General features: G+C 40.9%; 1 protein-coding gene and 1 pseudogene across 9 annotated transcripts; both read right to left on the minus strand.

The window, feature by feature from the left end:
- Nucleotides 1–4710: 4710 nt before the first annotated feature.
- Nucleotides 4711–117454, minus strand: SPATA6 (spermatogenesis associated 6). 9 transcript variants are annotated; one of them, XM_075555825.1, is made up of 14 exons: nucleotides 117202–117454; nucleotides 101852–101989; nucleotides 99718–99766; nucleotides 77031–77072; nucleotides 75753–75877; nucleotides 70731–70811; nucleotides 63237–63530; nucleotides 60380–60467; nucleotides 54261–54383; nucleotides 50450–50490; nucleotides 37976–38160; nucleotides 31200–31299; nucleotides 10143–10234; nucleotides 4711–5366 (listed from the first exon to the last, which is right to left on the minus strand). In XM_075555825.1, exons 1-14 carry the CDS (start codon nucleotides 117250–117252, stop codon nucleotides 5186–5188), a joined length of 1590 nt encoding a protein of 529 aa, XP_075411940.1. In that variant the 5' UTR covers nucleotides 117253–117454; the 3' UTR covers nucleotides 4711–5185. The 9 variants fall into 9 exon arrangements, with proteins under 9 accessions (XP_075411940.1, XP_075411947.1, XP_075411937.1 ...); XM_075555832.1 differs by lacking the exon at nucleotides 117202–117454 and adding an exon at nucleotides 115957–116049 and having other exon boundaries at nucleotides 31248–31299; XM_075555822.1 differs by lacking the exon at nucleotides 117202–117454 and adding an exon at nucleotides 115957–116049.
- A 5143-nt stretch (nucleotides 117455–122597) lies between these two features.
- Nucleotides 122598–128439, minus strand: LOC142426787 (small ribosomal subunit protein eS6-like; annotated as a pseudogene).
- Nucleotides 128440–144179: the final 15740 nt, after the last annotated feature.

Genomic DNA, 144179 nt, shown 5'->3' on the forward strand with positions numbered 1-144179 from the left:
TGCTTTGTGAATGACAAATGATAAGAAACTCGGGATATTTAAAACTCATCTTGGGAACCAGGAAATTTGCATTTCATAGAAGGGATCTAACAGCATTAGAATAGACGGTGCGCTGAACAATTGCAAGCAATCGCTTCCTTGGTTCATTGCCTAAATCTCTACTTATCGCTGCTTGCAGTAGCGGTTCAGGAAAGGGCCCATGTCCCCTCCAGTCTGTGCAGCTTAGTGGGTTAGCCAAGAAACAAACAAAAAGGCAGGCCATCACATCGCAACTGTCTTCAGTTTTCTTTTGAAAAGATTTCATTGAACGATCATTTCTTCCTTCTTCAGGAATATGGAACCACCAAGATTTTTCTCTCATCTGTTTTTAATCTTTGGCTAAATGTATAGTTAGACTGGCTGTTTCCAATAGTCAGGTCTTTCTCTCACTACTCTAATCTGTTAGATCCAGAGAGACGTAGACTTTCCATTGCTTTTAGCAGCTTGTCACATTCCCCCATCCCATTGCTACTCAACCAACATGGATGGAACAGCCACTGTTGCCAGAGGATGCGGAGCTGGGCGGGCCCTGAGGTCATGGACTACTGTGATGACACCAAAGGGAAAGTCACTGCTAATTTGTTATGTGCTATAAAACGATACGCTCAAATGCCACTGAGGGGAGAGCTTGCGGTGCAAGGGGGACCAAGATAATAAAACAATGAAGAAGTGAACCTGAGCTCGAGGAGCCTATACAGAGCACGGCAGTTAACATGCAGAAGGGTAGGGATTTTACTGACAGTGTGTACTCAGTGTCTGTTCCCCCGTTCCTACGTAGGATGAGCACCTTGAGTAGAGGTACTCTGATTTCTGTTCTGAACTTTCCTGGAGCTGTTCCGCAGAAAGGCATCAAGATGTACTTTCTAGGATCTTATGAACACACTCTCCCTTAAAAGCCATTGTTTTTAAAAGGAGAGCAAGGCTTTCTTAACTTTGAGAGGATATTGTAGGTGTGGCAGTGAGCAGAGAGCTCACATCAATTTCTGTTGGGTTATTTCCATCCTATTTTACAAGCCTACTAAACCGGCTTTCTAAGATTTATGGTATTCAGGTCAGCTAGGCAGAATATTAACCAATTTTAATTATCGTCTATTAATTACATGAATCTACCTCATCAGGCCTACATTTTTTGCTTATAGTACTCCTGACATGGATTACCTTGTGGCTGTCACAAACTCAGTCAGACACTGTTTCTGTTTATCTCTGGGTTGGCAGTCAGTACCTTGCAGGCTGTTTTCAGTGATGTTTATTGAGTGGGTGCAGGCACAAGCTGCGATTGTCATAGAGGGAGTCCTATAATCACACACTTTGTCATCAGTGAGAGGCAGATAATAAACTCATAGCACAATGACTCTCAAAAAAGGTTAGGAACTCGTAGTTGGCACATACATGAATTGCTAGTTAGAAAATATGGGGTTGGGTCGAGGTTATCTTTCTTAAATTCTCAAACTCTCCACCGAAGCCTTACTGAGCAGCAAAGGGATAAACGGTCACCTGTATTCCCATGTTGTCTCTTCCAGTCACATAAAATTTAAGACACAAGTAGCATGGAATTCCACTTAATTTCATCCTACTTCAACATGCCTCTCTCATCTTCAGTTATCCAAATTCCTTCCCATCTTTCAAAGCTCACCTCGGTTTAGTCTTTTCAATCACTAACTTTCTACCATTTTCTCATGTTGCTCTTTGCAGTTCCCGTATCACGCTTACATTCTTTCAACGCCTTTGCAGCCTTGCACAGCACCTTCAGCTAAAGAACATGTACTTTCCAGAACCATCTCGCACCCTCTCGGCTTCATGCCTTTGCACATGGTTTGCGTCGTCTTGGCAGCGTCCTCTATCGCTGCACTGGGATATCCATAGCAATGGCTCCACAGAAACCACGGACAAAATTCATGATTACAAGGTTTAGTAAGGAAGTCGACAGGTTGTAAAGCCAGTGAGAAATGCTCAGGACACAGCTGTTTATCAGGACACGGCACAGAGTTCTTTCAGGTCTGCTAGTAAATTCCCAAAGGGGCATGCCGCCCTGCCGCAAGCCTCAAGCGGAAGGCATTCACAGTGCAGGCTCCAAGCGTTAGCAAACGCACATCACGGAATTAAGTACCCAGAAGCACCCCGTTCCATAAAGCAGTGTCCTGCACAAAAGCAAGCAGTTTTCCTTGCTCTTTGCAGTAGGAAGCCCGCCACACGCCCTGGCTCCTGGTTCTGCTGCTGCTCCTCTGACGTTACCTGTGTCTTCTGGATCCAGGCGGTTCTGTGCAGGGGATCTAGGCTCTACTCCTGGGTTTTGCTGTAATGAGAACTTCGCTCCTGTTTCTCACTCCAGAGAATCTTATCAGTGTGCTTCCTACCTTCTTACCAGGCCCAGGTAGGGAAAGGTCATTGGGTGTGAGTTAGAGACTCTGGCTAGAAGAGCCCTGTTAAATAATTCACTGCCCCCTGCATATTTCATCAAGCTATAAGGGCCTTCTCCCCACTGTTGCATTCTTTTATTAGCAAAGTTATCAAACCAATTTATGTGTTTAAATAGCCCGTTGCTTTTTCTCTCTGAATAGACTACTGATCCGGGGAGCCTTTAAACAACAATGTATGCTTCCTCCATGGGAGCAGAGTGCTTCATAAGGCTGATGGGTGGATAGGGGAAAGCTTGGGATGCCAAAGTAAGCAAAAAATAAATGTTTTTAAAATGGAAATAGCAGTTTGGCATTTTTTCAAAGTTTAAACACGGTCCCCTTATGACTCAGCAACTCCACTACTAAAGCTATACCCAAGAGAAATCAAAACATACGGACACACAAAAACTCCTGTGGCATTATTCACAATGCTCAAGTGACAACCAGCTGATGAACGAATTAACCAAATGTGGTCAATTCACACTCCTCAGAAATAAAAAGGAAGAATGAGTACATGCTATGACATGGATTAACTCTGAAGACATTATGAGAAGTTAAAGAGTCACAAAAGATCACGTATTGTATTATCTTTTATATGAAATGTCCAGAAAATGCAAACCCTGGCAGAAGGTAGGCCAGTGATTGCTACCGGCTAAGAAGCCAGGAAGGAGTGGGTGCTAACTACTAATGTCACAGGGTTTCTTTCTAGTACTGTTGACAGTGTTGTAGAATTAAGACAGTATTTAAACTGCGCATCTTCATTGATCTAGGAAAAGCTATTTATTTGTATACTTTTATGAGTGAATTTTATAGTATGGGAATTATATTTCAGTAAAACTGTTATCAAAAGATGGTTCTAAATGAATCTCTCAATCTTGTAGATGAGGAAACAGGAGTCCAAGAAGTATAGATGACTTCAATCGAGATTACACAGCTGGTAGAGGAACCAGGGAGAACTCAGATTAAAGATTCATCTCTGGTTTCTTTGTGGAATTAAAATGTTTACTTTCCAAATCCATCTCCAACTCCTCACCCCCCGGTCTTTTTTTTAAAAACTACTTTTTATTGGAAAGCATATGAAGGGCTTCAAAAAGTCTGTGGGAAAATCCCATGAAATTTACCTTCCATGTTTGAAGCCCCTTACGCATTAAAGGGAAGGCGATGAAGTCTATCTTTCACAGGAAGTACAAGGACTACTACTGGATTTGAGAGACGACAGAGGACAATCTAAGAGGATAAACAACGGCACTGTTCTACTTCCATCCATAAGAAAAGACAACTATTAGTACTTGCGGGTTTTACTCTAAGATACTGCAATATAAGAGGGACCATTCCTTCCCGTCAGGAGTGAAAAATAATCAAACCAGAAAGATGCATCACAGCTTTGTGGATAATTGCCCTCAACACTTCAGAAGATATCACACTTAACCACAGGAACATGTCTACCAGAACACCGCTTTCTCCAGTTTCTGTAGTCTTTGCTACAGCCAATAGCAACATTGGCGCAATTCTTGTGGGACTTACATTCGGGAGGTTTTCTGTAACAGTAAAACATTTTCTTTGAAGTTTCGTTCCCCTCCCACTAAACAGTAACTTTTTTTTTCTGAACAACACTGTCATGGAACCTAGAACCGAAACATTAACGCACTCATGTGGCCTGGCATTTCGCAAATGGCCCGTGTGTGTGTGAATTCTGATTAAACATATATTTAGTGAATACCTGTGAGATTCTAAACTCTATAACTGATTTCCTAGAGCATGCTACTGCATGCTTTGACTATAATTCACTCTTTTCTACTTCCAGGTCCCTCTCACCCCTTGGTAAATAGGAAGAAATTGATTTCATTATATCTCAAAGACTTCATAACATGTATGGTTGAAGAAAGCTAATTTTATCAATTAATCAATAGATTTCAACTGAGTGCCTCTTACAAAGAGTTCTGCTTTTGTCTCAACCAGGGATCTTATGGTCTTGGCCTATAGCGCCTAATGAAAACTCGAAAGAGCTAAAATGATTCATTCATTCAGTTAACTATATTTTTAAGTGAGACTGTTTTCAGATTTGGGCTTTGCTGAAACAAAGCTCAAGAACAAAACCATGTAAAAATTTCTCTTTAGAAATGAGCTATTCAGGTGCGGGGTTATATATAGGCACAGGTATTTCTAGGTAGTTCTTCCAGAGAAAAGGGAGTGAAGGAGCATATAAAGTTAAAAATTGTTTTTAAAAAGCTATTTCTTACCAGTTAAGAAATATAAATAGACTTCTCAGCAGGAGAAAAGTAAAAATACCAGTTTAAACTCTTGGGAAATTCATTTCCATACAGCATATATTTTCATTCATTATTAAGAAGTGGGAGTTAATATAAATTAAATTTTACCTGGACAAAGTAATCAGCCAAACACAAGAAAAGAAAATTACACAGTGGTTAAGGCAGAAGAATGTTTTTAGAGAAACCAATTGTTAGATTTGTATAAGAAGTGAAACAAGAGATATATAAATGGGACAGGGAAACCTTGTCGAAATCAAGTCTGCAGTTCTCATTGCACTACGGGGTTTTGACTTTTGGAAAGCAGACCTTCTCGTAATAAAAGACACAGCCTATGACAATTTACCATTTGTAGTAATGAAATCAGGTCTCATTACTCAATTAAAACCACCTGTTTTAAAAAAAAAGGAAAACAGATAATGATCACATCAAATGTTTTCATTGAGGAGTTGACACGACATTCATAGTTTATCGTGGGTGGCCTCAGAAGTTTTCTGGAGTGTGAGAAGCAGAATTACAGGCCTTTTTGTATAAATTCCTGTATATCTTGTCCATACTGTTCTCGAAGATGGGTCGGTGGGGTTTTGCTTTGTAGGAGGTTGCTCTGTTGGACCAGTATTCACCATCGTCCAAGTGCACAGGGCCATGTGGCCGCGGGAAGGAGCTGTAGAAAAAAGACACCAAAGATGAAAGCCACGGAGAAGCTAGGGAGAGACAGTACTGTAGACGCCAAGCACGTACCGCCTGCTTGATGGGTCTGCAAAGCGCTGCCTGAGCTATGTGAAATTCAATACAAAAAGACCCGTCCTTTCCAAAAGTGATGCATTAAAGGGGAAACAGTTTCCAAAACTGAGATAAGAATTTGGCATGGAAGACAGACTCACGAAAGAATACAGAGAAGAAAGACAGGTGTGGCATGGAAGACAGACTCAAGAAAGAATACAGAGAAGAAAGACAGGCGTGGCATGGAAGACAGACTCAAGAAAGAATACAGAGAAGAAAGACAGGCGTGGCATGGAAGACAGACTCAAGAAAGCATACAGAGAAGAAAGACAGGTGTGGCACGGAAGACAGACTCAAGAAAGCATACAGAGAAGAAAGACAGGCGTGGCACGGAAGACAGACTCAAGAAAGCATACAGAGAAGAAAGACAGGTGTGGCACGGAAGACAGACTCAAGAAAGCATACAGAGAAGAAAGACAGGCGTGGCACGGAAGACAGACTCAAGAAAGCATACAGAGAAGAAAGACAGGCGTGGCACGGAAGACAGACTCAAGAAAGCATACAGAGAAGAAAGACAGGCGTGGCACGGAAGACAGACTCAAGAAAGCATACAGAGAAGAAAGACAGGCGTGGCATGGAAGACAGACTCAAGAAAGAATACAGAGAAGAAAGACAGGCGTGGCATGGAAGACAGACTCAAGAAAGAATACAGAGAAGACAGACAGGCGTGGCATGGAAGACAGACTCAAGAAAGCATACAGAGAAGACAGACAGGCGTGGCATGGAAGACAGACTCAAGAAAGCATACAGAGAAGAAAGACAGGCGTGGCACGGAAGACAGACTCAAGAAAGCATACAGAGAAGACAGACAGGCGTGGCACGGAAGACAGACTCAAGAAAGCATACAGAGAAGACAGACAGGCGTGGCATGGAAGACAGACTCAAGAAAGCATACAGAGAAGAAAGACAGGCGTGGCACGGAAGACAGACTCAAGAAAGCATACAGAGAAGAAAGACAGGCGTGGCATGGAAGACAGACTCAAGAAAGCATACAGAGAAGAAAGACAGGCGTGGCATGGAAGACAGACTCAAGAAAGAATACAGAGAAGAAAGACAGGCGTGGCATGGAAGACAGACTCAAGAAAGAATACAGAGAAGACAGACAGGCGTGGCATGGAAGACAGACTCAAGAAAGCATACAGAGAAGACAGACAGGCGTGGCATGGAAGACAGACTCAAGAAAGCATACAGAGAAGAAAGACAGGCGTGGCACGGAAGACAGACTCAAGAAAGCATACAGAGAAGACAGACAGGCGTGGCACGGAAGACAGACTCAAGAAAGCATACAGAGAAGACAGACAGGCGTGGCACGGAAGACAGACTCAAGAAAGCATACAGAGAAGAAAGACAGGCGTGGCACGGAAGACAGACTCAAGAAAGCATACAGAGAAGAAAGACAGGCGTGGCATGGAAGATAGACTCAAGAAAGCATACAGAGAAGAAAGACAGGCGTAGCATGGAAGACAGACTCAAGAAAGCATACAGAGAAGAAAGACAGGTGTGGCACGGAAGACAGACTCAAGAAAGAATACAGAGAAGACAGACAGGCGTGGCATGGAAGACAGACAGGCGTGGCATGGAAGACAGACAGGCGTGGCATGGAAGACAGACAGGCGTGGCATGGAAGACAGACAGGCGTGGCACGGAAGACAGACTCAAGAAAGCATACAGAGAAGACAGACAGGCGTGGCATGGAAGACAGACTCAAGAAAGCATACAGAGAAGAAAGACAGGCGTGGCACGGAAGACAGACTCAAGAAAGCATACAGAGAAGAAAGACAGGCGTGGCATGGAAGACAGACTCAAGAAAGCATACAGAGAAGAAAGACAGGCGTGGCATGGAAGACAGACTCAAGAAAGAATACAGAGAAGAAAGACAGGCGTGGCATGGAAGACAGACTCAAGAAAGAATACAGAGAAGACAGACAGGCGTGGCATGGAAGACAGACTCAAGAAAGCATACAGAGAAGACAGACAGGCGTGGCATGGAAGACAGACTCAAGAAAGCATACAGAGAAGAAAGACAGGCGTGGCACGGAAGACAGACTCAAGAAAGCATACAGAGAAGACAGACAGGCGTGGCACGGAAGACAGACTCAAGAAAGCATACAGAGAAGACAGACAGGCGTGGCATGGAAGACAGACTCAAGAAAGCATACAGAGAAGAAAGACAGGCGTGGCACGGAAGACAGACTCAAGAAAGCATACAGAGAAGAAAGACAGGCGTGGCATGGAAGATAGACTCAAGAAAGCATACAGAGAAGAAAGACAGGCGTAGCATGGAAGACAGACTCAAGAAAGCATACAGAGAAGAAAGACAGGTGTGGCACGGAAGACAGACTCAAGAAAGAATACAGAGAAGACAGACAGGCGTGGCATGGAAGACAGACAGGCGTGGCATGGAAGACAGACAGGCGTGGCATGGAAGACAGACAGGCGTGGCACGGTGAGACAGCAAAGCGCAAATGATCTAGAAGAGCCACGCAGACGAGAACGGAAGTCCCGCCCACATCTTTATCAGCTGAGCGAGCTCAGACACTTTAATCAAGTGCCAAGACCTCGGCTTCCTTAACTAATTTTTGTGGTATTGCTTCAAAAGCTAGACTATATGCTAATACCTGGGAGAGAGCTCACTTTGAACACCAAACCCCAAGTCCAAACTCACTGCCACCAAGTCGATGCCGACTCACAGAGACCCTGTCAGACCGGGAAGGGCTGTCCCTTTCGCTTTCCGACACTAACTCGAGACAAGAGATGAAGAAGGCTTCGTACTCCTCCGGGTGGGCACGGGGGGCCACAGCTGACCTGTGGCTAGCAGCCCACCTGATAAGTACTACGCCACCGGGGCTCTAGACCTCAAACACAGAAGTTAAAAACATGAAGATTTCAAATTCACAAAATTTATTTCCATTTGAGCTTGATAAATGTAGAAATTGAGGTTCAGTGAATTTGAATCATTGGCCTGGACTACTTGACTAGTAAATGGCAGAATGGGGAAGGAAAGTGAGTCCGTAGCTTTAAAACCCATTCTATGTGGTAAGCAGTTCTCCGAGTAGAAGATGAGGCTGTAGATAAGTCCATAGGAAGATGGGACACAGTGGAGAAAGGTTTGGATTTGAAGGGATCATCGAACATAGAGCAAGCTTATGAAACAGACTAACACTAGGCAAGTTGTGGTAGAATAGCAAAGAACAGGCCAATTTTTCTAACCTCGTGATGGATAAATACCAAAGTTACAATATTGTTTTCATATGCAATACATTCTGGGATAACATATTTAAGGTATTGACTTCTTCAAAGACTGAGTTGTGTTTCGTTCTACTCATTTTTAACACATAATTGACAATTTCAATAAATGATGTATTTGTCATTGATTAAATCTCTCAGGTCTGTTAGAGATTATAAAGTTTGTGTCAGGCAAAACTGAACGTTCTGCTATTAAATACCCCATATATTCATTTCCTATGTTTTTAATTTCACTGAACAGAAATGGCAATTTCTCGTGATGGTTCAGTATCAAATGAAGACCACTTGACACACTAGATATAGCCCACACCTCAGAGTGCCTTCAGAAAAAGCACTGTGATGGGACAGAGAAGGAAGAGCATGCTGGAAGGCAAGATGCAGCAGCACCAAAGAACTGGGAGGTCATGAGAATAGTACAGTATTGGCCATGTGCTCATTGTAGTCAGAGTTGAAAGCAACTTTAAGGATTGTGATATAGATTCTACACTTTAAATTTATATTCTAAAAGTTCATAGAATCAAATAGTTTATACTATATTAATCACTCTCCATAACACTATTGCTCCCAGTGTGCAAACATTTTGATTGAAAAGCACTGAGGATAGTACTGAGTCCATGCTTTATGCTCTTCAGACACTGATGGATGGACGGACAGACGGACGGATGGATGTATGGACGGATGGAAGGATGGATGGATGGATGGACGGACAGACACGGACGGATGGATGGAAGGATGGATGACGGATGTACGGACGGATGGATGGATGGACGGACGGATGGATGGACAGACGGACGGATGGATGGACGGACGGAAGGATGGATGGACGGACGGACGGATGGAAGGATGGATGGAAGGATGGATGGAAGGATGGAAGGATAGATGGAAGGATGGATGGATGGAAGGATGGATGGAAGGATGGATGGAAGGATGGATGGATGAATGGACGGACAGACGGACGGATAGATGGATGGATGGGTGTATGGATGGATGTATGTATGGATGTAGTAGGGCTGGGAAGAATGTATTCTCAGTCTCAGAATTCAAAACAGATTGTTGGGAGCATTTACACTATGGTCTCATACCAAAATCTGAAAAGCATTCTATGCCTTTAAAGATAGTAAAAATGGGAAAATAAAATTAGACTAAACACTGTTATTTACATCACAACAGCTATATCAACACACACACACACACACACACACACACACACACACACACACACACACACACACACACAGGCTTATAGGGCAGTCAAATACATTAAAAGTCTCTGAGAGCTAACCATTGGATATTTTAACAGGGTTTTCACATACTAACATACAGAAATGACGTACTCGGTCAAAGTCTCCCAAAGTCCCAGCAGGGGAACCACGAGAAAGAGCTCTACCCACAGCAGAAACCAAGCTCATACCTATACTCGGGGTCACTATCATAGGCAGAGTCCCTGTACAAAAGGCCTCTCTTCAGTTCCAGTTCCTCTTCTTTCTCTGGGTCTCGCTCATCCTGAAAAATGTAAAGGTTTTCATTTATTCTTTTTCTTATTGCCTCTAAAATGACACTAACCTTTCTATGGGGAATGCTCACCCTTGTAACCACTTAAAAGAAGTTTCATTAAATGCTAGGATTTTTGAGGTAAAACCCAAAAGGAATTGTGGGTTTATTATCGGCAAATAAAGATGAATACACGTGCTACTCACTTACCATGGCTAATTTCCAAGCTTGTTAAGTAACAATGGGCCCAATTCCCCACTAGACTTTCCCTCCTGCAGCCGGGGATGACGGTGGTGGTGAGGGGCTGTCTTTGCCTCTAGAGAAGCAGGGACACAGCCTCCCATGGACACACACTAGGCCTCCCCTTGCTTTTCCACGGCATCTCTCCACTCCATCATCCTGAGACTGGATTTGGGGTGGCTGGCTCCTGGGCTTGGGAGAAGAGGCTCAGCTACCTGGGCTGGGTAAAGTGGCCAAGAGGCCTCTTTGGAAGAAGCAACTTCCAAATCTATTGCCCAATTCCAAAGTCCCTGGGATCCCACCAACTTGTAGCCTAGCCAACCCTACCTACTAAGTACCACGCTCCTTCCACCCAACCCTAACTAAAAAAACTACCAATAGCCTGCTCAACCTTGTCCCCTTTCACAAAATCCAAGTTTCTCCTCCTCTTCACCATGGCTTATTATTAATGCACTATATTGTTTCCATTTTCATAAATGTGAAATGCCAGGTAGCTTTTCCATAATGAGGAGTAGGAATACTAGTTTTACTCATAACTTTTGCTATTAGGGCTTATCAAAGATTAGGCAGCCAGTAGCTGTTTCCTGAATCAATAAACGAGTGAGAATGGAATCCTGTTTAAGATAAGTAAGTTGGCAATATCTCACACATCATTACATAAGCTTCAAAAGATTATACTTGCATTCTGAAACATATTTAGAAAAACCGTATAACCTCCAGCATTCTAACACAGCTATGACTCACTGAGGAAATAACAGAATTACTCATCACACAGCAAAGTTGTGCTGTCACAAGAGGAAAAATGAAAGGCAAGGCAGTTCGAATTACAATGGATATTTCTGCTTCTACAGGCATTTAATTCTTAACTTCTGAATTATAAGAAACGACTGTGAATGGAGATAGTTTTGTAAACAATATCAGCTATATTAAATATGTTCATATGAATAATTTTATATACTTTAATCTCTTTCAAATGCTGGCCAATACTCATGTTCCTAAGCCAAACAAGAACAGGATTAAAGAGAGTTGATTACAAAGGAACTAGGTAAATGCAAATGAATTGCTGAGGGTCATTATTAATAATGGATTTATTCACAGAATATAAGAAATCATCCGAACAAAGATTATTTTAAAATTTTGCTGACAGCATGAAACTGGGAAGAGAGCATTCAGTTAAGAAATGTGAACAATAAATAATACAGCACAAGTTTAAAATTCACTGAAAATGTACAAATTTAGTAATGTTATAGCTTCTGGGTGAACATATTATTATAAAGTGCTTACTTCTATTCATGCTTTTATACTTTAACTTCTACCCACTGTTAATATAGCTACAACAGCCTTTTTAATTTAGTGCTCAGATGGTATGTTTCCCCACTATTTTCAAGTTGTTATTAGGTTTCAGATCAGTAGTTCTCAACCTGTGGGTCATGACCCCTTTGGAGGTCGCATGACTTTCACAGGCATCACCCAATTCTTAACAGTAGCAAAATTACAGTTATGAAGTAACAATAAAATAATTTTATGGTTGGGGGGGTCACCACAAGATGATTGTGTTAAACGGTCCCGGCATTAGGAGGGTTGAGAACCGGTGGTTTACATCATATTTCTGAATATCATTTAGTAGCTGTTAGGTTCTGAACAGAATCACACACTGATGTTCCAGCTTTGCAATAGTCCCGATGTTTGAGCCCATCCTTGTAAGGGTCTTTTTAAAAAATTTCTTTTAAATATCATTTTATTGGGGCTGGTACAACTCTTATCACAATCCATACTTACATCTACTGTGTCAAGCACAGTTATACATTTGTTGCCCTCACCATTCTCAAAACATTTGCTTTCTACCTGAGCCCTTGGTATCAGCTCATTTCTCCCCCGTCCCCACTCCTCCTCCTCAGGATCCCTTGATAATTTATGAATTATATTGTCATGTCTTACACTGTCCGACATCTCCCTTCACCACTTTTCTGTTGTCTGTCCCCCAGGGAGGGGGTTATATGTAGATCCTTGTGATCGGTTCCGCCTTTCTACCCCACCTTCCCCTCACCCTCCTGGTATCACTACTCTCATTATTGGTCCTGAGGGGTTCATCTGTCCTAGTTTCCTGGTGTTTCCAGCTCTTTTCGGTTCCAGTGTACATCCCCTGGTCTTGATTGATTTGTAAGGTAGAATTGAGATCATGATAGTGCAGGGGGGGGGCGGTGTGTGTGGAGGAAGCATTAAAGAAACAGAAGTAAGTCATGTTTCAATGTTGCTACACTGCACCCTGACTGGCTCGCCTCCTTCCCTCTGTAAGGGGATGTCCGGTTGCCACGGATGGGCTTTGGGTCCCATTCCGCACTCTCCCTCATTCACAAGGATATGCTTTTTTGTTCTTTGATGGCTGATACCTGATCCAATCGACACCTCGTGAGCACACAGGCTGGTGTGCTTCCTCCATGTGGGCTTTGCTGCTACAAGGGTCTTCTTTTTGATGACCCTATTTGATGAAGCATGATGTTTATCCAGGTCTAAGGTCTGGTTGTTCCTCATGATACATCCAAAATATGTGAGATGAAGTTTCTCTGTATCTAGTCTAAGGAGCATGCTATTTTTCTTCCAAGGCACATTTTTTTCCCCGACATTTCATGATATATTGAATATTCTTTGCCAGTACCATAATTCAAATGCATCCATTCTTCTGCAGTCTTATTTATTGTCCAGCTTTCTCCTGCAGATGAAGCACCTGAAGAGACTATAGCTTGAGTCAGGCACATCTTAATCCTTCAAGTACTATGTTTGCCTTTTAACACTTTAAAAAATTCTTTTGCAGCAGATTTATTCACTGTTATTAATATGTTCTTGAATTTCTTGACTGCTCTTTCATAGTTATTGATTTTGGATCCAAGTAAATAAAGTAAATACTTGACAACCTTAATATTTTCTCCATTTATCATAATGTCACTTATTGACTCAGTTGCAAGGATCTTTGTTTTATGTTGCAATGTAATCTATACTGTTTGATGTTGCATATAGTTAGATGTTGCTTATTTTGTTCCAATCTGATAAACCAGCTAAGCGGAGCATTTGCTCTCCTAACATTATAGAAATATAATTTCCTGTAAGAGTAAGGCAGGCAGGACAGAGAAATATAAGAAATTAAAAGCTGTAATGTTGGCTCAAACTTCAAAGCAGATCACGATGCAAGGACTGAGGAGAGTGGCCCAGTGCTGTCGAGGTGCCTGTGCGTCAGTGGACACACAGGATCAGGCAGCGGGTTTCTTAGGGGTGTTGAGGCCATAAATCTTCCCAGAAGCAGACGGCCACTTCTTTGCCCTCCTGAGCATCTTTGGGCTTTAGAATGCTGACCTATCACAGCTGCACCCAGCGCTGAACCCACCGTGCTGCCAGGGCTCCTCCAAGAAGACACAGATACAAATAACGTGCTTATTTTGACGACATTTTGTCCTTAGGAAAAGTCATAAAAGCCTAGATGATAGAGTAGGTAACATCCTATGTAAACATTTTCTGTGTAATTTTGTCACCAACAGTTTTGAAAATTAAGTTTTGATCAGAATAACAGGATTAAGCTAAAGGTTTATTTGGGGATGTAATATATAGATAAGCATGTTGAGTTAATATAAACCCCAATTACAAATTAGAAAATTATCTCATAAAGTTATTGTTGGGCGCTTACTATCCTAGCCTTTGAGAATGGAAATATAATTAAGACATGGTTTATTCTATGAAATTCTAAGGGCTAACTGAAACAAAGGGTACAATTATTAGGAAATAAAGCAAGGAACAAACATTAGGAAAAAATTTCTAACTAATGAAGCATCTTATAAGTCTAATTGGTGTCTTGAAAGGATGCCTTAAATTGCTTTCTGGAGAGAAAGATCACAATTCCTAACATTATTTATGAAAATGCAATGACTAATATCCATGCAGAGCACTGTTGCCCATTAACAGCAGGGATATTATGGGGGGAATTATTCTGAAAAACAAAACGAGCTATGTCACTCAATGATTATGCCTTTCAAATGCTACGGTTTTGTTTTGTGGCCATTCATCTTTTTCTATGACATTTCGGGGAGTTTGTGGGGGAAATTCCATGATCTTTTCTCTTTTCCGTGATCTTTTAAAAATATTTTCTTCTGAATTGAATGGAGGTTTAGAGATCATCCGATTCGATCTAATGGTTCATGCACACTTTGCTCATTTCAATCACTGGGAACCCCTTGCTGCAACCCCGCTTGCTCTTCTCGCTTCCCCCGTGTTCCACCTTCGTTCCTCTTCACTGGGAACCCCTTGAGAATGTTTGTTCTCAGCCAACGCTGCCTCCTTGATCTAAAACAGGGAGCACTCGAATGCGTGTGCCCCATTGATGCTATTGGCTCCCCTTAAAGACCTGCCTAGTGTTGCGATACAAACAGGAGGGCAAATTCAAGTCCAGACCTAAGGAATTATATAGTCTAGTTCCTTAGAAGATTGTCTTGTTCCTTAGACCATCGTCTAGTTCCTCTGGTCTCAGAGTTGTTCTATGAACTTTTTTCTTCTTTTTAAAAAAACTTTTAATAGTGAATTGGGGGAAGGATTAGAGAGCAGATAATCAGTTTTACCTTCGACAACTGGTCATACCTCCCAAAGGCTTACTCTGTTTTCCATCATTTTCTGGGTCTCCCTTGTACATATATATATATATCTCTTGTACGAGTCTGCATGTAGATTTTGTTTTACAGGTCAAGTTATATCAAAGAGGTAAAAATCATCACAGCTTATTGTACACTATTAGCTGTGGATCAAGCAACCATTTGAGTAGATTTATCGTTATTGTTTGTGCCAGAAAACACACTGCTGGGCGATGGAGACATGCATTACCTCTTATTCGTCACTGACACCTCAGAGACAAACAGGGAAATAAGTGTGCCATTTATGATACGCCGTTACTGTATCCAGATTTTTCATATGGACCTCATCAAAGCATTCTACAATCTTATTAAAAAGGTACTGATAAGTCAGAAAAATTAGATAAATTATCCAAAGTTACAGCTTTAAAAAACAAAGAGCTGAAATTCAAACCTATACTTACATGCCTCAGAAGCCCTGCCGAGGGCTGCTATGCATTGGAATCAAGATGCTAACGTGCACTTTGGTTTCGTTTGGGTGAGTCCAGTTTTAGTCCGTTGTACTACTACTTGGAATACAAATGAGCTGGCCTAGGACATCAAAACTTCCACCCAAAGACATGAGTTAAATATTTCATTGTAGAAAATTTTGCTCAAACTCTTTTTAGATAACACCAATTCCATTTTTAATTATAGCATTATAATGACTTGAATAAAATAATATGGCCAGAAGTAGCTTTTTTGGTGTGCTACCTAGAAAGAATTTTTTCTATAAAACATGATTAATAAAATAGTACATTACTAAAAGAAGCCCTACATTCCTGAAATGGCATTAAAGTAAATGTTCTCTTAAGTTTCTTTTAATCATAATTTTATTTGAGCATTATGTTATTTATGGAATTGGAATCATAATGAGAACATACCCGAGAAAAGAAAGGAAAGCGATCTATTCAGACTTGCAGACTACACAGAGATCAGACGTAGTGATACAGTCTAAGACAAAGGCATAGGCGAAAGGCAGAAAACTCAGTAATAATACAAAACTTATATCTGTCATCCACAAACAAATGAAATGACCACATGTCAAGTTCCTATAACATGTTTCCTTGCTATGGGTTTTTAAGACAGTGTTTACAAAAATGTCTACAAGGATAAGAATTAAAGTAAACTGTGATCACTAGTTCTAATTTGTATAATAACCTTGGATCTACGGCTTCAGTTTCCTGGATCATAAAATAAGTTTAGGACGAGGTACCCAAAGTCACGTAATTTGTAGTTGGCTTCAAATCCATGCTTTTAAAATTCTATACCCTAGACTGAATCACACATTTAATACAGGAAAAAATTAAAAAGGAAGACCACATAAAGAACTGAATGGTAACTTCTGACAAACGGGTAAATGTGAACTACAGTAAGAATAAGAAATTCTGAGAGGGCGGCAATAGTCTTAGAGGCCCCTACACTTTCATGAGCTTTATTTAGCTCCAAGAATCGTACGAGACTTCCAAGGTGAAGGTATAAGAAAGATGGCCTTTACGTACCAGGGAGGGCGGGTTCCGGGGAAGGAGGGGACGGGGTGGAAGGTTCGGTAGGAGTCAACCTTAATGAATTAGACCCAGAGCCTTCTGTATAACACGGGCCTACAATACTTTTCTTGGTAAGAAGTCTCTCTGTGTGCTGTCATTTCTCTCCCACCGAGGGTGGGCTTCCTCGAGGGGCTGGCCAGGAGCCAAGGTGATAGAGCCCACCCCCTGGGGAAATGCTTCTCTCGTCAGCTCAGAGCCCTGGCCTGAGCAAGGGTGGGCACATGAGTCAGGGTGATTCATCCAACACGAAGCTGCCGAATTACGTAACAAATGTAAATTAATCCTCCCTGACAGAACCTAAGCCTGGCTCATTAACCATAAGCAGGAGTTAGCTGTATAAAAATGGAGGATAAGTACATCAGATGGCAAGAGGATAACTGCATAATTATGGAAATCAGAGCGTATCCAATTTACGCATATCCTAGAGGCCTCAATCAATCAATACCATGTCATATTTCTACTTTACACCATGCGAAAATTAACTCTAAGTGGATCAAAGATCTATCTACATGCAATAGCTAAAATTTTAAAAAATGTCTTAGAATACTCCTTTGGAATTATTAGTAATTTCAATGAAAAAAACATGCATGACACATATAACATACTCAGAGCCCAGTGTTTGGAGTAGAAGTTTTTAAAGAAGAAACATCAAAAAAAAATTTAAAAGCCTTAAAAAAGTTTTTTTTTAAAGCATCAAAATATTTTTCACAGTGAAAGCCAGACAAACACAGAAGTAAATCATAACTAGATAGAAATCTTAGAGGTAAAACCATCAATCCTTAGAAGAAAATACAGGGGGAAATAGTCATGGCTTTCAATTAGTTAACTGTTTCTTAGATATGAAACTTAAAGTACATGCAACCAAAGAACAAACAGGGTTTCATCAGTTATATAAATATATATATATATATATATATATATATATATATATATATAACAAAAAGGACACATAGAGAAAAGAGAAAACATAACTCACAGCATATATTTTCTAATTATAGATCTGATAAGGGCCTAGTACCTGAAATTTATAAAGAACTTTTATAGTAAAAATGAAAATACAAATAATAAAATTAAAAATGAACAAAGGCTCTAATTAGAACACTTCTAAAGAATATATATACATTTCATGTTTTAAGTATAAGACATGATGATCAACATCATTAGTAATTTGGAAAATACAAATCAAAATTAAAGTGTCATCACTTCACACTACTGTAATGGTTATGATTAAAAAAGAAGGTAGATATCAACACACTTTGGCAACCACCTGAGAGGAAATCTCATACATTTTGGTGTAACCACAGAATGGGGCAGTATCTTGCGTATCAACTTGGAATTCCCTCCCAGTGAAACAGGTTGTTTTGTACTGAGATGTATATTCAGTGTATGTGGAAATCCTAGCTCCCTGAACATGTAAACATGAGCCTGTTTGAAGCATACGAAATGGAAAGTAGAAAAACAAATGCATTTACAACAACATCTAAGAGAATAATATATCTGGAAATTTATTTAATTAGGAATGTGAAGGGCTTGAAAAAAAAGATGGAAATAAATAGAAAGATGTTCTGTGCTCATGAAGTGGAAGATTTACTATTTCAAAGATGTTAACAGTACCAACTCACTGCCATGGAGTCAATTATTACTCATAGCGACCCTGTAGGCCAGGCTAGAACCGTCCCTTGGCTTTCTAAGACTAATTCTTTATGAGTAAAAAGCCTTGTTTTTGAACTGCTGACCTTGTGGTTAGCTGCCAGTGTGCACTCACTACACCATCAGGACTTCCTTAATGGGCACCAAACCAAAACACACCAAAGCAAACCAAACTCACTTCACTAGAGTAGATACTGACTCATAGGGACCACAGAGGATAGGTAGAAATACTCCTGTGAGTTTCTGAGACTGCAACTCTATACGGAAGTGGAAATTTCCATCTTTCTCCCAAGGGGCCGCTAGCAGTTTTGAACGGAAGACCTTGTGGAATGAAGCCCAAGGCGTAACCACTATGCCACCAGGGCTCCTATAGCACCCCAGTGTATAATTTAGCAAAAACCTGATCAAGTTCCAACAGTCTCTTTACAGAAATAGAAAACCCAATTCTTAATTTCATGTGGAATAGCAAGAAGCCCCAGATGAACGACACAATTTTAAAAGGTAAGTAGGAACAAGCACACTTTCTGATTTCAAACCGTCTTGTACTGGTATAATGATAGACATAGCGAGCAATGAACTAAAATTGACAGATTGACAGACCAGAGATAAAGCCGCACAGCCACGACCAACCAATTGTGGCAGGAGCACCAAGTCCATTCCACGGGAAGAAGAGCAGATGGATTTCCACATGCACAACAAGCAAGATCCATATTTCACACCACGAAGAAAGGTACACTTGTAGTGGACTAAAGACATGTGTGAAAAGTCATAAAATTCTTAGAAGAAATTTCGGGATCATGGTCTTTGTGCCTAGACTTTAACAACGGATTATTGACAACTGATGTCGTGACAAAAACATAAACAGCCAAAGGCAAAATAAATAACAATGAAAATACTTCTGTTCAACAAAAGATTTGCCTTAAAAGTGAAAAGATAATGTCTAGATTGGAGGATTATCTTCAGAAACCATACATCTGATAAAATTCTAATAACCAAAATACATGTAAAACTTTATTAACTAAAAACCAAAGACAAATAACCCAACTAAAAATGGGCAAATGACTTCAATAGATATTTCACCTATAGCATATTGAAAGGGTCAACAAACATGTGAACATGTATTTAAGCATCAGGACAAAATAGGCCATCAATTACTCATCTGCAAGTTCAAGTTGAAGCTGGAGAAAATTAAAGCAAATTCATTAGAAACAAAGCATTGTCTTTCAGTATATCCAAGAGGATGTGAAGCGACTGTCTCAAAAATAGATTTCACATGTTGAACATTTATGACAGTAGACTTGAAAAGCTGTGAGATAACATTTTACGTTGGAAAAAACCCACAAAAACAAAACAGGTCACAAAAAGATAGGAAAAGAAGAAAAGCCCAAAATATATGTCAGAAAAGACTCTGAAACTTGCATAATGCAGAATGGCTCCAGTGGAATGAAAAATAAGATAAAGTAAAAGAGCTGAAAAAAATTTCAAAGGATGGTTCAAAGAGACAGAATGTTATAATGAAATGTGTAAGGTCCTGGAGTTAGTAAGACAAAAGGGAATATGCTCCCCATATTCAGTCCTCGAGTTGAAATCCTGAAGGATCCTATGGGCAAAATACGATGCAAGAAACATCAAAATGACAAGAGCTAAATCCGCAGGGAGGATCTCTTTACCAACAAGAATTGGTCAACCTTCAACCTTTTCTGGCAGCAGTACGAGTTCCGTCACTGATGGTATTAAGAAGTCAAACTGCACTAAAGACATCACTGGCATATTGGCAAACAAAACAAAAAGCGAAACAAAAGGATCCACGAGTTGAGAGAAAACTAATCAATGTGCTTCAACAACTAGAAGTGCTCATTAGTCTAGGCCAAGAAATTTGGAAGATAGCTATTGGCCCAGCCATTTGGAAGAGATCCGTATGTCACAATGACCAAAAAAAGATGACCAACAGAATATGGAAATTATCAAACAATACCAATATCACCTGCAAATAAAACTTGGCTGAAATACGTCAAAAGTAGTTGTAGCAGTACATCAAACTAGGGAAATGACAGAAATTTAAGTTGGATTCAAAAGATGACCTTAAACAAGGGATACCAGGTACCAGAAAGCAGTTACCCATGTTTACACACTAGGCAAAGGCATTCAATTGTGGGAAGTATAGCAAGTCATAGAAACATTGAAAAGAAAAAGAACTCCAGGATAACTGTAACCGTGTGGAACTTTTATGTAGACAAACCAGGATAGGTGCTTGTCAGAGTTATAACCTTTCATGGCACTTATTCAAACTCTACTGAGCAAATAACCCAAGAAGCTGGACTAGATGATGAACATGGCAATGGGATTAGAGGAAGGCTCATTAACAACCGGGCAAATGCAGATGATAGAACTGTGTCTGCTGAAAGTAGAGGGCTTGAAGCACCTAATGCTGAAGCTCAAAGACTACAATCTTCAGTACTGAAAACACCCCGGATTTCCAGCAGACAAGCAAGTTGGTCTTAGAAGTAGAGGCAGAATACTCGCTGCGATGAGGATGGTGACACTTTAGCTCATATACTCTGGACATGCAGCAGGAGACTGGCTTCTGAGAGTGGGCCTCGTACTTGGCAAAGTAGATCATCGGTGCAGAGGAGGAAGGCCTTCAAGGAGATGGAGGATTGGCACAGTGGTTCAAGGATGGTGCAGGACCAGGCAGTGCACTTTTCTGCTTTATGTAGCTTCCCTGTGAGTCAAAAGACTCCATAGCACCCAGAAACAAAATTCTACTGACAAACTGCGGAGAACAATGAGGTATTTTAAATCAAATGGGAGCAAAAATATCACTTGTGGGATATAATACGTTGCTTAGAATGAAAGTAATAGCTCAAATACGTGCATACATCAATAAAAAACCTAAAAATCAATGATTTGAAAAATCATCTAAAATGTTTTTAGAGGAGAAGCAAAAAAAAAAAAAACAATTCTAGGAAAAGGAGAATAAATGAGACAGTAGATCGAAGAGTCATAAATTAAAAGGCAACAAAAAAGCAGCAATGTCAATAAAACCAGTCTTTTTATTCACAGGGAAAAGATAGTATCTTGACACATTCCTGTGGAGACTGACTCCTCACTTGCTTATACTAAATCTCCATTTCACTCCCAGAGAACTTAAAGAAAAGAATAGCCCAAAGTAAGTGCTTTTTCCATCACACACACACACACACACACACACACACACACACACACACACACACACACTATAATTACTCAAGAAAGTTCAGGAGATTGATGCAGGGAAAGAGAGGACCTTGCCAAGAACATTTCAGAGCCGCAGAAAACAGCATTGCAATGCACAGCACAGAGTTGCGATTCAATAAATGTTAGGCAATGTGTCACTTAACTAAGATGATGGAAGTTAAACCAGATGGCCCAGAAAATCATACACCCGTATCATGGTGTATCTCAAATTATTAGTCTTCCTCCAGGACAAGGAAATAATGTTATCAAATTGATTTCCTTAAAGAAAAATAATAACCATACATTCAAACATTGTAATGGCTATTTTTTAAAAGGAGAGGCGGCCAACTATTAGCTGGTATTTATCTTTTGTTTGGATCACAAAGTGCTTTGTCTGTTTGTTTGTTTAAATTGTTCAACAAATTTATACAAAAAAATCAATATTTCTAAAATTAAATGGAAGATTTGGTGAGATGGTGCCTGAATTTCTGTATGGCAGTTAATTAGTGACTCTTACTCAGTTTCTCTTTCACAAGTTTCATTAGAGCCCAACCCCCAACACCCCACCAAATCCCCCCAAAATTCTCAAAGCCATTGAGTTGATTCCACTTATGCAACCTTATAGGACAAGGCAAAACTGCTCCTGTGGGTTTCTTTATGGGAGTAGAAAGTCTCATTTTTTTCTGTGTTGCAGTTGGTGGTTTCCAACTATGGACCTTGTAGTTAGCAGCCCAATGCATAACCACTAACTACACTCACATACACTTACCATACTTGTCTACATCTGACATCGGAACTTCTAAATTATAGGACATAATCCAAATTTACCCTGCTTCTCCATGATCTGACCCAATAACAACATTGTATGTTAAATAGATTAGTCCACATAATTTCTATCTTTTATTTAAAACAATATACATGGGGGTACTTAAAAATGAATTTTTTCAAAGCTATGTATTTAATGTTTTTTAAAAAAACAATCATCACTTTCAAAGTACTCTGCATTACACTGAACACATGTGTCAAATATGCGATTCCATTCTTGGAAACAGTTTTCCAATGCCTCTGTTTGCATGGCTGACAGCACCTCCCAGGAAGAAAAGGAGCTGTTCCCAGAATCCTCCTGGTAAGCGTTAACCTTGTGACCTGACTGACAGGTTAGACTCCACCCCTGCATTCTATTTATCAAGTTGACATGAAATTATGTAACTACATACACATTCGCAATTATTTATCTTCACATGTTACTAGGCACTGAACTTGGCATAGGGTATAACTGGATTAAGTCAACTTAGAATAAATGTATAGGATTTTAGATTTCTTCAGGAATACTAATGTTAATAAATTTGTTTTCAGAGCATAATATATAAAGAAAGTATCCAAATCTTAAGTAACAGACCTGTTAAGTAACAGATAAGGTTTAGGTCACTTATCAGATTCAGCAACAAAACTTTATCCCCTGTGCTGAAAATCACCCCTTGTCTTCTCCAGCCACTACTACTGATAAATTTACCCAGGGAAAATTCTCATAACTTCTAATAGCAAGATTGCCATTGCATATTTTGATCTTTATATAAATAGCAATCGTTTTATGTCTATCCCTTTGTATTGTTTTCCTGGTAATTTTTAACTCATGACAAGTTTCAAGAGATATTTTTCAATGATTTCAACTATAGCATTTTTAGTGTTGCCAATTTTATTTTATATATTTTTAAATATTCCTTATCCCTAGTAATTTTTTTGCCTTTTGGTGTATTTAATGAAATCTTTGGTTTTGTGTTCGGTAGTTCTACGATATATATAATTTTCTTGACTTACTCTTGCTTTAATAGTGTAGAGCTCTTATATTTGTAAGGTGATGTCTGTCATTAATTTTAGCAAATTCTTAATCATTCTTTCCTTAAACATTGCCTCTGCTCCAATTTCTACTCTTTTTCTTGGCCTCTTAATGATACTTATGTAAACTATGTCTAGAGACCACCTAATGAATATATCTGCTGCATGAACATCAATGAGGAAAGAATCAGGCACATTTGAGGATAACATCAAGAATATCACACATGAAGAGAGCAAAAGGTTATTAAAAAAACACGCATTAAAAAGACCATTATGGATCCAGAAGACATTCTGACACTTGTTCTTGAATGCAGACAAAATCAAATGACGCTAAGACATGAAGAAGAAAAAGAACTGAGGAGAAAACTTCCCAGAGCAGCCCAAGGAAAAAGTCTTGCCAGGTAAATCCTGGACCACCAGCCACGAGGACAATGGTGCAAATGCACCAGGTGCTTTGCGGGAGAAAGTTGAAGCAATTTCCTCTGGAAATAATTCGCGCTTTGGAAAGCCTTTCTAGTATCAATGAGTCACAGTCGCCTCAATGGCAGTCGGTTTGAGGTTTGGGGTATAAAGGCCTAGGGTTAAAAAAGCAAAAGGGCAAAACACACTCAGGGTATTGGCAAAAATCAGGACTCTGGGAATTGACTGAATACCAATTGAAATGTCTTAATAAACAGATGCAGCCTGGAGGCACTAACTTCTCTCTGCCAACAAATCACAAGGACAGTTTCCAGCTGACTGGAAGAGACTCATATTCTTGCCCATACCAAACAAAAGTGGTCCAACAGAATATAAAAGTAATCATTTTTTCCTCATTAACATAACATACAAGTAAAATTTCACTAAGGATAATTCAAATCTAGTTGTAGCTGTAGGTCAACAGGGGCCTGCCAAAAATTCAAGCCAGATTCAGAAAAGTATGTAGAAAAAAGGATGTCATTGTGGTGTCAGATGGATCTTGACTGAAAGCAGAAAAGATCAGGAAGATATTTACTTGTGTTTTAATAACTATGCAAAGGCATTTGACTGTACGGTTCATAAAATGGACACCATTTAAAAAATGGGAATTCCATAGTACTTTGCTGTGCTCCTGGGGAAGCTGGGCGTAGACAAAAAGGCATTCACGGGGACAGAACAAGGAGATGTTGAATGATTCAATATCAGGAAACATACGCATCAGGGATGTTGTTTGTGTTGTTAAGTCAGTTCCGACTCATCAGGGCCTGATAGATTAGAACTGCTTCGTCTGGTTTCCTAGGCTGAATGCTTCACACGAGCTGATTGCCATGGGGCCACTGGGGTTTTAAACAACGTAGATTTTATACAATCTACCTTTGGCTGGTAGATGAGCACCTTAACCACTGCATCACCAAGGCCTGTTCTACATGTTAGAAAGGTAGAAGCAAACCCATATTTACAGACGATGTGATTGTCTCTATAGAAAATCCCAAGAATTCATTAAAAAGCTTGCAGAACTAATAAGCTGAGCCAAGTTACAGAACACAAAGTCAATACCAAAAAAAAAATCAATTCTTTTTCTATGTACCAGCAACGAACAGATGGAATTTGAAATCAGAATATTCATACCACTTACAATAGTAGCAGAAATTAAACTGATTAGGTAAAATAATTCTAGAAAACAAATGTGCAAAATTTACATTCTGAAAACTATAAAAAAACTGATGAAAGAAATCAAAGTAAGTAGCAATAAACAGAGATAACATATTCATGGACTGGGTGACTCCAGGCTGTTGAGACATTCATTTTCCTAGTTGAATCCCTATGGTGTTGTAGTTCACTGCAAGCCCAATCAAAGTCCTAGCTAATTTTTTAGTTTTTGTTGTTATAGTAGATATTGACAGGCTATTTCTAAAATGTACATAGAAAGACAAAGGAAATAAGCCAATTCTGAAAAATGTGAATACATGCATTAACTCCCAATTAATAACTTTAAAACTAGCCCAAATCAATTGAAAAATGGGCAAAAATCTGAAAAGGAAGTTAAAATAAGTTTTTAAAATTCTCAATGCCATTTTCCGTTATAGAATGCAAATTAAAACTTCCATAAGATACCACTACACACCAATTAGAATTGTTAAAGGCAAACCCCCTTGAGACTTAACAGTCGCAAATACTGGTAGGGACATGGAGCAAAGGAAAATTTCATCCACTACTGTTAGAACTGCTCAGTGGTATAGATACTTTTGAAGAGAGTTTGGCAAGTTTATGTCAAGTTAAAATATACTTATAGTAACCGAAATGAATTAAAAATCTATTTTTGGGTAATAACCTGTTATATAAACTTTATTCATAATCACAAAAACTATAAGCAACTAAAATATTTTTCCATAGTGAATAAATGTGGCATATCTTTTAACTATTAAATTGACTACTACTCAGCAATAAAAAAGAATGATTCTATGTGCGCAGTTCTATTTGCTCATTCCATTTATGAAATGAAGTAACCCTGTATCTAGAACTACATATTGTATAATTTCACTTAATTTGACATGATTTAAATGAGTTATAAGAATAGAAAACAAATATGTGTGTTTTCCGAGGTTAGAGGGATTGACTGTTATAAAAAAGAAAAGCCTTTTTAGATGGAAGGACCTGTTCTGCTCAGCCCTGGACGGGTTGATGCATGACTCCATGCCTCTTCCAGAACCCATGTAATTGTGTACCACAGGGAGTGAACTTCATCGCATGTAAACTCAAAGGAAAAAAATCAAACAATATGTTGGTGCTTCTAAGGAAGTAATGTAGACTATAAAAAAACAACCATATTAAAAATGCATGCTATATCCTTAAATAAACCCTGATTCAAAGAATTTTGGATTTGTTTTCTGGGAACCAAAGAGATGAATTAAAAAAAAAAAGACATAATCGTTATACTTATTTCATGGGTTGGCAAGTTTTTCAGTAAAGGGACATATAATAAATTTTTTTTGCACTTCAGGCAATCAGTCCCTACATTCTACTGTGTTGCTTGTTCATAGATGACCATATGTAAACAAATGAATGTGGCCTTGTTCTAATAAAACTTTAGCCACGAACAATAAAATTTTAATTTCATGTAATTTTCATGTTATTATCCTCTAATTAAAAAAAACCTAAGAACCAAATGAATTTAAAATTAAACATTAAGAACCACATTTTAAGTCTCAGTAAAACAATGAATAGCTAAGGAGGAATGGGCACATTGTCCACAGAATGCCAAGGATGGATACTGACCCATCCAGAGGGTAAAATTCAATTCTTTTAGCCTTGCATCTGGACTGGACTTAGTAGTGACTTTCTTCTAACAAATAAAGAATAGAAAGAGAAATAATAATAGTAGTAGAGAAATATGGCCTCAATTAAGTGATCAAGAGTAATTTTTACCAGTGATACCTCCTAGATAACATCTGTGATATTATTCAGACAACCCAAATGGCCACCAGTAGAAGAAAGGCTAAACCGTGATACATTGTTAGAGAAAAATGGTGAAAATGTGAAGCATGTCACAGCATGGATGGACCTGGAGAGCGCTATGCTGAGTGAAACTGATCCATCACAAAAGGGCAGATCACGAATAGGAACACTGCAATAAGGATAAAAACCATGACACGGACCTGTATACCACAGGGAACAGATTATGGAAGTCAGCCAAGTGGGCAGGGCGGAGGCGGGAAGGTAATACAGCGGGCTATAGGAGCGGCAGACATTCACTGAGTGAAAGGGAGGAAGACGAGCAATCAGGCTGTCTACATCCATAAACATTTAGACTTAAAGGCATGATTTGGAATTGATTTGATGACAGTGGCTACATATGTATATGAGGACAAAGTTGTGATAATTAAGGTGTTTCTTAAAAACAATTTTATTGACATGTAATTCATATATCATCTAGCTCAACAGTTTAAATGTAATTAAGTGTTTCTGTCAACTTGGCTAGACCAGGATTCTAAGTGATTTGGCAATTAAGATCCTGAGAAGGTGGCCTGCTTCCAATGAGTGGCCACTGTGGGAAGCTTACTTTTGGATAAGACTGGATCCCCGGGAGGCAGTGGCACTCTGCCATCTGGTCTACCAATGAGTTCACCAGCTAGAGCCACAGGACTCCAGAAAAGCCTCCGGCCTGACATCCCACCCGTGGAATTTCCCCACCTTTATAACTGTTTGCGTCATTTCCTTGTTGTAAGTCTTCATACAGATATGTAATTCAATGGTTGTGCCTCTCTAGAAACCCCAAACAGGGCTTCAAAAAGTTCATGGAGAAATGTAATTAAAAGATAACGGGAGTATTACCCTGAACTTTTTGAAATGCACGCGCGCGCGCGCACACACACACACACACACACACACACACACACACACACACACACACATGCTTTGTGCTACTTGGAAGTGCGGTGGTTGTACTCCTTGTAATTACCTTAATTAATTTTATATTTGTCTCTGGTCTGGAAGAAGAGACTGAGACTAGTGCCCAATGTAAACCAACATCATAAGTTATTTTCCATCATGTGTAGCCTGAACAAAGTTAAAATCAGTTTGAATTCCCTGCCCATATCATATGGTATTTATTATTTCACATCGAACATGTATACCTTGTGCATGGCATGGTGGAAAGCACTGGGATTTCTTTATGAAATCAAAGTATCTACCTATAAAAAACTTATGTAATGGGCGCCAAAATGTTTATTGGAAAATGTCATTATTTTAAAAATGATTATCGAATAAATAAGCAGAAAATAGAAGTCGGTAAAATGGGACAGGTTATGATTAAGAAACATAAGCAACAATTGCCTTAGGTATTCCAAGGAAAAACTGAAATTAAAAATAGACATAATATTAGAGGCTCACTATAGACCAGGCATTATGCATGAATCATTCCAGCATACTCTTAAAATAATCTTATAAAGTACTAAGAAGTTAAGTGATTTGCATAAGACCACAGAGGTACTGAAGATGATTGCATTTGAATCCAGGTTAACACCCTTGTCTCACTGACCACTAAATTCTATATAGATTAACATGCAAAGGACAAGTTTATGCGCCTAAGCCCAATAATAGGCCCAAATATAAATACTTAACATGCAAACATGAATCCATGGACATATACATGTTCAGAAACAGAAGCATACAAATATTAACATGCCAGAATCATATTGTCATCTGTACAGTGAAACATACTTTTCCTTATTCATAGGTCAGACCAAAGTTCATATTTGTCATACTGAAGAATAATCATAGACAAATGTCTATCATCTTAAATTAAGTATGATTTCTTTTCCACAAAGAAATTATTTAACTATCAACCTCTTCTAGAACAGTAAAGTTGATTATGAATCATTAAATATTTGGGTAGTATAAGAGATAGAAAAACATAAAAGCTCAGAAGTTGGATAATCATTTAAAAATGAAAACTTATCTCTAATAAGCTAACATAAGTCAGTGTTGGGGAGAGACAAGACCATATAGAGAAGGGCCAGGCCTGTCTCCAGATACGGGTTCGACTCCTCCTGGTGACATCTAGTCAGTTCTGACCCATAATCAGCCTATGTACAACAGAATAGCACTACACGCCCTGGGCCTTCCTCACAACTGTCCCCATGCTGAGCCCATGCTGTTCTCATTCTGGGCCTTCCTCTTTTACCATGCCCTTCCACGTCACACAATGTGGTGTCCTTCTCTAGGAACTGGTCTCTCCTGGCAGGTGCAAAGTAAGTAAGATGATGTCTTGCTATACAGATGGGCTTGTCCTTTTAGCCATCCATGCTACTTTCAATATTTGTCTCCAGCATCATAATTCAAATGCATCAATTTGTATTTGGTCTTCTTTATTCAATGTCCAATTCTTACATGCATATGAAGCAATGGAAAACACCATGGATCGGATCAGGTACACCTTAGTCCTCAAACATCTTTTCTCTTCAATAGTCTAAAGAGGTCTTGTGCAGATTTACCTAAAGAAAAACGTCTTTTGACCTTTTGATTGCTGCCTCCATGAGCACTGATTGTGGATCCAATTAAGACAAACTCCTTGACAACGTCAAGCTTTTCTCCATGTATCATGATGTGACGTATGGGTCCAGTTGTGAGGATTTGGGTCTGCCTTACATTGAGTTGCTTGCTATCCTCCGATCTTGATGCCACAATCTTCTTCACAGAATCCTGCTCCTCTGAAGATCTGCTCAGCATACAGATTGAACAAGTAGGAGAGGATGCAACTGTGGCATATACCTTTTCTGATTTTAAACCATGCAATATTCCCTTGTTCTGTTTACACAACTGCTTCTTGATCCATGTACAAGTTCCAAATGTGCACAATAAAGTGTTTTGGAATTCCCATTCTTCTCAAGGGTATCCACAGTTTATTACAGTCCACCTAGAGGAATGCCTTTTCAGGATCAATGAAACACAGGTAAAGCCCTTTCTTGAATTCTCTGCTTGAGTCAACACCCACCTGATATCAGCAATGATATCCCTTGTTCCATGTCCTCTTCTTAATCCAACTTTCACTCAGGCCAGTTCCCTGTCAGTGTACCGCAGCAACTGCTGTTGGATGATCTTCAGCAAAATGTTATTTGTGTGTGGTATCAATGATATTTGTTCTATAGTTTGAGCCTTCTGTTGGGTTACTTTCCTTGGAATGGGCACAAATATGGATCTTTTCCCATCAGTTGGCCAAATAACTCTCTTCCAAATTGAATCAGGTTGCAGCTTGATTGGAAGACAATGAGATAAATGACTTGGCAAGGTCTGCCCTTCTCTCTCTTGCTCCCTGGTGATTGGACCAGCATCCTGCTGCTTTATTCTCTGCCTCAACCTGTGTGCTACACCACCTGTGGGCCAAGCCAACCCATGGATCATGTTGCTTGAGTTTGACGCTGGTGGATCCTATCCCTGTGTTTGAGTTCCAGATCCCAGCAGGGCCTGCCCCACGAAGCTTCTGAGCTACTGACTGCTGCTGACCAACTCTACTGTCTGCTGCCTGGGGGCAGGCTCTGTCTGCCTTGCCTGAGGGAAGACTCCGCTGTCTGCTTCCTTGACCTTGGGACCAGGCAGCCCATGTGAGTTGAAGGACTCCCAGTATATTAACCGCTCCACGAAAGTGAGTTGAATTGCGCCCTCTGTACTCTGTGTGGACTAATTAGCTGTTCTGTTCCTTCTCACTGTATAAACCTATGCGTGCTTATAATCACAAGTGTTCTGGTTTTATTTCTCTAGGGAACCCTGCCTAACACATTTCTCTTTTTTAATTAATGGAGAAGTAATCAAATACAGATAGAGAATATTTTCATTATTTCCCAGCTGTCATTCATGTATATATTTTTCTTAAGTCAGAAAACATTGTCACTTTGATGTTCTTTAACTTTAAACCTGATAAACCTGACCTGCTCTTTCCCTCTTTTAAATGTTTAATTAACAGAAAAATCAACTGGGATGCTTCTTCAAAGCACAGACTTCTCACCCCTCCCCCTGGTGCTACCATTTAGAATCAAATCTATTTGCAGTAAATGGAATTGCTTTATACCAGGCCACCAAACAAGAGTTCCTATATTGTGAAGGCTGTGAAAATGATTATCATAAAAAATCATTACTCACTGACTCTTTATAAGTTAATTATCACTCACACTGTTTAGAGTTGAGATAATCTGTGTGGAACATTTTACATAATGACTCAGGTCAAGGATGAAGTTGGATATGCTAAGCCATTAACTTATATCAAATAGAAGGTTTTGCTTTTTCCCCAGTGATTACATATCGCAAGCTTCAAGCATCCTGGCTGTTTTAGGTTTCTTTTGTCTTTTCCCTACTATGAAAAGTTTTCAAGACAACATTTCAGAAACTAACATATAAATGTCTTTGATGAGCCTGGTGTGATTTCAAGACATTTTTTACCCGGTCATGGATCTCATCACAGTTTGAAGGTGAGCACCAATCAGAATGGAATCTGTAGATATAAAAAAGTAAATGTGATTTACAGCCAGAGCAAGAGAAAAACAAATCTTTCCAAATTCTAAAATGCCGCCAACTACAGAAACTAGTTTTTTGAACTCCTCTTTGATAACTTAAACAGAGTAACATTATTTTTTTCCTTTGACTAGAGGAGTGGGCATACAATCAGGTGTTAGGTCATGATTCTTAACTATAGTACTAGTTCTTTACAATCTGTTTAATACATGGTGCTAATAGGAAAATGTAACATGCATCAGGAAGAATAAACCTATATGTCTAACCATTTTAATGATTTCTATAAATAATTACTTAGAGCTTTATCATTAAGATACAGAAATTATATTAGAATTTTACATATAGTGCTTTAAAAATTAGTGCTTTTAAAATTATTCTGCAGTAATTTGACTCTACTCTCAAAAGTATGTGGAAGAAGTTATTTTCTCTGTACAGGAAAAGTAAAACTAATTTTATAAACTCAAAAAATGTATATATGTCCATGATGTAAAAGATTCAGAATTCAACCACATTCTTACTCGTTCAGAATACAGAGGAGATTAGAAAGTGTATGGCTCCCTGTCCACTACAGATGACATATCATGGTCTCTATTCTTGATTATAATTCTATTTTCAAATTATATCCAATCAAATACAGGTAATAAAACTAATAAGGGTATTCTAAAGACTTTTCTGAGGGGGCTACAAAAGATTTGTCGAAAAAGTTCAGTATCTTTCCATTTCATTTTTTCCAAAAATGCTCTGTAATCCTCTTGGAATAGTTTGAAGGTTACAATGAAAGATTTCAAAGAAGATATATAATATCCATCTCCTCTTCCATTGTATTTCCCAAGCTCAAAGCTCAAATTAATATATATACACATATTAATCAATATATTATATATATGCCATTTTGATTTATACCAATAAAGAAATTGTTTAAATCCGCATGATTATGATGTAGTGTTGATTATTTCTTTATAAAGGATTAGTATGTTGCTTACACAAAACTTTACCTGTTTTCCTTCCAAAGTTAAAATAGTAAATGTCTACACAAAGTATGACTGATTACTGTTATTATTTTTGTTGTTAGTTGCTGTGTATTTGATTTTGACTTGTGGCAACCTCTATTAAGTGGGATAAATGGTTTACAAGAACACAATAATGGATGATCAACTATGCCTAAATTTTAACCTTCTGCCTTTGGAAAATACACTGATGCAGAAAAGGCAACGGATTTTGTTATTGGCAACATCTACGGAGCATCAGATAAATCTGAGATGAAAATATGAAACTCCAAGTGGGTATCTTCAATGATACTATTAGAGGATCCACTAGTCTGTGCTGTAGTATAAGGAATGTTTGCCTACCATCTGTAATTTACAAAATCAAAACGTTAAGCATAATTAAATAGAATATCAACTCCTTTTAATTAGATTTGCTAGAATCTCTTAAGTCTAATTTTAATAAGAGCTATAAAACCTAATACAAATTTTAAGTCATAATATTAATATCTATACCACCTAGGGAGGAAGACTGCTTCTGCAGTGTAATACTTATAATCTACATTGAAACTATTTTATGATGCACTAACTTCTATTGGAGGTAGTTTTTTAAATGGGCTTAAAGCAAAAAGCATCTTCACTATAAATGAAAGAATTCATTTGCTTAAAGTTGCCGATAGAGATTTTAAATAATTACTTATTCATATTCAGGATTAAGGTGTCAGCATTTTATTACAATCTTAGAGAAAACATATTTAATTTTAATGAGCATATACCCAGATAGACTCCTATAGTTATATGTTCTGTCATCCTTCCAATTTTTCCCAGACCATATAATCTACAGCACCATCCATCAGTTCAAACTGTTTATTCATTCCAATGGATTGCATAAATACCCTGTAAGTACACTGCTGAGTGATCTACGAAGAGCTAAATCAGAGAATATCTTATACTTAAACATGTGATATTTGGTATACAGGGGGTGGGAGACACAGGGTTTTATTCCTACTAATATATATTTTAAATGTTTAATTCAATTCAGACAATTTAATTTTTTTTAAAGAAATTACACTAAAGTTAGAGGTGTTCTAAGGGAAAATAAAATATTTACCAGACTTGACCTAGAGAATGAATCAGTAATTCAAAAAAAATGTTTAGGTAAAAAATTCAGAAATGAGATGTCATTATACCCATATGTTAAAAGCCCCTCAGTGTCCTCAAGCAAAATAGGTGTGATCTAATACCCCACTGCGCTAGACGAAGAAGGACGGGACAGCTGGCTTTCGTGACCCGCAATGGAGACTTCTGGAGTACAGCCTTATTGACCAATTTGCCCACTGTGCCCAGACTGTACATGGGCAAAGTAGCACAGGACTAAAATAGATATTGTAGTGAGAGGTTTGCAAGGCGAGTTCTGTAAAATATGTGAAAAGATAAAACAATAAAAGAATATTTGTAAAAAGAATTATAAGGATTTCACAAAAAGGATTTTACTATGCGTGACTTTAAAAATTGCATCAAAATAAACTCACAATAACTTGTTATTAAAAGCTAAATAGGATCTAGCTTGAGGCACTAAGGATAGGACATCAATTTTGAGAAAATCTTCTATCAAAGCAATATGAATTCTGCTAAATTTGAACAAAAGCAAACATCATTTTTATAGTGAAGCTTAAATGGAAGAATGGTAAATTAAGTGAAATTTTATAAAAAGCACATACCTAAATAAGGAGGACTGATGATTAACAACAGAAAACAAAACAAAAAACAGTCAACAACATATATTTATAAGGGTGTAACCCCCAAAATAACTGGGTACATCAATACACTTAACACAGCTGTCAGATCTGTGGTCCATTCTTGGAAAAATATTTCAAACTCCTGTTTTGATGGCTGACAGCATCTCCCTCATTTTTTTCTCCACCTCTTCTACATCATCAAATTGCTGTCCTTTCATGTCCTTCTTCATTCACAGAAACAAACAAAAAGAAGTCGCAGGAGGGAGGTCAGGTGAGTAAGGTGCATGGGACAAGAGAGGCATGCTGTGTTTTGCCAAAAACTGGTGCACTGAGATGGCTGTGTGAGCAGGTGCATCATCCTGGTGACAAAACCAGCCCCCTGTCTGCCACTAATCAGGCCTTTTTGTTGCACAGTTATGCAATCTATTCAGAACCTCTAATTAGAAAGTTTGATAAAGCAGTTGACCTGGTAGAAAGAACTCCAAATGCACTATCGCCATCACATCAAAAAATCAAATGAACATTGTTCTTCATATTTGAGTTCACTTGACAAGCTTTTGGGGGGGCAAGGTGACGATGGCGACTTACACTGGTTTGATTGACGTTTGCTCTTGGGGATAGAAGAATAGCACCATGTCTCCTCACCAGTAATGACCTTCAGAGCTGTTCTTTCAAAGCAGGCATGTTTCCACTCAATGCTGTTTCCTGGTCGGTCAGAACCCAAGGAACACATTTTGTAGTGATTCGTCTCATTCCCAAATTTTTCATTAAAATTCGCTGAACCAAGCTCCAAGAAAGTCTGGATAACACCCCCATCTCTTCGATGGTCTGCCATTGGTCTTTGAGGACAAGTGCATGAATTTTGTTGACACTGTCATCCATCCGGGAAGTTGACAGATGTCCAGAATGAGGTTGGTCATCAATCGACATTTCACCTTTCTTGATAGGAGAAAACCACTTGTGCACTTGAGTTTTTCCCACAGCGCTGTCCTTCTAAGCTGCATCCAACATCACCACAATGTCTGCAGCGCTTTTCCCGGGCAGGAAACAATTTCACAGCTGCACATATTCTCTTAAATCAGCCATCATAAACAACAAGGTTCAAGGAAAATGCGTTTATGAAAAAATTCACTGTGACCAGAGAGACGCGGTGCACTAACTCAAAGCAAGTTGCTCGATGCTTGCCTATTGGGAAAAATGTGTACTTTTGGGGGGTACTCCCTCATATGTCAATTGCTTCCACTTAATCAATTATGGCTGAAAAATTACATTTGAATGATGATCTTTTTTTTTAGTAGGTGCTGAAAAATTTGTGACCAGATCAGCTGCAGACAAGAACAGAGTTTTCAATAGAAAATTTTGACCAACTGGGAAAAAGATACTGATTTAATTTCTTGGAAGAATTTTAACAGGGTCTGAAATATGGCTTTACTAGAATAATCCTGAGGCAAAGAACAATCAGAGACACCTACCCAGAGGTGAAAATAGTCTAGTCAAAGTAAAAGTGGACCAATCAAGAGCAAACATCCTGGCCACACCTCTGTTTGAATGCTCTAAGCAGACTTCACTTGTGAACTTTCTGGAGGGACAAAGAGCAAAACCACCACCTGCTTATGTTTGGGGAAAGTTAGCCAAAGCTTTAGCAGAAAAATGCTGAGACATTGTCAATTAATATGGCTCTTCCAGCCATAATCGTTTATATATATTATGAATCTAGTCTCTAAACCTGTATAATAATCCCATTTTAGAGGAAGCTCTCTGCTGTGCAGGGTTTAAGGTGGGAGATACTCTGAGTCTCCTGTTTGCTAGAGGGTATAAACAAAGTCAGCACCCTTTATTTCTTGGGGGATATGGTCTCCTGTAAGACAATTCCTCTGGGTACAAGAGGCATCCCAAAAGCCGCACCATTAGAAGAGCTGTCTGGAGCGTGTCTGAGATCTGGTCGGAAACATCAGAGGCTAAGAGCACAAGCACCAAAGACTGCAGCACTGAGAGCATGAGGCCAAGCAGAGGAGCCAGGCTGAGCCGGGGCCAAGGTCAGGAATTCTAGACAGAGAACAGGCGCAGCACTGAGACTATGGGACAGAAGGCAGAAGGCCGAAGCCAAAGGACCTGTAGGTGAGGGGCTGTGAACGCCTGCTCATTCCTTTCACCAAACAAGGGCTTTTTAAAGAATTTTCCACGGGCGATTAGGCATCTACCTTATAGTCCTGATTGGACTCCTTCTGCCTTTTAGTTTCTAATTAAGTTTTCTAATCTTAAAAACAAAACCACCTTTAAAAAACCCATTTGACTTCATTTAATAATGTTTAAAAAGACTATATATTGACAGGGTTAAATTTCTAAGACCCTCAATCCCTTAGGGATGAACTAAATAGCTGATTTTGTTGCTTTTATAAAAGCGTCTAACTAGATAAAGTTTAAATGCAGTTTACATTTATTTTTAATTCTACTTTTCCACAAAATGGAAAGCATATCTGAACATCTGAGTAGACATGAAATTGAGATGATGGAAGGCATCAGAAAAGCCTCTCCTCAGAACCTGTCTAACCACTAAACTGTAAAGCTCATGAGGGTACAAAAAACAACAAAAACTATTCGCTGCCCGCCAGTCGATGTCAACTCACAGCGACCCTCCTCCGGTGCAGAACCTGTCATTTCGAGAAGGACTCCTTGGTGAAACTTTTCCAGGTGTTTGTTAAAAATGGCATGGAAGCCATATCTGACCTCCAGCTTCCCTGCTGCCAGGCGACAAAGGCCAGATATACTGTCACCGGCTGTCTTCGCTTACCTATTCTGCCCCTTTGAGTTTCCAAGACTGGAACTGTATATGAGAGTACAAAGCCCTGTCTTTCTCCGAGGAGAGCCTGATAGTTTCAAACTGCTGACCTCGTGGATCCCATTCTAATGTGTAACCACTATGACCCCACGGTTTAGTAGGGTTACAAAAAGTTCATGGAAAATTTCATTTACTTTAAATTACATTTTTTCCTGGAAGTTTTTGAAGCCCCCTGATATGTAAGCAGACAAACCCAATGACTCCTTAGGCTAAAAGCAATAGAAATCAACATTCCCTTTCTCAGGATTAAAGTCTCCACATACCTCTATATATCCATGTTGAATACTCAGAAAAGTGATTCTCTAAAATAGTGTTCAAGTTAATGCACTGTTTAGTCCAATTGTCAGTTTAGAGCTACACTGTTGGGATAGTCTCTATAATTACTTAGAACTTAATTGTCTGAGAGGCCTATTATACTGCAGAAATATACTGGGCTATATTCATTTTTGATCCTATACATAAAAATGGACTGATTTGAAGGTTGGTTGACAATGTATCTCAGGTTTTCAAATGAAAAAATTACTAACAAAGATTTCTTAATTTATTACAACAACTGCTTTTTATGTTACTAGCTCTCTGTGAGAGTAAAAAATGTTTCACTGAAATCACAAAGAAGGAAATGGCAGGGGAACTGTTTCTTCCACATTTGAATTTAACAATTTCAGAAGACTGTGGTTGAATTTGTTCGTGAGAACCCGAATCGTTACATGAGGAAGTTTCACACGGAAGGAGGTTAACTGAGGACCATACGCCCCCTCCCACAATAAAGCATCGTCATATAACTAAAGGAAAATATCATTTGTACACTAGGAGCATGGACATACTGTAAGCTAAGTATTGACTATTATATATCATCGCCTTTCATTTTTAAGAGCTACAGCCAAATCTGATTAACAAACTCACTTGTCGAGAATTAAATGAGGAAAGAGTATCTAACCCTGTAATATATTCTAAAGGAAGTCAATTTCAGTCAGGCGTTTAGAATCAAATTCAATTTTTACAAAGAGTAGCTTTCACATCACATGTAGAACTGCGTCCTTCTCTCTCCTATGGCTGACGAGTCAAAGGGGGTACAAAAGAGAACCCACACGTTACCTTTCCCTGAGAGAAGCTCGATTCAACATGGGGCTTGGAGAATGCTTAGGCGTTGTTGAGGGTGCCGAGTGGACCAGCAGTGTCCTGGCTGAATGCTGGGGCTTGCTACATGGTCTTGAGGCCAAATACTCATCACACCTTTCCAAAGAGTCATCGAAGTCTCTCCCATGGGGTGATCTCATAACCTTTAAAATATTACATATGCACACATCATTATATATGCTTAAATACAATATCTGAATATAACAATATACCTACCCAAGTGTCTTAGAAAGGTTAACAAAAGAAATATAATTCCATAGTTGTATTTGAAGGCAAATTTCAGCACGCAACAGAGTCACTTTGATTATTGTAAAACATACAAGACAGTTCATTCCACCTTATCTAAAGTACCGAATAAGGTAGAGGACAGTTATCTCAGATAAATATAACATAAGAATTCAAATAAATTTTGCAATAAAGATACAAAAACCAATAAGTGTAACACAATGACAAAGACACCTAGAACTAAGTAGATAGACAAGGAGCTATGAAAGAGGAACACAACTGTGGCAGATGCTTTCCATTGAATTCAAGTGTTTGGTTGGCAAGCCTGAAAATTCATGACTGACTGGGGAGAGGTAGTCTCGGGACATGTGATGAAGGGCCAGGTCGTCTTTGGCCAGGCACCAATTCAAACTTTCAAACACAAGCCTTAGCTTATGACTTTCCCACATCTCTTCTGACTCTTCCTTAAGCTACTTATTCCCTCCCCAAACTCAACCTCTGGCTCAAGACAGAAAAGTTACATTCACAACGTTAGGGTACAAAGATCTTGGTTCAAATTCTTGCTATCACCTCGAGAAAGAACAGACATTTACTATCTCCAAGTGTAACCATGTCTTGGTCCACAACAGGTTGAATCTACTAGCTGCCGAGAGAGAGAGAGAGAGAGAGAGAGAGAGAGAGAGAGAGAGGTAGCATTCTGCTTCCATAAAGATTACATCCCTGGACACTCTTTGAGCAGTTCTACTTTGACCTAAATGACAGCTAGGATTGAATAAATCTAATAGTAATGGGTTTATCATATATAGTCAATAAAATAAAATTAGTTGAAACACCTTGTAAAGTATGTGGCTATAAAATCAGTAATATTATTACTTTTAAGTACAGAAATTTGTAAGGAAGTCTGGTAGTGCTGTTACGTAGCAGAGTTGGATTACTGACTGCAAGGTTGGTGCCAGAACCCATTTGACAGCATTAGGATTTGGGTAAAGAAATTCTTATATTTCTGTGTATATTTTCACATTTGTAGAAATATTCCTTATGTGGTTCAGTTTAGAAGCTCCTTATGATATCTCAGAAATGTAGTAATTGTTCAAATAGATAAAAAATTTTTTTAAATCTTACGCTCTTAGTAAATCTGAATTCTTACAATAGTGGAAGTCTCATACGATAATCTGTTATAATTGTTGACAGAAATGTTCACATCTGTGATATATAGTGGTTTGGTTGTATAATACTTTTGAAATGGTATTCATTGCTTACACAATAAATTAGTGAACTGAATCACATTAATGGCCGTAAAATTATTTATCTATAGGAAATTCAAGGTCAAACTCATAAAAATAAGAATCACCAAGTCTAATAAAACCCAACCAAAGCCACTGCTGCCATCAATTCTGATTCATAATGATGATACAGGCCAGAGTAGAACTGCTCCATAGGGTTTCCAAGACTGTGAAGCTTTATAGGAACAGACAACTTGATAGAGGAGCTGGTGGGTCTGAACCATTGACCTTGTGATTAGTATTGCAACTCACTGTGCCACCAGGGAACCAACAATCATTTACTGAAAAAATGTTTGTGAATAACTACTCAATGCCAGGAATTACATAGCATGCTCAGAAATTTCTCTGTCATAAGACATGATATTACGGAATAGAGATCATTCAAATGGTGTTGAGAATAGGACTATAGTAAAGAAACGCAGGGTAGATATGACTTACCGGAAGGCAAGAATAAAATATGGCTGTTTCAAAAGCTCCTTGGGTAGCAGTGCAACTGGTGTGTGCTTTGCTATGAACCTAAAGGCCGGTGTTTAAAATCCACCCAGCAGAAACATGGTCATCTGCTTTCATGACGCTTACGAGAAAACCCTAAGCATGAGGCAGCAGGCACCAGAGAACAAAAAACCATCTCATGGTGAATGAGGGGGGTGGTGGGGTGGTGGAGTGGGAACCCCAAGCCCATCTGTAAGCAACTGGACATCCCCTTATGGAAGGGTCTTGGGGAGGAGACGAGCCAGTCAGGGTGCAGTGTAGCAACAAAGAAACATACAACTTTCCTCTAGTTCCTGAATGCTTCCTCTCCGCCCACTGTCGTGATCCCAATTCTACCTTACAAATCTGGCTAGACCAGAGGATGTACACTGGTACAGATAGGAACTGGAAACACAAGGAATCCAGGACAGATGATTCCTTCAGGACCAGTGGTGAGAGTGGGGATACCGGGAGGGTGGAGGGAAGGTGGGGTAGAAAGGGGGAACCAATTATAAGGATCTACATATAACCTTCTCCTTGGGGGATGGACAACAAACATGGGTGAAGTGAGACGTCGGACAGTGTAAGATATGACAAAATAATAATTTATAAATTATCAAGGGTTCATGAGGGAAGGGGAGTGGGGAGGGAGGGGAAATGAGCTGATGCCAGGGACTTATGTGGAGAGCAAATGTTTTGAGAATGATGGGGGTAATGAATATACAAATGTGCTTTATGCAATTGATGCATGTATGGATTGTGATGAGCCCCCAATAAAAAGATTTTTAAAAAAACAAAGGCCTATGAAGCAGTTTCACTTTGTAACATAAATCAGGTCACCATGAGTTCTTTTATTTTGGTTTTAAAAATTAAAGAATTTGCTATTGGTAAAAGATCAATTCCTGAATCTGGCTTACACCTTTGCTAGTTCAAGGAGTCCTGGTGGCACAGTGGTTACGAGTTGAGCTGTTAACTGCATAGTCCGCATGCACACTTGCTGCTCTTTGGGAGAGATTACCGTCCACACAGAAACGCACAGGGCAGTTCTATCCTGTCCTAGTGGGTCACTCTGAGTCATTGGCAACTCGATGGTGGTGTTTACTTGTTAGTTTTCCTTGAACTGATCCCAACTCATGGCAATTCCATGTGTGCAGAGGAAAACTTCTCCATAGGTTTCAAGACTGATCTTTTAGAGGCAGATTCCTAAGCCTATTCTCCTAGGGTTCTCTGGGTGGGTGAAAATGCCAACATTTGGGAGAGGAGTTGAACACTTAATTTCATCCAACTTCAAATGTATACTCAGCTCTTATTTGATCTAAATTTAAAATGTACATGCCCATATATTTGGCTCTATTTGAGAAAGACATACTTTCTCTATACTGAAGAAATATTAAAATAATGGATTGGAAAGAAATAATAGTAATTCTTAAATATTATCACTTCAAGACTGGGGGAAAAATTCTCCCCTCTCAAACCACTGCTCTATGCACTTAGATAGCTGACTAATCTTCTAAACAACCTTATTGTTGGTAGTCCATGGCGATCCATGGCAAACCCTTCTGCACAGAGCAACCTGACTACTGTATTATATTCCAAGAAATTCTTGCCCAGGGCAATAAGAGTGCACATAATCCAACATAGAACTTCATGATTTGTTGCGGGATTTTCCCATCAATCAGTAACTTACTTGGACAACAGACTGTTCAATCATCTCCCACCTCAAGACAACAGACTCCTACTCTTGAAAAACACTCCCCTTTCCTCAAAATGAAAGATCGCTCACCTGGATAAGGGCCTTCCTTTTCAAATAACTGTGAAATTGAGAAGATGAACCTCCAATATGTGTCTATTAATTCTACACTTTTACATTACACATGGTGCCAATTAGATTGCCACATTGAAAAAAAAAACACCTTGAAATACTAGAGGCCAGATCCCCAACTCAGCACTACGCACCCCTTTCAGAAACTACCAAATTCTCGCTGTGATGCTGCGTCCTTACTGCAGCAGGCCGGAAAGTCAGTGTTGCTTGATATCAACACATTAGTCAGGTAATTTAATGGCATGCTGGTGAGTTTGCAGTTGACAATCTTGTAAGTCAATGGGATCAGGTAGCAGGCATCTAAGACCCAGAACAAAATCGTACTCAAGGTGAATGGTGGGAGGGCATGGAGTGGAGACCCAGTGCCCATCTGTAGACAATTGGACATCCCCTCATAGAGAGGTCACAGGGAAGAGATGAGCCAGTCAGGGTGCAGTATAGCACCAATGAAACACACAACTTTCCTCTAGTTCTTTGATGCTTCCTTCACCCATCATGGCCTCAATTTTACCTTATAAATCACAGTAGTCAAGAACATGCACACTGCTACAGATATGAGCCCTCAACACAGGGAATCTGGAATAGATGAACCCGTCAGGGCCAACAAGGAGAACAGAGATACCCGGATGATTATGGGAGGGTGGGGGGAGAAAGGGGGAATCAGTCACAAGGATCAATCTATAACCCCCTCCCAGGGGGTTGAACAATGGAAAAGTGGGTGAGGGGTGATAGAGTATGATGTAAGATATGAAAATAATAATCTATAACTTATCTAGAGAGGGTGGAAGAAATTAGGAGCTGATATCAGGGGTTTAAGTGGGAAGAAGAGAACGTTTTGAAAATGATGAGGGCAGCATATGTGCAAATGTGCATGACATAATGAATGAATGTATGGATTGTGATGAGATGTAAGAGCACCAATAAAAGTATGTAATAATAAAAATGAGTTCTCTTGCTTCCATACCTCAAAACCCCCAAGCTCCTAGCACACAGGGTTCTCTCTGATGATATGGTGAGTTAAGTGCATTTTGGTGTTGAATATGAGTCCTGTTTTCCTTTTGTTAAGCTCCCAAATGTCAAGCTATTTTTACTTCCTAGAAATTTAAAACATTTCTTTTGCAATCCTCTCATTAGCCGATCAGATTTAAACTCAACTTATTAATAACATGTCTTATATTTGTCTATCCATGACTCTTTTTGTTGTGACTGCAAGATGAAATTCAAAGCGAAATGAGCAGGGTATAGCCAGTAAGTCCATACTTGAGTCAAGTCCAAGGATGGTCCTCATTGCACCAGATCTGCAACAATCAGTGCATTTGTTAATAAAAATACTGGATGGAAAATGGAATGTAAAGACACTGGGGGTGAGGTAATCCTAAACTAAATGAAAAGAAGAATGGTTTTAAAAGGTACAGGTGCTGGATACCACAAAAGTGTGGGTGGAATCAGATCATCACGAATTAGGGGAGTGCATGACAGGGACCCAATGCCCATCTGTACACAACTGGACATCCCTTGCAGAGGGGGAGTGGGGAGATGAATCACTCCAGAGTGTAGCATTGATGAAACTCACCTTTCTCTTGTTCTTAAACGCTCCCCCCACCTACTATCATGATCCCAATTCTACCTTGCAAACCTGGTTAGACCAGAGGATGCACAGCGGTGCAGATGGGAACTGGAAACACAGGGAATCCAGGACCGATAAACCCCTCAGGACCAGTGGTGAAAGTGGCAATACCGGGTGGGAAGAGGGAAGGGGGGTTAGGAAAGGGGGAACCGATTACAAGGAAATACATATAACCTCCTCCATGGTGGGGTGAAGGGAGACGCTGGGCAGTGTAAGACATGATAAAATAATAATTTATAAATTATCAAGGGTTCATGATGGAGGGGGGAGCAGGGAGGAAGGGGGAGAAGAAAAACGAGGAGCTGATTCCAGGAGCCCAAGCGGAAAGTGAGTTGTGAGAATGATGAGGGCAACGAATATATAAGTGTGCTTTACACAACTGATGTATGTGTGGATTGTGAAAAGAGTTGTATGAGCCCTAATAAAATGATTTTTTTAAAAGCTAGATGTGCTAGGTAAGATATCTTGGAGACTACTCCTAGTTATACTTCTGTGAAAAGACTGAACTCTAGTAAAGCCCACCAAGAACTTCAGAAACAGATTTTTAGTACCTTTAGACAACAATCATGAAGAAATCCTCACAAAAATGCAACTCCCTTTTTGTTAGCAACTGCAAGCTAGAAATAGAAAGTGTTTCTAGGTAATCAGCAACTAGAATGGTGACTAACTGGAATTATCATGTGTGCTCACAGGTACACTAAGTTTATATTTATACCACAGACCTCTTCTTGGGACTATGAGACTCACCTATGTGACTACTTCAGTGACATTTACTTCTAGACATCTCAACAACATTCTAACTCCGGGTTTTCTCTTCCAGACTAGTTCTTATACATTTCCCTATCTCCATAAATGGGACCATCAAACACCGAGTTATACCAATCAGCACTCTAGCAGTCACTGTTAGCACTGAATAGCTTATTACTTTTAATGTTCTCTACTTTTATTCTTCCTGCTGTTGTTTTTTTGCCTACTGTCTAGAATTCAAAAAGGATGCTTACCAATTTTTAAAATGTAATTTAATTGCCCTAGGTAGACAACTACTTTATAATATCAAGTTTTTCTCATTGAAAGCACAGTATGCATTTCCACTTATCAAATCTACTTTTCTATCAACAAGACCTACATTTCTATCTATATTACTACTACACTTGTAAGATGTAATTAATGTTCTATAATTTATCCCTAGGTTCTAATAACCAATGAAATGGCTACACAAAAATCTCAGGAAAAAATCATGATCAATGAGTTTGAGTGAAGGAAGTTATCAAGTTGTGATGCAGTGAGAAATGCTCACGGTTGAGCTGTTTATCAGGACAGTTTACAAAGATCTTTCAGGGCTGCTAACAGATGCCCTAAGGGGATGCCACTCCACAGTAGGCCTCAAAGGCATTCGGTTCATGATCTGAGGTCAGCAACCCCACTCCCTGAGTCAAGTGCCCAGAGGCTCCCTACTCAGTAAGCCTCAGCCCAAAGGCGCTCAGCTCTACTTCCGTGGGTCAGTATTAAGTTTCCAGAGGCCCCCTACCCTCCAAGCCAGCCTCCTGCACAACACAAAAGCATTCAGTCCTACCTCCATATATATATGTGTGTGTTTAGGAATTTTTAAAAATAATTTTACTGGGGGCTCTTATAGCTCTTATCACAATCTATAATATAGATCCATTTTGTCAAGCAGATTTGTGCATATGTTGCCATCATCATTTTCAAAACATTTTTTTTCTACTTGGGTCCTTGGTCTCAGCTCATTTTGCTCGCCCCTCCACCCCCACTCTCTCCCTCTCTCCTGATCCCTTGATAATTTATTATTTTTTTCATGTCTTTTACCAACCGCTGACTCCCTTCACCCACTTTTCTGTTGTCCATGCCCCTGGGAGGGGGGTTAGATGTCAATCATTGTGAGCAGTTCCCCCTTTCTCCTCCCACCTTCCCTTACTTATCCCCCCCACCCCACCCCCCACCCCCCGGTATCACTACTCTCATTATTGGTCTTGAGGGGTTTATCTGCCCTGGGTCCCGTGTTTCCAGCTCTTACCTGTACCGCTGTACATCTTCTGGTCTAGCTGGATTTGTAAGGTAGAATTGGGGTCATGATATTAGGGCGGAGGGGGAAGCATTAAAGAACGAGGAAAAGTTGTGTTTTTCATTGGTGCTATATTGAACTCTAACTGGCTTATCTCTTCCTTGTGACCATTCTGTAAGGGGATGTCCAATTGTCTACAGATGGGCTTTAGGTCTCCACTCTGCACTCCCCCTCATTCACATTGATAAGATTTTTTGTTCTGGGACTTTGATGCCTGATACCTGATCCCATCAACATTTCATGATCACACAGGCTGGTGTGCTTCTTCCATGTGGGCTTTGTTGCTTCTGAGCTAGATGGCCGCTTGTTTATCTTCAAACTTTTAAGACCCAGACCTATATCTTTTGATAGCCAGGCACCATCAGCTTTCTTCACCACATTTGCATAAGCACCCATTCTGTCTTCAGCAATCAAGTCAGCAAAGGTGAGCATACTGAACCAGTGTCTGTCTGCTGCCTTAATACCTAACATATAAATATATGTACATCAATCTATTTCCCTATCATTATATATAAATGTATTTACATATGGACATGTCTGTATTTAGACCTCTATAAATGTCCTTTGATGCCTAGTTCTTCCCTCTTTTTCCTTTTCCTTGCCTCTTGTTCCACTATCACACTCAGCCTTCATTTGGGTTTCTGTAATTTCTCTCGGCTACATTGCCCCATCAGGCATCCTACACCCTCCTCACCATCGATTTTAGATCACTTGTTGTTCCCTTGTCCCTGGGTTTGTTGACACCCCTCCTTCCTTGCCCCTGCTTCCCCCTCTCCGTGTCCCCCCAGAACCATCAGGCCTGTTGTTTTCTCCTCTAGATTGTTTATCCTGCCTATCTAGACAGATAAGCAGAGGCAATAATAAGCACAAAACCAAGACAAAGCAAAGCATAACAACAACAAAAAACCAACATAAAAAAATAAAAAGAAAGAAAAGCCTATAAATAGTTCAAGGTCTGTCTGTTGACCTTTATGAGTGTTTTCTAGTCGAGTCTGATGGGGTGCCATGCCCTGACCCCAAAGTTATTATTTTTGGTATTCCTAGGGGACTTCGTTGCTTTGCTTCCCTTGTGGCTCTGTTCCGCATCTTTAGTTTTTTGCCCTGGTGTGGTGCGGTCAGATCAAGCACAATCCTGCACTGTCTCCAGTGTTGTCCCTCGTAACATTATGGGTCAGTGAGGGACGTCATGTCTCATGGTGGGGCTAACCCTAATGGTCCTCTCTGTGCATTATCATTAAAAAATCATTTTATAGGGGGTTCTTACAGGTCTTCTAGCAGTCCATACATCAATTGTATCAAGCATATTTGTACATATGCTGCCATCATCATTTCCAAAACATTTTCTACTTGAGCCCTTGGTATTAGCTCTTTTTTTCCCTCCCTCCCTCCCCCACCCTTCCACCCTTGTGAACCCTTGATCGATTATATATTGTTATTATTTTGCATCTTACACCGCAGTGTTTTCCTTCACCCACATTTCTGTTATTCATACCATTTGGGGGGGGGGGATTGGTGAGTTATATATCCAACCTTGTGATGGATGTTCTCTTTCTCCCCCTTCCTCCTCTCCGACCATCTCCTACCCCTCATAATATTGCTACTCCCACTACTGTTCCTGAGGAGTTTATCTGTTCTGAATTCCATGTGTTGAGAGCTCTTATCTGTACCAATGTTCTCCTGCCTAGCCAGATTTGTGAGGTAGAACTGGGTCATGGTAGTGGGGGGGAGGAAGCATTCAGGAACTAGAGGAACGATGTGTGTGTCCCTGGTGCTACACTGCACCTTGGTTGAAGCACTCCATCCTTATAACCCTTCTACGAGTGGATTGTCAGTTATCTACAGATGGGCTTTGGGTCTCCACTCAAACCCCCCTCATTCACATCAATATAGTTGTTTGTTTTGGACCTTTTGATACCTGCTACCTGATCACTTCAACACCTCATGATCAAACAGGCTGGTGTACTTCTTCCCTGTCGACTTATTTGCTTTTCCCTGGTGGATGGCTGCTTGATTAACCTCAAGCCTTCAAGACCTCAAATGCTTTATATTTTGATAGCCGGGCACCATCCGCTCTCTGCATCACATTTGTTTATGTACCCATTTTTTTCTTGGCTGCTGTGAGCAGGGATGTCATATATATATGTATATACATATATACAGGGTTTTCCTCAGAGTAGCATATTCAGGCTTTTCCTCAGAGTAGCATAAGGAGAAATTAAAAGAAAGTAACTTCTAATATTTATTTCAATATGTAAATACTCAAGTGTGATCACTGTGGAAAATATATTTGGTGCTTGCAAGCTTGCTGTTAAAATGTGTTAGAGGATCAGAAGCTCTTCCACAGACCAAGTGCATGAAATTACTATTGGGGTAGACTTCATAATGTTCAAAGCTTGACCAAAACAAAGTATAATCTAGTTAACAGTATAGTTTAACTTCTATAATGCACAGTGTATATTAAAACAATGCAAAACACTCTGTGATGTGAAAATAGGCTCTGGGTTTCAAACATCATAGACTTGTTTTCACTTATATATTTTTAGTGGGAAGCAACTAAAAATTATGTGGGACATGAGAGAATTGATTGGAATTATTCCTGTTTTTTTCTCCTGTTTTATTTATTTACTTATTATCATTTTAAAATCATTTTACTTGGGGCTATTACACCTCTTATCACAATCCATATAGTCATCCCTTGTGTTAAGCATATTTGTATATATGTTGCCACCATCATTTTCAAAACATTTCCTTTCTACTTTGGCCCTTGGTATCAGCTCAATGGCACCTCTGCCCAATTAATATCAATAGCACTTCCCATAAAGGATTTGATAACAAAATACTCCCACAACTGTTTAAATGCCGCCTAGCAGGTGAATGGTACATCTCCATTGATAACCATACACAAAAATATGAAATCAGTAACTCATGGCAAATTAATGGTAGAATAGAAAATAATTTAAACTAGAAGAATATAGATATTTATGAGAATAATGGATTATTAAACATCCAGAGTGAACACAGTTAAACTTGACCTAAAGAGTAGAAACTGAGCAAGTAGAAATTCTAAAAAGGGAGAGTGCTGATACAATAGGTCAGGAGAAGTGTGAAGGAAATATAGTAAGACAGCGAATTTGCCATGATCTCTCATAATAGGCCCTTCACTCATATAAGACCAGTAGTTTCTTTTTTCTTCCAGGATTTTGTACTTCTTTCAAACTCCAAGACTTTTTCATGTTGCTTTCCTTTTTAGGACATGCTTCTCTGTTCTCTTGATTATATAAAAAAAAATCCATTTCTTCAAAGAACTCAGGCAAGGTCTAGAAAATGTTCTGCAGGTACACCCCAGCCCATGGCCCTTTTCTAGAGATCCTATAGTGGACTCTCTTACTTGAATAGTTATTACTCAAGAAACATGTGTCTGAAGAAAATATCTTTCATCACCTTTTTCGCTCTTTATTCTATATTTTTATATGAGGGGGTATCAAAAAATTCCTAATGCTCATTTGTTGTATTGATGTGAAGGGACAGTGCATTTGGAGTTTGTTCCACCAGGTCAGACTATTAATCAAGCTTTCTATTCGGAGGTTCTGAAAATATTGCATAAGAATGTGTGACAAAAAAGGCAATTGGGGGACTGGTTTTCCCACCACAACAATGCACCCTGCTCACGCAGCCATCTCAGTACACAAGTTTTGGGCCAAGCCAGCATGCCTCTCTTGCCATATGCACCTCACTCTCCTGACCTCACTCTGTGTGACTTCTTTTTGTTTCCATGAATGAAGAGGGACATGGAAGGACAGCAACTTGATGATGAGGAAGAGGTAAAGAAAAACGCAAGTGTAACGGAGACTACTTTGAAGGTGACAAGGTAGTTTTGAAAACATTTTTAAATACATAGCTTTGGAAAAAAATTCCATTTTGGTGGGGGATATTGCCTTGTACGCTTGGCTTACTTACTCTTTTCCTTAATTATGCACTAATTCAATATACATATATTAAGAATCTATATCATGTGTCATTGGTTAGGTATCAGCAGTTATCAATAGGCAAAATTAATAAGGCAGCATTTCTCAATAATTTCTCAACATGAAGAGCTAGTGGTGTCACAAATAATTTTATATGGTACCAATAATTTATATTGGTACCAATAATTTTATATTATATGCAATATCAATTTACATGGACCTAGGCACACTCTGAAGCACATGGGGGAGGGGACAGACTTATCTTTTGAATTCTCTTTCAATACTTCCTATCACTTCAAGGGAAAATTTTCAGTTAGCGGCTGCTGTATCCTTCCTTCACTCATCTTGGCCTATTCACCTTCCACAAACTTGTTATCTAACCAGGATTTAGTGGCAGTGTTTAGTTAACTGCATTTTGTAGGGCTAACTTCCACTTAAAGTACGGACACTTCATTGGTAATAATTCGATAAATGAAAAGAAAGTGAATTCAAAGACAGTAGTATAAATGGCAGGTAGAGAAGGCAATAGTTAGAAGAATATTCTGAAGTTTAGAAACTCCGCTACATAATATATTATTAAAATTAATCAATCTGCTTCTTTTTCTATCCCTCTCCCTCACACAACTAATTAACTAATCTAATAAGAAATCATAAGCCACACAATACTCACAGGAAGGCATTTAATACATAGCCTTTTCTACTACTTATGAAGTAGTCAAATAATTAAATTATGACAATTATTATGTGTGTGCTTATTTAAGATAAAAACATTTCAAAATGTCAGTGTGACTACACATATAAGGACGTATAAAGGAGATTTTTTAAGTTCCTGGAAATTTCTATTGTTTTCATTACATTTTCTCATGAACTTTTAACGCCCACTCTCATGGATGCTCTAGTCTGAAACTAGGGCAATTGGAAGCCTGTCATTGATAGATAAGCTGGTCTACGCGTACCTTATACTCCTTGGGTCTGTGGCAGCCATGATGAGAATGATCTGCAAAGGGTTATCAAAAGAATTAAAGCATAAATAATCCATGTAATAAAAAAAGAAAATCTGATTCTATCTTTGGGTTTTGCTACTACAATGGGTTCCTACAGTTCTTGTTCATAAAGTTGGTTTGAGAAATAACTTAAAGTCCTTCAGACCTGTGAAATAAAATTGACAAGCCAATCAATTGAGTCTATAGTTTGTTCAGTAATAAAGTGACTTTGCAAATACTACTTGTGATAGGCTTATTATACTAACTAGGCCTTCGCAGGAATGGATGGGCAGAGTTAAATTAAGTCACAGCTTGATTGGAGGGCACCAAGGTAAATGCTTTCTGAGGCCAGCTTCCCATGGCTCTTTCTCCCTGATAACTGGACCAGTGTGCTGCTGCTTGAGCTAGTCCCTTGACTCGGCTGTGTGCTGCTCTATCTGTGGGCCGAGCCAACCCATGGATCATGTTGACCTGTGTACATCATGAGAGCTTGTGATCATATTAGGACCTGGCCTGCACACTCCAGAGCTACTGACTGGTTCCACCCTACCTGCTGCCTGCAGGCTGACTCTGCCTGTCTTGCCTGAGAGCAGACTCTAATGTCGGATTCCTTTACCTTGGACCTGCAGTCTGAGTTGAGTGGAAGGACCTTCAGTATTGTTAACTGTTCCACGAAACTGAGTTGAATTGCGCCCTCTTTACTGCTGTGTGGAATGATTAGCTGTTATATTCCTTCTTGCTATGTAAGCCTATCTATCTATCCATCTATCTATCATCATCAGTGTTCTGGTTTTGTTTCGCTAGAGAACCCTGCCTAATACACTACTCTCACTAGAATAAGAAATATCTGAACATAGATGGGAAAACTTTTTAGTAAATAAACCAATCTTTCCACATGGAGTGGATAATTTAGATAAAAAGCAGGTTGAGATAAAATATAATTTTTATACATCGATATGATAGGTATTGTTAGGCTACATGTGCATCCATTGCTGGAGACAAGGCTAAAATGCAGAGGTGGTCATGAAAAGGCCAGCTTCACACAGTGGGAACACAGTGCACTGTGTACATCCCACTGGGGAAAAAGATCTGCATTATAGCCCAGGCACCACCATTTCTTGTATGACCCAGAGAAAATTACTTAACCCTTCTAAGTTCCAAATTCGTTATCTGAATGATCGGGATAATAAGAGTACCCCTTTAATGATATCATCTTAAAGATTCCATAAAACACAGAAATGTTAACTCTTATTGCTAACAGCAGCATGGACAGTATCACTATCAAATTCTAGCCTAAACAAGACAGGTTTGATTTCTAATTCTACCACTTATCAAATACACTGTCTTGGCCAAGTTGTCTGTGTTCCTCATCGTAAGACTATAAAGTGTATCCTTTTACACATAAGAGTCTCTGCAATACTCACTGCCAAGCACACTAAAATAGTAATTTGTGAATTCTTAATTACGTACACACACACTCCTGGCCAAAAGCATACATTTTACATTTACATTTTACCTCCCCGAAGCATCTTTGCAAGACAGAAATTGCTATTAACCTAGAGACCTAGAAGAGACTATATGCAGTAAGTTCTGTAGCTAGCTCTCTTTTATGGCACAGATGTATGCTTCCCAGACTACTCTGGAGGTTAGCTGCTATCAATGTCTCTCCAGCCCAGCTCCTCTTGGCTGTAAAACCAATGTACAACATAGCAACAAGTGGCAGAAGAAATAAAAGCATGGCAAAGACATGTTGGGTCTAATTCTCCAAATCAGTTAACTTCGTAAATTACCTAACTAACACATAAACTATGTTTTTGCATGAAATACAGCCCCAAAGGCACTACTTTCACAAGTGCACTATTCTGAGTCTCCATTTACTGAAAAGTGAGAACCAAGTCATCAACCATCCTTTGTCTGGGGGCTCTGTTCTCCTGAAAGAGGAAAGACAAAACCCAACACCCCCATCAAAGCCATTCCTGTTCATAATAAGAGCCATCTCAGAGGCAGGAAGAATGCCATCGTGGAAGATCTACCAGTGGAACAAATTAGGAGGAGGAAGCTAAGATCGGAGGCACCAGAGGCTGCAGCACAGAAATGGAGACACAGAGCCATTGCTTTGAGACTGTAAGGCCGAGTGCAGCCTGGCTTCCTGGACAACACAGCTAGAGGCCAAAGGGCCATTTAACTGAGAACTGGAGAGAAACTCAGCTGCTGGACAAGGAGAGGTGTTGTTGAGGACCACTGATTGCATCCTTACTATTGCCTAACTCTGACTTATTGTAACCTATTCCCTTCCCTAACAAACCCTGTCATTGGGATTTATCCATGAGTTCTGTGTGGCCATTACAATGAATTTCTCAACCTAGTAGAAAAGTAGTGTGTCCTAGCAGCAGTGGTTGGTCCTGGGATAGGTAAAGACAGATGAGAGCGTGGAGGCATGCCTGACCTCTTCCTGTGACAATCTACCGTTGCGTCTGTGTGAAGTTGGATTTGTCTTCTCCCAGCTTCACGCAAACACAGAGGTCAGCTATGGCCTCCCTGCCTTGTCTGCGGCACACCGTTTGGGAAGAAAATGCAGTCAGCTGTACTTTCCCCAGGTGGTTTTAGTTTCTTTTGGAAGTTTATGTAACACTAAACGTGTCAGTATGCTAAAACTCTGCCTTGTCTCTCTTTTTCCATAAACCATTTTGAAACCATCCCTTCATTAGCCTACTATCTCCTTTCATTTGCACAAATTAAGCTTTGACTTTGCTTAATGTTCACATTTAATCTTCCTCACCAACAACGGTTAATGCTCGCTTCAAAGTGTGGGAGATAAAGCCATAGCCCAGGGTCATGAAGTGCTTATGATCTCTTTCAGGTAAGTATGCCAACTTGAAGAGCAGCAGCATGAAAGAAGAGACTAAAAGTCAGAAACGACACAGGCAATTAATGCCATAAAACGGCACAACAGTCTCTTCATGGTTAAAAAGCAATCAAGAAAATTCAAGGGAGGGGAACCTGAGCTGGGCCTAAAAGAATAGATCCTGCTTAAGGAAAGTATTCCTAAGAAGATTTAGTTCAGATCTTATGTGTGTGATTCTCAACAACCAATTCTGCTTCTTTCAACCTCAGGTTTTCTCATCAGTTAAATGAAGATAAATAATAGAATTTAGACCTAAACCATGAGGTTACTCCGAAAATTAACCAAGAAGTGCTTTGAATATTGGCTAGCAGAAAACACATTTGGCAAATATTCATTGCTGTTTTATATATAAATGGAACAAGAGGTGTTCATATGAACAGAACAAAGAAATACTGAGTGTTTAAAATCAGGAAAGGTGTGCACCCTTTCCCCACACTTATTCAGTCTGAATGCGGAGCAAATAATCCGGGAAGACGGATTACATGAGAGAGACTGCAGCATCAGAAGCAGAGGGTTTTATCAGCACGCTACCATACGCAGATGGCACATCCTGGCTTGCTGAAATCCAAGAGGCCTTGAAGCACTTGCTGGTGAAGATCCAGAACTGCAGCCTACAGTCTGGATACGACTCAACGTCAAGAAAACAAAAATCCTCACAATTGGACCAATGGATGATATCACAATAAAAAAAATAAAAGAAAGAAAGAAAAGATGGGGTGGTGATGGCAAGGCAGGGAAGATGGAGGATTACCAGGCTGATGATGGTTGATGATGTGAGCAACATTGTCAAAGAGGCTAAGGAGAGTGGGAACCCTACCCACCCAGCAAGGTGAACTAATGGACCACGGATGTCGGGGAGCAGACGCAGAGCTAGCTCACCAAGCTGGGAAAGCCGTTTAAGTGCATCGTGACCTGTGTCCTCATGCAGAAGAATGGAGCCAGGCTGTACACGGTGAGCTCTTGCTTCTGGGACAGTTCCACAGACAGGAGTTACACTGTGCGCTGGAAGAACAAGACCATGTACTGCATCGTCAGCACCTTTGGCCTGTCCATCTAGTGCCCACTCTGCCGTCCCCCCCTCAGCATCTCTGCCCCTCGGCCACCTCTCTCGTGTGTTCCTTTTGTTTGTTTGTGTCATCTGTCTCCAAATGTCGAGAACACCAATCAAAGGATGGCACTGCCACAACACCCCCCTGGGGTAGTCAGAAGCCGCGTGGTCACGTGTCTTAACTCTGACTCTTCTCCTCTAAAGTGCTCAAATGGAAATCTGCACATGTGGAACTTTCTCTGCTCTCTGAAATGATTTAGACACACTAATTTCTCCATTGCTTGTACTTTTGTTAGGATAATAAGTTATTCCAATTTCAAAAGAAAAGATCGAATTTGTCAAGGATTTACTTTTGATTGAATCCGTAATCATGGCTCATGGAAGCGGCAGTCAAGAAGTCAAATGGCGTATTGCATTAGGCAATCTGCTACACGAGACCTCTCTAAAGTGTTAAAGAGCAAGAACGTCACTCTACAGACAAAAGTACATCTGATCAGAGCCCAGGTATTTTCAATTGCCCCTTATGCATGTGAAAGTGGAACCATGAATAAAGAAGACCAGAGGTGAATTGATGCATTTGAATTATGGTGATGGTGAAGAATATTCAAACCACCAAAGACTGCCCAGAGAACACACCCATTTGTCTTTCGGGAAGTCTCGTCAGAATGCTCCTTAGAAGTGAAGATGGTGAGATTTCAGTCTCACTTACTTTCGACACATTCCCAGGAGACACCCATTGCTGGAAAAGGTTATTATGCTTACTAAAGTAGAACAGTGAAGAGGAAGATCGTCGAGATGGCAGAGCGTCACAGAGAAGGATTGACACGGTAGTTGCAATGATATGGTCAAACCAAACAATCCTGAGAAGGCCACAGAACCAGGAACAGCTTTCTTCTGTGCACAGAGGGGTAGCTTTCACCCAGCAGAGAGAGCAGCACCTAAAAATTGCTCGGCATTTCAAGGCAGGGACTTCTAGCCAGCTAACAAATGATGAACCTCAGGGCTCATTAATTCAGTGCTACTTCCACTAATATAAGGACATTCAGAAAGGTCCTTATTGTGAAACAAAAAGCAAAGGGCAATAAGGGTTCTTTAGTCTAAGAATAAATTATCTTAGAATAAAGTGTTTAGTTTCAGAAATATGAGATTATGAATTTGTTAGCCAAATGGCTTTGTTACACACTGAAATTAATCAAATGCCAACTTATTAAACCAGCCACAGGTAATATGTGACTTAATCCCACTCAAAGCAAGCCAATAAAACAAAGTAAAATGACTCATATGATTTACAAAACTGTAGATTGAATGGAAGAAAACTGCCACAACGTTCTCTGCCAAACGGCTGACGTTTTGGTTAGTAGCCAAACACATCAACCACCATGCCACCGGGCCTGCTCACTGGGCCTAGTGGGACTGGTGAATGTAGCAAATGGGATTTAGTTTATCGGATGATTATCTGATGATCAATAACAAAACACTGTCCGCCACTGTCATTGCTATGATGGAACCCATGCTGCTGCCACTGTTGATCCATCTCAGGGAGAGCTTCCTCGCTGTTGGCTAATCTACTTTCTCAAGCATGAATCGTTCCCCTGGAATTGATGCCTCTTGACTACTTGCCCAAAGTATGTGAGATAAACTTTCAACACCCTTGTTTCTAAGGCGCACTCTGGGAGCACTTCTTCAAATACAGACTTGTTGGTTCTTCTAGCCTCCTTTGTGTATCTGATTCACTCTGCCAATCCCATACACCTAGTGTATCATTTCTCCTCAAGACTTTATTATTTATTGTCTAGCTTTCATGAGACTGAACATACCAGCGTTTGGGTCATTGAGTCCTCAAAGTGACATATCTGCTTTTATCACTTTAAAGAGATATTTTACAGCAGATTTCCCCAACACAATACATTATTTCTTGACTGCTGCTACCATGAGGTTTCATTGTCGGTCCAAGTAAAATGAAGCCCTTGATATCTTTTCCATTTATCAAGATATTGTTGACTGGCCCACTTGAGAGGGTTTTTGCTGTCATTACGTTGAAGGGCAATCCAAACTGGAAGGCTTTGATCTCTCAGCAGGTGATTCCAGTGTCTTCACTTCCAGCCAATAAGATTGTGTCACCTGTAGATCACAGTTTGTTAATGAGCCTACCTCCAATCTTGATGCCGTGTTCTTCGCCAGATACTCCAGCATGTGGGATGATTTGTTCAACATACAGGCTGAAGAATAAGTATGGTGAAAAGACACAACCCTGACACACACCTGATTTTGAACCAATCAACAGTCTCTTTAGTCTGTTAGAACAACTGCCTCGTTCTATGCATAGGTTACACATATACATGTACAGAGCTCAATGAAGTGTTCTGGAATTTCCATTCTTCACCATGTTATCCACACAGTCAAATGCCATTATGTAGCTAATAAAACACAGCTAAACATCTTTCTGGTATTCTCAACTTTTAACCAAGATCCATCAGATAGAAGCTAATATTCCACATTTTCCATGCTCTTCTGAATCTGACTTGAATTTATCTGTCTGTGCGGTGCTGTGATTGTGTTTGAATTATCCTCAGCAAACTTTTACTTGCCTGTGAAGTAAATGATATTGTTTGATAATTTCTGCATTTAGTTTAATCGTCTTTCTTTGAAATAGACATGGACCTCTTCCTTTTGGCTGGCCAGATAGGAGTCTTCCAAATCTCTTGGTAGGACAATTGAGTATTTCCAGTACTGCATTCGTTTGTTGAAATATCTTAACTGATATTCTATCAATTCCTGGGTTTTCTTTCTCACCAATGCTTTCAGTACAAATTAAACTTCTCCCCTTTCGTATCTTATCATATATGATCTACTGAAATATTTGAATGTTGACCAATTCTTTTTTTTTTTTGGTGCATTGATGCCATTTCCTTCTATTTTCTTTAGACGCTTCTTTCATTTATCAGTATTTTACCCATAGAACCCTTCAATATTGAAACAAGTCAAGTATTTTCTTCATTTCTTTCAGCTTGAGAATGCTGGGGATTCTTGTATTTTGTTTTTCAAACTCAAACCTTAGCACATTTCATCATAAAACACTTTACTTAGGTTTCTTGTTCCACCCTTTGAAATTTTCTGCTCATTCTTTCAAGGTCATTTCTGGTCATGGTTTTAACTTCTTGACCTTTTAGAACACGTTTCAGAGTCTCTTCTGACATCAGTTTGAGCATTTTTAATGACTTTTTGCTTTTTTCATATACGAAAACAGAAGCCCCCCCCCCAAAACTTTGTATTTAAAGGTTTTTTTTACAAAACAACATTACGCCTACAAAGTACTCTCCATTACACTTAACACGTTTGTTCAAATCTGTGATTCAATTTTTGTAAACATTTTTCAAACTCATCTATTTGGATGGCTGACAGCACCTCCCTTTTTAAAAAAATTTCTTCAAAAATCACTGTCCTTTCATGTCCCTTTTCATTCACAGAAACAAAAAAAAGGTCACAGGGAGTGAATAAGGTCAGGTGAGTAAGGTGCACAGACAGGGCATGAGAGGCAGGCTGTGTTTTGCCAAAAGCTGGCGCTGAGCTGGCTGCATGACCAGATCCACTGTCGTGATGGCAAAACCAGTCCCCATCTGCCACAAATCAGGCCTTTTTTTGGTCACACATTGTTATGCCATCTTTCCAGAACCCTTAAATAGAAAGCTTGATTAACAGTTTGACCTGGTGGAACTAACTCCAAATGCACCATCCCCCTCACGTAAAAAACAAACAAACAAATGAGCATCGTCTTGATCTTTGATTTCACTTGACGAGCTTTTTTTTGGATCTTCCACTGGCTCGACTGAGGTCTGGTTCTGGGATTGTAAGAAGAGCACCAGGTCTCATCACCATAATAAACTTGGAGGAAAACATTCTGGGCTGCTTCAGAGAGGTTCTTTTAAAGCACAACATGTTTCCAGTCAACACTGTTTTTCCTGGTCAGTTAGAACCCGAGGAACAATCTGCGCAGTGACCTTTCTCATTCCCAAATACTCCATTAACATTCACTGACCCAAGCTCCAAGATGGTCCAGATAACTCTCCCATCTCTTCAAGGATCCATCTTACATCTCTCCAAGCCTAAGTATATGGATTTTGTTGACATTTTCACCCATTCAGGACCTACACAGACGTCCAGAATGAGGTTTGTCATCAATCGACAGCTCACCTTTTTTGAAAGGAGAAAACCACTTGTACACTTGAGTTTTTCCCATAGCACTGTCCTCGTAAGCTGTATTCAACATCACAACAGTTTCTGCATTTTTCCTGAGCATAAAACAAAATTTCACAGCCACATGCTGTTCTCTTAAATCCGCCATCACAAAACACAAAGCTTGAGTGAAACTGCTTTTATGAAACATTTACTGTGACCAGAGGACCTTTTCCGGAGATGCCACTGGGTGCACTACTTCAGAGCAAGTTGCTGGATGCTCACCTAGCAGGAAAAATACATACTACACAAGTTCTGCCCAGCGAAGCTTTGTTCTGTTTTTTTTTTGGGGGGGTACCCCCCTCATACAATATTCTTGATGTCATGCCATAATAGGTCTCATCATTGATTCACTAGTGTTTAATGAATCCCACGGTCTTTAAACACAGGCGAGATATACCCAAGGTCAATTTTAGTTTTTATGGACTTAATTTTCTTCAACTTCAACTTGAATTTGCACATGAGCATTGGATGTATGGTTCCAGTCAGCCTCTGGCATTATCTCGTTCAAGATGCTCAGATTCACCACTGTGTCTTTCAACAGATGTGGTAATTTTGATTTCTGTGTATTCTACATGGTGAGTTCCATGTGTACAGCAACCATTTGTGTTTTCAACAAAAGCTATTTCCATAGAACACATCCTTGGTTTTACAAAATTTATCATGTGATCACCAGTGTCAGAATTATCATCAAGGTTTATTTTTCAACTACCAAATCTTTGAAGTAGATTTGCCCAATGCAATATAATGTTTGATATATTTTTAACTGCTGCTTCCACGAGCATTGACTATGGACCTAAGAAAATGAAGTCCTTGAGAAGTTGACTCTTCTCCTTTTATCATGTCTTTGGTTCAGTTGGGAGGATATTTATTTTAACACTGTGTTGTGATTAATCCTGAGGGCTGCGATCCTCGATCTTCATGGGCTGGGGCTGCAAGTCCTCTCTGATTCCCCAAGCGAGAGATTCATCTGCACATTGATGCCATGTCAGTCTTCTCCAAGTCTTGGTGAAAAGACGTGCTGCATTAGGTCTATCTGCTGCACAAGACCTCTCTGAGGTACCGAAAAGCGAGCATGTTACTTTGAGCACTAAATACCAAGTCATGGTATTTTCGGTTACCTCATATGCATGGGAAAGTTGGACACTGAATCTGGAAGAACGCAAAAGAATGAAAGAATGTGGTGTTGGGAGAATATTGCATTCCATGTATGCTAAAAGGACAAACCAGTCTCTTTTGGAAGAAGCCCAACCAGAGTTTTAACAAGATCTATTCTTTTTCACTGCTTCTATGCTTTTCGAAGCACACGGTGAATAATGACAATGGTTGATATTAAGTGTCTTATGTGCCAGGGAACTTTATATTCATTACGTAATCTTCACGCTTTTATAAATGGATTATCAGGTTCCATAGTCAAATTAGTAAAGAAATAGTGAATAAAACAAAATGAATATATCCAAACTTTTTTTACTAGAGTGTATTAGTCTCTAATAATAAGCAAATGTGCAGTTTGAATTGCAAACAGGAAGGTAAGTTTACAGCAGCATAGAAATTAGATTATTGTTAGAGTGTCTATATGTGTTTCCCACAAGTTAGGCAATGCTATATTATGCCATGCTATCTAGTGATAAAACACGGATTCTGTTCCTGTTTATCAATGCCAAGTTCAATACTGGACATAGCAAATACTCGGGAGAGATGCTAACTTTTAGCTTACCATTGTGCATCCTGGACCACCCGTCTCTTTCACAATCTCTGCCAGAGGACCCAAAGAAAGCATCAGCCCTGGGACTTGGCGGATCCACCTAGAGGAAGCAGAGTATCAATGTAAAAGAGAGCGGATGTACGCCCAGTCTTTCAGCACCATGGCACTAGAAAACAACTAGAATATTGGCCACGTGTCATCAGCCTCATGTGACAGCGCCTTTAAGAGTGAGGCATGTTCCAGAGAACTTAAGAGTTTAGTCAGCTTATTTGGTTGCTTATTTTAAGACAAAATTGAAATTAAATTCCAAAAATGTTTAAATATGTATCTATGTGTTCCTTAAAATAAACAGACTAGAAATAAAAACATTCCATTACACCATTAGGTTTCCCCCCATGTTGCATCCCATTATAAACACTATTCACACTAATCAAAAGGTAGAAACAACATAAAAACCCATTAACTACTAGATGGATAAACAAAATGTACCACATCCATACAATGGAGTATATCTTTTGATATCCCATCAAAAGATTTAAAAAACCCTAATAAAGTGCCATGCTACAACATTGATGGAGCTTGAAAACTAAAATGAAACAAGAGTAAAAAATAAATAAAACACACAGAAAGTCATATGCAGTGTGCTTCCACTGTTACGAAATGTAGGCGACTCCACAGAGACAGCGCGTTCATGCAATGGAAACAAGACTTCCTTTCAATGATCAGTGCGTGAAACTAGATAATGATGGCTACGCAGAAATGTGAATGCATTCATGTGAATAAATTGCACATTCTGTAACAATTAAAATAATAGATTTTACCTCAATAAAATAAAAAAAATCCTGTCATGCATCGAAGTAAAAGAGTGTCACGTAACCCTTCCAAATAGCAGTGCTCGTTTGTGTAGGAACATGCTGATTTCTTGGAGCTGCTCCTGTTCTCTAAGGGCACTTTTTATACCACAGGCATAAAAATAGAAGTCTTTCATAAAAGTGGTTACTGTTTGCAACATATGTATGTATGACGTAAAGAAACTATTCTTTAGTCACCAGTTTGTTGAAGCGGCAGGGCTTTTAAAATAAAATGTCAAGGCTTATCCCTACCATTATTAGAATTATCCTATTTAAACAACTGGCATGGAAAATTATATACACACTTTAGGAGCAGTTATGTCCCTAAAAAATATTTATGTGACTAATCTCCCAAATTATTCATGGCTGCTTTTGTAAATAATTAATGTAATTTAAATGTCACTGTTTCTGCAAATCAGGGCTTGTTATGTTCCTTCTTTCCCATTTTAATTGTAATTATGGGCAGAATTAGAAGCAATCTAAAACTGTCTTCAAAAATCAAGTCAAAATATCTGGGTATTTTTCAAGTAAACAAAATGTGGCCAGGACCCATAATCAAATTCTACAGAATTAAGACAAATACAAGTATAATCAAACCAACTTCAGTATTTTGGTTACATTAAATATCACTATTTAAAAGTACCCATATCACACTAAAATTCCCATTTATAGCACAATTTCTTTACTAAAAATAATTAGAATAAAGTATCTATTATCAAAATATAAAGATAGACTCATAGGTGGCTTAAAGTCCATCTAGTTTTATTTTTAAAAGGTATCATGTAGAAAATCTGAACTGAACTTCTAGATGTTGCATCCTCAAAACCTATTAGACCAACAGAGGGCTGATTTATATGATGGGTTAACTCATTTTGGAATTTGGAAATAATGAATTAAAACATTAACAGCAGAAGGAATTTTATAGATATCTAAAAAGTTGTTATACTTCTACTGGCACTTGAATTTTGACATCTTTTTATGTAACTATATATATTTTTATATGATATATATCATATATATGGAGCCTGGTGGTGTAGTGGTTACGCATTGGGCTGCAATCATCATGGTCAGCAGTTCAAAACCACCAGCAGCTCTAAGGGAGAATTACTCTACTTTCTACTCCCATAAACAGTCACAGTCTCAGCAACTCACAGAGGATCACTATGAGTCAGCACTGACTCCATGGCAGTGAGTTTGATCTTTGGTGTGTGTGTGTGTATACATATACACACATATACACACTAATGGTGTGTGTGTGTGTGTATATATATATATATATATACTAAATTAATCTTAACATTTTGGGTATTTTATCTTAATTCAAGACATTGTACAGTTTATGAGAATGTTTTTATGAAATATTTTATATACCCTTTAATGTAGCCAGTCTATTTGACTATTGGAAGATGGACACAAATTCTAAACTTAATATTTTAAAATGGCTTCTATTTAGGAATATTAGAACTATGTTACCTTTAATTTAACAATCTTCACTTTAAAAGGCTTCCCATCTCTGGCAAATAATTGACTTCAAAGATCCACTGTGTGGTGCTTATTACCCTTGAAATATGATTTCAAAGGAAACTCAACTTTCCCTAAGTTTTCAGATAGGATTTTGGGGGAAGAAGGTGGGGATAGAACCTTCCTTTTCATAAAGAATACTTGTTCTTTGAAAATTCTACTCTGAGTCATTTTAGTACTAATGTCAATTATATCCAAGTTCCATTTGTACAGTTATGATGCTGTCCACTGTATAAGAAGAAAGAAAATGGGTTCTTGGATGATTGAAACATGGTCTTCATAATGGAGCTTGATCACTGCTCAGGTTTAACGACTCAGAAAAGAACTATTTTATTGGATATTAATTTTCCATTTTAGACTGCTAGACTAACAGGTGTGTGGGGCAGGGGTCTTAACTACTGATATAAGCTAGAAACTGAAAGATGTTTCAGAATAATATTATGGTGAATGAACAGATTTGACCAGTTTCTAATGGAAATGTTGAGGAGAAAACCTACATGTCTGATCACAAACGGAGGCTTATCGGTTTCCTTTTTGAATTCATACGGCCCCAGGTTTAAATGGGCCAGCCGCCGCCTGGTGTCTTCAGAGAGCTCACACATGCGTCTTTTTGTGTAGGGAGATGGCGAGTGTGATTTTGATGAAATTGTAGGCTGCTCGTAGTTCTTTGCATTGATACAATATTTGCTTCTCTCAGGTGACTTGGATTTTTTCTTTTGTGACCTTGATGTTCTGCTTTGCAATCTGCCGTGTGGTTTTTCGACTGGAGCCGAGTGGTAAAAAAATTTATCCTGAACACAAAAAAATACAAATGAGTGTGGGTTGAACATACTGACATTTTAAAATCTTTAGGGGGTGAGAATCTTTGAATGGACCCTAATTTTATTCACTTGAAAAAAAACACCAATCTTACCCCTCTCTCTACTTTCCCAGCCCTTCCTCCATGTCCCAATTTGCTAACCAAAAAAGCCAGATCACTTCCATCAATCAATGCTGACTCAGTGGGCCCGTGGGTTCCTGAGACTAACCGATCAAGGGAGTAGTAGGCCCAGCCTTTCTCCCAAAGTGTGGCTGATGGTTTCAAACTACTGATCACGCGATCTCAGCCCAACATGCAACTACTACACCACCAGGGCGCCTTCAATTTGCTAAGGGTATCAGTTTTCAATACATAAGAAAACCATTATGAAATAGAATGGAGTCGAATATTTTTTCAAGTAAAAAGACATGAGTAAAACTTGGAAGAACCCATCCACGAGTTTAATACAGACCAGCAGCATCAGATTATCTCATTATCTTTCTTCTTCTTTAGTTCTCCATATACTGCTGAATCTGCCTCCCCCTTGTTCAGTGACTTCAGCAAACAGCTCACAATCTTCCTCTCTGCCTTAGCTCATCTCCTCCACCCGGTGATATCACATTGACTCACAGAAGCAAGGCGTGTTACCAGGCAGCACCTTTGAGGTTAGCTAAAACGTTCAACAATGAACTTTCTAAGAACCTTGACTCAGAGTTCTAATTCTCAGCTTATCCTTTTCCTACTCCATCTTCGACTTCATCATTATGCAGATCCACTTCCCCTCAAATTCTGAAAACATCCAGCTGATCGCAACCTCCTTTCCACAGCACTGTCGCTGAATCTAGTAGCTGCTCCCTTTCCCCCAGATTTTCATACATTTTAGTATGTTTACCACTGTAGCCAACTGAATTCATAATCTTTCACTTCAACAAAGCCATCGAGCTCCCCCTCGGAAGATAACATTTGACTTCATTAACCTGTGGTCTTTTCCCGTGAGCTTCGGAGTGCCGGGGACTGTTGGAGGGCCTCAACTCTGCATGTACGACAAATGTGCCTCACCCTAGTCACTGCTTAAGGCATCCCTGGCTAGTGCCCAACTGAAAACGGTTACCATGAAAACGGTTGCCATCATTCGCCCGCCTTCATTGGGAGCCCTGGTGGCCTAAAGGTTACACATCGAGCTGCAATTCACAAGGTCTGCAGTTTGAAGCCACCGGTTGGAGAAGGGTGGGGCTCTCTACTCCCCTCAGAATCCCACAGGGCACCGACTCAGTGGCAGTGAGCTGGGTTGGGTTTGGCTTGGGACCTACACCTCAGCTAGTTTCTCCTCCTACAATGGCTGTAGGATTGACCACATGACATATTCTGGTCTACAGTAAGATACAACGTGTCACTAGCAGAAACTTGAGAACTGTTTTCTCGTACTTCTGGAAACATGTGAATGAGCCACATGAGCCTACTACATGATGAGAATCTCGTGGCCATCACCCCAGCTGAAACCATGGGAATTGCAAAAATGTAAGGGCACTCCCATACCAAGAAACTTGCCAGAAAACCTGAGTGAAGCTATACTAAAGGATCCAACCCCAGCCTTTAGTACAGACCAAAAGAACCGCTCAGCCAATTCAGAGAACTGTGAGAAAGAGTTGTTAATTTTAAGGTATTAAAATTTTTCCATGTGTTTTTGCAGAGCAAAATCTCCCTAATACAGCAGCTAACAAACATATACTAATAAGAGAGTACTGACATTTTAATGATAAATTCTACTTTAAAATACATGAAAAAAATTGAGTAGGAAAGCAAATCCGTTTTATTTTAGAAAACTGCAATATTTTGCCTAATGTCTTAGTCCATTCAATTGAAGAAAAAAATCAAATATTAAAGTGCTAAAAAAAGATGAACTTCAGTATTTGCAAGCCTGTCATTCTGTAAAGTTGATTACACTCACTCATCTATTAGATGTCAACATTTGCTTTGTCTTTAAAATCTGAACCTGAAAATGTCACTTTTGAATCAGTAAAATGTAACTCTAATGTTCACTAGGAAACGAAGTGAATTTCTCTTTTCCAGTTAGGGTCAAAGACTATCAACACTGGGAATTCAAATGTGAGAATACAGTCTGATGTGTCTTAAAATCACATACTCCACTTTATATTTCCACTATTGTCTTCTTCCCTTTCCAAATTATCTTAATGAAAACAAATACAACTTACCCAAATTGACATGTTCCTTATGAAAGCAGCCACAAGATTCATCCATATAGATGATGTACCAGGCACTTTGAATACAGTCTCTTACTTAATCTTTACAACATCCTTATGAAACCCAAAACTACCACCGTCAATTTGATGCCCACTTGCAGCAACTCAAATCGGGCAGAGTGGAACTGCCGTGGGCTTTGCAAGGCTGAAACCGGTAAGGAATCCAACGGTCATTCCCTGCTCCCGCCCCCGTCCCGCCTCACTCACTACGTGGGCCAGCAAGGGGTTCACAGCACCAACTTTAAGTGCCACCACGGTTCCGTTATGAGACAATAACAATTATGATAGCTGTCTGACAGATGAAGAGACCATGTTCAAGGTCATATTATAAATAGCAGGACAGAGCTTGAACTCAGATGTGATTCTAAAGCATATTATCTTAAGTGCTGTCTGACCCCAAAGCCTATTTTGCTCTATGTTCAACAGAGATCAAATGGCCAGCCTTGAAAAGGCAGTTGGTGCTATCTTGCTCACAAAGGAAACTACGAGAGGGCGAAAGCTTCAGATTTAGGAAGGGCATTTGAACGGTTCATTCTTTTGTGTCATTTTAACTATCTTCTATTTTCGGGAAAAAAATATAAACAAAAGTAGACTTCTCTTCCACTGGAGGGTTGGAAGCAGCCTCCTAGGGATTCGCTGCTGATAGGACTTCTCTACCCATCTATTAAAAGGGCATGTCCCAAAGGGGAGAGGAGTGTAGTCGTCAAAAGAACACGTTAAAGCAACAGACGGACGGATTGTCATCAAGCCCAGGCCAACTCACGGAGTCCCTGCTCCGGGGGTTTCTGAGACTGTAACTCTCAGAATGAACTTCTACTCCCAGATGAGTAGAAAGCCTCATCTTTGTCCCATGGAGCAGCTGGTGATTCCAAACTGCCCACCATGTCACCACTCCACCAACAGGGCTCCATGGATTCCTCAAAGTCAACCAACGTGTCTCTTCATTTGGCCATTACAGACTCCTGGACTGTGAGGAACTGTGTTTCCGAATGATTTAAGAGAAAAAAACTACAACCTAATTCTGAAATATCAAATATGTTGATAAAGTGACACTCATCCCCTCCACAATTCTTTAACTATGATTTACCTTTCGTAGCTTAAGTCAGTTATCAGCATCAGGAAATTCACTCTAAAATGGCTAATGCGGTAAATTCATATTCCACTCCTCCCATGATAAGCCCAATTTGCCAGGTTTGGCCTCCAGACTTTATATATCAATTACTCTGTCACAGAGAGGCCATTATTACCTATCACATGACTAAAGCTTAGGCCTTGTGATGTAACCTGTGAACAGGCAACTTGAGACACAGGACGAGCCAGAGCAGAGCGGAAGATCCAGATAGCCCAGCTTACTAAAGGCCGTGGGCACCAACCCGGGGCAAACGAACGCAGGTGTTTCTAAGCTTCTTCTGATGAAACAGCGCTTGAGCACCAACCATAAAAACTAGAGACACACAAGAAACCACACTTAACTGGTACCATATACCATTATTCCATCCTCGGAAAAACTCTGGTCATATTTGCTAAAAATGTACACTTTTTTGTAAGGAGCCCTCAGAAGCACAAGGCTGCTAACTGAAAAGGTGCTATTTTTTGTGAACAAAATGTTATTATTTATTATTTTTAAACATTATTTTGCTGTCAAACTTTTTATTTTTTAAAAATTGTCTTTTTTCAAAATTGTCATTAGCTTTCTTTTTTAAAAAAGTATTTAAATCATTTTATTGGGGGCTTGTACAACTCTTATCACAATCCATACATACATCCATTGTGTCAAGCACATTTGTACATTTGTTGCCATCATCATTCTCAAAACACTTGCTTTCTACTTGAGCCCCTGGTAAAGCTCCTCATTTTTGCCCCTCTATCCCTCCCCACTATTTTTTTAAAACATTTTATTGAGGGCTCTTACAGCTCTTGTAACGATCCATACATCAATTGTATCAAGCACATTTACACATATGTTGCCATCATTATTTTCTAGACATTTATTTTCTACTGAACCCTTGATGTCAGCTCCCCCCACCCTGTGGCTTCTTGATAAATTATAATTACTATCATCACATCTTACACTGACTGCTGTCTTCCTTTCCCCCATGGTTTTTGTTGTTTTTCTCCCCGAGTGGGCAGGCTGTGTGTGGTTATACATCAATCATCATGATCGGTTCCCCCTTCCTCCCCTCTTCTCTGCACCTTCCCCTGTCCTTCTGGTAACACTATTCCCATTCCTGTTCCTGGAATCCGTGTGTCATGAGCTCTTATGTCTTTTCTGACCTGCGCACATGCTCCGGTCTAGGCTGTAGTGAAAGTCAGGACTATGGTCATGATAGTGGGGGGTGAGGAAGCCTCAAGGAACCAGAGTAGTATTGTGTGTTTCATTGGTGCTTTGCTGCACCCTGCTTGACTCATCCCTTCCGTGTGATCCCTACATAAGGGGGTGTTCCATTGTTTTCAGATGGACTTTGGGTCTCTGCTCCAACCCCTCTCGTTCTAAACAATATGTTTGTTTGGGGTCTTCTCATGCCTGTTACCTGGTCCCGACGACACCTCATGACTGCACAGGCTGGTGTTGCTTCTCTGTTAGATGGCTGCTTGTTTAACTTCAAGCCTTTAAGACCCCAAATGCTATTTCATCCAGAAGCGGGGACACCATCAGCATTCTTCACCACATTTGCTTATGTACCCATTTGTCTTTGTGCTGGGAGGGTGAGCGTCACAGAATGCCAGGCTGTTAGAACACAGTGTTCTTGCACATAGGGAGGGCATGAGCAGAGGCCGGAAGTCCATCCACAACCACAGTGTGTTGTCATAGAAACATATGTACATGGTCCAATATCTCTATTGTTATGAACTGATGTATTAACATAGGCACACATCTATGCTTACACCTCGATCCATAGCTTTGCTCCCTAGATTCTTCTTCTGTTTCCTTTCACCTTCCTCCCGCCCCATCGTGCTTGCCCTACTTTGCACCTCTCAGTGATTCTTCTTGGCCAGATTGCTGTTGCTCCACACCCCCAGGATCTCTATGTCCTTATGTAGTTCCCTAGTTGTTCCCTGTCTATGGCATTATTGCTCACCACTCCCTCCGGGACCGCTGGTCCCATTGCCTTCTCCTTGAGCTTGCTCCCCGTGCCTATCTTAAATAAGTAGACAACCAACCATGATAGAGACCAAACAAAAAGGTGGCAGTTTGAATCCACCAGCAGTGCTGAATAAAAGACCTGGTGGTTTGCCCCTGTGAAGACTCTGGCTAGGGACACCCTCTGGTGTCCTACTGGTATTTCTACTCTGTCCTATACTATCCCATAGGATCACTATAAATCAGGATTGACTCAATGACAAATAACACTCTTTGTAGCAAACATTAACTTCTAAAGTGTTTACAGAAGCCTTCAATCACTTTTTGTGGGAGTTCATTCTATTATCTTTCAGGTAGCCTGTCTTCTCTGAACTAATGAGGTTTGTGTGTGGAAGAGTGGTACCTGGTCTGTCACAAGGTTAAATATAGCCTGACCACATAATTAGCTACTATACCCCTTTGATGTATACCCAAATGAGTTGAAAACCTGTGTCCATAAATGAATGCTGACAGTAGCTTAATTAATAAGTGCACAAAGTTAGAAGCCATGGGAAGTCCTTCCATAAGAGAATAGAAAAACAAAATGGTATTTCACACAAAGGAATATTATTTCTCACTAAAAAGAAATGAGCCATGAAAGGCATAGAAGAATCTTAGATTCATATTACTAAGTGAAAGCAGTAAAAAAAGTGACATTATTTTATCCTAATTATATGATATACTGGAAGAGGCAAATCTATAGAGAGAATAAACAGATCTGTGGTTATCAGGGAAAGAAATGGGCCAGAAAAATGAACAGGTGGAATATATAAGATTTTTGAAGGCAGTAAAATGATTTTGTAGAATGTAGTCATGGTAGATACATAACCTTATATGAGAGGGCTTTAAAATATTCAAGGAAAAATTCCATTACCTTTTAATGAGACTTGTCCATGAACTTTTTTAACTCCCCAAGCCTCGGACATTTGTCCAAACAAAAAGAACTGTGCATCACAGAGTGAGCCCAGTTAATCCATCAGTATAATACTATGTGTCACTATCCATTCCTCAGTTGTAAGAAATGTATCACAGGAAAGCAAAATGTTAATCAGGAAAACTAAAGAGGGGGAAAGATACCTGGTTACATTGTGGGCATGTTGTTGGGCTGCTAACCTCGGGGTTACCAGTTCAAACCCACCAAGCACTTCAAGGGAGATAAGAGGTGGTCTGCCCCTAAAAGATTCAGTCACAGAAACCCTGGATAGAGCCACTGTGAGTCAGAATTGACTCAGTGGCAGTGGTGTAGTTTTAATACAGGGAGCGGGACACACTGGCTAATGCAAAAAGTTTGCACTTGACTCTAACCAAAGAGTTGGTGGTTTACATTCACCCAGTGTCATGTGGGAAGAAAGGCCTAGAAATCCACTTCCAAAAGATTACAGCCACTGAAATGCCCGTGGATCCCAATTCTACTCTAAAACCTGAGATGGAGGGCACTTGACAGCAATAGGTACGGTGTCTTTCATGTGGGGGTGGGGTGGGGAAGGCATCGGAAAGCTCTCTCTACTTTCTTTTCAACTTTCCTATCAACCCTAAATTATTCTCTTAAAAAGTCTATTCGTTAAAAAGAAAGTAAAAGGCTAATGGGGAGTTTTTAAAAGAACATACCTGAGAATAATACTGTGTACATATCGCCTCACTCTCACATTTCTCAATATGTTACTTATGCTGATTGTTTCATTTAAACTATAGATTAGCACAGAGCGGTAAGAAGAGGTACATTCATAATGGAAGGCTAATACTTGCCAAACGGCCACAAGCAAAAGCAAATAAAGTAAGCAACTAAACACTTTAAATGAATTCTTTTAACCTGAGTGCGGCACTTCCTTGAACTTATGAGACACTCAGTAATCACTGAGGTTGTAGAAAATTCCATCTTTGGAGCAATTCCCTGAGAGGAGAAAAGAGGATATTATTAGACATTTATATCTAAAATGGGATTATGATTACTAATAAAAATATGAACTGAAGTACCAAATATGTGTGAAGTTCAACTGCTTCATTTGTTAGCTCACCTTCTTATTAAAGATAAAAGCAATGTGCCAAATGTTAGCAAGAAATAGTTTCATTATTAATTCAGTTATAGATTATTATATTACTTTATATATTAGTTAAGAGGGGTATTTCTTTCATTTTTCAAGCATTTCCTATCAATTTTTATAAGATTTTAAAGCTATTCTACAATATTATAGCCATAAATTATGAACAATATTTAATGGAATTCAGTTCTTTTTACTTTTACAACTAAAGGCATACTTAGAAGTAATTCTATCACTAGAACTACTTTGGACAGGCTCTTCCTATTAAAAGGAAAAAAATTACAGTTTGTTTACAGTTTCTGAAAAGAAATGAGATCTATTTCTACCACGGCCTCCAATTTCCCCCCTAAGGTAGAGTACAGTCAACACTACGGAGGAGTCAAGTTTCTACTTCTGGGATTAAGTATTTCAATCATCAGATTGGAAACTGTCTTTGCAGTAAGTGGAGACAAGCAGTGTGTGAAACAAAAGGTGAGTGGTACCAGGGCACCCAGAAGCTCTTCCCAAGAAAGGCCTGGCAGTTCCTTTCTAAAGAGCCAGTCCTTGCACACCGTAGGGTGCACTCTGCCACTCTGATACACAGGACTCGCCATGATCTGAAACAACTCGACAACTGGTTTATCTGAAAGCATACAGGTTGTGCACTATCAAAAGCACCAAAAGTTATCATCTGTTTCATATGACGGAGGCCAGATAATCATAGCAGGTCCCTACAATTGGTCTCTAAAAACCAAGCCTTTGACCTAAAAGTTTCAAACATCAAATATGTTGTAGACAAAAGTAATCTTCTGCCTAAAATGAATTGATCTATTGTTTTGCTGGGAAGTACATATTTTATTAATGATGTCCAATATGCCTGGGGTTAGTTACCTATTACTGCATAAAAAGGTAATAAATTAAAAACCAAATACAAACCAAACTGACAGCCATCAAGTCAGTGCTGATTCATAACAAACCTATAAGACATGGTAGAACTGCTTCTGTGAGTTTCCCAGACTATAACTCTTTACAGGAGTAGAAAGCCCCATTCTTTCTTCCAAGGAGCAGATGGTGGTTTCAAACTGCTGACTTCCTGTAAGCAGCCCAATACATAACCACTACACCATCCAGGATACTATCATTGAAATCACACCCAAGTATAACTAAGGCTCTTCTATGTAGTTCTTTAAGCATGACTCTTAGAATACACTTCTTCATAATCAGAAGATTTATGAATTAAAGAGTTAAGTTGTATAATCACTAAAGACATTGTGTTCAAAACAGGAAAACAATAGAGGTAAGAATGAATCCTACTACTAGTACTACTCTCTGGCACTGAGTCATTTACTACTAACTCAGTCACCCTATGAGGCCAGAATAGAATTTCCATGACTGTAAATCTCTATGAGCGCACATAGTTTAACCTCTCTCCTGTGAAGTGGCTGGCGGGTTTGAATTACTGTGGTGAGCACCCCAAGGCTTACCCCACACCACCCCCAGGGATCCTTAACTGGACCCTGCCATCAAGTTGGTTGTAGCTCAAAGAGGCCCTACAGCACAGGGTAGAACTGCCTGTGCGTGTAATTTTATGGGAGTAGAAAGCTTCATCTTTCTCCCAAGGAGCAGCTGGTGGTTTTGAACTTGGAGTCAACAGCCCAATGTGCAACTGCTATGCTACCAGGGCTCCTTCACTGGACCCTAGCAATTCTGAAAGGCCCATTGCTGGAAGTTCCACAAGTAGGCCTTAGTCCTATGACTGCTCAGAATGACTGTGTATGGGTCTTAGCTCTATTTGCTGGGCTCTTGGTTATCTCTCTTGAATTTCTTGGACATGAGGAGGCAGATCACGTTTGTAGTTACACTGTATTCTGAGACTGAGTCCTGTAAATAAAATCATGTGGTTCCAAAAGTCTTCATAACATTTCTCTTCATTTTAGACCAAACTGGTGGTGGTTCTGTCAACATAATGCTCTTAAAATTTCAGAGGGCTGATGGTTATTCCATATGCTCTTCGCATTCTCCTCACGAGACAAAAGCCACACCCTTTGCCGTGGCTTGCTTTTGCTCTGCTTGAGGAACAACGATGCCATCAGGCAGTTTTAGAAACCCTATTTTAATTACATGATTTTCTGAAAAACAATCCGAGGTATTCCTGAGGATCTGTCAGATTTTATAGTCACAGCCTGGGCTTCATCTCAGACCACAATTACCTGAATGTTCCCTTGACTGATCATTGCCCAGAGGCCATTTCGTCATGATAGCATTGTTTGCCACGTGAAGAAGCTAGGACCCTAGAAACAGCAAGTCCCTGCTCCTTTTCTGTAATTGAATTTCCCTTTGCTTACTTTTCCTCCTCTCAGATTCTGCTCTAAACAGCAAGAAACCAGGCAACCCTTCAAACACGGTCAAAATCTCCTTAGCCAAACCACCCATTGCCGTAGGTGTAATTTCTGCATCCCACATTTTTGCTGGTGACATTGTTGCTTAACTTTCTGCATCTATCTGATGGTTAGTTACCAAGTTTTGCCACATGAATACATGCAAGAGACTATTCTGAACAAGGTGTGTTTAAACATGCCTCTACAATCAGTGGATGCCTGAGACAAGCTCTCTCAACAATGCATGTATCCTTAGATTTAGTAGGATGCCTTAAAGAAAAAATGTCCAGACAAAACAACCTGTTGATAGGAGTATTTAATCCACTTACATTTAAATATAGTTACTGATATCAAAACCCACAAGGATTCGGGTTTCCATCTGTCATTTTGCTACTTGGTGTACACATGTGCTATGTCTGTCTTAGTTTATTCTTTCAAGGTACCTCACCTGGTTGTTGCTTAGTGTTGGTCCCACAAACCATCTCACTGCTGATGTTCTGTGGGTGGGTTGGGAGATTGCAGTGAAAGCTGAAGCCAATCCCACAGTCTCTCTCTGCTTTGGCTTTTTACCGGGCTCTCCCAGTGTTCCTGCACACGCACAGCTTCCCAGCCAAGCAGGAAAGGGTGGAGAGCTTATCTGGGTCTTTATATTGCTCATTCACTTCCAGTATCTCCCTGTCAACTTCCCCGCTGGTCTGCTATTTGGCACCATCAGAACTGCAGTCCGTTTAGCAAGGCTGTGAGGGCTCCCTCTCTCCATTGCCAACTGGATCTGCCAGTGTTAACCCGGAAAGTCTTGGGCTTTGTCACTCTGCTCAAAATGGATTTTATCCCTGCTGGGAGCAAACTGGATCAATGCTTCCCCCGCCCCCGCCCTGTGAAGCTTTGGTGTTAGCTGACCAAGCAGCGTGCGGGAGCAGGTACTGGCAAGACGGATACATACTCCTGCTCTTTTCACACAAAGTGACTGCTGTTTTAAACACGTAATTTGCTATCTGGCTTGGTTGGCATGCAGCGCTTTCAAGGTGTGCAGCAATTGTGCCCCGCTTATCCTTGTTTTCGTGGAGAATACTTGCTGTCTCTACACCCCTCCACCACCCAAAGTCCTGGTTTCTGCATGTTGTTTACTTTACTCATTTAACATCTTTGCATATGTGAGGTCAACTAAAACTGAAAGATGAAGGGTAGATAGATTCCTGTTTATGCTCCATTATCTTGAGTTTTAATTACCATATTGGTACAAGACAGCATTGAAAATTACTTTAGGAGCTGAGTAATCAGTTTCAATGCAGGTTTCTAGACAGTTCCAGAAACACTCATTGAAAAGTTTTATGATAGTAGTAGGTGCTAACTAAACACTGAACATCTTCTACATGAGTCATATTTTCATAGATTTTTAGTTTGCTGAAATTGTTACTTAATTTACCATATTGGTTCATATTGACCATACTTGGCTGATTTAGACCCTATGATAAACCCACTGCTATCATGTCAATTCCAACACAAAAGGGGCCATACATTTTCCAAGACTGCAAATCTTTATGGAAAAAGTAAAAAAAAATGGCTTCCAAGCAATTTCAACCTCTTCAACCTTTTTCCTCTTTCAAATATCAGAGATAACTCAGTTTCTCTGAGTGGAAGACTGATGTTAAGGAATAAAGCTATTTTAAATGTTTTCAACTGAATTTAGTAAGTTGCATGACAGGACAGATGCAGCTTTTGCTTTAGGTGTATGAGTATATATTTTCATTACGTGAACTTATCACAATTAGCCTACTTAAACTCCCACTAATTGGCATTTCAATTACTTCCAGATTCACTACTGTAGAACAATGCAACAAACATTCTTAAGAAGACGTCTATATCGCAGAGGGAAGATGTCTCCTTTAAGATATGCATGAACACCTTAGCCTTCAGTAGATCACTCGGAAGGGTCATTGTTCCAATGTGCAAAAAAGAGAAGCAAGTAATAAACCAAACCCCAACTCACAGCCATCAAGCCAATTCAGACACTCAGAGATCTTATATAACAGTTTTCCTTTATTCACAACTTTGGCATTGCCACATTTATTAAATGCGATGATATCATATGGTCTTCAAGCTTAGAATCCACTACATGCTAACATAAACTAGCACCTTTTCTTATGTCTATTAGTAATTCCTGTGAGAGAAAAATGAGATGCTAGTTGGTTCTCAAAATATTAAAAATTACAATACTTGTTCATTTATATGGTACATGCAGCACGGATTTAAAAAATTATTTTTACTTAGATTTCAGTGTGTTTGAAATAATATTCTAATTCTATAAAACAATTAACCTTTAAAACAAATTAAACTTTAGATTTGTTCTTCATAGTTGAGACACTGAAGGCTACTTGGTAGTTTTTGACAATATTCCTTCAAAGCAATTTGACTTATAAAATAATCTGCACTTACTCTAAGGCCAGAAATCCTCCTCATGGTAACCTGACGGTTTGAATCATGGTGTCCAGAAATTTGGTTTGGACCCGGGAACATGAAATCTCTTGTATTTTCATCATATGTAGACAGTGTTTCACCAACTACAAGAAAGATAGCCTATGATTCCAATTACAACACAAAAGTCTATTTGGAAATAAAACCATTAGTGATATATATGTAGCCCGACACTGTATTAAAATACCTACTTCAGGGTCATATATTTAATTTTCCTATGAAAGAAAATTTTAAACCAAATTATATTAAGTAGATGAACACATCTAATTATTCAGGAATATGCTACATTTAATAAATTTTAATATTTTTAATTCCTCTTCTCTAGAGTGAGTTACTACCAAAAAAGTTTATTTAAAAACATCAATTTGGCATGACATTCACACATCTTAAATTTAATTACCACCTCGATGATCTTTTTCCTATCTATCCTTATAAAATATGAGGTTACATGTTGATAATATTTAGGTATTTTCTAGAATGCGAAACTACCTGAATTTAGATAGATATGTAATATTTCAAGTTTTTAGATTGCTCAACCAAAAAACCAAACCCAGTGCCATCAAATGGATGGCGCTGATTCATAGTGACCCTGTAGGACAGGGTAGAACTGCCCCTGTGAGTTTCTGAGACTGTAACTCTCCATGGGAGCAGAACACCTCACTTTGTTCCCAGTGCTAACCTTGCAGGCATAACCACTAGGCCACCAAGGCTCCTTTAGATTATCAGCAATATATATATATACTCACTCCATTTTTTACATAAGACAAAAAAGTAATTAAAATATATTTTTTCTGTAATCATATGAACCACAAACAAAACTAGTCTACGTATTTTAGCTCAACCTCTGTAATGTTGATGTATACGTGTTTTATTCCCTCCAATCCACAACAGCTAACATATGCACATACAAAGGATAAATAACTATTTCATAGAGAAAAATCACATAATATTAGAAAACCAGAACAATTTAAAAGTCAAGTTTTTTTAACCAAATATCGCAGGTTAAGATCAGCTTATTTTCTACTCTTAGTCATTACTATTTATTCAGTTTTAGAACAACGTGTTCAAATACTATTTATGTCAGTCTTTCTCATATATTTTTCATTTATTGCTCTGTTACACATAATGGAACAAAGATGGAAACCGTATCATTCATAATTTGGAAAAAGAGAGAAATGATGAAATCTTTAAAAAGCATGGTTCCCACATCTAGTATTTTATCAACATACAGTACAGTACCTGGTGGAACAAGCTGTATCAACTCAAACACTGCTGTATCATCTGAAAGTTAAAAGAAAAGTTTGCTTAAGTAAATTAATAATAATAGAAAGTTATTTTACCAAAAGAAGTATTTAAAGTAGTCACTGAATAGATTATACATATACTTATATTTTTATAAATATTTATAATTATATGTTTATAAATACAAAATTATGTGACTATTTTAAGCAGAGTGGTGAGTATGTTATTTAACATCTGGATATGTTAAATAATTCCTTCTAATTTTAATAAAAAACTAAGGTAAAGAAGACCAAAATTCTAATAACTGGACCAATGGGTAACATCATGACCAATGGAGAAAAGGTTGAAGTTGTCAAAGATTTTGTCTTGCTTGGATCCACACTCAATGCTCATGGAAGCAGCAGTCAAGAGATCAAAAGGTGAGTTGCACGGGCTAACTCTGCTCCTCAAGTCCTCTTTGGAGCACTGAAAAGCTAGGATGGAGCTATGAGGACTAAGCTGGGCCTGACTCAAGCCACATTATTGTCAATCGCCTCATATGCGTGTGAAAGTGGGACACTGAACAAGGAAGACCAAAGGAAAATGGATGCATTTCAATTGCGGTCGGTCTGCCTTGGAAGAAGTATGGTCAGAGTGGTCCTTAAAGGTAAGGATGGCAAGACTTGTCTGACATACTTTGGACATGTTGTCAGGAGGGACCCATCACTGGAGAAGGACATCATGTTTGGTAAAGTCCAGGGGCATCGAAAAAGCGGAAGGTCCTGGATGGTATGGATTGACACAGGGGCTGCATCAAGGGGCTCAGGTAAGGGGAGAACTTGAGGATGGCACAGGACTAGGCAATACTTTGTTCTGTTGTGCATAAGATAGGTCATTATGGATTAGAACTGATCCAAGGGCACCGAACAACAATAACAAGAATAACAACAAAGTATTGTTTATAAAAAAATTAAATTGTGCCCTTCTAAGAACTCATAAAAATGTATAATCTCTCTGTTCCTTAACATTGTAGCATTTTCATCCAACTGAAATCTTAGTCATTTAGCCCTCTACCTGGATTTCTAATCGATGAATGATATTAAATACCCTCTTTGGGTCTATCCTAGGTCAATAATAAAGAGGTAAAATATAATACATCCTTTCCCTCAAGTATCTTATATTCCATTCTAATGAGAAGTCAACCAAATATACGATTTTTTAGAAACCATAGTACAATGAAAGCAGCGGGGATGGTACTGCGAGAGCACACATTAAACTTCATTGTAGGCCAAGAGCTCAGAGGAAGAGGTGGTTGGGATCAGATGTGTTCAACCTACCACAATAGTATAAAAAAGTGAACTTGAATGTTCCAAGTAGAAGCAACAAGCTGTAAATAGGACCAGGGTAATGTAGAAAACTGTAGTGAGTGGCTGTCAAGTCAGTTCTTACTTACAGACACTACAAGCCCAACATAGCAAACCAGTTCCTGGTCCTGTGCCATCCTCCCAGTCATTCCTATTTTGAACTCACTGGTGCAGCCACTGTGTCAATCTACTTCACGGAGGATCTTCTCTCTTTCTCTGATCCTCTACTTTCCCATGCATGCTGTCTGTCTCCAGGGAGAAATATATCAAGAAGGGATCCCAGCCCAGTCCACCTCAAGTCCATAAATCCAAAGCTAGTCCATAGACCCTCTTTAGACTCACATAGTCAGAGTGAGTGTTCCTTAAAGGTAAGGATTGCCATTGATGGAACATGATGAGCTGAGAAATAGGAAGATCACAGGTCGGTAGGTACAGTCACAAGTCAGTGGAAACATAGCAGACTGCTGGCAGTGCTTGGTGTTGAGTGGCTCATGTGGGGCCAGCCCTTGAGGCAGACAGAGTTCCAGAAAGCAGGAAGGCAGAGGGACAAAGAGGGAGAGAGCAGGTTCCAGTGTTTGTCACTCTTAAGCCAAAATGCTATGACACCAAGGAGGTGTCATAGCCCAAAACCTGAATGATAGGTTTGACTCCACCCCTAGCCAAAAGTGTCTGTCTAGTTGACATATTCCCTAACCACCACATTTGTGTACATGTACACATGTACATGTATATACACATGTACACATACACATACATATGTTGTTGTTAGGTGCCATCCAGTTGGTTCCAACCCATAGCAACGACCATATGTATGCAGAATGAAACACTGCCAGACGCTGCACCATCCTCACCATTATTACCATGTTAGAGCCCATTACTGCAGCCACCATGTCAAACCATCCTGTAGAAGGCTTTCATTTTGTTCACTGCCCCTCTACACACAGGAGCCCTGGTGGTGTAGTGGTTATACTTTGGGCTGAGATCCACATGGTCGGCAGTTAGAAACCACCAGCAGCTCCTCAGTAGAAAGACTGGACTTTCTACTCCCAACAAAACAGTTACAGTCTCACAAACCCAATGCAATGTTTTCTGCTATAAAAAGAATGAAGATCCCACATAAGCTACAATGTAGATGAACCTCAAAAGCAGGCTAAGTAATTCCTCTCAGTTACCTTGCCCTTGGTCACTCCCTACAAGTCCTCCCATCCCCTCCCTCCACTGGTTTTGAACCACTCGTTCCCTTGTCCCTGGGTTGACCGACACCTCCTCCCTTCCCCTACCTCCCATACTCACATGTCCCTCTGGGACCATTGATCCAGTTATTTTCTTCTCACATTGTTTGTCCAGCCTATCTTATCTAGGTGGACCTGCAGATATGGCAATATGTGCATACAAATGCAGAATTACTGTAACCAGAATGAAGGCTGAACATGGTAGTAGGACAGGAGGAAAGCGTAAGGAAATAGAGGAAAGGAGTAGGAGGCAAAGGGCATACAGAGAAGCCTAAATACAGACATGTACATATGTAAATATATTTATGATTATGGGGGAAATAGACCTAGGTGCATATATTTATAGGTTCAGTAGTAGGGTAGCAGGTGGACATTGGGCCTCCTTGCACACACTCCCTCAATACAATAGCACCTTGCTCAGCTAAATAGTCATTCCATGATACCTACCTTCCTGACAGGATCACTGAAGACAGACGTGTGCATAAGCAAACGTGGTGACGAAAGCTGATGGTGCCCAGATATCAAAAATATATACCATCTGGGATCTTAAAGGCTTGAAGGCAAACAAGCAGCCATCTAGCTCAGAAGCAACAAAGCCCACATAGAAGCACACAAGCCTAAGTGAACTGAGGTGTTGAAGGGATCAGGTAGCAGACACCAAAGAACAAAAACCATCATTGTGTGATCACCTTCCCCACATAAACGCTGAAGATGAATGTATGCATAAGTAAATGTGGTGAAGAAGGCTGGTGGTGCCTGGCTATTGAGATATATAGTGTCTGGGGACTTAGAGGCTTGAAAGTAAATAAGCAGCCATCTAGCTCAGAAGCAACAAAGCCCACATAGAAGCACACAAGCCTAAGTGAACTGAGGTGTTGAAGGGATCAGGTAGCAGACACCAAAGAACAAAAACCATCATTGTGTGATCACCTTCCCCACATAAACGCTGAAGATGAATGTATGCATAAGTAAATGTGGTGAAGAAGGCTGGTGGTGCCTGGCTATTGAGATATATAGTGTCTGGGGACTTAGAGGCTTGAAAGTAAATAAGCAGCCATCTAGCCCAGATGCAACAAAGCCCACATGGAAGCAGCACACCAACATGTGTGATCATGAAGGGCCGAGGGGACCAGGTTTCAAGCAACAAAGGTGGGGGGAAAATCATATCATTATGAATGAGGGGAGTGCATTATAAGGACCCAATGCCCATCTGTAGACAAGTGGACATCCTTTGCAGAGGGGTAGTGGGGAGGAGATGAATCACTCTGGGTTCACTGTAGCAACAATGAAACTTAAAACCTTTCTCTAGTTGTTGAATGCTTCCTCCCCCCCCCCCAGTTATCATGACCCCAATTCTACCTTGCGGACCTGGTTAGACCAGAGGATGCACAGCGGTGCAGTAGGAATCTGGAAACACAGGGAATCTAGGATGATGAACCCCTCAACACCAGCGGTGAGAGTGGCGACACCTGGAGGGAAGGGAGTGTAGAAAAGGGGAACCGATCTCGGGAATCTACATGTAACCTCCTCTCTGGGGGGATGGGCAACAGGAAAGTGGGTGAGGGGAGACGCCGGGCAGTGTAAGATAAGATAGAGTAATAATTTATAAGTTATTAAGGGTTTGTGAGGGAGTGGGGAGCAGGGAGGAAGGGGGAGGGAAAAAAGGGAAATGAGCTAATTCCAGGAACCCAAGTGGAAGGCAAATTTTGAGAATGATGAGGGCAACTAGTGTATAAGGGTGCTTTACTCAATTGATGTATGTATGGATTGTGATAAGAGTTGTATGATGGACCCCACCACGACACACCAAACAAGGAGGGCAACGTAAAGTACAGAGGACTACACAAAGAGGCTGGACGACACGCTGGCCCAAACAGAATTAGGTCGACCCCCACATTCGAAGGGAATACCACAGAAAACAAAAATAGATCATCTGGTGTGGGAAAGGAACTGACCCACCACACCACATCCAGAAGGAAGCTGAAACAAAGGAAGGAGAAAGGACGTAGTGGAATACACCTGAGTCCACCAAGCCCAAGGTCGATAGACCAGCTCGAAGGGCCCACTGTACAGAGAGGACCACACAGCTGGCCACACGGCGAGATGCGACATCCTGCACCAACACATGGCCCTACACAGGACAGCGCCTGAGACATAGTGGGGGATGTGTGACTGAGCTGACCCCACCACACTGAGGCAAACCCTGGGCGTGCAATGGAGCAGCGGAGGAAGCAGAGCAAAGGATCCCGAGGGAGTATAAAGGATGGACTTTCAGGCCAGGACGTGGCACCTCACAAGCTACATCTAGAAAACACTCCTAAAGACCAACGAACTGACCTTGAACTACTAGCAATTTTTCTTTTAATATTTGCTATCTTTTTGTGTTTTTTTACCTTGAAAATTTTTTATGTTAGTGGCTTTTCTGCTTATCAGTGTGTTGATGTTGCTGCTGTCAAAGCCATGTTCTTATGTGCCACTTAGGCACTGTCAAAGTCATCTGCATTTGTATGCACATATTACTATATCAGCAGGTCCACCTAGATAAGATTGGCTAGACAAACAATGTGAGAAGAAAATAACGAGACCAACGGTCCTGGAGGGACATGAGAGCGTGGGAGGTAGGGGAAGGGAGGAGGTATCACCCAACACGGGGACAAGGGAACAGCGAGTGGTTCAAAACCAGAGGAGGGAGGGAAGGGGAGGAGAGGACTGGTAGGGAGTGACCAAGAGCAAGGTAACTGAGAGGAATTACTGAAACCAGAATGAAGGCTAAACATGGTAGTGGGACGGGAGAAACGCAAAAGGAAATAGAGGAAAGTAGTAGGAGGCAAAGTGCATACAGAGAAGCCTAAATACAGACATGTACATATGTAAATATATTTATGATTATGGGGGCAATAGACTTATGTGCATATATTTATAGGTTCAGTAGTAGGGTTGCAGATAGACATTGGGCCTCTTCATGCATAATCCCCCAATACAATAGCACCTCGCCCTGCTAAACAGTCATTGCATGATACCCACCTTCCCGACATGATCACTGAAGACAGACGTGTGTGTAAGCAAACGTGAAGAAAGCTGATGTGCCCGGATATCAAAAAGATATAGCATCTGGGGTCTTAAAGGCAAACAAGCGGCCATCTAGCTCAGAAGCAACAAAGCCCACAGAGAAGACGCACACGGCCTAAGCGAAGAAAAGGTGTTGAATGGACCATGTAGCAGACACCAAGGAACAAAAACATAATCCTCACATAATCGCTGAAGATGAAAGTGTGCATAAGCAAACGTGGTGAAAAGGCTGATGGTGCCTGGCTACTGAGAGATATAGCGTCTGGGGATTTAAAGGCTTGAAATCAAACAAGCGACCATCTAGCCCAGAAGCAACAAAGCCCACATGGTAGCAGCACACCAACATGGGTGATCTTGAAGGGCAGAGGAGACCAGGTCTCAAACAACAAAGGCGGGGTACTGGTGAGAATCACATCACCATGAATGAGGGGGAGTGCGTGATGGGGACCCAATGCCCATATGTAGACAGCTGGACATCCCTCCCAGAGGGGTGGTGGGGAGGAGATGAGTCACTCAGGGTTCAGTGTAGCAACAATGAAACTCAAAACCTTCCTCTAGTACTTGAACGCTTCCTTCCCCCCAATTATCATGACCCCAATTCTACCTTGCAGACCTGGTTAGACCAGAAGATGCACAGCTGTGCAGTAGGGATCTGGAAACACAGGGAATCTAGGGCAGATGAACCCCTCAACACCCACGATAGGAGTGGCGACACCAGGATGGAAGGGGGTGTAGAAAGGGAGAACCGTTCTTGGAGATGTATGTGTAACCTCCTCTCTGGGAGATGGGCAATGGGGAGGTGGGTGAGGGGAGACGCCAGGGAGGGTAAGATATAATAATTATTTATACACTATCAAGGGACCAGGGGGAAGGGGGGAGCGGGGAGGGAGGGGGAGGGGGGAAAAAAGGGAAACCGAGCTGATTCCAGGAACCCAAGTGGAAGGTGAATTATGAGACTGACGAGTGCAACAAATGTAGAAGGGTGCTTTGCCCAATTGATGTATGTACGGATTGTGATAAGAGCTTTATGAGCCCCAATAAACAAATTTATTAATTAAAAAAAAGAGTTGTATGAGCCCCAATAAAATGATTTAAAAAAACCAGGCTAAGTAAAAGAAACCATATATATAATAGTTCATATATTTTTTTTCATATTAAAAGTATATATAAATATACAAAGAGTATATATAATATATATGCTCATATATAGTATATAATATATAAATCATATATAAATAGTGTATATATATAATGTTCATATAAATAGTATATATATAAGTATATAAGTAAAAGAAGCCATATATAATAGTTCATATAAATAGTTCATATAAAGAGTGTATATATATATATATATATATATATATATATATATATATATATATACACTCTTTATATGAACTATTCAAAACAGGCAAATTCACAGACACACAAAACAAACTGGTGATTGGAGACGGCAAAGGGAGGAAGAAATGCGAAGTCACTGCTGAATAGCTTGGAGGCTTGCTTTTGGAGGCCATGTATTTTGGAACAAGGTAGAGGTGATAGTTCACATACAACATTGTGAATGTACTTAATTCCACTACGAACATGTACACTTTAAAACAGAAAATTTTGATCTGTGGATTTCAAAAAATTTTAAAAAGAAGAAAACTAACAAATCTAAAGTAAAATCATATCAAAGGGTAATCTGCTGAAGCATTCCCTCTGAGATAAAGTATAAGACATCCAGGTTCACCAGAGAGCTAAGCTAGTGCAAAAAGCAACAAAAAGCGATAACAAGAATGATAAGAAAATATCAGCATTCATGATGCAATTGGGCACACAAAAAGTCCAAATGAATTTAAAGATGGGCTTTTTAATTAATACACAGGGAGAGATTGCTGGAGACCCAGTCAATAAGCAAAAGTCAATTGTATTTTTATGTAGTGGAAAGTTACAAATGATCGTGCAATCTTATTTGAAAGTCTGAAATATTTAGAAAAATGTCGAATGAAAGTTATTTCAGGCTGGTACACAGAAAGTTATACACATTATCACGTGTAAAGGCAAAATATATTAACATATGAGATCTTTGAAAGATAATATCCTAGTAAAATGTCAGGGATTAGAACCTTGACATATTTTGGGGGACACAATTCAACCCACTAGTCTTGTGCTTCTTAAGAATCAATCCATCTCATTGAAGAGGTCTTTTTTATGGATGCCCTGCTCTTCGTCAAGAATGATGTCCTTCTCCAGGGATTGCTCTTTTCTGATGTCTACAGTACCTGAGACAATGTCTTGTCATCTTTCCTCCCAAGGAGCATTCTGGTTTTAATTCTTCTACGATAGAATTATTCATTTTCTGGCAGTTAAAATACATCCAATATGCTTCTCTCACATCCCAATTCAAAGGTATGGATTCTTCTTTGGTCTTCCGTATTCACTGTCCAGCTTTCACAGGCATATGGAAACACTACGGCCAGGTGCACCTTAGTCTTCAAAGTGGCACCTTTGATTTGTAAAAGACATTTTCAAGAGCTCCTTGGCAAGAGTTGCCCAATAGGATACGTTGTTTAACTGCTAGACTGCTGCCTTCATTCGTGATGGTTTGTTATCCAAGTAAAAGGAGAGCTTGACCACCTCCACTTTTCCTCCGGGTCTTAGGATGTTGTTTCATGATCCAGTTCTTAGGGGATCTGCTTCCTATGTTGAAGTGTAATCCAAACTGAAAGCTGTATTAGTCGCCGTTCATTCCAAAGTGCCTCAAGTCTTCTTCACCTTCAGCAAGCAAATGTATGTCATCTGAATATCCAAGGTTGGTAAAATAAAAGCTCCTCTAGTCCTGATGCTATGCACTTCTTCAGACAGCCAGCCTCTCGGATTATTTGCTCAGCATACAGATTGGGTAAGTACTGTGACAGTATATAATGCCAACCCACATCTTTCCTGATTTCAAACCCTGTGATATCCTTGTATTCTGTCCAAACAAGTGCCTCTTGGTCTACGCACAAGTTCCCCTTGAGAGTTCTGGAATTCCCATCCTTCACATAGTGGGTTATGATCCACACAACACTTCCATTATATAACACTATATTCACCTATATTATACATAGCAACCTCCAAACCAAATTTCATCAACCCACTATCAGACCTATTGCAATGAAGTCAGTGTCCGCTCATGGCAACCTTGTAGGACAGAAGAACTGCCACGCAGTGTTTCCACAGTGTGCTCATCTCTACTGAAGCTGCTGGCACATGTTTCCCAACTACCGGTTTGCAAGCAAGTGCTTAAGTACCGGGCCACCAAGGCTCTTTTCTGTCCACTATCTTGCTTGCAGACATCACTGTTTTTGAGAATTCCCCTTACACTGTCTCATGTTAATGTTTTCTTCCGTCTTGTCCAACAGATCAATTACAATGGGAGCAGTCCATTTTAGATCCACTTCATATTTTTCCTTCAAAAATTTTAGTTACCTTACATTGGTTTCAATCATTTTCATGATTCCACCAAATTTATGTTTTTCCTTTAAAATTATATTAATCAAGGTTTTTAAAAGACGGCAGTAGTGGCAATCATCTCTACCAAGGAATTGTAGCCTCCTGCCATCTGATTTGGTTAATTTTCATCTGTTCTCACCATCATCTCTAAACTTCAAGGGTATGGCTACTTCTCATCAAAATCTTAATTGCTAATCTCCCTCTGAAACCTAAGACAGATTTGCCACAAGCTTCAGTGATATTAATACCCAAGGGCATGACTCATCCAACGGTTCTCTGACTTCCTCGTGAATCCTTCGTTACCAGATCCCAGTTATTTATTTACATGTCTGATTCTTTATTAAAATGGAAGCTCCTTTGAGGACAGTAACCTATATTTTACTTAATAAATACTTGATCACAAGGGAAAACCCTGTCTTCTAGAAAATAGCTGAATATAAAATAAAATTTCATGATATGCAATGTGAGCTCCCAAAGTATTTAGACATCCCTTTTCCTTACTTACAGCACCGAACGGTAATTATTTGCTTACATGCCTGTCTTTATATACATCCCCTTATGGCTGAAATAATAACTCCCTTTCAAATCAACAAAAAGATGTAATTACATTTCGATCCCAAGCCTTTCTTTGGAGGTATCTCTGGGCGAATTCAAACCACCACTCAACCGAACCACTTGTGCTACTCAGGGCTCCTCACACGTAGACAATACACTATGCAGCCTCAGCAATAGTGTACAAAATGTGTTAAAATTAATCAGCATATGGCTCTCATTTATGAAAAAGAATGAATAATGGAAAATTGCCAATTTTCCCCAAATATAATTAAAACCCAAAGAGATATACCATGGGCCTTGAATCATGGTTCTAAGTTAACCTAGATGGGTGGGAATACAGACGCATGTATCTCTGTATTTAATGTAAATGAATATGAATTATAGAAAGTTATAATTACTAACTTTGCATCATCATCACAACAGGTATTGAAATCAAACAAACAAATAGAATGGTGGAGAAAGAATTGTTGGGAAAACACAGAAAGAAGGGATGATCTTAGAAAAAAATTTCAATGGAGAACAGATTAGAACACTTATCAATTTGGGACCAATAATTTTTTAATCTATTTACAAGGTCAATATTTGGAAGAAAAAGAAAGAAAAAATAGTAAAGTCAGACATAGGAGCCAGGCATTTTGGTGGCTCATTCTCTATAGGAGCATCTGCTAATTTTAGAAAAGGCAAGTAAAGGCCCAGAAAGTTTAATAGAGATGTCTTTACTCTGACAGACCTAGAGCTGGAAGTAAGGATGTGGCCCTCACGAAGGGAAAGGCTTCACAAACTCTCTGCCCCGCATCATCGCTGCTGTGAGCTGCCATCAGGACTGCCTCTCACGCATGGTGACGCCCTCACAACATGATTGATCGGGCCATTGGGATCTTCAGGGTTTTCACTGGCTGACTTTCAGAAGTATATCACAAGGCCTTTTCTCCTAGTCCATCTATTCTGCAAACTCAGCTACAACCTCTTCAGCATCACAGTAACATACACGCCTCCGCCGCATGGGTGGTGTTCACATTTGAGGTGTATTGGGCCAAGAAAGGAATCTGATCGCCCACATGGAAGACAAAAATTCCACCTCGGAATCATCAATTTCCTGTAAGTTCCCTCAAAAGACAGTATCATAGCAATACGAGTAGAATGAACTGGAAATAACCTGATCTTTACAAGCAATGAAGCCCAGCTTCAAATCATCTAAATCTCTAGCATTAGCTCAGTGTGATCGAGACTTGCTACAGCTATTCAAAGTCATGTGCGGAGTCAATTCTGACTCCTGTGTGACCCTATAGGGTAGAATTGCCCATGAGTTTCCCAGACTGAAACCATGGGAGTAGAAAGCCTCATCTTTCTCCCTTGGAGCAGTTGGTAGTTTGGAACTGCTGACCTCGCAGTTAGCAGTTGAGTGGACAACCACGGTGCCACTAGCAACGTGCACAAAGCAAAGAGAAAACCTTCCCGGAGGAAAGATTGCATGAAAACATGCCTCAACTTACACATTTCTTACAGAGGATGATCACTCTATCAAAAATAACTAGGTATTGTCTATAATAATAATCGGGAAACCTGTTGACAATATCAGCAAAAGCTATGTGTACACTTACTGTATTACAAAAAAAGCTACTTCTAAGAATGTATCAAAAGAATTAAGTATTTATTTTCATCAAAACAGAATTTATAAGAATGACGGGGAGAATTGAATACAATGTAGTATATTCATGCAACGGATACAAAAGAACAACAGAGAAGAACGACCTATGCAAACAACAGAGACATTCGATGAATTTTTTTCTTTAAAAAGTCATACTCCAAAGGATAAAACTATATGTTTTTATGAAGTCAAAGAATTGGTAAAGTTACCCAATGCTGATATAAGCCATAATAATCATCTCAAGGGGCACAAATGAACAGTTCGGGTTGCTAAAAACGTCCTAGAAATGGACGAATGGCGGCTATGTAGATGCTCCAAATGATAATAGTCATTGAAATGTGTACTTCAGATCAATACATGTTAGATGCTTTATTGTACATGAACAGATGAGACAAATCTGGAAGATGTTAAAACGTAAGCTATAATAATTAAGGAAGTGTGATATTTATGTTTAGGACTGACAGAGGGTCAGAAAAGGGAATGAAGAGAGAATCTAGAAAATGATCCGTGTGTATATGTACTAGATTTATGTCAAAGAAAGCATCATAGAATAGTTTAACATTTCATCAAGAGACATGAAAAGCTAGAAATAAAGCCAAAGCTGAGAAAGAAAATAGCCTTTTTATAGTAGATCTAAGGGTAGAAAGATTCCCCTTACCCCCAGATAATTCTGGAAAAGGCCAAACACATATCAGAATATCGCCAATAAAAATATTTCATGTTGCCAGGTATTACTGCTGTGACTCATATTGTTGTCATAATAAAAGAAAAATAAATATATTCACCAATAATCTCATAGAAAATCAGAAAGAAATAAGGTTTAAAAATGAAAAGTTTAAATAACAAGCATAAATTTTAGATTTGTATGCTGTATAGCTTCTAAATCTAATAACCACACAATGAATAACTGCCACTATGAAGGGATGAAACTACACAATATAGGCTGTATTGTTACAAAAGTATCTCAGCTACAAAAAAATGGCCTAAAAATAATTGCTTGGGTTTGTCTAATTTATATCTTATTGAAAGAACACAGATTAACTTCCACTGAGAAAAACTATTTTCTGGTTTCTATATGCAATTTTCTATTCCTTTATATATAACAAATATGTTTGAACAAAAATGCTTCAGGGAAAAATGCTTTAAATCAGTGAAGAAAAAACTTTGAGAACTAATGTTGCTGGAAGCTGAACAGTAATTTAATATAAACTATAGCAACTGAAGCACACTGTGTAATTAACCTCAATGAACAGTTGCCCTACATCTTACAGGTAAATAAATGAGTGTTTTCCTCTTCCTTCAGTAAAAATTCACATTTTCCATGGACTTCCCGAGTGCTGTAAGGAAATGTAGTGAAAGTATGCCAGATCGCCTAGGGGCATAGCAGCTACTGTAAATGCCTTAAGGAAAAGCTCTCAAATGCTGTTGTGCCAAAGAATTGGTGACTCTCCTTACAGGGAAGAACACTGCCATATTTTTTACCTAAATATCTACTCTACAGACAAAGATGAATTAATAGAAATATATTTTCCATCATAGATTAAAAATATGAATCCTGACTATAACAAAATCTCTGAGAATTGAGATAAAAGTGCTCTGATTCATAAACTTTGCAAGATCAATTCTCAACCATCAAATCCTCACTTAAAAGCATTTTAAAAACCCCTAGGCAACAGGAAAAGAATCGTCCTTGGACGGTAAGAAATAGGTTCAGGAGCCCTAATAAACCTACTGCTTTCCCCGCAAGCAAGCGAAATCGATGGGTGACACCTTGTAACTCAGTGCTAAAGAAATAAGAATGTATCTTCTATTTATTCAAATGCTGAAGGAAATGAGGCAAGAATAGCTATAATATTATGACCTCTCAAAGACAAAATATATTTCCTGATCAAAGGAGTAATGCTACGAACAGGTAGCTCCCAATAGCATTGTTTCAACAATCACAGAGACTGTAATGAGAAGCAGATTTATGATGAATTTGTGACATATTATTTAATTCCTTGGATATCAAATCTATCGACTAGGTGCCACCCACTGCCCTAAGCATTTGAGATGCAGCAGTGACCCAGACAGGTAAAGTCTCTGTTCTTAGAGAATTCTCATGCTAGTGAGAGAGAAGACAAGTACTAGTGCTAAACCACGAACTACAACCCTCTGCCTGGAGCAAATCCCTGTTCACAGCCGTTGTCTTGGCAGCAAGATCACTAGCACCTCCTTTCACTCTGAGCAGTCCCTCGAGTAGAAGCTGGGGCAGCAGTAGAGCTAAGGGGCGGTAGACACCATGGTAGTTACAAGGACCTGGAATTAGAACACCCCAGGGAAGAACACACTGAGCATTCCTCCCGCTGGAAGCGCTGAAGGAAATGCTCCCACCTCCACCTGCGCTGCTGAGGTGTTCCATGGACAAAACACTGAGTGACGAAGGGAGCATCAAAAGGCGGAGGGAATACTCCGGGTCACTGTACCAAAAAGGAACTGGCCAAGTTTAAGCATTTCTAGAGATAGCAGATTATCACGGACCCATGATAATAAAGACACCCCAGCTGCATGAAGGCCCGGGCAGAAAACAAAACTCCAGGACACCCACTGCAAGGGGTCTGCAAACGGATGCAAGACTTCCTGGCCAATGCCAAAAATTCTGGATGACAGCTACCTGGCTAGCCACATAGAAAAGATCCATATTTGTGCCTAGTCCAACGGAAGCTGGCCCAACGTAAAGAAGAAATGATCTAATGGTGTCATTAATATTGCCATCAAGTAAAATTTTCCTGAAGATAATTCAACGATGGTTGTAGTAGTCAACAGTGAAGTGCCAGAGGGTCAAACCAGACTCGGAAGAAAAGTAGGACAAAGAATGTCCAGGCTGACATCAGGTGGCTGGTGGCTGAAAGCAGAGCCTCAGAAAGAGACTTGTGTTTTATGGACTTTACAAAGGCATTCAATTGCACAGACTACAAAGCACTGTGGGTAACACTGCAAAGAGTGAGGAGGATTTCAGATGATTTCATTGTGCTCGCATGGCTCCTGTGCATACACAAGAAGGAGTTTGAAAAGCGTACGTGAGACTGCACGGGTTTAAATGAGGAAATATGTGAATCCAGGTTGTATCCTTTCATCATATTTACTCAATCTGTTTGCTGAGCAAATTATCTAAGAAACTGAACCAAAAAAAAAACTGAAAACAACATGACATCAGACTTGGAGAAAGTTTCAATGAAAACCTGTAGACACAAACGTTTTTACAAAGAAGACTTGAAGCACTTACAGGGAGAAATAGACCTTCAGTCTGAATTACAACTCAATGTAAAGAAAACAAAATTCATTACAACCGGATCAGTAAACAACATGATGATAAATGAAAGAAAGTTTTACGTTGTCAAGGTTTTCATTTTACGTAGCGCCACAATCAGTGCTCTGGAGACAGCAGTCTAGAAATCAACCACTTAGCGTATTGAGCAAACTGTATGCAAAAACTGCTTTACTCTTTAGCCTGTTCAAAAGCAAAGAGGCCACTTTGCGGACTGAGGTGTGCTTGACCCAAGTCAGGCTCCTTTTATCGGAAAGCTGGGAAACGGATAAGGCAGATGGGAGAAGCGCCGCCTTTGAATTTTGGTGTTGTTGAAGAGTCATGAAATGACCATCAACCACCCTAAGGACCCAGGAGCCCTGGTGGCATAATGGTTTTGCATGGGACTGCTAACCTCAAGGTCAGTGGTTTGAAACCACCAGCTAGTAGGTGGGAAAAAGAGGGGGCTTTTTATTCCTGTAAGAGTTACAGTCTCAGGAACCCAAATGGGGAGTTCTACCCTGTTCCAGAGGGTCACCATGAGTTGGCATAGACTTGATGGCAGTGAGCGAGCCATAAGAACAAACAAATCTTTCTTTAAAAGTATCGTCAGAATGCTCCTTAGAAGTAAAGATGGGAGGCTTCCTCTTATGTCCCTCAAGAAAGATACCGCTCTCTACAAAGCAGAAGGAAGACCCTCAGCAAGATGGATTAACACAGAAGGTGGAACAATGGAGTCAAACATAACAATTATGAGACCAGTGCACAACTGGTCGGTGTGTCATTCTGTTGCAGATAGGGGTCAGAATTGATTTAGTGCTATGTGTGTTAGGCTGAGTTTTCTAGAAGAACAAAATTAATGGAATGCCTATGTTTATAAGAAATTATTTTATATCAAAAAATAATTGTATATCTAGAAGGGGTGCCAGTCCAGTCCAACTCAAGTTCATGGGTCTAATGCTAGCTAGAACTCTCTTCAGATGCACACAACTGCCGGCCAATGGAACAGGAAGACAAAGTGGGGACCTGGGAGATGACAGGCTGGTAGCTAGAGTCACACATATCCAAGGTCATAGGAACATGGCTGGGCTCCACAGTTCCCAGAATTGGCAGATCACAAGGGTTGCCAGCCTCAGAGCCAGACAAACAATCCAGGCAAGAAAGTGAAGAAGCATCAAGGAGACAGAAGTTGTCAGTATCTCTCTTATAAAACGAGCACACCCCCAAGTAGGCATCACCAACCTATGAGCTCACCGAGAGGTCAGAGTCCACCCCACCTCCATACAGCGACCATCAAGTTGACATAGAATCTAGCACCGCACCAAACAACCACAGGACTGCCACCACGGGGAGGTGCTATTGTACGCATTTTGTTGGAAGAAGTTGCTCTGTGGAGATAAATTTGAGGAGTGACTCAAGATAAAAATGAGGCAGCAAGGACACTGTCTACTGGAAGAAGAATGCTTCAGGCAGTAGGGAGAAAGGGAAGGCGCATGCACACGTGTGTGTATTCTAAAGAAAAGAATCTATAAGACTTCAATGAGAAGCATGAAAATCAACAGTTTTGGTAAAGATGCTCATCAAACAAACAAGCAACAAATCTTATTTTCTTTCTTGCCTAAAGACAGTTCTCAGGGTAAGGGATAGCTTTAGTCATAATTAACTTCCCTTTGGTAGATCTCAAGATTAAAACCATTTTCCTAAAGAGAATACCTTCTCTGTAAATATGAAATTGCCCTATTATGCTCTAGGCTTCTAATATCGTTGTCTTATTTCCCCAGAGCTTGAAATGATTCTGGCTTTTTGCAGTTTCTTTAGAGGTACAGGTGTGGTGTGAAATGAATCTGGCAGGTTCTGTAATAATAACAATACTAATAATATTAATACTAATAAAAATAACAACATTAATAATAATAAACTAGTAACAGTAAGGGAATACTTTGCATCAAGGTCTGTTGTGAGCACTTAATCTGAATTTACTCAAGGACCCAACCTATTAAAAGGCTTTAAAGCAACAGCTGTCCCGGGAGCTTCATTATTTACTTGTTTACTTTTTGGACCATGTTCAACTTGCTTTTAGAAAGCATATTCTAGACAAGCAAACGGACACAAGCACTTTGTATTTCCATAATGGAACATGATATATGTGACTAACAGTCCTGTAGTAAAATAGGCTGGTGGAAATTCCAGAAAAATCTATATTGGTTCACTGTTTCCTCTTAAAACTCTTCTTTGCTTTCATTGCTATAGAGTCAAACTGGCTTACTTGTTTGGACTCAAGTTTCTATTTTCTTTAAATGGTTTTGAATTTAAAGGTGCAGTACTATGGAGTCTCACTGCAGGGGAATCTAGGAGCTGTTTCCACAGCAAACACGTTCAGCCTTTCTCCTTCCATTAGCGATCTACATCTGTAGAAAGCAGACACACTCACGAGACTCGTATCCCCCTTAAGGAGGAACGTCAAGTCTTGCTGAAAAATTGGTAACAGTTGCTGTTGTCAGGTGTGAGTGGTGGTTGTTGATACGTCCAGCGAGCCCATATACAACAGAAGGACACACTGCCGGTGCTGTGCCACCCTGACCACCGTACAGAAAACAGGGGAAATAAAGGTCCCGCACACAGTACAATCCAAAGGAATAAACCTGCGATACATGGAAGAATAGGGAAATACATCAAAACATGGTTCTAAGGAAAGAAGACAGACACAAAAGACTACATAATGTACAATTCCACTCACAAAAATGTGGAGAAGGAGTAGATCTGTGCACAGGAAACAGATTAGTAAACGCTAGAGTGTGAGCTAGTCATGGGGATTCACCCCCCAAATGTTCACCAGAAACTTTTGGGGAAGAAACAACATTCTAAACTGGATGGAGACAGTGGTGAAATGTCCTTCCTTGCATATCTGTCACTCACACTCACGGCCACTGAGTCAGTGCCAGCTCATGGGGACTCTTTAAGGCGGGTTAGAACTGGTACAGCTTCTGGTGAGTTTCTGAGGCCCTATCTCTGCAGAAGTTAAAACACACACACAACTATCTTTTTCCCCAGGAGCGGACGATGGTTTGGAACTGTTGTTGACCTACGGTTAGCAGCCCAATGTGCACCCACTGCACCACCAGGGCTCCTTCTACGAGCACCCAATGAGGAGGGAAGATAATACAAACGGAGGCGCTGGTCAGTATTAGTTGCCCCGCCCCTGGCTGAAAGGATGAACCATCTTGGCAGGAAGAGGGAGAAGGCCTAGGCCTAACAGAACAGCCATGAGCAGAGCACTTTCAAGATTACTATCCACAGCGGGAAAGCCATGTCAGCAGCATCAGAGGCTACAGCACGCTGACCGAGGGAGCAAAGGAGGCAGGCAGAAGCCAGCGGCCTTGGAAGGAGACCACGGGACAGAGCAGAGACAGTGAGACTGTAGGCAGACCAACAATCTTAGGCACAGGCCCAGGGGCTACGTGGCAAGAGCTGAGGATCAGAGAGAGATTTGGCTGTCGGCTAAGAAGAGGTATTGCTGTGAGCTAATGACTGATCTTAAAATCCCTAATAAACTCTCTTAACTGTCCGTTCTGTGTGGCCATGACAAATTATCATGCTCAGAAGAGAAGCAGTGTTGTGGAAGGAACGCTTGGCGTCGATAGGGAAAGAAAGGACGAGGGAGGAGATACGCCTTGTGGCAAAAGGGAAGGAAGAAGAGGCCAAATGAGGCCTCCCTCCATGCAGTTCACTCGGTGATGAAAAACATGTTCAAAAAAATCATGTAACTATAGCTACAACAGGTAAATTTTAGGTGAAGTAAATTATACTTCAATAAAGCATAAAAGAATGAAGCATGCCTGCCTTTCCTAGAAAATCTGAATTTCAGAGTAACCAAATTGCTGATAAGGAAGTTTCTGATATAGAAGTCGTGTATAAAGGGAAAAAAAGATCCTATTAGAAAAATCCCCATTCTGTAGCTTTAATGACAAGATGGATCTCAAAGGATGCTCAAGTTATTAGACAAAAGGCTGATGAGAAACTTTATAATAGACACATCAGTCTGATGATGGCCTGAAGCCAAATGATCAGTCTTAGTATCCCTCAATTTAAGATAATTAGAAAGGATGTCCCACTTGATATAATGCAGTAGTAAGGGTATAACAACAATTATAAAGGATTCTTTCAAAACAGATCAATAAAACAAACCTGTAGCTCATCAGATCTCGATATGTAATTATCATCTTACAAAATACATGTGATAAACAAACTAAACAACATCTATAGGAAGCAATCAGTCACATCCACTCTAAAAGGCCCATTCTACAAACACGTTGTTTAAAAAATATATGAAGAAAACAACGAACTACTATTTAATTTCCATATTAAACTGAAAGAACTGAAGAAAACATTTAAGTCTTAAGTTGTAATACTGAATGATTCCATGGGGAAAATACTGAATGATACAGTAATCACCAAAAGACTTTGGAAGACCAAATTCACTGTACTAAAAAGTGAGCAATGTTCAACTATTTCAAGAGGTTGCATATGATCAAAAAATATTGAAGGAAGAAGTCCAATGCTAAAATCATTACTGAAAATCAAGGCTCCAGGAACTGATAGACTCTTAAATGAAATCAACAAGCTGCTGATGCACTAGAAGCATTCAATTATCCATGCCAAAAAATTTGGAAGACAATTACTTGACCAACCAACTGGAAGAGATTCCTATTTGTGCCCATTCCAATGAAAAGCAGCCCAAGGGACTGTGCAAATTATAAACTAGCATCATTGATATCACATGCAAGTAAAATTTTGTTGAATATCATTCAACAGTGGTGTGCCAATACATCGAAAGGGAAAGCTGCCCAAAATTCCAGCAGGATTCAGAAGAGGACATGGCGCGAAAGACATCACTGGCAGCACCACATGGATCTTGGCTGAAAGCAGAGAATAATGGAAAGAAGTTTGTTTGCATAGTATGGACAACGCAAAGGCATTTGACCCTGTGATCAGAACAAACTGTGGAAACCACTGCGAATGATGGGCATTCCGGAGCACTTCATTGTGCTCATGCGGGACCTGTACACGGACCAAGAGGCAGACGTTCAAATAGGAGCAGGGACTCTAGCATGGCTTGTAATCAGGAGAGGTGTAGGTCGGGGTTGCATCACTTATTTAATCATACTAATTTACTACATCTATTGATTGAGTAAATAATCTGACCATATAAAAACTGTAGCACCAGGCGTGATGGATATGCAGATGACACGAGGACTTGAAGCAATCGCTGGTGAATATCAAAAACTGCAGTTTTCTGAAAGGATTAGAACTCAGTGTAATAAAACAAAAACAAAATCTTCACAATTGGACCAATAAGTACCCATGAAAAACAGGGGAGAATATTAAGTCATCAAGAAGTTCATATAGCTTTGAGCCACCAACAATGTCATGGAGGTAGCAGTGAAGAACTCAAACCATGCATTTCACTGGGCAAATCTGCTGCACAAGACCCGCCACACAAGTGTTACAGTGCCACGAGGGCACCTTGAAGAAGGAGGCATGCCTGGTTGAAGCCACGGCTACTTTAATCAGCGCATATGCGTGTGAAAGTTAGACGACGAAGGAGGACAACGGCAAAAGAATTAGTGCATTTGAAATACGGTGTTGGTGAAAAATACTGAAAGTACCATGAACCATAAGAAGAACAAAGGCAGAGCTCTGTCTTGCTTTTGTGCATGTTATTATCTCTGCAGTTTTGTCTAAATAAGATAGGCTGAATGAACAATTGGGAGGAGAAAACAATGGGACCGACAGTTCCAGGGGGACATGGGATAGGGGGAGGTGGGGGGAGGGGAGGAAGTGGTATTAACAAACCCAGGGACACGGGAACAAGTGACCAAAATTGGTGATGAGGTGGGGATGGGAGGCCTGGTAGGGTATGATCAAGGGTAATGTAACCAAGATGAATTGCTGAAACACAGGCGGGACTGAGCATGATAGTGGGACAGGAGGAAAGTCAAGGAAAATAGAGGAAAGTGCTGGGAGACAAAGGGCATTTATAGAGCTCTAGATAAAGACATGTACATATGCAAATATATTTATATATGAGGATGGGGAAATAAGATTTTTGTGCCTATATTTCTAGGTTTAGTATTAAGGTAGCATAAGGACATTGGGCCTCCACTCAAGTATTCCCTCAATACAAGAATATTTTCTTCTATTAAATTGGCATTCTATGATGCTCGCCTTCCCGACACAACCACTGAAGACAAAGCGGGTGAATAAACAAATGTGAAGAAGAAAGCTGATGGTGCCAGCTATCAAAAGATAAAGCATCTGGGGCCTTAAGAGCTTGAGGGTAAACAAGCGGCCATCTAGCTCAGAAGCAACAAAGCCCACATGGAAGAACACAGCAACCTGCGTGGTCACAAGGGGCCGAGGCGATCAGTTATCAGGCATCAAAAAACAAAAAATCATATCATTGGGTGCACACCTCCATGATATAATTGCTGAAGACAAATGGGTACATAAGCAAATGTGGCAAAGAAAGTTGATGGTACCCAGCTATCAAAAGGTATAGCGTCTGGGGTCTTAAAGGCTTTAAGGTATCTAGCTCAGAAGCTACAAAGCCCACATGGAAGAAACACACCAGCCTGTGCAATCACGAAGTGTCGAAGCGATAAGGTATAAGGCATCATCAGAACAAAAATTCTTACCATAGTGAATGAGTGGGGGAATGCAGAGTGGAGACTCAAAGCCCATATGTCAGCCACTGGAGATCCCCTTGCAGAGGGGTCTAGGGGAGGAGACGAGCCAATCAAGGTGCAATGTAGCAGTGATGAAAAATACAACTTTCCTCTAGTTCCTAAATACCCCCCTCCCCCAAAATATCATGATCTGAATTCTACCTTGCAAGTCTGGCTAGACCAGAGGATGTACACTGGTACAGATAGGAACTGGAAACACAGGGAATCCAGGGCCCTTCAGGACTGGTGGTGTGAGTGGTGATACTAGGAAGATAGAACGAGAGTGGGTTGGAAAGAGGGAACCGATTACAAGGATCTACATGTGACCTCCTCCCTGGGGGACGGACAACAGAAAAGTGGATGAAGGGAGATGTCAGACAGGGCAAGATATGACAAAATAATAATTTATAAATTATCAAGGGTTCATGAGGGAGTGGGGATTGGGGAGGGACAGGAAAAATGAGGACCTGATGCCAGGGGCTTAAGTGGAGAGCAAATGTTTTGAGAATGATAAGGGAAATGAATGTACAAATGTGCTTTACACAACTGATTTATGTATGGCTTGTGGTAAGAGGTGTATGAGCCCCTAATAAAACAATTAAAAATGATTAAAAAAAAAACCAAAACAAAAAAAAAAGAAGAACAAAGAAATCTGTCTTGGAAGAAGTACTGCCAGAATGCTCCTTGCAAGCAAGGATGGCTACACTTCAACTCACATTCTTCAGACAGGCCATCAGGAAACAACAGACCCAGGGGAGGAAGGGAGTGCTATGCTGGGTAAAGCTGAGTGTCAGTGAAAAAGAGGAAGAATGTCAACAAGATGGACTAACATGGTGGCGGCAACAATGGACTCCAGCCTAACAATTGTGCGGATGGTGCAGGACCGGGCAGTGGTTCCTGCTATTGTACGTAGGGTCACTATGAGTCAGAACCACCTGATACAGGTGATTGCTGGAACCCGGAAGCATTTACTGCTATCTGCAGTCTTAAACATTTATCTTCCAAATAATTTATTAACATACTAAATCCAACCACTTTTTGATCCTGTATTATTCACTGTCTTGGTTTGCAATACCCCAAGGTTAATGGCATATTCTTGTCCGCAGTGAAAAAAACCACTCTCAAGCATGAATCTCTATCCTTAGAAGACAAACATTCCATATCATCTTAATCACTCAACAATAAATTCAACTAAGTCTCATTTTCCACAGAATATTGAACAGAAAATCAAACAATCCCCAGCTTCTCTGCAATCATTAACTTTTATTTAACTCACAATTAAACAGCATAAGAATGATGAATTCCAAAATATCCCAGAAGCAAGAAATGGAAAGTCAAAGACTTACATTCAAGCTGTGCAACCACATCTCCAGGGTCTACTGCTTCAGGGAACACCTACAGGGGCAGGAGGGAGGTTGGGGGGAAAAGGAAGTGAAAGGAAAATAAATGTATGATGATCTTAGTATTTCTCTCCTTTCCAAATCTCTTATTTCCCAAACATAATTTAGGTTCAGCTTAAGTATTATCATTTCTGACCACCATGGGAAACATATAATTCCCTCAATCCTTCAGCCACTCTTTATTCCTTTATCCTTTTCATGAAACATATTATTATATAAAATTTTATTATATGATGTTTACCTAATTTTTTTCTGTTTCTCCAACTAAAATGAAATCTCTAAGAGGGCAAGGGATTTGTACTGGTCAACATGTCCCCTCAGTGCCCAATATCAAACACCACAGAGAGAAGAGACTGGGAATTACTGAAGAAGGAAGGGAACAAAGGAGCGAACCAAGAGAGCAGGCAAAGAAGAAAAAAAGAAAAATATAATTTTTAGTCATAAACTAAAAGGCTATATTAAAAGAGATTTTAAAAAGAAGTACAAGAAAGCTTTGAGTAATATATGATGTCCCATTCTAATTGACTAGTAACTTGTTTTTCATTTGCATGAAAAGTCAGTATTCAGGTACAGTGCTATTATATGACAGGTTCTGTGTTTTATATAAAATCAAAGACAATTTTAGAAATAAACTAACCCATAAAAAAGGACAACTTTCCAGCAAACCTGTGTCTGACATTCTCAATGATTATTATTGTAAATTCCCCTAACAATTAACTCCCATTGAATGGTGTCCAGCCATGAAATGACTGATTCTGTACAAGTGATCTGATACTGTGATATGGAGCTAGCCTACATTGGCTTAATATCCCTCTTTCAACAGGGTTTTAAAAAATTGGTACCAAGAGTTAATCAAAGACAATATTAATGGAAGATGGTAATGCTCCAAGGGGATGATCAATAAGACTCTCTACCACAAATTACCAAGGTTTTGAAAGGGAGTCAAAGGCAGATAAAAAAACAACAAACAAAAAACCCATAGATCCAGGAATGGATTTGGGGATTGCACTAAATCCTAGCTCGTTTAAGAACAATTAGTTCTTACATCATGGCCCTGCTCGATACTCGCCCTCAGGAAGGGAACACAGAAGGTACGGGTGCTACAGCAAAGTGTGGTGACGAAATGAGATGGTGCCCGGCTGTCAAATAAACTAGTGTCTGGGGCCTTAAAGGCTTGTCTCCAAAGAAGCAACCATCTAAGTGAGACGTCCACTAAGTCCACAGGGAAGAAGTGCATCATCATCAGTCACCAGATTTTAATCATACAGTCCTTAGTTGCAGGAGGATTTGTATCACAGCCTAAATTGTGAGAATCGTTTGCATAAGGCTATGGACGACAGCAGGAGCCCAAGATACATTTGTGGGAACTACACAGGAAAACTAAGCCTCCCTCTATTCATAATTCGTCCATAATTGAGGGATGGGAAAAAACTAGTTACTAAATAGAGTGCATTAAAGAGATTAGTATCGAAGATGGAAGGGATAAACCTGACTTGAACAATTGATCCTCCTCAGATGCATCCTGGACCTGATCGGGTTTTCAACGTTATCTGTATTTTGGGGAGGGGTCTTGTTTGTTTGTTTGTTTGACCATATTAGGGTTTATCTCAGATGTGTCATGTCATTGGGTGGGTCACCCTCTTCAAGTTGTGTTTTATGTCTTTCTGTTTTTCAGTATATGAAACTCAGGATTGACGAGCCTATAAAGAGGAACAGCAAGTAGAATAAAGGTTTAGGGTGGGGGTGGGGAAACGATGTCAAGGAGTCCAGGAAGGGAAAGAATGTTTGGACACTGATTGTGGTAGCAATTGTACAATATTGCTTGACATGAATGAACTATGGAATGATATGATAGATGTATTGACTACCAAATAATAATACATTTTTTAAAAGACAACTGATTCAATGCATGATGATGTAATGCATATTTATTTTTAAGCTTCTGGGTTTAAGTTACAATTCTCAGTTTTACTTAAATCAAAGTACAAAGTCTGCAATAATAATTTGTGTTCTGGGCACTATTAAACATTTAAAACTGTGTTTTGGTTTTCTTAAAGCTTAATCTGACATTTGAACTCACCTTTTCAAACACCATTCTGGCATTGAAGACCAATGGAAAAGTGGGTGGAACACATTGTGTCTTTTTGTATTGGCCAAACACACAGATGCTAAGGTAGATGTCCTCCTTGTCTTTCAGCACCACTCCTGGACAAGTTACCTGAAAGAAATAGGTCCTCTTTACTGCTTTATAAATTCCCTGAAAAATTGCACCAAAAATAATCTAACAAATATGAGGTTAAACACTAGTCTACAAACCTAATAAAATACTTGCAATAATACTAGTAACAACCACACGAGACCCCAATGTTAGCAGAGTTAAATGAAGTAAGTGTCTTTCTAGCTTCCATCCCTCTGAGGGATATACAAGTTTCCATTTGGTTATTTGTGTCAGTTTGGAGCTCTAAGCACTGGCTCTTGGGACAGACACTAACAGTTTTTAAACAGTCAGCCTTAGGCTCTCACTTTATGCTGAATGCTGAGCTTATTCAGCATCATTAAATCACAAAGGATTAACATTCAGCAGAAACAAAGCACTACACTAAAGATGGGCCTACTTTGTCTAACATACCATGGGCATTTTATCAGGAAAGAAATCATGGCAGATAAATAGGGGTGATCAAGGAGGAGGAAGGCACTCAATGAGGTGCACTGACATAGTGGCTGCGGTGATGGGCTCAACATAACAATTAGGAGGACAGCGCCCGATCAAGCAGTGTTTTGTTCTGGGGCACATGGGGTTGCCATGAGTTGGAACCCACTCAATAATGCTGTATATGATCTATATCACTCTAAATATAGTCACCTTAAACATGAAAAGTTTCTACTCTAAGCATTTTTTACAGATAAAATTCAACTTAATTATGTACGAGCATCTCATAGTGACCCAATGAGAGGGTAGAAGTGCCCATGTGGATTTCCAAAATCATAACTCTTTATGAAGGTAGAACGCCCCATGGCAGAGAGTTGTCACCAACTTGATTGAGGAGAGTTCGGAGTTTGTGGAGATGGGAGACTGGAATATAATGAGCACCAGTGTGGCCATGGTTAAGCACTGGGGCGATATCAAAAGACGGACAGTTCAAACCCACCAACTACTCCATGGGACAAAACTGTGCAGTCTATTTCCACAAAGAGTATCTGTTGAGGTCAGGTCAATTCCAATTTATAAAGAATGTACAGGAAATAATTGAACTACCCTTGATAGTTCTAAAGACTACAACATTTATGATAGCAGGCTGAGATAACTTTATTCCATGTAGTTGGTGGGTTTGACCCACTGACCTTTCAGCATATGATTAACTAGTACCAGCAAGACTTCTTTCCAAAACGATTTCTGCCTTAGGAACCCTCGGAGACAGTTCTACTGTCCTACTGGAGTGCTAGGTGTCAGAATGGATTCAATGCACAAAACAGTATCATCTGTCGATATGATTAACAAAAATCTAAGTATAAAGTTTGGGGCTTCTGAAAAATGCATAATAATTTCTCCAGTCCCAATCATATTACACTGCTAAGAGTCAGCTATTACTTAACAGGATATTAAAGTCTACGATTTAAAATCAATAGTCATACACATTAAATATGATTAAATATCCCCGAACAATTCAAAGGAGGTTTAAAAAGTTTGTGGAACGTTCACTAGTTCTTATGGTACAGTGACTCTGTATTCTTTCCATCTTCTTTTGATGTTTCCTGTATCATTCAATGTTTTTCCTACAGAATCTTTCAATATTGTAACTCAAGACCTCAATTTTTTCTTTTGTTCTTTCAGTTTAAGATATGTTGAGCATGTTATCACTTTCTGGGGAAAAAAGACTTAATGTTATGAAAATGTCAAGAGTACTCAAAGCAATCTATAAACACAATGCATTCTCAATCAAAATCCCACAACATCATTCTTTAACTAAATGGAAAAAAATTAATTCCTAACTTCATATGGAGTGGGAAAAGACCTGGGATAAGCAAAGCACTCCTTAAAGGAAGAAGAAAGTAGGAGGCCTTAACCTCAGACTCTATTACACAGTCACAGTAGTCAATACAGCCTATTACTAGTATAATCATCAGTACACAGAGCAATGGAAGAGCATATAAAACCCCCCAATCAATGGGCCCATCTACAGACAACTGATCTTCGACAAAGGGTCAAACGCATGACATAGGAAAGAGATAGTCTCTGCAACAAATGGTGCTAGCAAAACTGAATCTCCATGTGCAGAAGCACAGGACCTGTACCTCATGCCATGCATACAAATGAACTCAAGACGGGCCAGATGTAAATCCCAGAGCTAAAAAGATCATCAATGAGAAAACAGGGACAAACGCCAGGGCCCCGATATGAGGCAAACACAGACTATCAAACATAAGCACACACAAAAGACAAAATAGATGACCGGGACCCACTAAAACGGTACACTTATGTGCATCAAGAGACTTCATCAAAAGAGTAAAAAGAGAGCTCATGGTCTAGAAAAAGTCTTTATCGATGACACAACAGACAAGAACTAATCTCTAAAATGTATAGAATATTGAAGACCTCAATAGGGAATAATAATAATCTAATTACAAGTGGATGAAAGACATGCACAGAAGTTCACTAAAAATGACATTCAAAAGGCTAACAAGCACACCAGCCATCATGGATGTGCAAATCAAAATAATGATTAGATCACACCTGACACTATCAATGACAGCCCAACTTAAAACAGAACAGAAGACAAATGCCAGAGAAGTTACAGAGAGAATGAAACTCTCAAACACTGCTGGTGGGCCTGAAAATATGATACATGTTATGGAAAGCAATATGGGGTTACCTGAAAGATCTAAATACCTCTGCTGAGTATATACCCCAAAGGAATAAGAGGCAAAATGAGAAAAGATGTGTGCACGCCATATCCACGGCAGCCCTGTTCACAATAGCAAAAGGTTAAAAACAGCCCCAAAGCTCATCAGAGAAAAAGAGCTGAAGAAACTTGGGTACATGCACGCAATGGAATGCTATGCATTGTTAAAAATATATCTTGAGATAACTACAAAGCACATCACAACATGGATGGACATGGAGAACATTATGCTAAGTGAAGTTACTCAGTGCCATAGAGTCGATGCCGGGTCATAGTGACTGTAAAGGGCAGGGTAGAACTATCCCTGTGAGTTTCTAAGACCGTAACTCTATATGGGAGTAGAAAGCCTCATCTTTCTCCCAAGGATTGGTTAGTGGTTTCGAACTGCTGACCTTATTGTTAGCAGCCCAACACAATGCCACATAGTCCACTACACTACTGGGGCACTGGTTATTTGGTTACGAAGACTTATTTTAAATACTAAAGAACAGAAAGATGTCACTTTGAAAACATCTTTATAGTGTGCCTGACCCACGCCATGATATTTTCAATAGTGTCATTTAAAAGTTGGACAATGAATAAGGCAGACTGGAGAAAACCTGATGTGTTACAATGGTGATGTTGGAGAAGAACACTGAGAATGCCACGGATGGCCAGAAGAACAAAGAAGTCTGTCTGGGAGGAAGTACAGTCAGAAGGTTCTTTGAAAGTGAGGATAGTAATACTTCATCTCATGTCCTTTGGGCAGGGCAGTAGGAGAGGCCACTCCTAGAGAAGGGCATCAGGCTTAGTAGAGGGTCAAAGAAAAAGAGGGGAAGGAGGTACGCTCTCCATGAGATGGATTGACATGGTGGTTACAACGATGGTCCTGAGCATAAAAAACTGCAATGGTTCAGGACCAAAGAGGGTGTCATTTTGTTGTACACAAGGAAACTACGTCAGCATCAACTCGATGACACCTAACAAGCAATTAACAACATACGGATAATGACATCAACATGAATATTCATACAGATAAAGCCATCAACATGAATATTCATATAGCTAATGACATTAGCATGAATATTCTTAAGCATTTCAATTAAAAGGCAGAAGCTATCAGATAATTTTTAACACATAGCAAAACCTATAATATGCTGTCTATAAAAAAACAGAGAAACCCATACTTTTTCTTTTAAGACACAAACTGAAAGAACACTTCAGAAATGGTGAATTCAGATCTCTGAAAACCAACTCTTCCATAAAAGCAGTGAAAACAGACAAAAATTGACAATATCAACTTTTTCAGAATTATGGAAATTAACTGGAGGCTTGCAACAATCTGAATAGTATTCGTGAATGAAATAGCGAGATCTCAGTAATGACTAGTATGCTCTGCGCTGCTTTAACACACTTAGCCCCATAATTACTTTCTACCCAGCACTGTGGTAGCCTTGAAACCCAAAGCCTGCAATCACGAAAACCAAGAAATCCAGCCACCCAGCAGCTACTGGAGAACAGGTACGGGGCTACCGAAAGTACCATGGCAAGGAGTTATTAGAACTGTAGGCAAGCGCCTCAGAAACCCTGACTTGCAGGACTTTCTTTTATTTGGTTTGGGGGGGAGGCAAGGGTGGTGGGAGCTTACTACAAGCAGCTTTTTACCCTGAGGCATTTGTCACAAACCATCAGTGATAATGTATGACATCTGGCTGCCTAGGGCAGTAATAACTCCAAACTCTAAACCAAACTCACGGCCATCGCGTCGATGCCGATTGCTGGCGACCCTGTAGGTTTTTGAGGCTGTGACTCTTCATGGGAGTAGGAAGCCTTGCCTTCTCCCACTGAGAGGCTGATGGTTTCCATATGCTGACCTTGCGGTTAGCTGCCCAGAGTAACCACCAAGGCCCCAAGGCAGTCGTAAGAGTTGGGGCAAAACATAAGATGACCAAGACATTGAAATGACAAAACTGGGGAATTATGTGTCCAGAGTGAGCTTTGAAAAGTTCTGACATATTCCTGGGAATTTGAAATGCCACGTGCAATCACACACACACACACACACACACACACACACACACACCACCCCACCCCCCTAGGAAAGACCTTCAACAACCCACCTACACAGGGCAGGGGAGAACTACTTTGTAAGGGTTCTGAGTGTCAATCGGCCAACCGCATCTTTTCCTCAGGGAGCAGCTGGTGAGTTTAAACCCAGCGTTCGTGGCCCAATGCTAACCTCACTGCTCTGCCAGGGCTCCCGGGAAACACCTGAGGACCCTGAGTCATGTACCACTGCTGCGTCTGAAAGTTCTAGGGAAACAAAAATTGAAGAATAAATCAAAGTGCTAAACTACCTGACAGATCACCAGAAGTATGCTTCAAAATGCACAGAGCTCCTTGCAAAAACGTCCTGGTTCAAAGCATTTCAGGAAATCTACGTCCAGTCAGAGGAGCCTGGATGGCTCTGCTGGTAAGTGGCGAATGGCTAAGTGTAAGGTAAGTCAGCTGTTCAAACCCCCGCGCCATGCCGGGGGAGAAAGAGGAGGTTATCGACAGCTTCAGAAACCCCACTGTCAGGCTGCTCTGAGGCAGACTGGATGGGCGGACAGCAGTGAACAAGTGCCAACATCACTGTAGCACAAAGCAAGCAGAGGCCGCGGTGGTTCCACACAAAGAACACAGACTTGCCAGAGCCAGCCCGCAAAGTGAGCAAATAATAATGACTGGAGAACAGCAACAACAAACCCTGCAAAGGGGGAGTGATGTTCCAGAGCTGCTGCATTACGTAATTAAACATGCCAAGTTTCCAACTAAAATTGTGAGCGGGGCAACTAAAAAGGAAAGTATAATCTATGCGGGAAGGGGCACAACAGACACTGTCCCGGAGGAAACTCAGAAGATGTACTTAGCTGACAGAGACTTTAAATCATCTATTACAAATATAGAGAATGACATAAAGCACATTTAAAGAACTAAAGGAAAATACATATATAATGTCACATATATTTTATATGTGACAATGGTGTCTCCTCAAATAATGAATATGAATAAAGAGCTTAAATTATTTTTAAAAAGTAGACATTCTGGTGTGAAAAAGTATAGAACTAGCTTTTTTCATCTCTAAAGGAGATCAAAGCCTGGCTGTCAACTGGATAGAGTCTGGGGTCTTAAAAGCTGGTATTCAAACCTTGTATTCAAGGCTAGTATTCAAACAAGCAGCCATCTAAGCAGGAGTCAACCAAGTCCAAACAGAAGAAGCACACCAGCTTGTGTGATCCAGAGACGACAATAACAAAATGAAGATGAAAAGCAGCAGAGTATGATCGCCCGATTTGTGGAGGGCTATGGAGTACGGTGGGAGCCCAAACCCTCCACAGATCTGCTCTCGCCACAGGCAAGACTCTCGACAGCCATACTCTCAGGCGGAGACCACTGTAATCCTGGTTATGCCGGGTCAAACTCCATACTTGGCCAGGTGGCCACGCTACAGACACGACCTGAATGTGTTCTGGGAGCAAGTATCTCCTTACTTGTGCCGCAACAGAAACTTCTTCCCTGGCTTTTTACACGCTGATGGGAGTCTTTTCCTTAGCGCAATTTTGCTTTGATTGTTTTCTGTTGGGTCTTTCGGGTGGGAAGCACAGGAGGAGTGGGTGCAAAATGGTAATAAGTGCTACATGGGGATAAGAGAATACCAGGGTGGGGGAGCGGAGGGGGCACGAGAATAGACTGGGGTTGCACAACCCATCTTAAGGGCGATTTAACCATGGGGTTGGGGGAGAATGCGCTAAAATGGGTGTGGCATTGATTATACAATTCTCCTTGATATGACTGAATTATTGAATTGTAGGTTATGTAAAATAGGTGCCAATAAAACTGTTGGGGGAAAAACAGAATGCTGATGTATGAAGTATAAATGTAGGAAATATGGAAGTCATTACAAATAAACTGGCACGCATAAAAAAGAATTGATATAATATGGTGACAGAGAAAGATTCTGTGACCTTGAAACTTGGTGGATGGAAATGTGAGGAACAGAATGGAATTGAAACCATACAGTCCGAGGAACAGAAGCAAACTAATGAAGAAAACTTAACCAAGACTGAGGCACCTGTGAGACACCAAAACACATATAATGGGAATCGCAGAAGGAGAGGAAGAATTGGGGCAGAAATCTATTATTTGAAGAAATAGCATATATGTTTCTCAAATTTTATGAAAACATTAATTCACACATCCAAGAACTCCAACTAGAATAAGCTAGACATATAATCAAGTTGTCAAAAGACTCTTAAAGTAACAAAACAGAAATGATGAAGCACATACCAGGAATACTCAATAAGATAAAGAGTTGATTTATCATCAGGAGCCCAAAAGGTAGCTAGACAGCATATTAAAAGTGATGAAAGAAGTAGATTGTCAACCAAGAATTCTACAATTAGTCCAACGTTCCTTCTGAAATAAAGGGAAAATTAACACATCCAAGATAAATGAAAATATAAAGGATTTGTCATTAGCAGACTTGCCTTTCTAGAAACAGTGAATGGGGAGATCCTTCTGTTTGGCACAAAGGGGCATTAGATAATAACACAAATCTGCATGAAGAAATAAATAGCACCAGCACAGATGACAATATAACCAGTTTCCAGCAAGATGATTCTGCCCCATGGCAGCCCATGTGTCTCAGAGTAGAGTGACGGCATTCGGTTCACATGAAAGCCACTATAGATGTGTATTTTTGCTCCTACCTCTCCTTCTCCATCTGATTCTAAAGAAAAAATGCACTGGACAACAACTATAGAAATGTATTAGTAGGGGGGAGCGGGGGGGGGGAATAAGGAGCTGATGCCAAGGGCTTAAGCAGAAAACAAATATTTGGAGAATGATGAGGGCAACAAATGTGAAAATGAGCTCGACACAATGGATGGATGTAGGGATTATGATAAGAGTTGTACAAGCTCCCAATAAAATGATTTAAAAAAAGAAATGCATTAATAGACACATGTGCAAGAATAAAATTTGTGTGAACATAGTATTAAAAGAGGGACACAACAGAGCTATATAGGAGCAAAGGTTTTGCACACTACAAAAATTTTGTTCATGCTAATCACAACTGGATTCTTAAAAATAAGGTTTTAATTATAAACCCCAGAGTAACCACTAAGAAAATAACAACAAAAAATTGGGGAAAATGATAAGAAAAAACATTTACCCTGGTTCCCCGAAAATAAGACCGTGTCTTATATTAATTTTTTGCTCCCAAAGATGCGCTAGGTTTTATTTTCAGGGGATATCTTATTTTTCCATGAAGAAGAATACAGTACATTTTTATTGTTCTATTAAAAGAGACCTCGCACTTCCTGTCTGCTCTGGCTGCACTGCGGCCAACAGTGAGCTGTGTGGCGGCGCACGCCGCTATGGTCCAGTTACAGTATCTCTGTGGGGCCTTATTTTCACGGAGGTCTTATTTTCGGGGGATGCCTTATATTTCAGCAAGAGGCAAAACTGTAAGTAGGTCTTATTTGGGGGGCGGGATGTCTTACTTTCAGGGAAACATGGTATATAACACAAAAGAAAGAAGTAGTTGATAGAGCAACAAAAAAGGTATAAGACAGACAGCAAATTATAAAATCATAGTTACTAACCCTACCTTTTTAATAATTATGTTAAAAGAAAATAGACTTGAAACTCCAACCAAATAGCAGAGATTGAGAGAAGCGTTTAAAAATTACAAGACGGAGTATAGATTCAATGACAAAAATGAGCTAATAATTCAATGATAGGATTAAGTATACTACACACATAATAATCAAGAGAGCTAGAGAAACTATATAATTATAAGCAAAATAAACTTGTGGTAGTTACATAATCTATTGCCAATTTGAGAGGATTAAGAGTAAAGGGATGGAGTTTAGCCTGTCAATCAGGCCACAGCTTGATGACTCATTTGGAGGTGCTAAGGAGAAAAACAGCTCCCTGGAGGCGGGACACAAGCTCACTCCCTGCAAGACATCTCCATTGACAAGACACATGGAGCTACACTAGTGCTATGAAACCGGAGATACCACATGGAGATCCCTCCCAGAACTGAGATGCTCACACTGCATCAGGATCCACAAGACCTTCCACCTACTGGCCTGTGATCTTCCTGCATCGGGTGTTATTGCATGTGTTTTGTGAGTCTGAAGAGGACTTTATAGATTGGTTTCAGACACATGGGCTACTATCAGACTTAGGGACTTGATCTGGACTACGCTGGGATGTTTTCTTAATATTCAACTGTTCTTGTATATAAAGTCCTTTCTTTTTTTTTTCTGTTGCTGGTTTTTTATTGTTGGCTTTCATTGCCATTTCCTTTCTTTTTTTTTTAGCAATTTATTGGGGCTCATACAATTCTTATCACAATTCATACATATACATACATCAATTGTACAAAGCACATCTGTACAGTCCCTGCCCTAATCATTTTTTTCTCTTTTCTTTTTTTACATTTTATTAGGGACTCATACAACTCTTATCACCATCCATACATATACATATATCAACCGTACAAAGCACATCCATACATTCCCTGCCCCAATCATTCTCAAGGCATTTGCTCTCCACTTAAGCCCTTTGCATCAGGTCCTCTTTTTTTTTTCCCCTCCCTCCCCTTTTCCCCCTCCCTCATGTGCCCTTGGTAATTTATACATCGTTATTTTGTCATATCTTGCCCTATCCGGAGTCTCCCTTCCCCCCTTCTCTGCCGTCCCTCTCCCAGGGAAGAGGTCACATGTGGATCCCTGTAATCAGTTCCCCCTTTCCAACCCACCCACCCTCCACTCTCCCAGCATATAAAGTCCTTTCTTATACACATGAGCATCTATGAATTTGTTTCTCTAGTCAACTCAGTCTGACACAAAACTTTAAAACAAAAGTGTTATTAAAAGAAGGCCATTATTTAATGATCAGAGGGTCAAGAAGATATAAATTATAAACACATATGCACCTAAAAACACAGTCCCATATCACACAAAGCAAAACCCAACAAAACTGGAAGAAATAAATAATACAAGAATAACTGTAGATGTCAAGGCCCATTTCTCATAACTAGACAGTTCAGAAATAGACTAGAACTCTACAAGCCAGTTCAATCTAACATTATAAACCCACTAGACAGTTGTAGAATATTCTACTAAACAGGAACAGAATATAAGCTTCTCAAATGCACATGAAATATTCTTTAAGATAAAACATATTAAACTATAAAACAATTCTCAATAGATTAAAAGGGATTTAAATCATACAGTGCATATTCTAAAGCCACAATGAAATATCAAAACAGTAACATAAGGAAATTAGAATATTATGTAAAACTAAACACACTCCTAAATAACCAAAGAGCCAAATAAAAAAGTCACAAAGAAAACTGGAATATAATCATTGGGTGCGCACCTCCATGATACGATCACTGAGGACAAACGGGGGCATAAGCAAATGTGGTGAAGAAAGCTGATAGTGCCTGGCTATCAAAAGAGATAGTGTCTGGGGGTCTTAAAGGCTTGAAGGTGAACAAGCGGCCATCTAGCTTAGAAGCAATAAAGCTCACATGGAAGAAGCACACCAGCCTCTGCGATCATGAGGTGTCGAAGCAATCAGGTATAAGGCATCATCCAAAAAAAACAAACAAACCAACCTTACCATAGTGAATGAAGGGGGAAGTGAAGAGTGGAGACCCAAGGCCTATTTGTCGGCCACTGGAGAGCCCCTCACAGAGGGGTCTAGAGGAGGAGATGAGTCAGTATGGGTGCGATGTAGCACCGATGAAGAATACAGCTTTCCCCAGTTCCTAAATGCTCCCCCGCCCCGCCACTACCATGATTCGAATTTTATCTTGAAAGTCTGGATAGAGCAGAGGTTGTACATTGGTGCAGATAAGAGCTGGAGGCACAGGGAGTCCAGGGTGGATGATACCTTCAGGACCAGGGGTGTGAGGGGCGATACGGGGAGGGTAGAGGGAGAGTGGGTTGGAAAGAGGGAACCGATTACAAGGATCTACATGTGACCTCCTCCCCAGGGGACAGACAACAGAAAAGGGGGTGAAGGGAGACGCCGGATAGGGCAAAATATGATAAAATAATAATCTATAAATTATCAAGGGCTCAAGACGGAGGGGGAGCAGGAGGGAGGGAAAAAAGAGGACTTGATGCAAAGGGCTTAAGTGGAGAGCAAATGCTTTGAAAATGATTAGGGCAAAGAATGTACAGATGTGCTTCACACAATTGATGTATGTATGGATTGTGATAAAAGCGCATGAGTAATAAAATGTTAAAAAAGAAAACTAGAATATAATTTGAGATGAAAGTAAATGAAAACACAACACAACAAAACCCAAAGGATGCAGTGAAAACAGTACTCAGAAGGCTATTTACAGCTATAAACGTCTATACTAAAAAAGATGTCAAACCGACAACCTAATGTCTCACATGCAGAAACTTAAATGAAGAGCAAATTGAACTTAACATAGGTAAAAGGATAAAATATAAAACCCAAACCTATTGCCAGTGAGTCAATTCCAACTCATGGCAACCCTGTGACAGAGTAAAAGAGCCCCCAGATTTGAGACTGCAGAAGTCGACCGGCACTTCTTTCTTTCATGGAGCGACTGATGGGCTCACGCCACCTTTTGGTTAGCAACCAAGCATGTAACCAGTGTGTCATGAGCGCTCCTTAGCAGAAGAATAGATACCCTAAAAATAAAAGCAGAAGTAAATGACATTAGAGGGGAAAAGAGAGATGCTTGCCAATGTTGTTGTCACTGCTTGTCCTGGAGTCAATTCTGACTCATAGTAACCCTAAAGGACATGGTAGAACCGCCCCGTTGGATACTGTTTGACTGAAATCTAACACAAACAGATCATCTGGTCTTGTCTCCTGCAGAGCAACTCTGTTCAAACTGCTGAGCTTTCCACTAGTAGCTAAGGGCTTAAACAATCACCACCAGGGCTCCTTGGTGTACTTGTCAATAAAGTCCCAAATGCATGAAGCCTAAACCGACAGAACTGAAGGAAATAACAGATGATGCAAAAATGATACGTGAAAATCTACATCTCCGTTTTCTATAGCGAATGGTGGGAAACGAGGGGGACAATTGAGGATATGAGAAACATAAAAACTTCGTCCTTTGTTGCATGACCAGCAGTCAGCATTGAATGCAACAGAAAGCGACTGAGGGTCTTCCCGTTGCTTGGGTGGTAAAGGATGCTTATTATCACCCCTCTTATCTATTCAACATCGTACCAGAAGTCCTTAACACACAAAAAGGGGAAATCAAAGCAAGACCAAACAAAAAACTCTAACATACCAATATCGAGTTCCTTTCAACTCATAGGGAACCTCTACAGGGCTACTGAGACTGTGAATCTTTAGGAGAACAGCCAGCCTCATCTTTCTCGAGCCGAGTGAGCAAGGGGTTTAAACCACCAAGCTTTCAGTTAGCATGCCTAATGCCCAATCCACAGCATCAACAAGATATTCAAATCGGAAAGGCAGATGTTTTTGGAAATGACAGGATCAATCAGCAGGCAAAAGACACTAAAGATTCCACAAGAAAAGTACTGGAGCTAAAATAAGAATTCAATAATGTTACAAGATCTAAGAACAGTAATAAATATCAGTTGGGTTCCTCTACATTAACAAAGAATACTCCAAAAAAGAAATCAGAAATATAATACTATTTCCAGTGGCCTCCAACTTATTAAATACCTAAAGGCCCAATAGACTTATTCAATGAAAACTATAAGACACTACTGGAAAGACATCCCATGTTCATGGATTGAAAGACTTAATATAGTGAAAATATCAGTTCTACTTAAGGCTATCTACAGGTTCAATCCTCATACAAATCCAAAGAATATTCTTCACTAAAATGAAAGAACTAACAATCAATATCATTTTGAAAGGAAATCAACCCTGAATAGCCAAAGCAGTACTGAAGAAATAGAACAACAGAGACAGGCTTGCATGCCCTAATATCAAAACATGCTGGGCAGCCACTACAATCAAAAGAGCCTGGTGTTGGTCAAACGGTAGACATTAAACAGTAGAATAGCATTGAGCACTTAGCATTAAACCCAGACATCTATGGACAACTGACTTTCAATAAGAGGTCAAAGTTCATTCAGTGGGGCAGAATTTAATAAATGGTGCTGGCACACTAGATATCCACCTGCAGAAAAACGAAACAGGAGCCATACCTCACAACATAGACAAAAACTTACTCAAATTACATCAATGTTAAACCTAAAACCACAAAATTCCTGGAAGCAGGGCAGTTGGTAGATTTGAACTGCCAACCTTGTGGTTAACAACCCAAAACATAACACATAGCATTACTAGTGAAGATACCAGTGATACTTCTCAGACATAATAAAACACATTTCAACATTGTTTTTTCGAGGTTTGACGACTTGGGACCATCTCATGGGGGCACCTAAGTCAACTGGCATAACATAGTGAACAAAATCATGATCTGTGTCCTAGGGGGATGAGTAGCATCTATGACTTCAAAAGCTTGTGAGTGGACATGTAAGACACAATTACAAGTGTCTACTCACCAGGAACAAAACAGTAAGCAGGTAATTAAAAGTACAGAGAAGAAACAAGTCTACATGAGCCATAACCTCAAGTAACTGGGGAATCAGATGCACCCAGCTATGATCACAGGTCTTTCTGACTGGGATCGCAAGAGTTGGTCCCAGACGGAATGGGAGAAAATAGGGAGAACTCAAATTCTTATTTAAAATTGCCCCCCCCCTTCAAAATCCTGGAAAAGTAGAAAATAGAGGATTCACTGTAACTATCAGCTGGAAACATTCTTTAAATCAACAACCAAGCCTATCCTATGGGATTATTGTTCAGAGAAATAGAAGAATGACCAGGAGCTCCATGGCATAGTGCTTTAAGCACTGGGATATTGACTGGAGGGTCAGTAGTTCAAAAACGACTAGTCTCCACTCAGAAAAAAGATACCACTTTCTCTTCCTGGAGAGATCTTGTCTCAGAAACACAAAGGAACAGTTCTACTCTGTACGATAGGGTCGCTGTGAGGGGGAATCTACTTTAGTGGCTTTAAATTGGCCGTGAGTTTGGCAGAGTGGCACGTGAAATAAAGCCTATCACCCAGAAGCTTGGTGCCATATTTAAAAATCAACAGTATGAGCCCCAAGGGTCACCAATTACTCAAAAACAAAGACTAAGGGCCATGGAAACAACTGGAAAGGGGAATTAAAGAGAATGTTGACACCACTACACCATCACTCACTTTCTGCAGGGCAGCTGATATTGACGAGGAAGGGAAATGAAAGGACAAAGTACTTCCTTCACATTGCATCAGCGAAGGCTTGCACCAGGCATCCTCTCCAACAGCGGCACTCTGCAGGCAGGCTGCCAAGCCCTATTGGTTAGCAGAGGAGGAAGCAGCCAATGAGGAGTCTACGCAACCCCAGGCTAAGCGGTTTAAGAAGCCAAGCGCCTTTGTTCTTTATGTTCCTCTACAAAAAGTTACCAACGAGATCTGGGCTATGAAACAAAAACATGTAAAGCGAGGGCTAGGGAGCCCCGACCCAGCAATGAGTAAAATCTGTCTATTTAAAGATAGACTCAGACACTTTTTTCTCCTCCCATTCCCCCCAGTCCTTCTGCCCCATCTTCACTCCTTAAAACTAACAAGAGCCCTGCCACAGTCTAGTGACCTCCCTGCAGATTAAGTTCTGTGCGGCAGCAGCAGCCTCAGCCTCAAGTCAGGAAAGATGGCCAGCAAAAGGCGCGGTGCTGCAAGCATGAGTTAACTGGAGAGAGCATTGCTGGCGGGGTGGAGGGGGCGAAATGGAGAGCATCCTCGGGCAGCACCCTGGAGAGAGAGTGCATTGGCATTGGAGTGTGTCAAAGTGCTTGCCCCCACGTCTTCCCCAAACGCCTCCAGGAGACTGAGTTGAGAGATTGAGCTGTGGGGGATGTGGAGGGGTGAAGGAGGCTGAAGTAAGAATTCTGGTTCTAATTAAAATCTGCCCCGGGATCAATTCATGCAGTGTCAGTAAGCGACTCTGTCCAAGAGCAGCACAAATCCTGTAGTGGGCCGTGGGGATTTCGCATTCCAAACTCATAGGCAAGGCCCTCATCTAATCAGAAAGTTGCACAAGTGTCTGACGGCCACCGCCTGCAGTCATTTACGAGGGAATGCCCTCGAAAGGACAGAGCACTTTTGCGTCACCTTCTCGGGAAAACTGGGAGTAAGAAGAGGAGCGCCTGGTTACAAGGAGCCCAACGTGGACGCTGAGCGGGAGCAAGAGAAACGGATGTACGGTGGCCAGCCTCTCCTGTGGCTGGTGTGGAGGGCGTTTATGACTCGCAGAACGGGGAGATCCAAGTGGTATGGGGGTCGGTCGCGACCCCTAGAGAAGACCCAGGGGAGATCTGGGGGCCGGAAGAGGCGGCCGCGAGGGGTCCTTGGAGGAGTGGGACTCAGACACCGTCGCGGCGGCCGGGGCCGGGGGCGGCCGGTACTCACTGAGCGGATCTCCAGCGCCAGGGCGCATTGCAGCGCCTTCACCTTCGGCATCCGGGCGGGGTGGGACGGCGGGGGGACCCCGGCCGCGGGCCCGAGCGAGGCGGGAAGACACGGGACGGGGCGGGGACGGGGAGGAGACTAGGTGGCGGCGGCGGTGGCAGCTGTGGCCCCCAGGCCGGAGCCCGCGGTCCAGCCTGGGTCCCGCCGGAGCAGCAGCTGTGCGTGGGGCGCGGACCCGTTGTCATGGCAGCCGGGCGTGGCGTGCCGGAAGAGAGGTGGGGCGGGGGCGGGCTGCTGGGGGCGGGGCTCGGAGAACACTGGGGCGGGGCGGGGCTGCGCGAGGAGGCGGGGCTCGGAGAACACTGGGGCGGGGCGGGACTGCGCGAGGAGGAGGGGCTTCCTGTGGCCGGGCAGGGGCGGGGCAGTGCATCTGTGACGTCAAACTGGGACGCAGGCCCGATAAAGCAGAGAATAAGCTGTTTGTATACTGGGAAGGTGACCAGATCAGGAAATGGACGCTGGCCAGAGTGTTGAGTTGCAGTTGTGGGGATGGCACCTGGGGCTAATGGTGTGCCCCTGTGGCCTCAAGTGTCCCCAGAAAACAATCTAAGAAGAAGAAGAATTTGTTTCCCTATTTCAAGTTGACGTTAGAGATTACAAATTCAGCGTGAGGATGCTGAAGGGGCGGGGCGGGAACAGGGACAAGACCAGGTGGCAGAAAGGTGACTTGTCCGTATCAAAGAGCTAGGGTCTTTTAACTCAGACACCACTTGCTCCTCAGAAGAGGGGTGTGAAGCAGGTCACCACATTCCTTCTCGGATTCTCCTGGTCTGCGATTTCTTCTCCGTGTGTCCTCTTTTCTGACCAGGCGCCCTTTCTAATGCGCCTGTGTACTTAGCTAATGCAGATTGTTTGGCAGGCCAACAATAAGCCCAATTGTGAAGGGCCTGGGCCATTGACCATCAAAGATACAAAGGAAAGAGACTAACAGATTGTCCAACCTAGTCATTTTTCTCGAGAAATGCATTGTACACTTCCCCAAAACAAAACAAAAGACTAGCAAACCCCAAGCCACCGAGTTTATTCAGACTCATAAGAGCCCTATTGGTCAGAGCGGAACCCTACAGGGGTCTGCCAGTCTTTGCAATTTTTTCCCCATTGGTTTGACATGAACTTGTCTATCACTACAGAATCCAAGTCCTCTTCGGTTTTCCTTTCCTTTCCTTGACAGCCACCTGGAATAATGTTTCCATCTGAGGGGTAAGGAGCCTGGGGTGTTTTTAAGGCTGAGTCTTCCCTCTCTCCCTCTATTTAAAATTTCATTTACTTACTTGTTTGTTTTAAATAACCCGACTAGTTCCCAGTCCATCCCATCAAATCCGTAATAATATCATTTCAAATCCCCCATAAATGCTGCTGTTTTCCCATTACGCTTTGTGTCCCGCCTCCCTCCGTAGTTTTCTGCCTCCTCTCCTCCTGCCTCTGCCCCTGTTGTCCTCTTCCTTATAGTCTTCAAAGTCTTATCCTTTCATATGAAAACCTGTTCTTTTCGTTATTTTTCGGTATAATAATGGTATCCTTAAAGAGTTACCTTTATGTGATTGACTAACTTTGCTACGTGTATTGTGTTGCTCATCTCTTGCAATGTTTGACGGAGTTGAGTCATTGTTGTTTTTAATTGATGCATAATATTCCATTGAATGGGTGTTCCAATTGATAAGCTTGCTCATCCATTCCTCTATAATTGGAATTGTTGGTTGTTTCCAATTATGAAAATGTCTGCAATAAACATAACTGTGAATATATCTGTTCCGGCTGTCTTCTTTATTTCTTTAGGGTTTATTCCTGAGACAAATTTCCCAATTAGTCATAGGTCTTAAAATTATTCATAAGTCCTTTTGTAAACTTTTTAAAAACCCTAGGTGGAGGCTTACGTATCAGATCATGTTTGCATTCAGCAACAGCTTGCATGTCCTCGCCTCCGTTTCCCCATCTCCCTTTCCACTGAACTCATTGCTGTCCAGTGGGTACCGACTCACAGAGGCCCTGCTCTATTGGGGAAAAATGCCCCAAAGCCTCATCTGTCTCTGAAAGAGGCTGGTGGATTCAAACTGCTATAGGATATAATCTTCCCAGGCACCCAGTTTGACGCCCATCTACCCTCACAGGGGTCCTCAAACTACGGCCCTGGGCCACATGGGTAAAAATGAGGACATTTATCCAGCCCGCTGGGTGTTTTTGCCCCATTTTTTTACTTCAAAATAAGATATGTGTAGTGTGCATAGGAATTTGTTCATAATTTGTTTTGTTTTTTAACTATAGTCTGACCCTCCAATGGGTCTAAGGGACAGTGAGCTGGCCCCCTGTTTAAAAAGTTTGAAGACCCCTGCTAGTGGCTACATGAAGATCGATCATTGTTCAAAGTCACTGACAGGTGTCACAGAGATCAATTTACTCCTTTTATCCTTTCTTTCTCGACTTCTGTATGTTCAGTTCCTCGATAACATGTACAAAGTAAATAAGTATTGAACGTTCTCAAATGCTCTTTCTATACTCATTATTGAGATAATCATATACATGTTTAACTTCTAGCTCATTTATGAACTGAATTACATTGATACTGGTTTTAGAGGTTGAACTTTTCTTGTAATCTCATGTTATGTATTTTGTGAAAATATTTTTGTGTTATGTTACCTAATGTTTTCTTTAAGGTTTTTTACACATGTATGAGAATTGGTCCTATAATTCTCTTTGCTTTTATGTATTGTTCTTTCCTGCTTTGGTAATCGACAGTAAACCAGCCTCATAAAATGTGAGTATACATTAGACCATTTACTCTTGTTTAACAGCTTCCAGATGTTCTCTTCATTTTTCTTCGGTTTTTCTTTTCTCTACTTCTTCATACTGTATGATTTCAACTGCTTTGTTTTCAGTTGACCAATTCCTTCTTCTACCATCTCCAAATTGCTTTAAGACCATCCAGTAAAATCTTCATTTCAATGAACCTACTGTTTCATTCTAAAAGTTCTATTTGGTTTTTGTGTTTTTTGTCTCCACGTGTTTGTGGAGTTCCCTATTCAATCATTAAGATCATATTTTTCATTCATCTTTGAGTATATTGACCTTGTGTAGAAACAGGGTTTTTGAGACTAAATATGGCTATATTTTTGCTTGGTGCTAGCTTGCTTCCATTTGCAAAGTCACTCTTGAAGTATTCTGATGGAGTGGCCTTGGGACCCCAGCATCTTTGTTCAGCAGAGATATAAAAACACTTGCCTCCCTTGGAGAGGTATGGAGATATTGTGGCCCCCCAGAATATTGCCACAGAAAATTAAGGTCTGAATAAAACCACTATATAGCTATTGGGAAGCTGACAGCGTATTATTCAGTTTCTTGGCCATTCACACATGATGAAAGGAGTCTCTCACTATAACACTCCTGGAAAAGCTCTGCGTAGAGATTGGGTATGCTTGCTAGGGACCTGACGCTGTTTTCATTACTTGATGACATCACGTTAGTGACTGAAGATGTTTCTTCTGTTACAAGACACTCTAATCCCACCTACCATGGGTAGGATGGCTGTGAGCCACTCCCACCCCAAAAGGTGCCTGGGTGGGGAATGGTGGTACATTCCCAGGAGTTTTCTACTTAGGTAAGATCTGCGTGGTGACAAGCTTTCCCTACCGCTGGGGCATGCCAACAGAAGGGCAAGTCTTCGTGGGACTTTGGGGGTACCCGAGTTATTTACATCCCACATGGCCTAGTGATTAAGACGACTTTTTCAATATGTTTAAAAAGGAAAGAGAGAGAGATTAGACCCAAAAAACAGCATCAAACTTTCAAGACTGAAAGCCTGGTGATAGTGGGGATGCTGGGTTCCATGCCTAAAGGGGAAAGACCCAATGCTAGCAGATGCCCTGTGCACATGAGGCTCTAGCCAAGTTGTGTGAAACTAGTTCAAGACAAAGCAGACCATCGGCCAAATGGAGGGCTGCATAGGTGGTCATCCACAAACCTAGCCTGTGGGGAGGATGCTTTGGGAGCGATCGCTGGAACAGGACATCTGGGATTGCTTCCAAACCTCCGATGCTGACCTGGTTTTCATGGAGCAGCCCGTTCACCTCTTTCCCCATTGGGAAACAGAGGCAGAAGCTACAGCACAAGTCAGAATGGTGCACTCAAAAGGGGAAGCTGCCAGCGAAGTGGCACTGTGGTGTCCATGTTGGTTCAAGGCTAACAAGAGAGGCAGACAAAGTTGTAAGGTATAATGATTTGCTGACTCTGTCCAAAAAAATTTCCCCATGACAGATATAAGAGAGAACACAGTCATGACTGACAGATTTGATCATTTCATCCCCTCTCTCAATGAAAGAGTGAAATATGCTCTTGGGTAGGTGAACATGGTTACCAGCGTTACCCAGACATTTCCACGCAAACCATGCTGTCACAAAGATTAATGATAACAGTTGAGTATGGGGTCCCCTGGAGGATTGCTAGTGGCCAAGGTAAACACTCTACAGGCCAGAATGTGTACAAATGGGTAGCCAAGAGCCAAGAGGCACAATGGCACTACCTCACCGTCTCTGGGGCTCAGACTTGCCCTAGAACCCCCAGACTGGACCTGATGGATAGAATGGGGTCCTAAAACACACAGGCAAAGCTTCCCTGGTGGGATGCACTGCCTAAGGCTCTGAGCTTCACCAGGTCAGCCCCACATTCGCATGCCAGACTTGGAGCCCCAGGTGATCCTCTAACTATGGTCCCAATTTTGAACAGTTTTACCCGTGTCCTGCAGCATTTTTAAAAAGTCCCGATGTTTGGAAAGAATGCACGACAAGCTAGAATATGCAGTTTTCAGCTGCCTTGTGGCTATTTCGCCAGAATATGAGTTATAAAAATGGTGTCCCGCTTTACCCATGTTAAATCTGGTCACTTTATACAAGTGACATCCTAGGCTCTGGAAGTGTATCCACCTAGGTTGTTGCCAAAGCAAAGGAACAAGATCCTCTGAATGCCTCAGGCCCAAGGTGGGAAGTGGAGTCATCTGTTGGCACTTCCTGCTGATTGGTTACATCCTCCCTCCGGAAGCGAGGAATTGACTGGCCTAATACGGGATTTCAGGCCCGTTACATGCCAAGAGATTTCAGCATTCTCGTACTGAGACACGTGGTGGGAGCAGCTGCCGTCTTAGGCGTTTTCCCTGGCTACATTCCCTACGTGCTGGGCCGGGAGGTCGTTTGAGAAGTCGTGAGTAAAGGCACCCGTTTACTGTGTCCCTTCAGCTAGAGCCCCCTTCCTCGTCGCGGAGAAGCGCTGCTGTTGAGGCTTTCTGTGTAGCAGGATGCTTAGTTTCTGTATTTTTTAAATAGATTACCTTATTTATTCAGGGCTCTATTTTATTTTTGACTGGGCTCAGACTTAGAGATGGACGCCCTCAGCGAGGACAGCCCCCGTGTCGCTTGGCAGTCTGGTCCTGCTGTCCCTCTCTGGCCTCCCTCATTCTCTTGGCCAAAAGCTTGGCGTACTCAGCAGCCTCCTATGCTTTCTTGGTGCGCTGCTTCTCAGGGCAATGAGCCCGCGCTTGTGCTGCAGGATGCGCGGAGTCACAAGACGCTGAGTCTCGGGCGCTTTGGTCCTGGGTCTCTTGTCTTCTTTGTTCGGGGCTTTCTCACAATGTGCTGGTGGACATCATCTTCTTTAGAGACTGCAGAGTTTGCGGATTCTGCTGGCTCTTTTGGGCCCCAGGCGACGAGGCACGTTTCTATCAGTCCTGAGATTGCTCTCTCTCCTTGCTTTACAATAGCCGAGTTGAGAACGCTCACATTGGCACCCACAATGCACCGGGCAGATTTGCGCGTCCTCTCCCTAGTTCTCCTTGGTCTGTGGCAGGAGCGTCCCCAACTCAGCAGCAAGTGGACACGGCCGGGTCAAGACACCTTGCTTCATGGGAAAACCTTGCTTGTCATTCCCACCGCTGATGTGGACAACATCGCCCTGAGCCTCTGCGGCGACTTCCGTGTCCATTCGCTTCTCATAAAAAGTGAAAAGTTTGTGTTCATCGTCCACTTCAATGCGTTTCTGGCAGCCAGTGGCTGGGAAGGAGATGTTCAGCTTCGTAGTGAAGCAGTCAACTGCCCCGTGACACCATGGAAAAGAGCTAATTCCTATATTAGGCCAGTAAATTGGTTGGTTGGGTTGGGTTGGTTGGTTGGTTGGTTGGTTGGTTGCTTGCTTGCTTGCTTGCTTGCTTGCTTGCTTGGCTGCTTGCTTAGCTGCTTGGCTGCTTGGTTGGCTGCTTGGCTGGTTGGTTGACTGGTTGGCTGGTTGGCTGCCTGGCTGGCTGGCTGGTTGGTTGGTTGGCTGCTTGGCTGGTTGGTTGGTTGGTTGGTTGGTTGGTTGGTTGGTTGGTTGGTTGGTTGGCTGGCTGGCTGGTTTGAACATAGACAAATTTGCGTTTATCCCACCTTTATCACTTGCTAGCCAAATGACCTCAGGCAAGTCGTTTCAACATGCTAGACCTAAATTCCCTTTATACAAACCCATTGCCAGAGAATTGATTTCAATTATGGTGATGACCTCATTGAGTGCCACACTGGAACTGTGCTCCTATATATAAGGGGTTAATAATGCCTACCTTTCAAGTTTATTAAAAATAAACATACATGCTCAGTAAAGAAATATATTCTCTTCCTTGATCTTTTCAAACACACACTGCTTAAGTTCTGAAGTCTTTTGAGATCCTAGCTGATTTAGATTGTTTAAATTTATCCTTTGTTCTGAACTCCTTGAGCTGTTCTGAAGAAGAGGGCCATGCTCTAAAACACCCCTAGTTTAGTCCAAACCACTGGTTATGTATCATTTTTAAGCCATGTTTGAAGGTTTTCTCTTTCTTAACTTTCTAATTTCAGCCCGAGCAAAATTCAGCTGCTAATACCTAAGCCCGAGGCATTACAATTTTGGTGAAACTTCTAATAGGCCTGAATGGCAGTATTCTGAATGGCACCACTGTAATTAATGGTACTCAGGAAGATTTATGATCATGGGGAGCAGATAAAACAGAAATAGTACTGCTTCTGCACTTCCCCTCTCTTTATTCACTATGAAATTTTATGGGAAATAAGTGCAATAAAAAAATGTAAGCTCTTAATCTTTTCCAGAAATCCTACCTCATTTGATGAATAGTTGGAGAGAATAAATTAGAGCATTATTTTTTTTCTTTTATACAGCCTACTTTGCATTTTAGAAATGAGGATGGCAACTCAGACTTCGAGCCAAATGATCACAAGGCATTTTAAAGACCTTTGTTGTCTTCCATTCATATTTATTCTCCATAAAAGATGATTTCAAACAAAGTCAATCACTTCATGAGTAATTAACATATTAGCAATAATAATAGCCATAGTAACCATTCTCTGTGACACCCCATTACGTACCAGGCAATGTACCTAGTACTATACATAATAGTGATATACTTTACTCAATGGATGGGTAAATGGACTCAGTTCACACAGATAGTATGTGACAGAGAAGAAATTTGCACCTAAGTCTGATTAACTCCAAAGCCAGTATTCTTTCTGCTATAAAATGCTGCCTTTCATTATAATTTTTTATGGTCATACTATTAATAACAAGGAGGCAAATTATTTTAATAAACAATATAACCACATAATCATGAGGATAATAATAAGGGTTATATAGCTGTTACATTGAAATAAAATAGGTATTTATTATAATATACTATTATGACCTTGTGTGGTAGTTACATAATCTCCTGTCAACTTGCAAAGGGGTGGAATCTAGCCTGTCAACCAGGTCCCAGTTTGATGACCTCATCTTGAGACGAGAAGGAGATAAATAGCTCATTGGAGAACAGACATACTCGCTGCTTGTCTTCCTGCTGACAAGCCAGATGTGCTACACTGATGGAGCCAGAGCTCTGGGGCTGGAGGAGCCACATGGAGACCCACACCAACGCTGAGATGCTTCCACCACCACTGGATCCACAAGATTCTCCACCCACTTACCTGTGATCTTTCTTCATGCATTTGACGTCATGGCATGTGCTGCATGAGTCTGAAGAAGAATTTATAGACAGGCAATGGACCTATGGGCTAATATTGGATTCATGGACTTAACCTGGACTGGGCTGGGATGTTTTTTTTAATGTACAATTGCTCTTTGATCTAAAGTTCTCTCATACCCACATATGAGTGTTTATGAATTTGTTTCTCTAGTCAACCCAGACTGACACACCTTGCATTTGAATATCACTTCACATTCCTGAATGTATATTCTTGTCATCTAAATTGATTCTGTATATTGTAAAATAGAACCATTTATAAACCTGTAACACTAGACTGTAAGTTTATTTTTTTTAATCAAGGAGAGTAGTGCAGTAGTTTCAAATGAAATAAGACTTCTTAAATTTCTGACAAAGTTTGGGATAAAAAGATAGATCAGGAATCACCTGCAGTAGAAAATTTCTTATATAGAACAATACTAGTTTTCGCCCTTGCTTAAAAGAAAGGAAGAGTCATATTTTGTTTAAATTTCAACTTTTGAGTATGTGTTGGTTTAAAACATGTTTTGTATTTAAAATATGTGTTTCATCAACTATAAAAATAATTACCCAGGAAAATGTTTGGTCATTGCTGGGGATTAGACCAGCTATCCCGCATCAAGCTGGGTTCGAAATGAGGCGTGCGGATGAAAGGAAAAGAAACAGATATGTACAAAGCATGGGATCGGGAGGACGACAGTCTGATGGACTGAAGTACTGAGTATATTTGAAGCTTGGTTTGTATACTCTTCTTACACAAAGGAATTGGTTACAAGACAAACATCAAAGAACTTAAACATTCCTAAACTTATCTATGCAAATGTCACTTAACTAGTCACAGTTTCTTAACCTTAGAATAATAAAAGCACTAGGTTCAAAGACAATCACATGGATAAGCAAGATTTAAAAGAGATCATAAATTACTGAGTTATCCCTCAATGTTTTTAGCAGCAAGTTCACAAATAACAGTCATTTTGCAATGCTTTTGTCTGCAAAGACACAGAGGCACAGGGGACTAAATGGTCACCCATTAGTAAACACCTTGATCAGCCAGATGCCTCCTACAGGTCGTATTAATTTTGTCTTCCTAAGTAAGTTATAGTAGTTCAGCCAAAATAATTAGATCTTCATTTTTCTGCATGAGTTTTAGAAAGTAATAATCCAATAAGAAATCACTTCCAATTTCTCAGTAGCCTCGGGAAAAATGGACCAGTAATGGGCACGTTTGCTTTTTGCAAACAAGAGCTGGGAATTGGAGAACACACTGTGAAAGTTAGGAAGCTGCGTGTAAATTTGGTCTGTTAGAGTTGGATATTATTTCCATGCTGGTGGATAACCTCTTGGGACTCCATCCTACTTTCTCTGCAGGAAAAATCAGGCCGCAACAAAGGCCAACAGTGTATCTGCTGTAAGCCATCTATAGCCCCACCCCCACCCCCCCAGGAAAGAAGACTGTCTGGGTGAGGAAGGGTCCTCTTCTAGTGCTGGAGCTACATAGTTTTTTGCTAGGGGGTGGGGGTAATGAGCAGGGCAGGGAAGAGAATGAGTTCTGATGCCATTTTTGCTCACATCTGCCACATGACACACTCCTTTTCTCCTGTGCCAGGAGACCAAGAATCGGTTGTGATCTCAAAGTAAATCGAGGGACAGGGAAGGAGAGGAAGGCGCTCAAGGAGATGGACTGACACGGTGGCTGCAGCAGGGCTCCGGCACAGGAACAGCTGTGAGGATGGCTCAGGAGTGGGTGGAAGGAGAAAGCAGGGAAATTTCCCTTAAGAGGTTCTGAGTTTCTTTAAGGGTAGTACAAACTTGGAAAGGGATAGTGGTGATGTGAGACAATGCAGTGACACAATTAAGGTTACTGTACTGCACATGTAACTGTGGTTGTAATGGCACAATAAAATAGCTCTTATATGCTGGTTCTCAAAGAAAGAAAGGAGGGTAGAAAGGAAGAAAACAGATCTAATAACTGAACGTGTGAATTCAAAAATCATAAATTCATAAAGTTCCTAATGCTTGACCTTTCCCCACTTACAGCCTCAGGTACCCTGTTCTGGGAATCTTCCTCAAACAGAAGGGCCATCTATGGCCTTCTCAAAGGATGGCTTGGCTGCGCCGGGGGGATCTATCTTCATGTTTCCCTTGCTCTTGGAGATGAGTAAGAATGGACGTGAGTCCCTCCCTAGTTCTGAACAAGATAAGCAGCCTGTCCACTATTCTGAGAACCCATCCTTTTCCATTGCTTCTCTCTCAGCATGAGTCCATTAGGGCCAGGCTTCCTGTGCTTGATCAGCCCATTGCAGCATTTCCATTGGCGTCCCGTCAATTCCTGGAGCCTTGCTTTCAGTGCAGCTTGAATGTCTTCCTTCAGCAGCATCGCTTCCTTCTCATATACTACCTCCTGAAGTGGTGGCATGTCCACTAGTTCTTTTTGGTGCTGTGACGTTGTGCATTCATGGACGTCATTGCACTTTTAAATCTGGCGAATAACACAGTGTGATTCATCTCGAAGCTGTCATTGCAGTAAGGCATATGGCTGTCAGATTCCAAATGGCCACTATCAGTCCACTTCAGCTCACTAATGCTTAGAAAGTTGATCTTTATGCATTTTATTTTTGACAACTTCCAATTTTCGTAGATCCATACTTCATATATTCCAAATGCCAATTATTAATTGAGATTTGCAGCTTTTTCTGTTCATTTTTAATCATGCCCCCCCCCCCAGCAAATGAAGGTCCCTAAGATTTTGTAGGCTTTCTCTATCCAGGCCACCATGGTCAACTTTACTTTGGAAGGCAGCTCTTCTTCCTCAGTCCTATGTTGAGTGCCTTCTGACCTAAGGGCAGCATCTTCTGGCACTGTCTCAGATAATGTTCTGCTGTTATTGGTGAGGTTTTCAGTATCTGACAGCCTTGTGTCACTCGCCATAAGGTTGAGAAGGACTAATTGCTCAGAAGTGGACAGTCGATTCCTTCTTTGCAGTCAACTCTTAGTCTGCAAGCTCTGCTGAAACCTGCTCACTGCAGGTGATCCTGCTCATATTATCAAGTAAGTAGTTTCCTGCATCACTGCAACACCCACGTCACCACCGTTCACCTACCTGCAGACAAGCGGTGGATTTCACATGCTATATCGATGTATATGATTCCACTGTGTCGCCAGTTGTTAACCACTGGCATAGACCAATTATAATTCAGTACATGTTCCCACTGGAGCAAAATTGGGACTTTGATAGCAAGCAAGGAAGACACAAAGTGATAGGATTGGCATTAGCCTGTTGTGACAGATATAACTAGAAATGATTTGCTCATAAAACAGAATAACCGTAAGGCTTTAGACATAATTGTACATAAGTTTAGAATAATCAATCCCTTTCTTTATCCCCTCTTACTTCCTCTTTCATCTCTCTCCCTCTTCAGGTCTGTGATAGGTAGGTTTGTTATGCCAACATGGCCAGTGAACATGTGTGAGATTAATTGAAAGGCGGAGAGGTAAATGGCTCGGCGAACCTCGCCTCTCTCTCTCTCTCTTGCTCTTTGATCATCAGACCAGTGTGCAGCTTGTTCTGTGCCTCCATTTGCAAGCTACACTACCTGTGGGACGCCTAACCTGTGGACGTTGTCATTGTAACTCGAGGTTCCTTCAAGACCTGCTTTGCCACGCTACCGGAATGTACATCTCTTGAGCTGGGGACTGTCGGACCCTGTCATCTGGCTGACTTTTGGTGACCTGCCTTGCTGTTTGCTTCCTGTGCCCGGATAGCCTGAATTGCTCTACAGAGGACTACCCGGCGGCCCTCAAGACTTGAAGGACTGCCAGCGTATTAGCTGTCTCACAGAAATGAGTTGTACTGAGCCATTTGTACTGCCTTATAGATTAATTAACTTTCTTATGTTATCTAACTATATAAATATATATAAAATTATTAATGTCCTGATTTTTTTCTCTAGAGAACCCTGTCTAACACAACATCTCGGGTCCCCATCTTTGTCCTTCTCCATTTCTTTCCCTCAGACTCTGTTTCTCTCTTCCTTCATCTCTTTCTGATTCCGTCTCTAGCATATCGTTGTAACCCGGGCCAGATGATCACAAACCTTGATTGTTTATAACAACACTCTCTGCAGAAGCATAGCAGAACTCTTCAGAGACTGAAACCAATCGTCGAGTAAATGTTCCCGTGACAGGAAGTCCCAGGCTTTCCGCAGAATTGTCGCATGAGAGAATGCAGATTACGCACACACAAAGGCCCCCTGCCCAAGACAGCCACTGAGGGATGATGTTCTGCGCCACAGAGTTGTGAACACTTATAAAAGGAGCACCTTTGGTTCTCACGCACATCCAATGCTGTGTAGTCTCGCAGAGGCGCTGGGATGCATTATGAGGTGCCCATTTGCACTACTATCCTCTAGCCATCATGAAGTTCTCTTTTAACGCTGAAAAGCTCAGCCATCCATTGACTCATTTAGAACTGTTTAGAGCGCATTTGCTCCTTCATCGGCAGTCGCGTGACATCTCTCCTCCAAACTTCCCAGCGCCGGGTCCTCCAGGCATTCTGCTTCAACATGGCCTGATTCTCTCCTTTGGATGAATGCTGAGTAGTCATTGGCCCTCCCCAAGCTACAGTGCCCTCACCTGAAGACTGCATTAAGGGGGGTGTGCTCAGAGATGAGATGATGTGTCAATTTGGCAGGACTATTGGAATCTGTGGTTTGGCAGATATTGGAATGACGGCTCTATCATAATGTAACACAATCAACTCTGATGTGAGCTGACGTGATCAGCTACTGATCAGTTGAAAGGAGAGTTTCCTGGGGAATGTGGACCGCTTCTGGTACATAATTGGATGGCCAGACAGGGATCGCTCCTTCCCTTAACCCTACACTCTTCTCAGTGTTTGTCCTGTGGTTTTTGGAATGTAAACTTTCCCAAGTCTTCAGTTGATTGCCTGACTTGAAGATTTGGGATGTACTATCCCTGCAACCACATGTGTGTCTAGCAAAGGCCTCCAGCCTGCTGTCTGCTTTACAGATTTGGGCTTTGCCTGTTCATGCAGCATGCGACCCAGTAGAAGTCTTCAGACCCGAGGATTTGGGGCTGGCCAGCACCCACAATTCCTTGAACCATTTCCTTAAAGGACATCTCTCTCTAGATTTATATGTACACTTCACTGATGCTGCTCCTTTAGAGAACCCAGATTAAGACAGATGGGTGATTTTATTTCTTTTGAAGGAAAAGAAAGTGTGCAAAGTAAAAGCTTGTATTCACTGAAATCATGTTGCAGCAGTTTGATGGAAGAGGTTGACAAGATTAGGCCCTAGAATAAGCAGCAGAACCCAAGTATCATGGAAGTCAAAGACGAAAGAGCTTTAGGGCTAGAATGATGGCCACTAGTGCCCCATGTTGTTATAAGTTTGATCAGATAAAGACTGGACATGTCTGCTAGATTGGAAAATTGGTCATTGGCGACATTGGTTAGGCAAATGTCAGTTATTAGGGGGATAAATTGATGTATGTTGTGTTAGTCCCAGTGGAATAGAGAAACAAGTTCATAGACACTCATGTGTTTAAGAAAGGACCTTATTATAAAGAGTAATTGTATATTAAGCAAACATCACAGCCCACCCAGATCAAGTCCTTATGTCTAAGATTAGCCCAAATGTCTGATACCAGCCTTTAAATTCCTCTTTACACTCACACAACACATGCAATGGTGAAGCATGCAGGAAGCTCACAGGCCAGTGGGGGGAAAGTCTTGTGGATCCAGTGCTGATGGAAGGACCTCAGTGTTGGTGTGGGTCTCCATGTGGTTCCTCCAGCTCTAGGACTCTGGCTGCATCAGCATAGCTCCACCTGGCTTGCAAAAAGGAATGTCTCACAGACACAGGAAGCAGAGAGAGCGTGTCTATGCCCTGCTTCCAGCAAGCTGTTTATCTCCTTAACACTTCCAAATGAGGTCATCAAGCTGTAACCTGATTGGCAGGCTAGAGTCCACCCCTTTGCCAGTTGGCACCAGATTGTGTAACTAGCACATAGGTCAAATGAGCACGTGGAGAATAAAGAAGAGCTTTTCGATATTATTGACCCCTGCCATTGAGTCCACTCGCAGCTCTCATGACTCTTCAGAACTGAGTAGAATGACCCCAAGCCTGTGAATCTTGTCTGGGGGAGATAGCCTCAGCTTTCACCCATGGAACGGCTGGTGGGTTTGAACTTCCAACTTGTGTTTGGCAATCGAATAACACCTCCCAGGGCTCCTTGATGTTAGTAACTCACCCCAAAACAACCAAGCTCACTGCCATGGAGTCAATTCTGACACGGTGACCCCGTAGGACAGAGTAGAACTGCCCCTTTCAAAGATTTAAATCTCCACTGGAGCGGAAAGCCTCATCTTTCTCTCATAGAGTGGCTGGTGATTTGGAACTCCTGACTTTGGGGTAGACAGTCCAACTCATAGCCCACTGTGCCACCATGACTCCTAGTTGTTACTTACAGAGGGTTACACAAGGTGGTAATCATGTGAAAAATATTTTTTGAGGGGAGATGGGAAAATGGTTATAATGATTGAATATGGTTATACCTAGCAGTTTTTTGCCCAGTTGTTACTGGCTGTGGTCGTCACCTAATCTGGTGTCCATTTAAGGATTAAGAATGTAGGGGTGGAGTCTAGTCTGTCAATCTGGAAATAGCCAATGAGACTTCTGTGTGGACATGGCCTTCTCCTGAGAATTCTGAAAAATCTGGTACTTCCTCCTTGGAGGCGGAAGACGCTTCTCTCTCTCTGCCAGTCCCTAGGAGACACCGCAGAAGACAAGCCACATGGGTACAACCAGACCTCTGAAGCCAGAGAAGCCACAGAGAGATCCCTGCTGGCGCTGAGATGCTTAAAATTCCCACTGTATCCAAAGATTTTCTACCCACTGGCTTGTAATCATCCTACATTTGGCTTCATTACATGTATTCCATGAGTCTGAAGAGGACTTTATAGATTGGTATTGGACATAAGGGCTAATGTCAGACTTATGGACTTGATCTGAACTTGACTGGGATGTTTTCTCAATGTTCAATTGCTCTTGTATATAAATCTCTTTCTTATATATATGTATGTCCGTGGATTTGTATCTCTAGTCTACCCAAACTAACACACTGGCTATAAAAGCCAGTGAGCTGGAGGTAAAGAGTCAAAGGTCTCAAAAGACTCTCATTAAAATAACTTACTTTTGCCATCTTCAACAACACATGATAGATGAGCACATAATCAGGGGAAGGGCTAGTGCAGTGGGGACTCTGAAGCTTCTTGAACTTCACAGTGAATCTGCCTGCAACGAAAGAGGAACTCAGATGTTGGCTGAATTTGAAAAGTGAGCAGGTGGCGAAAGGGAGGAAGAAGAGTGATCAGAGAAGACAATGGGTGCATAAGCAAATGTGGTGAAGAAAGCTGACGGTGTCCAACTATCAAAAGATATAGCATCTGGAGTCTTAAAGACTTGAAGGTAAACAAGAGGCCATCTAGCCCAGAAGCAACAAAGCCCACATGGAAGAAGCAAACCAGCTTGTATGGTCACAAGGTGTCAAAGGGATCAGGTAGCACGCATCAAAGAACAGAAATTCATATCATTGTGAATGAGGGGGAGTGCAGAGTGGGGAACCAAAGTCCATCTGTAGGTAACTGGACATCCCCTTACAGAAGGGTCGCAGGGAAGAGAGGAGCCAGTCAGGGTGCCATGTAGCAATGATGAAGCATACAGCTTTCTTCTAGTTCTTAAATGTTTCCTCCCTCCCTACTATCATGATCCCAATTCTACCTTATAAATTCAACTAGACCAGAGGATATACACTGGTACAGATAGGAACTGGAAACACAAGGAATTCAGGACAGATGAACCCTTCAGGACCAGTGGTGAGAGTGGTGATACCAGGAGGATGGAGGGAAGGTGAGGTAGAAAAGGGGGAACTGATTACCAGGATCTACATACAACCCACTCCTTGGGGGATGGACAACAGAAAAGTGGGTGAAGGAAGATGTCAGACAGTGTAAGACATGACAAAATAATGATAATTTATAAATTACCAAAGGTTCATGAGGGAGGGGGACAGGTAGGGAGGGGAAAATGAGGAGCTGATGCCAAGGACTCAAGTAGAAAGCAAATGTTTTGAGAATGATGAGGGCAACAAATGTACAAATGTGCTTGACCCAATGTATGTATGGACGGATTGTGATGAGAGTTGTATAAGCTCCCAATAATTTCTTTTTTTAAGAAGACTGAGCAGAAATAGTAGTGCTAATGACTGAAAGGAGGAGATGCTCCTGGTCCCGACATTTGTTGATGAGCTCATCATCATGATCCTAGACTTGACCTCAATCAGAAGATTTGACTTGCCCACTGGGGTTTCGGGCCTTCAGAATAAGCTGCCTGTGTTCCTTCCTATTTGACCGTAGCAGTTCTAGGCACACAAAGGGCTACAGTCTCATCAAGATGGACCAGAAGCTTGCCAATTGCCAAGCCTCCTTTGCATGAACTAAAGGCCATGAAGACATGGATTTAGAGGCAGGCATAAACCTTAATTTATCTAACATGAGCCCAGCTGAAACAGCCTCCCTGACAATAACTGCTAAGTACAGCTGGGTACTTGGCAGCGTTTGCCCTCTGAAACATTTGATACTTGGCCAATCAACTAGAAAGAGACAAAGAAAGGCTCTGTCTAGTTTTACAGGGCAGCTTTGGAATGCGCTGGCCAAAGCAAAATATGAACTTTGATCTATCAGAATATGGTAAGTACCCCAGCCCTGCTGACATCAGTACCACAGTTCTCAAGGAAATCCCTGTAAGGTCAGAGCCTGCTTCCGGCTCTCCCCTTCCTTCCTGAAGTCTCATATGGCCATGGGTCCCGCTCTCTCTTTATTCCTTATCATAGTCACCTAATCTGGTGTCAATTTAAGGATTAAGAGTGTAGGGGTGGAGTCTAGGCTGTCAATCTGGAGATAGTCAATGAGACTTCTGTGTGGGCATGTCCTTCTCCTGAGAATTCTGGGAAATCTGGGACTTCCTCCTTGGAGGCAAGAGACACTTCTCTCTCTGCTGACTTCCTTGGGAGACATTGCAGCTGACAAGACCTCTGAAGCTGGAGAAGTCATTTAGAGACCCCTGCCAACGCTGAGATGCTTACAATGCCACTGGATCTAAAGACTTTCTACCCACTGGCCTGTGATCATCCTGCATTCGGCATCATTGCATGTGTTTGACTAGTCTGAAGAGGGCTTTATGGATTGCCGTCAGACATATGGGCTAATGTCGGACTTATGGACTTGATACGGACTGGACTGGGATGTTTTCTGAATGTTCCATTGCTCTTGTATTTAAATCTCTCCCTTATATACATATGCATGTTTGTAAATTTGTTTCTCTAGTCTACCCAGCACACTCCTCTCTGTGGTCTTGTTTGGCAACTGGATCTACTGCAATGGGACACGAATAGTGAGCTGAGCCTTCGCTGCCATGCCTGCCACTCGTTGGAGCTGCTTTTCCTTGGGACCCTGGCTCCTCTCTTTTTCTCCCGATAGCAAAAGGCTTTGGAGGGAGATTCTCTCCAGCAAGTGAAAGCGTCTCCCTCAGCCAGATTTCAGAGGGCTTGCCAATCTCCTAACTACCCCACACCAAAGTACCCAAACCACACTCCCAGCACTGCATCCATTCTGACTCAGTGGGACTCTGTAGGGCAGAGGAGCATTGTGTTCATGGGTTTTCGAGACTGTATCTTGAGAGCAGTAGAAAGCCTCGTCTTTGTCCCACAGAGGATCTGGTGAGTTTGAACCACTGACTTTTCAGTTCGTAGCCAAGGGCTTTAACCACTACACTACCAGGGTTTCTTCTACTCTTTCCCCCCCAGAAAACTAGGGGTGTAGAGTTGGTCCTGCTCTTACTTGCATATCTGCCTATGGGATAGATCACTCATGACTACAAGACAGCAGAACCGTAACTCCACACTGAGACGATGCCCACTTCTCGCGACACTATAGGACAAGATAAAACAGACTCTGGGAGCTTCCAAGCTTGCGACTATTGACAGTAGAGAGCCCTATTTTTCTCCCAAGAGTGGTTTTGAACTGCTGCCCTTGCAGTTAGCAGCCCAGCGCGTGACCACTGAGCCACTCAGTCTATCATAGTTCTCTGAAAATCATGCAATCTGCCTCTCCTTGGTATGGACATTTTTTCCTCTTTACCCCTCGAGGGTCCTGGCTGTCTACTTTGGGAACTGCAGCTTCTTTTGTCTGTATCCCACCCTGATTGCCTCTTACTTACCGTGGCCATGCTCACTGGCTTCACTGAAAGCTTTCTCTGGCTTCCAGCACCCACTCTGCCACCATGGATTTACCGGACCAGGACCCTTTGGTGACAGTTCTAATCTGTGGTCTAGGTTAGTAAGGAGTCAGAATCAACATGGGAGTAGTGGTGGGATGAGAGGAGGTGGGCGGGTAGGACTCCTGTGAAACCAACAGCAGTTCAGCACAGGAATCCCAATTTGGAGGAAAAGGAACAGAGAAAACCCTTCACTGATCAGGCAAGCACGGGGCAAGTACTCAGACAAGACTAAAGCCTGATGGCTACTGACCCCCTTTGGGGGTCAAGTGATCCTTTCACAGTGGTCGTCTGGTTGGTAACAGTAGCAAAATGACAGTTGTGAAGTAGCAATGAAACTCATTTTATGGTTGGAGGGTCACCACAACATGAGGAACTGCATTAAAGGGTGGCGGCATGAGGAAGGTTGAGAAACTGGCCTAGACAGTGCTTTCCACAAGAGGTTCTCCATAGGGGTGTCACTTCTAGGCATTCCAGAAATTGGTGGATGTATTGGACAGGGTTCTCTAGAGAGACAAACCAGATTGCTAGTAATTATATATAAATATATTTATAAAGATAGATATATAATTCAAGAAATAAACCGTTAAATTATATACAGATAGATAATATAAGAAATTAAAAGTTAAATTATAAAGCAGTGAGACACTAGCGGTCCTTCAAGACTTGAGAGCTGCCAGTTGCCAGTCCCCTTCTGTAGAGAGGGCTGGGCTATATATACCCAGGCAGCAAACAGCAAGGCAGGTCCCCAACTGTCACCAACTGTCAGTCCCCAGCTCCAGAGATGAACATTCCAATCGTGTGGGCTTAAAGGGACCTCAACTTACAGCGACACAGTCCACAGGCTAGGCATCCCACAGGTAGTGTACCCCTTTAAACTGAGGCACAGAACAACCAAGATGAGGCTCACCGAGCCATTTATCCCTCTGCCCTTCAGTTAATCCTACTTGTGTTTATTGGCCAGGCTGGCACAATAAACTATAGCAGTGGATCATTTCACAATAGCTGTCACAACAACTGGGGCACACTCCTGTCACTTAGTGGACAGGATTCACAAACAGCAGGCTGTCTTAAACAATGAAGAATTGCCAACACCCCCTGGGCCTTTGATTGCCCTCTTCCTTTACAAACTCATTTTTATTATTTTAGCAGCTTTATTGGTACATTGACCTATAATTCACATATTAAACAACAGTGTAAACATTCTGAAAAGCAGTTGTTCAGTTACCCCTACTAACCATGTTAGGACATTTTCTTCTCTCTTGTACTTGCTATTGGCTCCCCATTGCTCCCAGCTCCCCCAACTATTAATACAGTTACTGTTTCTACAGACTTATGTAGCCTGGATTTCACATAAAGAGAAACATCCAGCAACAAAAAACAATAAAAAAATCAAAAAACCCAAGCCCACTAACAATAGCAAAATAAAATATAGAAAAGTCTCCATTGAGAAGTATAGATCTAACTTCCTGAAGATTCTCCTACTGTTATAGGTGGAAAACCTGTTAATAAGCACCTGGGCTTAGAGTTAATTGGATTTCACATATAAACTCAAGGTCTTGTTTGCTTGGTTTTAATAGGGTGCATATTTTCCAGGAAGGCGACTACCTTTTAAATCAGGGAAGAGTATGCTTTGCTTTGAACTCACTGAGAATTATTTTACGCGTCTAGGAAAGCATATCACCAATTGAACATGCCCGGGTCAGTTCTGTATGTAGTTATCATCTCGGGTAATTTTAGGAGACAATAAAAACATGCAGCAATGAAAACATGATGTCTTTTTGTGTTGATGTACCAGAATATTTGTACGGACAAATCTGTCCCGTTTTGCACATTGGTCCCCTTTAATGCTTACCTAGTGAGGACATCGTCTATTGTGGTTTTTTAATGTGTGTGCGGTTAGGTATTTTCTACAAATTTAACACGGAACAGAAAGTGTTTCAAAGTATTTCTAATAAAAAGGAAGGATGCAGTAAGCTAAGAATCACTGCTGTGTTTATATTAGATGAATAGCACGAGCAAGAGTAATTCCAGACACCCCCTGCTGGCGGGGGACTGCTACTGCTCTCCTGCTTGGAGGTTACTAAATCATGGAGAGGAGGAGACTATAATTTGAGCGTTAAGCTCCCACGTACTCAAGAGGAACACCATGGGAGGGACAGTGCAGAGGTTTTAGCTGTGAGTAGTCAGGATCCAAAATCACAATCATAGACTTTCTCTTCAGATGTGGGGGTCTGCTTTAATTATCGACAAATTTCACTTCCAATTCAGAACATCTAACTTGTTGTTGTACTGGGAAACCTTACCCTAAAATAATAATAGAAATAATAATAATAATAAAGTTATTGAAGTGTATGAGAGGGATTCGGCAGGGAGCAAAGACTGCACGAAGGATAAATCTTATTTAATTTCTGAAAGGCTGGCAAAGAACGAACCAGCTCTGAATAGGAATGAAGAGACGGAAAAGCTAGGACCAGCCAATGACCATGTTACTGGAAGGAATATTTCTAAATAGGTCACTCTTTTTGTTTCTCATTACATAATGAAACCTCCTCCCTCCTCGAAAAGTGCTATTTTCTGGAAGTCACTTTCACTTTCCAGAGCCTTCCCCTCATCCTCCTAATTGTCTAGGAATCAAAAGCCAAAAGGGATCTTGCTTGGCTTTCACAGCCAAAGGGAGATGGCTCTGGACTGGAGCATTCCATTGTGCTGTTACTACTTGCTCCCACCAGGTGTCACTGCTGAAGACTGTTCGACAGCGTAAAAGATGTTGCAGGCCAGATGCGGAGGTGATGGTAACAATTACCATGCTTCTTTGAGGAAGTAGATATAAACCCTTAGTATCAAACGTGTATTGAAAGACCCTGTACTTGAGTTCTAAAGTTTGCAATTCTTTTTACTTGGTCTTCCATCCTAGACATACAGCCACCTTTCAAAGGACAAGCCAGCCCCGGGTGGGCACTGGGATTTTGGTTGATGTCTCCTCACAGCCTAAACCTCTGCCCTTCCTCTTCCCTGATGTTCACCTGGGGCGAATGGCAGCTTGGCCTCTTGATCTCTCACAGCACAGTTTCATCCGCCCCTATTACAGACCATTTGTAGACTTCCCTTTGGCAGTGCTCAGATCATATCTCGTTCCTGCCAATCCCTGCCCATGTTGTTTATATAATTATCATCGTCTAATCCGTATACCTGCAGTAGCACATCTTTTCTTGCAAAAAAAAATTTTTTTCCAGGTAAGGGAATATATTTGTCCTAACAGAAAAAGGAGGAGGAGGAGGAGGAGGAGGAGGAGGAGGAGGAGGAGGAGAGGGAGAGGGAGAAGGAGAAGGAGAAGGAGAAGAAGAAGAAGAAGAAGAAGAAGAAGAAGAAGAAGAAGAAGAAGAAGAAGAAGAAGAAGAAGAAGAAGAAGAAGAAGAATTTCTATAGTCCATAGCTCCTCCTCAATACTTACTTACTGGAGGTCATCTGCTGCTCAAGACACAGTTCTGTTCAGACAGCTCAGTGGAAGCTCATCCTGACACAAGTTAAACACCTTTGGAAGGATTCATTATTATTGGCTTTTCTTATCAGCATCTTTAGAAATCTGCTCTTTGATCAGCTGTGAATGAACCCCTGCGAATGACAACGCCAGCAAATTGTGCGCAACAGCATAATTAAGTGGCACAAAATACTAAAGATAAGATGCGCCAACAGGCCCCGGAGATAGTTGCTACTGGTTTGGGGTAACTCTACTACATAAACAATCAGGGGCTACTTGCACTCCAAATATTCAAACGTGGCTAATTGAGCACCCCTCAGACCAACATCCCAACCAGGTATGCCAGACAGTGGGACCTGAGCGACCAAGTGAGGATGGCTCAGAGAGGACAGCGTCTGCCGCGTCCCCCTAATGTGCCGACTGTGGCAGTTCCCCCCTCTTGTGTTGAAACTAATGAGTCACGATTGGAGTAATGTTTTTCTCTGACTCCAAAACCATTTTGCTTAATGAGGTACTAAGTCTTTATAATTAGGCCCAGAAGGAAACGAGGACATGGCCCTTAAGAGCAATAATTATTTCAGTTATTTATGGTAATAAAAAATTGAAAATAGGAATTCTTCCTCAGAATGTGACTATTTATTCTTTTACATATTGCCTAACAGGCAATTACCCTATTAAGGCAGCGTTTTGTTGCTAAAGACATTAATTGAAATGTAAATTAAATGTAAATCAGCTAATTAAATTGATATGTAATGAACTTGTCAGGCAGGCCTCTGATCAGATGCATTTTACTAATAAACAAGCATTGCAGTCAGCCCAACACGCAGCTGGGGCCTTGGGTGTCTGAGCCATTCCCACAGAAACCATGAGACGAAGGGGGGTCTACATTGCCGGAAACTTCAGGAAGAACGGGGAGTACCTCAGGCAGGCTCTTGGAAACATGCTTTCCTTAGGATACTGCTTTGGACTTCATTTTTGTTGCCTTGGGTGAGGCAGTACAAACCTAGAAAATCTGACTCAAACTGAGTTATATAAGTCGAACGTGCAGAAATAGCATAAAGTTGGAGGAAGCCCATCATCGGGGCAGCTCCATTCTCCCTGAATCTCTACGCTGTAGGCCCCTCCTTGGGTTAACTTCCGTTTCAGGCTGGTGAACCAATCATCAGAGAAGCTGGATGACTGCATCCACTTGAGTACAAGCTGAGTTTTTCAGCACATTTTAATGCAGTTTTTTGTGCTAAAATGAGGTGCCTCCATGGATATTCAGGTCGGCGTATACTCGTGTATATATGGTATATGAAGAAGAATGCAGCATCAGGATCAGAGGAAGGCTAATGAACAACCTGTGTTATGCAGATGACACAGCCTAGCTGACTGACAGTGAGGAGGACTTGAAGGACTTGCTGATGAAACCAGGACTGTAGCCTTCAGTGTGGATGACAACTCATTGTAGGGAAGACCCAGATCCTCCCAACGGAACCAGTAGGTAACATCGTGGGAAAGGGAGAAAAGGTTGAAGTTGTCAAGGATTTTGTCTTGCTTGGATCCACAATCAATGCTCAGGGAAGCAGCAGTCTGGAGATCAAAGTACATCTTGCACTGAGGAATCTGCTGCCCAGGACCTCTGAGAGTACAGAACAGCAGGGACGCTGCTTCGAAGACTAAGGTGTGCCTAATTCTAGCTGTGGTATTCTCCGTGACGTCATGTGCAGGTGACAGTTCGATAGTGATCGAAGAAGACCTGAGAAGAATCAATGCATTTGAATTGTGGGGCTGGAGAAAAATATTGGAAATACCATGGATTCCTAAAAGGAGAAAATTGATCTGTATTACAACAATGTGCTGCCAGAGGGCTCCTTAGAGGCAAAGATGGCAAGACTTCATCTTATAAACTTGGGACACGTTGTCAGGAGAGACCAGTCCCTGGAGAAGGACATCATGCTTGGTAAAGCAGAAGGACGGCCAAAAAGAGGAAGGTCCTAAGAAGATGGATGGACACGGTGGCTGCATCAATGGGCTCAGACATGGGAACCAGGGGGAGGATGGCGTGGGGTCGTGCAGTGCTTCATTCTCTGTGCATGGGGTCATTATGGGCTGAAGCCAACTAGATGGTACCTGTGGTAGTTCTATAATTGTCAAATTGAGGGGATTAGGAGTAAAGGTGTGAAGTCTAGTCTGTCAATCAGATCATAGCCAATGAGGCTTCTGTGTGGTCATGGCCTTCTCCTGAGAATTCTTGGAAATCTGGTACTTCCTTCTTGGAGGTGGGATACTCTCTGCTTACACACTGGAAGACATAGCTGATAAGACACATGGACCCACCCCAATGCAGAGACCCCTGCCAGCACTGAGATGTTTTCAATGCCACTGGATCCAAAGACTTTCTACCCACTCGCTGTGATCTTCTACATTCGGCCTCCTTGTGTGTTTTTCATGAGTCTGAAGAGGGCTTTATAGATTGGTATGGGACATATAGGCTAATATTGAACTTATGGACTTGATCTGGACTGGGCTGGGATGTTTTCTCAATGTTCAGTTGCTCTTGTATATAAGGCTCTTTCTTATATACACGAGTGTCTATGAATTTGTTTCTCTGGTCCACCCAGACTAACACAGTCCTAACAACTGTTGTCAGGTGTCCTCCAATAGGCTCTGATGCATAGAGACCTTATTGAAGAACGAAACACCTCTCAGTCCTGCACCATCCTCACCATTGTTCTTACGTTTGAAGCAATTAAAAAAAACTTTTTAAAGATCATTTTATTAGGGGAATCTTACAGCTCTTATCACAAGCCATACATCAATTGTATCGAGCATATTTGTACATAGGTTGCCATCATTTTTTCTAGACATTTACATTCTATTGAGCCCTTGGTATCAGCAACTCTTTTTTCTCTCCCTCCCCCTCTGCATCCTCGTGCCCCCTTGATTAATTATAAATTATTATGATTTTCATATCCCACACCAACTGCTGTCTCCCTTTCCCCATGGTTTCTTTTGTTTGTCCCCCTGGAGGGGTGGGTGTGTGGTTATGTGTCGATCATTGCAATTGGTTCCCCCTTCCTCCCCTCATCTCTCCACCTTCCCCTACCCTCCTGGTATCACTACTCCAATTCCTGTTCCTGGATTCCGTGTGTTGTGGGCTCTTATCTCTTAGCTGTACCTATGTACATACTCCGGTCCAGCCTGCAGTGAATGGCAGCAGTGGGGTCATGATAGTGTGTGTGTGTGTGTGTGTGTGTGTGTGTGTGTGTGTGTGTGTAAACCTCAAGGAGCCAGAGGACTATTGTGTGTTTCCTCGGCGCTTTACTGCACTCTCCTTGACTTGTCCCTTCCCTGTTACCCCTCTGTGAGGGGATGCCCCATTGTCGAGAGATGGGCTTTGGGTCTCTGCTCCAACCTCCCTCCTTGGAACCATTGTTGTCACCACCATGTCACTCCATCTTGTCAAGGGTCTTCCTACTTTTTTGCCGTCACTCTCCTATACCAAGCATGATGTCCTTTTTCAGGGACTGGTCTCTCCTGATAACATATCTGAAGTACATAACATACAATGTTGACGTCCTTGCTTCTAGGGAACATTCTGGCTGTATTTTTCCAGGACAGATTTGTTTGTTCTTTGGGCACTTTCAATATTCTTCACCTGCATCATAATTCAAATGTATCAGTGTTCCTTCTATCAATTGCATCATATCTTCTTCTGCATTCCTTAATCGATGTTCAACTATCACATGCATATGAAGCAACTGAAAATACCATGGCTTGGATCAGGGTGGACTTTAGTTCTCAAAGAAATATCCTTGCTGTTCAATACTTTAAAGAGGTCTTGTGCAGCAGGTTTACCCAATGCATGTATTGTTTGATCTCTTGACTGCTGCTTCCACGAGCATTGATTATGGATCCAAGTAAGATAAAATCCTTGACAACTTCTTTAAAAAAACATTTTTATTGGCATATAATTCATATATCATACAATTCAACAGTTCAAGCACTTGAAGAGTTGTACAACATTTTCTTCATCCTGTACTCATCATTATTATTTTATTGGGGCCCGTACAATTCATCACAATCCTCGATCCACTGTGTTAAGCACATTTGCACATCTGCTGCTATCATCATTTTTTTTGTTGCTATCATCATTTTCAAAACATTCTCTTTCCACCCGAGCCCTTGGAATCAGTTCCTCATTTTTCCCTCCCTTCTCCACCCTCACTCATGAACCCTTGATAATTTATAAATTATTATTATTTTTCATCTCTTAAACTGACTGATGTCTCCCTTCACCCACTTTTCTGCTGTCTGTCCCCCTGGGAGGGGGTTATATGTAGATCATTGTAATCAGTTTCCCCTGTCTCCCCTCACCTTCCCCTTTACTCCCTGGTATCATCACTGTCAATATCGGTCCTGAGGGGTTTATCTGAACTGGATCCCTGTGTTTCCAGCCCTTATCTTTACCAGTGTACATCCTCTGGTCTAGCCGGATTTGTAAGATAGAATTGGGGTCATGATAGTGGGGGGAGGGAGGAAGAGAAGCATTAAAGAACTAGAGGAAAGTTGTATGTTTCATTGGTGCTACATTGTACTCTGACTTGTTAGTCTATTCCTTGTGACCCTTCTGTAAGGGGATGTCCAATTTTGTACAGATGGCTTTTGGTCTCCACTCTGCCCTCCCCCTCATTCACAATGATATGATTTTTTTTGTTCTGGGTTTTTGATACCTGATCCCACAGACACCTCTTGATCACACAGTCTAGTGTGCTTCTACCATGTGGACTTTGTTGCTTCTCAGCTAGATAGCTACTTGTTTATCTTTAAGCCTTTATGACTCCAGATGCTACATCTTTTAATAGCCAGGCACCATCAGTTTTCTTCACCACATTTGTTTATGCACCCATTTTGTCTTCAGCGATCCTATCGGGAAGGTGAGCATCACAGAATGCCAGGTTATTGAGGGAGTACTTGAGTAGATGCCCCATATCATATTCCTACCTCAGTACTAAACCTATAAATATATCATTTCCCATTTATCATGATGTTACCTACTGATTCAGTTGTGAAGATTTTTTGTTGTTTTCTTTAAAGT

The sequence above is a fragment of the Tenrec ecaudatus genome, chromosome 1 (genome assembly GCF_050624435.1).
Source record: "Tenrec ecaudatus isolate mTenEca1 chromosome 1, mTenEca1.hap1, whole genome shotgun sequence".
In the NCBI taxonomy this organism is placed as follows: domain Eukaryota; kingdom Metazoa; phylum Chordata; class Mammalia; order Afrosoricida; family Tenrecidae; genus Tenrec; species Tenrec ecaudatus.

Bases quoted from the DNA above. Each gene is read 5' to 3' on its own strand.
- SPATA6 (XM_075555822.1), bottom strand. From the start codon at position 116,025: ATGCAATGTGAAGGAAGTACTTTGTCCTTTCATTTCCCTTCCTCGTCA. The intron at 70,812-75,752 runs GTAAGTGCAGAT...TTCTCCTCTCAG, and splicing joins GGAGGATTTCTGGCCTTAGA to GGAATTGCTCCAAAGATGGA. The intron at 38,161-50,449 runs GTACGCGTAGAC...AATATTTTAAAG, and splicing joins ACAGACCCAAGGAGTATAAG to GTTATGAGATCACCCCATGG.